This window comes from Eubalaena glacialis, chromosome 2 (assembly GCF_028564815.1).
Source record: "Eubalaena glacialis isolate mEubGla1 chromosome 2, mEubGla1.1.hap2.+ XY, whole genome shotgun sequence".
NCBI lineage: Eukaryota > Metazoa > Chordata > Mammalia > Artiodactyla > Balaenidae > Eubalaena > Eubalaena glacialis.
The window spans coordinates 42,973,746-43,117,924 of NC_083717.1; the positions used below are offsets into that span (position 1 = coordinate 42,973,746).

General features: G+C 41.0%; 1 protein-coding gene and 1 non-coding gene across 4 annotated transcripts; both read left to right on the forward strand.

Moving 5' to 3' along the window:
* Positions 1–993: 993 nt before the first annotated feature.
* Positions 994–78,711, forward strand: SV2B (synaptic vesicle glycoprotein 2B). Of its 3 annotated transcripts, none has more exons than XM_061181787.1 (12): positions 994–1,677; positions 30,159–30,339; positions 30,678–30,829; positions 43,853–43,986; positions 45,421–45,510; positions 52,050–52,160; positions 52,973–53,061; positions 59,033–59,197; positions 66,575–66,708; positions 70,039–70,239; positions 74,650–74,809; positions 78,112–78,711. In XM_061181787.1, the coding sequence occupies exons 1-12, from the start codon at positions 1,227–1,229 to the stop codon at positions 78,293–78,295; spliced, it is 2,052 nt and encodes a 683-aa protein (XP_061037770.1). In that variant the 5' UTR covers positions 994–1,226; the 3' UTR covers positions 78,296–78,711. The 3 variants fall into 3 exon arrangements, with proteins under 3 accessions (XP_061037770.1, XP_061037771.1, XP_061037772.1); XM_061181788.1 differs by lacking the exon at positions 994–1,677 and adding an exon at positions 6,729–6,848; XM_061181789.1 differs by lacking the exon at positions 994–1,677 and adding an exon at positions 18,166–18,225.
* On the forward strand, positions 12,681–12,753 carry TRNAG-ACC (transfer RNA glycine (anticodon ACC)). The gene has a single exon. It is a non-coding gene; the product is annotated as a tRNA-Gly (tRNA).
* Positions 78,712–144,179: the final 65,468 nt, after the last annotated feature.

Below are 144,179 nucleotides of genomic sequence, written 5' to 3' on the forward strand. Positions count from 1 at the left end.
CAACAGATGGACCCACTGATTGGAATTGGGGTATAAAGTAGGGTCTTGGCTCTGACAATACTGGGTCTTGGTTTCCAGAACTGGAGCTAGAAAAAAAAAGAGCAAAATAACATCAATGCTTAAATAGTGTTTACCAAGCAGGTCAGGCACTGTTCTAAGTACTTTATGCACAGCCTTACGGGTTAAGTACTATTGTTATCTCCATCTTACAGATGAGAAAATTGAGGCTCAGAAAAATATGTGCATGATCACATGGCCATTATGTGGCAGAATCAAATTTCAGGCACAAGCTCTCTGGCTCTGGGTCTTTAGCAACTATTCTTGCCTATTTAAGACAAGTACAAGGTCAGAGTGGCCCTGGAACCACAATGCTGTGTTTCAAAAGTAAGCTGAGCCCTGGGAAAAATGGTGTTGGATATTTCTTTGCCATACATTTCTAGATGTAAAATTGTACAGCCACTTCATGCCAAAGTTAGAAAAGCTGGCCTCCTCATAACAGAAGCTGAGCTGTAATAAACCTGCCCTGTTGCCAAAAGCTTGATCTATTCTAACAGAAAACCCATAACACAAAATAGTCTTGTATTGAAAATCTCTTGCTCGCTTTATACTTCATTCTTGTATAAGACTTGACCCCTTTCATGGGTTAATCAATGCTTCCAAGGGCCTCTCTGACCACTGCTCTTTTTCACTGGTTTAAGGCTCATTCATTTGGTATGAATCTGATGTCTAACCAAGATTTCCTCCACATTACACATGAAGCACTGGCACTAACAAATATATTTGTTTAATTCTGAGAGTATTTTGTCAGAATTTCCACATTTCATAACATTCTTCTCTTTCCTTTCTCTGTACTCCAGGATATAACCTTCAGTAGCAGAACAAACCAGGCCAGTCAGCAAGTTGCCAAGTCCTGCAGGCTCCTTGTCAAGGAGAACAGCTGGACCCATTTCTAATCAACGTCTCCAACACAATACCTTTGGATTGCTGCAGGAGACCAGACCAGAATTTGAAACTTTCCAAAGACTTCCAATAGACATTGAATGCAAATGGATACTTAGGTTGCCTTTGAGACCAAGGGGAAGAATACAGGTGTCACGTTCACCCAAGAAGTCTGCATTTAAACCTCTGTACATAGAATGGATGATGGTTATTGAAACAGCCCAAACCTCTTTCACAGTGCAAGGGATATAGCTCGAGAGGCAAGCAGGCAGTCCCAGAACCAAGGAATGGATGACTACAAATATCATGACAACTATGAGGGCTATGCCCCCAGTGATGGCTATTATCGTGGTAATGAATCCAATCCAGAAGACGATGCACAGAGTGATGTTACAGAAGGCCATGATGAGGAGGATGAGATCTATGAGGGCGAGTACCAGGGCATCCCTCACCCAGATGACATCAAGGCAAAGCAGACCAAGATGGCGCCCTCCAGGGTGGATGGTATTCGGGGCCAGGCAGACCTGATGGCCGAGAGGATGGAAGAGGAAGAGCAGCTGGCCCACCAGTACGAGACCATCATTGATGAGTGTGGCCACGGACGCTTCCAGTGGATCCTCTTTTTTGTTTTGGGTTTGGCCCTGATGGCTGATGGGGTGGAAGTGTTTGTGGTGAGTTTTGCCCTGCCCAGTGCAGAGAAGGACATGTGTCTGTCTAGTTCCAAAAAAGGAATGCTTGGTAAGTAGAAATTTTCAAAGATCATTCTCTTTGTGGCATTAAAATCTGAAGGGGAAAGAGCAGTAAAATTTGTATAGCACCTGTCACTGTTAGGTATCTTAAATCTATCATAGTGTCATTGAAACACTATCATTTTACATCCATTTTGTCATTAAGGTATTTTTATCTCAGAGAAATTAATAGGCACAGGTTTACAAAGCTAGTAAGTATTGGAGCTTGGGTGCCTACCCAGATCTGTCTGAGTCCCAAGCTCTTAGTTCTTCTTTCCAAGTCTTTTTTTTTAAAAATTGAAGTATAGTTGATGTACAATATTGTATGTTACGGGTGTACAACATAGTGATTCACAATTTTTAAAGGTTATGTTCTTTTTTCCAAGTCTTGTTGCCTCCTTGAGAGTCTGATTTCTCTCTTTTTCATGTTAAACCATCTTCCATATCCAAATGACAAATTCATTTTGTGTGTGGCAGGCCAGAGGTCTCTTCCACTCAGTCCTTCTCTCTATGTCTTTCCAGAATCTGATAGCATCCGCTCCTGGTTTCTCTTGTATATAAGTGTTAGTGGGCTGAATGCCCGTGTGCCTTGGCGATGAATACTGGGCTGAGCCACCCACAGAGCCCCTTCAGGCTGTTGGGGATCACGCTGTGAAGCACAGATGGATTCCATGGGATGGAGGACCAGCTTTGCAAATCAGCGATGAGACTAGCACCATCAGAGCCAAACATCAGATATCAGGGCTTGCGGCACAGAGGATTCTGTGAGGTTAGAGAGAGGATGGGCATAAATAGTGTGGCATAGAAGAGATTCATCAAAATATAGACAAAATAGTCTTGGTCATTAAATGTCCTGCAAAACATATTCATTCTCTAAATTCAGAGTCCATGCAATTGATTGTTTAGCAAATATACAGCTACAGAGAACTTACTGTGAGTCAGGTTCTTACTCAAGACGGAGACATAGTTATGACCCACAAGAACTCAAAATCCATCTAGCAATTTAGTTCATTCACTCAAAAGATATTTCTTACTTGTGTACCATGTTTTAGTCTTTGTGCTCAGGCCCTGGGGAGAAAATATTGAACAAGGTAGATGTAATCCTTGATTCTCAAAGAACTTACATAAAGTAGGACAAACAGGCATTAACGAACATAGAGAATTATTTGATTATGGTAGGGATACCTGCTACGAAACATTTTGCGCCATTCTGGTCCCAATGCCTGCTTTAGAGCAGGGATTGACAAACCTTTTCTCTAAAGCTCCAGATGGCCTCTGTCACCATTACTCAACTTTGCCTCTAGCACAAAAGCAGCCATAGACAATTTGTAAACTAATGGGCACAACTGTGTTCCAATAAAACTTTATTTACAAGAAAAGGCAGTAGGCTGAATTTAGCTTATGGGCTATAGTTTGTTGGCCCCTGATTTAGAGCCACAATAAATAAGATTGGGATATAAAATAAAGAAAACATCTGCATAAAGAATTGTCCCTGGAGGCTCTTTAAAATGGTTTTACAGATTCACAGATATAGAGAACAGACTTGTGGTTGCCAAGGAAGGGGAGTAGGGGAGGGAAGGAATGGGAGTTTGGGATTAGCAGAGGCAAACTATTATATATAGGATGGATAAACAACAAGATCCTACTGTATAGCACAGGGAACAATATTCAATATCCTGTGACAAACCGTAATGGAAAAGAATATGAAAAGAATATATGTATAACTGAGCCACTTTGCTGTACAGAAGAAATTAACACAACACTGCAAATCAACTATACTTCAATAAAATTTAAAAAAAAAGAAAAAAGAAAAATACGGGCCAATATCCCTAATGAATATAAACGCCCCCCAAAAAAATCAGCCTTAAAGAAGTAAATTCTGACACATGCTAAAACATGGATGAAACTTGAATTATGATAAGTGAAATATACTACTCACAAACACACACACACAAATGGTTTTATCCATTCCTGCTTAATTAAAGGGACATTTAAAATGATGAGAACTCTGTCAGATATGGCCATCAGGAAACCAGAAGAGACCAAGTATATGCAAACAAAAGAGATGACTCAACAAGCAAGACGTCACCCAGAGTTTTTAAACACCAACTAAATTTTATTTTTTTAAAATTATTTTTATTATTTTTTTATCAACAAAATTCTGCTGTTTCTCTAAGTTTCAATAGATTTTTTAAAAAGGGCAAAAACCAAAACAAAACATACCCCAAACTCCTGATCAAACCAAACCATCCCCAGTTGATCTAAACATTTCCAAGACCATTATTTTGTTTTGTGGTATTCTCAACTGAAACCTTGGGTCCCTATTAGTCCAAATTGGTATGTCAGTAACGCTTTCACACCCTCTTGTTCTCTCTGCCACCCTGGTGCCCAGCAACCTCATTAACAGCACGGTTACAGCTCCTGCTGGCTCCCAGGGCAAATGCTAGGAGTTGAGGGAACATGGTCCCAATCTGGAGAGCCCACGTTTGTGCAATTTTACTTTCAGTGTTTATCATGAAGATGCTATGACTCAGCCCAAGAGGGGCAGGCAGACCTCTGAGCAGAGATGGACCCCCGATGCGCTTGTGGGGCCCCCTTTATGGATCCAGGGAGGTGGGTGATTGGAGGGTCTCGTGAGGCCGGCTTTTCCATGTGCTGTCTCATGTCAGCTTCATAGTCACCATGGTGCTTATAGGATTTTTATCCCATTTGTACACATCAGGAAACAGGCTCAAAAAGCTGTATTTAATGTCACATAGTAATTGCTGGAGCTGGGATTTCAACCCAGATCTTTCTGATTTCAGGGTCTGTGTTCATTCTGCTATACCATACCGCCTTTCTTTCACACATGGTCTTTAGGAAGGAGGTCATGCCATGGGGCAGACTTCTTTCCAGTCATCAAGCATCCCATAGATTACTTGAGCACCACGGATTGCTTCCAACAGAGAGCATGGTGTGGGGAATAGTGTTGTGGACACTGGTGTCTGGCCACTAGGGTTTGGCAACTGGCTATATCATTTATCTTCCAGTGACCTTGGGCAAGTCATCACTTCTTTAATTATCAGTTTTCCCATATATGGAATAGGGTAATGATACATCCGTTGTGAAGATTCAATGAGATAAAGCTGGTAAAGCAATCAGCGCTCCATGCCCCTAAACTACTGTTTGCTCTTGTTACTTTGTATTATGACAGTCTCCCTTCAGCATTTACAGTGAATTATAGTTGCAGTGAGACAATGGAGCAGCCTGGACCCTGCAGCCAGGTGGCCTGGGTATGAGCCCTTGCTCTGCCAATTCTTAGGAGGGTGACTTTGGGAATTACTTAGCTTCTCTGTGCCTTGGTTTCCTTCTCTGCAAAATGGAGATACTAATGGTATCTTATCTCATAGGGTTTTTGAGGACTAAATGGATTTAATGCATTTAACTTCCCTGAAACAGTGCCTGCCCATAATAGGTGCTCATTTTAGTTATTATTGTTGAGGTTGTTATTATTACTAAGTTGATTGCTTGATAATGATGACTCACCCAAATTCAGGACTAGATTTTCTCAGGTGACATTGCATATTTCTTTAACCCAAAGTTATTTATAATAGGCTTTTAAGGTCAAGCTTCCCTACCTTGGCTGGTGAAAAGGCCTTTTCTGTTCAAGTGCTAACCCAGTTCTTTCTTTCCCCTTCCTAGCTGTTTTTTTTTGTTTTTTCTTTTTAAGACAATATTTTTTTGAGCAGTTTTAGGTTCACAGACAAATTGAGAGGAAGGTACAGAGATTTTGTTTATGCCCCTTCCCCACACACATACATCATCTCCTCCTATTATCAACATCTTCTAGCAGATGTACATTGTTACAGTTGATGAACCTACATTGACACATCATAATCACCCAAAGTCCATAGTTTATTTTTACTTTAGGGTTCAATCTTGGTGTTACACATTCAATGGGCCAGACAAATGTGTAATGACATATATCCATCATTACAGTATCATACAGAGAATTTTCACTGCCCTAAAATTCTTTGTGCTCTGCCTATTCATCTCTCCCCCCTTCCCCAACCCCTGGAAACAACTGATTTTTTTTTTTTACTGTCTCCATAAGGTTTTGTCTTTTCCAGAATTTCATATAATTGGACTCAAATAGTGTGTAGCCTTTTCAAATTGCCTTCTTTTGCTTAGTAATATGCATTTAAGTTTCCTCCATGTCTTTTCATGGATTAATAGCTCATGTCTTTTTAGTGTTGAATAATATTCCATTGTCTGGATGTACCACAGATTATTTGTCCAGTCACCTACTGAAGGACATCTTGGTTGTTTCCAAGTTTTGACAATTATGAATAAAACTGCTCTAAATGTCCATGTGCAGGTTTTTGTATGGACATAGTTTTCAATTCCTTTGGGAAAGTATCAAGGAGTGTGATTGCTGGATTGCATGGTAAGAAAAGGTTTGGTTTTGTAAGAAACTGCCGAAGTCTCCTAAAGTGGCTGCACCATTTTGCATCCCCACCAGCAGTGTATGAGAGTGCCTGTTGCTCCACATCCTCGCCAGTATTTGGTGTCTTCAGTGTTCTGGATTTGGTCATTCTGATAGGTGTGAAGTGATATCCTGTTGTTTTAATTTGCATTACTCTGATGACATATGATGTGGAACATCTTTCCATATACTTATTTGCCATCTGTATACCTTCTTTGGTGAAGTGTTTATTAAGGTCTTTGACCCATTTTTAAATAAGGTTTTTTGTTTTCTTATTGTTGAGTTTTAAGGGTTCTTTGTAGGTTTTGGATAACAGTCCTTTATCAGATGTGTCTTTTGTAAATATTTTCTACCAGTCTGTGACCTGTCTTCTCATTCTCTTAACTCTCTTTTATTTTAAAAAGAAACTGGGGGAGTTCCTTGGTGGTCTAGTGGTTAGGACTTGGTGCTTTCACTGCCATGGCCTGGGTTCAATCCCTTGTGGGGGAACTGAGATCCCTCAAGACCTGCAGCTCAGCAAAAAAAAAAAAAAACAAACAGAAACTGAAAGTGATATGCCTCTGGACTTGGCTCCTAGTTGATGTTCCAGGGAAAGAATTCTGAAGGAGAACTCTTCCTACCCCCAAATTCGGACCTCAAATTATAGACTATTTTGTTATTTTCTTCCTGGAAATGGATGAACCATTCAGAAAATAAAAGAAGCATCCCCAGGCCAGGTAACAAAAATATCTGGGTGCCACTGTGCCACTTTGCTGAGGTTTTAGAAAGATGAAAGTTTGCTTCCTTGAAGGGCTGTGTTTTAGTGAGTCACTTGTCTAGAACTGTCTCAGTTGGGGAAGAAAAAGTCCTGTGAAAATGTTGTTAGCGTTGAAGGGTCAGCCCTGCTTCTTATAAAGTGGTTGGTCCCCTTTAAGACAAGAAGAATGCATTCATTTGTTAATTAGACTCTTTATTCTTATTTTTAAAAGAATTGCTGGACATTTCCACGTGCCTGTATTCCCTCTATGGCAGTGCAAGACAGGCAGGTCCCAGCACTCAGTGTGTTTTACTCTAATGGTGAAAATAGAGTTCACACAAGAAATATAAAATACCAAACAGCACTATGCAATTATACAATGCAATATTCAGTATTATCCCTTTTATTCAAATATGAAGAAAACAGAGACAATGTAAGGGATAGAACTTGAGGTTGACAGGTTGTAGAGTTAAGTGGCTTGTTTTTATATCTGCTCTGCTGTTTAGTGGTTGTGTGACCTTGTGCTGATCTGAATTCTTCTTCTCAAAGTCTTCCATGATTTTAGGTGGTTGATGAATGAATCTATCAATATATTTCTTTTTAATCCCCTTCAGGTATCAATATTATTTATGTATTTTCTAGTTATATGTAGAAAAAATCATTTAAAATGACTTAAAGATAGGAAGTTTAGGACTGTCTGGCATGACATTTGCTTTTTCAAATGACATCAAATTGTTGGCATCTCTAATCATTGTTTCCTTATAGCTAGGATACCACTTAGTATTGATGACACATGGAACAAACCAACAGCATCCTTCTCTGCCTGCATTTGGTAAATTGCCACCAAAGTTTTCTCGTAATTGTAAAAATACCCCTTAGGCTGCAACTGTGGGTGATTCCTACCTTCATGCTGATCAAAAGAAAGAGAGCCTCATTTTTAGGTAAGAGTTCCACTTTTGCCTGCAGAATTTTGATTTCCTGGAAGGGTCTAGTTGCTCGGTGGGTACTTTATTGGCTGTTAGTTTTTCTTGCTATCTGCAGTGGGAAGGTTCAGGGAGTCCTACGCTTCAGATAGTGATTTAGAAAGTAACAGCGGACCCCTGGGGCTTGGTGTCATTATGAGCTAAGGGAGGACGTGGAGCAATGTCAGATGGAGTGGATTCATTGGAATAAATTGCATGTTGAATTTCCATAGCAGCTCGGAGATGGATGTATTAACCTGCTGTCATGAAAGATTATCCTTTAATTGTTTATATGCAAGTTCGAAGTGAACATCAGGGCAGAGCACTTGATTTATGAGCCACTTTTTCTTTAGCCCTGAATTCAGAGTGTCAGTTCCTGAAAGGAGGGGCCACCTGTACCCCAGAGCCTGGCACAAAACACGTGCTCAATAAATACTTACTTAGCATCATGGAAACAAATACTCATGATGGTGAAATCCACCACTAGGAATTTTCATATAATCTTTTTGTGTTTGATTATATCAGTTGTCCTTATTTATATTTTTTAGATCATGGGATTCTTTAGAATAGAATGAAAGCCAAGGCCTCCCTTAATAGAGTCTACACTGATTGCCATATTTAGGAGTATGGACTTGATTCCACAGGCAAAGCTATTAAATGGGGAGCTATTAAATGGCTTTGAGGAAGGGAGTGACAAAGTGGTTTAGGGTGATGACTCTACTCCTATGATTTTGGTACTGTGAGTGGTTCTAGAGGAACAGAATCTTAAGGATGAGTTTACTGAATTGGTTCTGGAGCTTCTGGAATCAGCTCTCTAATCTGGTTAGATTTAAAGACACTATTGACTCTATTTCCCCTAGTAAAGAGAGCACTTCCTGTTCACAGCATGATGTGGCAATAGAGATACACAAATTATCATCATTGGATACTCCTATTCAAATACTTGCAAGAGGCAAGGATCTAGGTGAGCATTTTTGTCAAACTAACTGCTGTCAAAGTAACGAGTATGAGATTGGCTGGTTGCTCCTAATGTCATCGACAAAGTGGGAAAAGAAATGAATGAACTGAGGACTCGAATTCCCAGCACAAGCACTGCGTAAATGACCCAAAATCTTCTATGTCTGCCCTGAAGGACACCTTTATCTCCTGAGATTGCTGACAACCAAACCCAGAATCTCATCCTCTGAGTGGCTGAATTACAGTGCAGGTTGAATTCCCAGCCTCACAGCATGTCTACTGTTAAAGTAAAGGCATTGATAGGGAAGAAATAGGATCCTGGAAGTTGGCATGGGGATGTGTGGGAAGACCCTGATGCAGCTGGGGACATTGACCTCCTAAATTTTTTTTTTTTTTTTAAACATCTTTATTGAAGTATAATTGCTTTACAATGGTGTGTTAGTTTCTGCTTTATAACAAAGTGAATCAGTTATACATATACATATGTTCCCATATCTCTTCCCTCTTGCATCTCTTTCCCTCCCACCCTCCCTATCCCACCCCTCTAGGTGGTCACAAAGCACCAAGCTGATTTCCCTGTGCTATGCGGCTGCTTCCCACTAGCTATCTATTTTACATTTGGTAGTGTATATATGTCCATGACACTCTCTCACCCTGTCACATCTCACCCCTCCCCCTCCCCATATCCTCAAGTCCATTCTCTAGTAGGTCTGTGTCTTTATTCCCGTCTTGCCACTAGTGAACTCCTAAATTTTGATCAGTCTTCTTCGTCAATAGAAGCAGCCCCTCCACTCGTCTTGAGGGGATTAAGCCTGCGTTGATGAGGAAGCTGTAATGGCCTCCCCTTGAGGCACCTGCCTTGCAAGACATTGTTGATTCTCCTCAGGACCCCCACCCCTCTTTTCTTCTGGACTTATAACTAAACTCAAGTCCCTGCAGGTCCCTAAAAGTGAGGGTCAAAATGTGACCCATGAGGAGTTCTGCTACACTGCAAAAGAACTACTTGGTTTTCCTAATTTACACAGAAGTTCAGGGAATATGTGTGGGAATGGATATTAAGGGTGTGGGGTAATGGTGGAAGGAACATAAATTTGGATTGGGCCACATTACTTGACATGGACCCGATAAACAGAGATTTCTGCATTTAATGTTGAAGCTCGGGGAGTTAGAAAGGGCTCTACCAGTTTGGTTGGTTGGTTGGCTAAAACATGGACCAAAAGTTGGCCCACAGTAAATGAACTTGAATGCCAGACCTGCCTTGGTTTAATGCAGAGGAAGAAATTCAAAGGCTTAGGGAGATTGGCATGTTAGAGTGAATTTGTCATTTAAAACCTACTCACCCACCTTGGGAGGGTCCACAGGACACACCTTTCACCATGACTATGAGAAATAAATTTGTGAGGGGACCCCCCAGCATCCTTGAAGAGCTCTGTGATCACTCTTAAATGTAAGCCAGACCTCGCAGTGGGGACTTCAGTCACTGAAGTGAGAAACCTAAATGCAGAGTAACTGGACCCTGGGTGGCAGGGGCCAAGTGACAGTACTTAACCACCAAAGTCAAGGTGGGCGTGATTACTGTAATGGACAGCAGAGTCAAAGCAGTACCTGACTCTAAGAGACTGTGGTATTCCCAGAAGTGAAATACATAGGAAGCCTACTAAATTTTTATTTGATCTGTATGAGCAGAAAAATGCCAGGTCAAGTGAACAAAAGTCTAACCTGTCTCATAAAAACAGTCACTGCCCCTCAATCGATTCCCGGATTTGAGCCAGTTTATAGACCCAAAATCCATGAGTGAAGGGGAGGCTGGGTCCCCTTGAGGAAGGATCCCAGGATGCTGCCAAAAATTTATACTGGTTCATCTTTCTTCCAGTCTTCCCCAAGGACCTTTGGCTTTTTACCAGTGTGACTGCACATTGGGGAAAAGGAAATAATCAGACCTTTTGAGGATTACCAGACACTGGATCTGGGCTGGCACTAATTCCAGGAGATTCAAAACATCACTGTGTTCTATCAGTCAGATTAGGGACTAATGGAGGCCAGGTGATCAATGGAGTTTTGGCTCAGGCCCATCTCACGGAGGGCCCGGTAGGTCCCCAAATCCACCCTGTGGTTATTTCCCCAGTTCTGGAGTGCCTAATTGGAGTAGACATATTTAGCAACTGGCAAAATCCCCACATTGATGAAGAATGGATTGTCAGGGAGAGAGACTAAGGTGGGAGATCTGACAGAAGTTTACTGGAGTAGTCCAAGGGAGAAATATGCAATTCCTGGACTAATACATAGAGGAAACAGTAGAAGCTGTTTGAGTGTTTTGAAAAATTGAGATTTTTTATATAGAGCTTCAAAATATTTCTGCTATAAGCACCATTTTTTTTCTTATTTAATATATGCAAGAAAGAAAACCGATGACTTATGCAAAGAAGACAACCCTTCCTAACTTCAAGAGGTTGACATTTTTACACAGCTGGTTGTGTTTATTGTAATAAGATCCGTGAATTCATAGTCAGAGGGTTGACTATGACAAAGCTGATGAGTAAATTCAATTTTCTGTAACAAACATAAAGGAAGAAAAACAATTTCCTATACAACCAACCAACCCACCACCAGCTAACCAACCCACCAAAACACCAGCATCGTAATTTCAAGATTAAAATTTATTTCACAATTAACCATTGGGGTTAAGAAAAATCTTGCAAGGAGACCTTCTTGAAACAAAACCCTCAGTTTTATGATGCGGGCTACGTGTTAAGTATGGATTTAGCTTTGAGTGAGGCACTTTTCCCACTTGTCTACAGCTGTTTTGGTTTTTTTGTGCCTTTCAACTTAGTCCTACATCAAAGGATAGAGCCTACCTCAGTCTGAAAGCATTTGTGTCAAAAACTAACTATTAACCATCTGTTCAAACTTATGGATCCTGGATTTCTACTCTGATTTTCATCAAGATTGAATCTAAGCTGTTTGGAGCTCTATGTGTGTAGGTTTTAGTTTTACATGGAGTAAATAGCATTGTCTGGAAAAAGAGGGGGAGGAGGAGGAGGGGGAGGAGGAAGGGGAGGGGGAGGGGGAGGGGGAGGGGGAGGGGGGAGAGGAGTACTTAGCTCTCAGGGCTGTTGGGACAATTGAATGAGATCACCCTTCTAACTGTCCAGCTCAGGGTCTGCACACAGTATGTCCTCAGTTAATACTCATTCTGCTCTCCATCTGATCCATCTGTTGGATCTTCTGATCCAACAACCTGATGATGTTCAGCTTCTAACTTGTTTGAACTTTCATTGTAGCAAAGATGTCTCAGTACATTCTGTCTACACTGCTCGCAGAACGTCTTTGGCCATGAGACCTTCAAAGACTTGAAGGTTTTTTTTGTTTTTTGTTTTTCTCCACAGTTGTACGCACACTCCTTGTGACCTAAATAAAAGATGTTTGGTAACTAATGATTTATTAATTTGGGGAATAAAAATGTGCTAGTTACTTATTTATATGGATCCCCCTATATTTGTCCCCACCATGGAAAACTTTAGTGAATTAGAAAAAGCTCATAGGGCTGTTAATCCACATATTTGAAAATATAATCTTCAGACCATGGAAAATACAGCAGGAATGAATGGGAGAAATCCTTAAGTAAACTGTTATATTTACTGGGAATGGAGGGGAAGTTGCAGGGTTGGGCATGGGCTATATATATATATATATATATACACATACATATATGTAGCTCTGTACAAGTATATGTATATATAAAACCAAAAATGTCTCCAGATATTGCAAAATATCCCCTAGAGGGACAAGATCACCTCCAGTTGAGAACTACTGCTCCAGGTGAGGGGTTCTCCCCTCTATCTGCCCATTTGAGTCACCTGAGGAGCTCTTAAAAAAAAACAGGCCCTGGGACTTCCCTGATGGTCCAGTGGTTAAGACTCCTCACTACCAATGCAGGGGGCCCGGGTTTGATCCCTGGTCAGGGAACTAGAGCCCAAATGCTGCAACTAAAGATCTTGCATGCTGCAATGAAGATCCTGCACGAGGCAACGAAGATCCCACGTGCCGCAACTAAGACCCAGCTCAGCCAAATAAATAAATAAATATTATTTAAAAAACAAAACAAAACAAAAACAGGCCTTGCTGTAGAATAATGCTGTCAGAGACTCTATGAGTGAGGTGTGGCATAGGCATTTTTTCACAGCTGCCTGGTGATTCTGTTGTGCAGCCAGCCTAGAAAACTAGGTAGTTTACACAGAGACTCAGGGTCATTAAGAGCTACTGAGTTGACAGGGTTTTTTTATTGTGCTACCTAGGAATTCTCCCCAGATGGCTTCCTTCTTGAGTTTGTGGTGATGGATGGGATATTTGCATACACCTTGACCAGTGTAAAGAAAATGGGGTTGTACCCAAAAATCTTGTTTACATTTGCAAACAAGATTATCAATGGATTTTGATATCCAAGAGATTACCAGTGATTTTCATAGATACTCACATTTGATCTTTAAATGAAACTGTGAGGTGGTCAGAGTGGTAATCCCAAGTTTACAGGATGAAGGAAGTGCTGCTCGAAGACCGTAAGTGATGCATATGGTTCCTAAGGTAGTTTTCTTGTCCTGCGTTGTCACTCATTGCCACTCGTGTTCACTGTGGGTTACTTTACAGTAATGAGGTTGGAAGGTTTATTTTTTCATGTACGGATTTCTTCATAAAAAGCAAAGAACTAATGCTTAAGGGTCCATTTTTTCCCAGGATTGGTACAACCTCTGTTACCTTTCTTTTAAATTAAAAGCAAATTATAATAATTATATTACTACCACTACCAAAAATTACAGATCGATAAACTCTTTTATACTAAGCATTTTATATATGACATTTCTGATCCTTATAACAACCTGCAAGGGAAGCATTATTTTCACTGTTTTACAAATGAGAAAACTTAGTCTCTAAGAGGTTAATGTAACTTGTCAAAACTAGTTAGTGATGGCTCTAGGAGTTGAAACCAGTTATGTCTGCCTGCAAAGTCTACTGCTTCTCCTTTACCTTGCCGTCCCATCTATGGAAGATGTCTCTAGGTGCCCGTTACTTACGTAACCTTGAGCAACCTTTACGCAAAATGCGTGACTCCGATAAGATACAGTTGCCAAGTAGGCACTGGGCCTCCATCAGAGTGCTAGAGTCAGTTACAGCTTATCTCTGTAGGTGAGAGCATGATGTAGTCCACGTCCCAACCAGCTGGACCAGAAAGCCCAGGTGCCAATTTCACCAGGGACTTGCAGTGATCTGACGCATAGATTGTGAGCCCAGAATAGGCTGTCGTATTGCTGAAGGGCAACACTGCCATCCGCCTGTGAAAAGGGTCCCAAGGAATGCTCCATTGCCTTTTTAGACCAGAGCAGCAGAGGCACAAAGGACTTCCCCACCCTCCTTCTGCCAGGGACCACATCAGACAATGGAACACTCTCGTCCAATGTGGAGTTCATGACTATACAGCTATCATGGCCCTTTGCAGGCCAACAGGTGTAAAATCTCTCTGTATTTATAACTCTTATGCAGCACAAGCCCAGATGAGTTGGTTTTTTCTTTGGAAAGGATTGATTTCGTTTCCAGAGAAGTCTCAGATATTAGCAGGGCAGGGAGGAGGGAAGAGAGAGTCAGATAGATGGTCTTGGAAATGTAATAGCCTTTGACATGCCCCCTGGGGTCCACTGAACAGACTAAGTGTGAGTACCCTTTTCTCCATTCGGACGGGCCCAGGCTGCTCAAATGTGCAGAGTTAGCATAATCTGTTTCAACACCGGAGATTTTGCTGACTCAGAGGCATATATCAGTCTCCACTGGGGATGTGCAGCAAATAGCCTAAAGAAGTCGCATCCTTTCCTTGGCCTCTCTGCCTCACCTCTCCTTGGGTCCTAGAAAGGAAAGTCTTATCCTTCGAAGGAGATGTAACAACAGATTATAAGGCATAAGTCATTACTTACAACATTATAGAATCATCTAATATTAGAAGTGGAAGGGATAAAGGAGAACTCCTAACATACCTTTCATTTCTAACTGGAGGAAACTGAGCCCCAAGGAGGAAGCGAGTTCTTCAAGGTCACAAGCTCTGAGAGCAGGACCTGGGCCCCCGACACCTGGCACAGAGGTCTTTCCTCTATACAGAGTTGTCTTGCCTTTTGCTCTAAAGGAATGACTATGTAAATCAATCAGATGATCTTTCGTCTGTATGCTTTCTTTTTTAGGAGGTGGTATGTGTCTAGGATGTATTCAACTGCCGGTAACAATGATTTTGAATCATGAAGATGTTTATTCTTTACTTATCAAAATTCTTAAAGTAGGTGGTTCCAGGGTTGGGTCAATTGCTTACTGATGTCAGGACATTAGGCAAGGACATTCTCCTGGCCTTTCCCTCATGGTCGTAAGCTGACCACCATAGCTCTATGCTCTACATCCTCCCATGATGGCTTTCCAAGCAGGAAGTGAGAGCGATGGTGGCAAGAAAGTGCCTCTTCTGCAATGTTCTCTCTTTTATTGCACAAAAACATTGTCTAGTAGCCTTTGACAGACATCCCTGTATGTCTTATTGCTCTCCCTGAATTAAGAGTTGGATTCAGAGGACCATCTTAAATTAACTATGATTCATCCCCTACGGATGTGTGTGTGTGTGTGTGTGTGTGTGTGTGTGTATGTGTGTGAATTTCTCTGAACACATTTTAATACCTAACAAAACCACACTTCCTTTAACAAGGAAGAAGAGGGAAAAAGTTCTGTTGGGAATGTGACCAACAGAGTCTACCATATGTGTAAACACTTTAAAGGTGGACAGTCTGACTTAATATTTTGGCTCTATCACTAACTACCTCTACCATCTTAGACAAGTCACTTAACCTCCCTGAACTTTGGTTTCATTATCTATAAGATTAAGATATTATTAGTACCTACCTCACAGAACTATTGTGAGGGGTAATAAGATAGTGTACATCAAGGGCTCATCAAAGTGCCCAATAAGGACCCAATAAATATGATCTTGCTTTGTATATTTTTTCTTTATCTTATTGAATAACTCTTTAAGGAATCAATTATTTACTGAGTGGCTCATTGATGAATGACATACAAGTGCCTCCCTCATGGAGCTAACATTTTAGGGGGAAACAGACAATAAATGAGATGATTCCACCCCCCCCCACCTTCCTAAACTCCATTCTTCCATTGGCAGCAGCAGGGGGCGATCCAGAACTCAGTGTGCTCTAGGTAGGTCCTTCAATACTTCTTTTCCCCCTAACACTACCAACCGTGCTACCAAAATTGGTTTTGAGACCTTCGGGAGCATGATTACACCCTTTATCACTGTATGTGTTGGTCACCATGAGAGGTCCACGTCTCCCAAGATATTCATTATCACCCAGACTTTCATCCCCCTATGGCACTGTGCATCCTTTTTTTCCCTATCTCATCTCCCACCTCTTCCCTTAATGTCATTTGCCTTTTTGCTACAACTGAAACGTATTCTCCTCTGAGGATGTTACTTAGCTCTGCAGTCTTAGTGGGTGGCTGTTTCCTTTTTCATATTCCACACCCCTGTACCATTGCTCCTCCTGGCTCCCCCATGACATTTCCAGACCATTCTCCCTTCCTCCTCCTTAAAACATTCCTTATTTGCATCTCCTGTCCTCAGAGGGTATCACCTAGCATGCATCCTTGTGGCAGTCATCTACTGGCCCCCTGTGTCATGCCCTCTCATTCCTTGAGGAATTTAGTGCCAGGTTTACTGTCACTATATCCATTATAATTCTTGGTGATTTCAGTAAGCACTTTCCAATATCCTAGTTTCTTTCCTTAAAGTCTTCTGCAATGATATCTCCCCTCCTAATCACCTACTGTCCTGGTCTTACCCTAGGTCTTATTGTTATCGATAACAACCCCTCCACAATCCCAATGTCAAGTACCCCTTCTTCTGTCTTTCTAGCTCACTCTATCCAGTCCTCCAGCTCCCACAATTGTTCAACCTCATGAGACCTACAGCCTTTTGGTCTGTCTCTCACCACACTCTTGTCCTCATCCCATTCTTCACTGAACTTAAATTCTGTGAGCCAGAATCATAACCGTGATCAACTTCCTTGTGCCTCTCTTTTTTGTTGTGTCCCTCAGCTCTGGTTACACCTCACTCTTCATCAGTCTGTCCCTGTACCCTGTAGCTGAACACGGCTCGTGAGATACACACAATGTCATCCACTGGTCTCACTTTAAATTTATTGTCAATAACCTCAAGGGTGCCCTTGTGCTGCCAGCCATCATCCTTCATTTCCCTGAATTATTCACTTTCCCACTCTCCTTGATGACAATTTCATGCCTCATCCTCTGTTTTCCAATTCCCAGCACCTCCTCCCCATCTTTACCCTCAGCCTAATGAACTCAGTTCCTCTTTCACTGAGAAAACAGAAGCAACCAGAAAAGAACTCCCACAGTGCCTACCTCCACACTTACCTTCCTAACTGCCCCTGGGCTTACATTTTATTCCTGTTGCTGTGGAGGAGCTGTGAGGCTCACCTGTCTACTCTCAGGCTAGATTCCCATCCACTCTCACTTCCCCAGGGTACCACTTTCATAATTCTCACCTTCCTCTCCCTCATCTATTTTTCTGTCTATCTCGAGTCATTCCCATCAGCACACAAACATGATACAGTTTCTCTAATCCTGACTTCACACACATGTCTTCTGTTTTCATTAAAACTCACTAAATCCAAGTCCTCACTTCCCATTTTTGCTCGATTTTGAGCAGAATTTAGTCCCCAACACTTCAGAAAACTGTTCTTGTCTAGAACACTAGTGACCCCCACTTGGTCAATGGAGTGGTCCAATCTCAGTCCTCCACATTCCTGACCTGTCAGCAGCAACTGTAAGAGTTCAGCGCTCCCGCCTCCTTGAAACACTTTCTTTATTGATGTCTAGGCTACCCCTGCCTCCAGTTTCCCTGCTGTTCCACTGGCCACTCCTTCTCATTCTCCATTGCTGGTTTCTCTTCATCTTCCTGACCCTTAAACATTGGAACATTTCAGTACTCAGCCAAGGAAGCTCCTCTCTATTGCCACTCACTTTTTTGGAGAGCTGATGCAATCTCTGTTTTATATACCATCTATTCTCTTGACTCTACCTTTAAAATACAACCAGAATCCAGCCACATCTTACCATTTCCACTGCCATCGATCACTCCACTCCAAGCTGTCAATGTCACTCACTTGGGATATAATGGCCTTCTAACTGGCCTTTGTGATTCCACCTGTCAGAGGGAGAGACCACTGTGGATGGTGTGGATGGGTGGTCATGGAAGCTTTGGAAGGAGCCAGCCATGCAAAGATCTGAACGAAGAGCATGCCAGCTGGAGGAACAAGCAATGTGAAGACAGACGGGAAAGAGCATAGAACATCACTATCCAGGGGGTACTCAATACCTGATACAAAGGTAAAGAGAAAATTGAGAGTAATTGTCATAGGAATAAAAAAATTAAGACATCTGACCCACGAGATACATTTTATTTCAAAAAAGTGTGAATACTCACTTTCTTAACATACTAATATTAAAACCTGTGCCGATCTCTGTTTGCAAACAATGGATGAAAATAATTGTTTGGTTAGTAGAGTGTTTTAAAAAGCAAGGAATTTTATTTAGAAATCAGACTTCCGGCTCTTTTTGAAACTCTAGGAATAGAGTGTATATTCGATAACACAACAACTGGCTGAAGTTAAGTATGGCTGCTCCCTTTAGATGGGCCCGTATTCCCCCATTCCTACCATTCCCCATTAAATATGCCTGCTCAACTTCACTCATTTGCATTTACTGCTTGGCCCCTATAGGCATCTGATTTTGAAATCCTTGGGCTAAGAGGTGAAAAGATTTCATCAGTTTGGATATTTGAGAGGACTCACAAGACGCCTCTGAGTATAGTCACATAGGCTCTTATTTAAAGGGAGAAAGAGAGAAAGAGAGTGTAGGCAAGAACTGGACATTCAAAAGACATCCAGGCACAGTCCCCAAGGTCCTTCTTATTCTCATATGGGCTTGTCTCCAGATAAAACCACCAAGATCTGTGCAAGAAATCTTCACTTTAGGAGACCTCAAGGCAGAAGTTCCCAGAGGGATTTTCTTGTCCCTCTGATTGTGTGGTAGAGCCAGGTTGACTAACCAGTTATGACACTGAAAACCATGAGTAAACAAATTGGCTCTAGGGATCACCATGGGAGTTTCAGACTTTAAACAGCACATCACAAATCTCATTGCCCTTATCTTGGCCATGAGTCAGAGCCAGATGTCTAGGTGTCCCAGAGAGAAAGACAGATCTTTTCCAGTCTGGCTGTAAATCAACTCTATGCTAATACAGAAGATAATGTTCTTTGAAGACAAGGTAGCCTGTTCAGAGTCATTGTACCAAAAGGCATCCAAGTTTTGTAAGGTTGTGAGTTTGACCTCTGCCAGTAACCAGCCTCATCACCTTCTGATCCCTGTGTGATGCTCAGTCCTGCTGTCCCCATCCAACCATTCCTTTACCACCCCCAACCATCTGCTTATTCTAAGATAGCCAAGCTTGGCTCCCACCCTCTTTCTAGTCATCAGCTTGCCAGAGTTCTTGCTGTGGCCTTTCTCTGGCCCCTGCCCTGCTCTACCACTTCACTTGTTTCCACCTATTTATTTCTGTTATATTGTGAGTGTTTTTGAAAGTGGAGGACTGGGCTGGACTTATTTAATCTCTATGCCCCTTTCCCACACTCGCTGATACGTAGAGAATGGGGCTGAGCAAATTTCCTTGTAAAGATTTTGGTTTCCATTCTTGATTTGATGTCAACTACTCCTGTCTCAGGTATTAACTCTGAGCCATACTCTGCAATTAATTAGCACTACTGTGATTCTCCTGGACTGGTCCTAGATGTCATCAGATACAAGGTTCCACCCTCTAGAAATGACCACAATGGCAACCTCAACTTGGGTGTCAGTGGAATGGTTGAGGGATTGCTGAGGCTCACTGGGTAATGGTCATATCTGAGATGCCCATGGTGTCCAGGAGAGCTATCAGAGTTGTCACACCTCTACTGGTTTTAGCCCAGGTGACACCTCTTCTTACCTGCACTGAGAGGTATCAAAAGGAAATCTCTGCTTTTCTAAAATGGCTCTAGTGTGGTGGTATGTGGACAAGGCAATTTCAGGGTTCTCACAACATCCTCAAGGAATATTTCTTAGTGCCTCTTCTTATCAGCCTGAGAGAAGATTAAGGGACATGCCAGATACCCCTTTGCCCCAGGGCTAGCCCGGGGCAGAAACCTCACTAGTGTCCTGAAAGTTTTCTATTACAGTTGCTTCCACAATGCCTGTAGGCCTATCTTCTACTCACCAAAGACATGGCTAGAGATCTGGGGTCTGGGTATCCTTACAGGCTCACTGCTTGGCTCAGAATATTGCCTTGTGGCTTGAGCTTGGTTATGCATCACCTGGGTTGATAAAGTCTCTGGGCTGCCTTGCAGGGTCTTTAATTTCCTTTAAGTATTGCTGGAGAAAGAACCTCTTCCTGGTTTAAGACCCTATCCTTACACTATGTTGCTGAAGCAAGTGGCTCTGTCTCTCAGATTCCCCAATCCATCTGCAGACCCCTACCTCTGGATCAATTGGCCACATGCCAAACCTAGACCTTCCAGGAGGGATGATTCTGCTCTTCCATAGCGTTGTGGCTTCTCTCGAGCTGAAGGACCAAGTATGAGTGAACGTATTGCATCCTCAGGCAGAGTGACAAATACCTCCAGCCCTGATGTCCTTGAATAGTATTAGTGCACCTTTTCTCATGGGCTACTCCATAACTTGGGGCATTGATGAATCACCCAACTGTAAACCTGGATTTCTTCTATCAGATATTAGAACAATTTACTCAGATATTTCAATAATTGTGGTCAGAGAGGAAAGCTCCTAACCTCATCTATTAAATGAAAACATTAATACTTCCCTCACAGGGTTGGAATGACAAATTGAAATTATTCTATATATCACCTAGCATAGTATCTAGCACATGGTAGGGTCTTAAAAGATGCTAATTCCTTTGTCCCTTCTTTTCTCCTCTCCACACTTGTTTCCAAATATCTTATGTGACCTTTTGGAGAGTTCCAACTTTCAGTAGACTGGGAAAGTTAACCTACTTCCAAAGATTCATTCACTTGAGTTTATCGGACACATAAAGTACTAGAAGAGTCCAATACAATGATTGCCAGGTTGGTTTCCACTAGACAAACTGTTAAAACCAAACCTTTTCTGTGCTAAACGCTTTAGACCCAGAAGAAAGTACTTATCCCAGAAGTTTCCAAGCATCCAGATGTTATATAAACAAAGCACTTGGCCAAATTACCCAAGGCATCTGATTTCATAGGGGTATGCAGATAGATACCCTGATGTTCTTCCATGACTTAGTACCAAAGTGAGACTTCTCCCAGGGGTTCACTTATGTGTTCAACCTTTATCACGTTTACCACATGATAAAGTGGTAAACTTTATAGATCTGTGACTCCCAGACCCTAGTCCAAGAGAACATTACCCTTCAAGAAAGTATATTTGGATGAATAATAAAGAAGTGGAATAGAAATGGTTCCATCTGGAGATGCTGATTTTTATTCTTGCAAAGCATATGCATGCAGTCAAATAAATACTGGAGTGGCTGCAGAAAAAGGGAGCTCAGAAGTTTCCTAGGATATTAATGCATTTAATTTCTATGTATTCAAGTGAAAAAAATGTGAGAAATGCTTTCTTTGTCCTTGGTTAATTGCTAAATAAAGAAGATTATCCTGCAGGAACCTCTTCTTTCCCATCACATATAAGCCAGCACATTCTGATTGTTTATCTCCTCAACGTGCTGCCCCCGGTGCTGTGGGTATATTCTGTCTGTGTGAAGAGCATCTCTAGAGATGGCAAGAGGTTTGTGTTACATACCAGCTCTCTGGAAGGAAATTCAGCACTGGGTCTCAAGAAACCCTTTGACCTCATGATTTCATTTCTAGGAATCAATTCTGAGCAAATAACTAGCAACGCAGACAAGGACATATGCACAAAGATGTTCTCTGCTGAATTATTTATCAAGTGGAAAAAATAGGTTATGAAACTTCCAAGACAGAATGGTCTCCACCATGTAATTGTAGGTGTACAAATACAAAGAATAAAGTACGCTAATAACAGCTGTCTTTGAGTGGTGGTATGATAGTTTTGACTTTACCTTTTATACATTTTTAATGTATTTTTCAGAGTTTTCTACAGTGGGTGTGAATTATTTTAATATTATTTTGTTTATTTCTTGAAAAAATATTAATGGAGTGCTTACAAGGTGTCATTCTCTGCGCTGGGTGCTAGAGACACAGTGGGAACTCCACTCGGACAGAACTGACAGGTCCCCTCCTCCCCCTCCTCCGGGACATGGCAGTCAAAGGCATCTGACAAACGTTGAGCCAATAAATACATAACAGCAAATAGACATATGTTATATGAAGGAATGGTAGTATGGTGCCGAAAGACCAGCAGAGATGACAGAATTTCATTTGGAACAGGACAGGAGTCAGCAAACTATGGCCTACAGGTCTGTGGCCTACAGTAAGTCCCCTACATACAAACGTTCAAGTTCGAACGTGTGTGAAGTTGCAGCTTTCCCTCCGTCTCCTATTCCTGACGATCCTTCAGCTGTACCATCTCCCACCTCCTCCCCCTCCTCCAGTCAGTAACTCTTCTTGCCTGTTTACTTGATGCCAGCCCCTGGATGCCAACTGTTTTACTGTACTACTGTACTTTTCAAGGTACTGTATTATAAGATTAAAAATGTTTTCTTTATTTTTTGTGTTTGTTTTTTATGAAATATTTGTGTGAAAAGTATTACTATAAACCTATTACAGTACAGTACTTTATAGCTGATTGTGTTAGTTGGGTACCTAGGCTAGCTTTGTTGGACTTACGAACAAATTGGACTTACAAACATACTCTTGGAATGGAACTTGTTTGTATGGAGGGGACTTACTGTATTTTTGTTTTTACATTTTTAAAGGATTATAAAGGAAAAAGGAAGAAGAAAATGTCATAGAGACCACAAGACTTCTGCAGAGTAAATTATTTGCAAGTAAAATATCTATTCTCTAGCCCTTTACAGAAAAAGTTTGTTGAGTCCTAGTTTGGGACATCAGGGGTGCCTCTCTCAGGAGATGACATTTAATCTGGGAACTTAAGAAACAGAAGAGTTAGGGGAAAAATGTCCCCCCCCCCCCCACCAAAGTCTTGTTAGAAGAAACTTGAAAAAATTTTAGTCCAAAAAAGCTTTTTGTTGGAAGTTGGCTTCCTTTTCAGGTAAGGAGAGAGGGAGGTACATTTAAAGGGCATAATCCTATAAATAAGTTTCTTATGCTCGTCTTTTTGTTTGTTTGTTTGTTTTTTAAATTTATTTATTTATTTATATTTTTGGCTGTGTTGGGTCTTCGTTTCTGTGCGAGGGCTTTCTCTAGTTGCGGCAAGCGGGGGCCACTCTTCATCGCGGTGCGCGGGCCTCTCACTATCGCGGCCTCTCTTGTTGTGGCTCGCAGGTTCCAGACGCGCAGGCTCAGTAGTTGTGGCTCACGGGCCTAGTTGCTCCGCGGCATGTGGGATCTTCCCAGACCAGGGCTCAAACCCGTGTCCCCTGCATTGGCAGGCAGATTCTCAACCACTGCGCCACCAGGGAAGCCCCTTACGCCCGTCTTGATCCTCTTTTCTCAAATTCTAATATATGGTTGATTTGATTTTAAAATACCACCAACTTATTGTCATTTTTCCAATCCTGTGGCTTTCTCAGGTACCAGCCCATTCTAACCTGCATTGCTCATAACAACAATAGCAACTTTGATCAGTTATGTGTTTACTTTCGAGCCAGGCATCCTGCTACGTACTTTCAACCCAATGTCCTACATAATCCTAACAACTCTGCAAGATGATCACTAGTGTCTGAATTTTACAAAGAAGGAGCAATGATCAGGGAAGCTGAGTGGGGAGCCCGTGGTCATGCTGCTGGTAACCCATGGAGCCAGGGCTATGACCATGACCAGCTCAAGTCTTGTGTCTCAAGACTGGGCTCTTCCTTTTATGGGCACCTATCAGTGTGGGTTCCTCCCTCTTTTCCATTTTATTTGCGGTGTTACCACCAGTTGAAAGCCCTTCTCACCCCACCACATCCCCCTCCTTTCACCTCCATGCCCCCTGCTCTGCAAGTAGCAGAGTGCTTTTGCTACCAAACTTCACTGTCCAAGGCAAAAGAGGAACTAGATAGAACAAGAAGAGCTTTTCAAAATGCTGTCGTAAGGGGTCAGAATATGTGGCCTCCAAATGTGCCACTTTGATATAAGGATTATTTTGAGCTGAAGACAGTTGAGAAAGAGCAGACTTAAAAAAAAAAAAAAAAAAAAGAAAGCTTTCTGCCCTCCTGCACATTTGCCTAAAAGCAGGCTTAGACTCTAAATCATGATTTTTAATTACCTCAAAAACCTCAGTGTTATTAGGGGGGACATTGCCTCAAGATGCCACTGAGTTTGTTGAATAGCATTGAAGGAGGGTAGACTTCCTAGCTTTCTAACTAGTCCCTTATCAGCTTCATGCTAAAGTAATTTTTGATAACTCCAGTGCACTCTAATTTTCCAAATTTATTGTCTTAATTTCTGCTGTGAAAGACAGATTTTAAATGAGTTTAATAGCACAGCCATTTCAGAGGCATTGTTAATTGTCTATTTCTCTTCTCCTTGGATAGGCTCATCTTGCCTCCATTCTTCCTTTTCATGGCGTCCCAAAACAGTACAGGGGAGGAAAAACTTTTTCCCTCTATCCTCCTAGGTTTGGTGGCTAGGGACCCTGCGAATTAAACTGACAAAAGACAGATTAACAAGAGAAAAACAAATGGACTTTATTGCCATGCACAGTGCATATACTTGTGAGTAACTCTAGGGATGGTTAGAATCTGGGCTTAGATAGCATCTTCACAAAGAACAGTACATTTGTAGAGAAGTGACAAGACAAACAAATAGGGTTTTAGGCTTCCTAGAGTGGCAAACTGTGGGAAGGTAAATCAATCTGTAGGGCAAACTAATATAGAGTGGCTTTAGTGAGGTTTGTTATATAGATTCCTCTTTGCGCTGCCTCTATGTTGATAAGAGTCTCTGGTGATTTAGAGTCTAAGCCTGCTTTTAGGCAAATGTGAGGGAGGGCAGAGCTTTATTTTGGAGTCTGCTCTTTCTCAACTGTCTTCAGCTCAAAATAATCCTTATATCAGCGTGGCACATTTGGAGGCTGCATATTCTGATCCCCTACGACAGCATTTTGAGAAGCCCTTCTTGTTCTTTCTAGTTCTTCCTTTGCCTTGGGCAGTGAGGTTTGGTAGCAAAAGCACCCGGCCTGGAGCTAGGAGACCAGAATGCAGTGCCAGCAGATCCCGGGCCAGCAGAGAGCTTCCGAGAGAGTTCCTGACCTTCTCTGGTATTCAGTCTCCTCATCCAGTACAGCTAAGGGATGGAACTCAATGTCTAATCTCTAAGATTCATCAATTTGCTTATGTGTCTGGATCAGTCAGGGTGTAGTCAGGAGACAGAAATCATGGCGATTATTGAAACAGAGAGAATTTAATGTAAAAAATTATTAACTGGGTAAGTGAAATGTTTGTTAAAAGTATACTGAGGTAGTGAAGCCAAGGAGCAGCCACCACCCTTAGGACTGGGGGAATAAGTTGGAATTATGATAACTTAGAAGCTCAGGGAAAGGGGGCCCCATGGAGCTAGCTCAGATCTCTGGAGAGAGGCCCTTCGCTGGCTGGTGCTGCTCTGGAAGGGGAGGGGAGGGGAGGCGGGATGTGTCTGGGTTCTGCTTTTTGGATTCAGCTGCTGCTGCCGTGGAAGGGAATTGCTGCGGCCAGAGAGAAGAAGTGTTGTGCAGGTGAAACTTACAGGAGCAAAAAGCAGAGGTCCCCTCCTTGAAGTCTCCCTCTAGTGCCCCCTACTGGCAGGGCCTAGCAGGGAGCAGCCTGCAAAGTACTTGTATTAGTTGGTGGACAAAGTAGGGGCTAGAAGGATGGCTTTGGAGCTGAGAGATAACAGCTCAATCACTGGCACAATGTTCACTGCTGAGATTGCAAACTGGTGGCCCAGAAGCCACTTAGGGCCACATCTGATCCATAAACATGTCTTGTGTGACTATCACCAAAGTTTAATCAAGCAACTGTGTCTGGATTTGTTTTTTTAGTCTGACAATCTTCTTCCTGAGAAATCCACAGAATTTCATCCTTCATGATTTATACTTTTTAGAAACAAACAAAGGGGAAGGCAGCTTGGAGATTAGCTATCTCAACCATCAGTTTACAGATGTGAAGATCAGGCCCTTACACGGTGAGAGGATTTTCTCCCAAATTACACAACCAGTGAATGAGATCTTTGGGTTCCAAAGTCAGGATTCTTACCACTTCCCCTCCCTGTTTTGTCCTGAAGGTGGGTGTGCTCTAGCCTCTTGCCACTCAGAGTATGGCTTGTGGGCCAGCAGCACGAGTCTTGTTAGAAATACGGACTCTCAGGCCCCAACTCAGACCTACCAAACTGGAGAATCAGAATCTGATTTTAAAAAGATACCTCCATGATTTGTGTACATAGTGAAATTCGAGAAGTGCTGAAGATAGCTTTATTGAAGTAAGAAAAAAATAGAACTTTTATTGGACGCTAGTGTTTTCCTCTGGGGTGGGACCAGGGTATGGGGTGTACAGATTGGTTCTTAGCAAATGTCCTGACGATTCCTCTGATTCTTATTTTCCCTTCCCCCCAATTTATAGGCCCACATATAGGCATGCAAACACCACATGTGCACGCACTCCTACACGTGCACGCATGTGCTCCCTCTCTCTCACACACACACACATACATACATGCACACACACCCTCTGGGCCATTTATGAACTGGCCTCTGTCCTAACCTCCAGCCTCAATCCCTCACCAGGTGTCCCACGAGTTCTGTGTTCTACTCACACTGAACTACTTGCAGGTAGCTGCCCAAACACATCAGCTGTTCTTTCAGCCTCCCTGTCTTTGCACGTGCTGTCTGCTGCTGCCTGCGATACACCCCCATCACCAAGATGGAAACCTGACTGACTTCTGTGTGTCCTTTGACAACAGCTCAATGTCTTTCTCTTGGAAGCCTTCCCATGTTTAAAATACCTGACATATACCTTTACTGGAGCACTGTTTCTCACCAGGAGATAATCACAGACTTTGTGGTTTATCTCCTTGAATGGAAAGAACCTTGCCCCACTGAGCAAGCCATCCTGGGGACGAGCCAATGAAGAAAGAATGAACTGATGCAGAGCTACGAAGTCTGACCAATGCTTATCCGTAAAGAGCAGTGAAATATAGTAGTTGAAGCAGGGACCCTGAGGTCGGAAGTACTGGTCCCAAATCTTGATATTTCCATCAGTTGTTGACACTGGGGAGCTACTTTATCTCTCTGTGGATCAGTTTCCTCCTGTATAAAATAAGGATAATAACAGTATCTCCCTCGCTGGATTGTTGTAAACATGAAAGGGGATCAACAATGCCTGTGAAATGCTTATCACAGAGCCTGTCTAGTGGCAAGTGCTCACCCCATGTTTGCCGTTTTGCTGCTGTTATATGATCTATTAGGCTCCTTAAGTTTGTTCAGCACTTACTGTCCCATTATTTATTGCTGTATAACTCAGTGGTTTAAAGCAACCATAGCATCTACTTTGCTCATGGGGCTGCAATTTGGGTGGGACTTCCCTCCTCCCTCCCTTTCCCCCCTTCTTCCTTCTTCCCTTTCAATATCTGTTTTTTGGTTTTTTTTTTAATTCCAAATGTTTACTGACCAAGTATCATGAGAGAAACACAAGTTTTCTGTTGGCTGAATGGGATGTTGGAAATTCTTGGCAGGGAGTTGCACTAAACTGAGGCCAAAAAAAGTTGGAAGCCTAACAGACCTAACTGGGGAAAAAAGTTCCCTCTCTGCTCTGGTCTAGAAGTCTCAATTACCAAGTATAAGGAATTGTGTGAAACTCCAGTGTGAACTGGACTGGTGGTGACCTCCCAGGGGTCTAACTGGGAGTGGGGAGGAAGGGCAGGGCATCTCAGATGTGGGGCTCTTGGCCGTGGTCAAGGTGTTAGGTGGGTTGTCTAAGTCTGAGGAAGTAGAACTCAGTTCTTTCCTGGGCAAAGCCTGGGTGGATACACACAGGGTTTGGGACCTTTCCAATTGGTTGGGGCATCAGATGCCGGTAGGAAACTAGCATGGGGACCAAACACAAAGCCAGTCTTGCAGACTAGTACTACTCGGTGAGAATAATAGGGAAGCTACAGCCTGAGGCTCACCCAATCACCTGACCGAATTCATTCTTGCTGGAGATAGGTCATGGCAACAGAAGATGGTTTTAAGACACCATCATCAGTGAGTAAGGCAATCCCACTTAACACCCAATGGCTAAGAACCAGGCAAGATTAAGTCTGCTGGGAACCAGATGCTGAAAGCCCTTGGCCGGTCAGGGCTGGACCAGGCAGATAAACTCACAGTCTAGCAGGAAGACTAACCCAGACATTATTACAGTACAGCATGACCCAGGCCTGAGTTGGGTTTGCAAGTCTTGACTCATTTTCTCAAACACAAGTGTCAGTGACCTAATACAGTGGGAAATTGCTCACTACATTTTCTGAGCTATGGGCTGAGAAACTGGTAAAATTGTAATGGAGAGAAACCTTGGGTCCAGGAGCACAGGTCCAGCAATTTCCCCTAGACATCCCCATGTTTGACTCTCTGCAGATCTTTGCCCAAATGTCCCATTTCCCTGAGAGCTTCCTGAACCATCTTATTTAGAACTGTCACCTCCCACCCTGACTCTCCTTTTCCCTGCCTCTGTGTTATTTTTCTCTATAACACTTATCAGCAACCCACTTACTGTATATCTTACTCACTCATTTATAATCTCTTTTCCCCAACTAGAATGTAAGCACCATGAAGGCAGGGATTTTCATGTGTTTGTACCCTGCTGTATCCCCATTAACAAAAATAACACTTACCTAATAACAAGCATTTAATGAATGCTTATAGACTCAGGCGTATTTCATGAAGTGACATATATGGAAAAGAAAAAGGAAATAACATATTTCATGACTTTGAGCGATGTAGGGGTGAAAAGTTACAACTCACATGTGGGAAGGGAATCCTAGTTAGTGAAAACCATTGACAGCACCAGAGTTATCATTTCTTTTCATCTCATGGAATAAAAATAATAAAAGAAGGAAATCTGCCACTGGGAAGATAAAGCAGAGCATAGTTGAATTGCTCCTTTTGGGGACCTACCTTCCAGTTGATTAACCAGCTAACGAAGCTCTTTGCTTTATGTGGGCCCTTCCCAACACACATCTGCATAAATAAAGCATCCGCAGGTCAGGAGAAGCTTCCTTTCTGTGAAAGACAAATGATGTTCTTCGTTTGATTTACAGTCAAGGCTGAGCAAAAGAACACTTATCTAATTTGTATTCAGTATTTCCACTGCATGAAAGACATTCTCCAAAATTTCCTTCTTGAGTTTGGTAAATGATGTACTAGCACAGTCGTTGATAATTAGTAAGTACTCAATATTCAGTAGGAAAGAATTATCCATGTGCTTCTGGAGATTTGCCAACTCTATGAGGATGCTTGCTGGCTTCATTGGAATTCCATAAATGTGTCTACAACAGTGTATTTAAATGATATCATAAATTAACTGATTCTATTACAAGGCACATAGTAGTTACATGTGTTGAAGAAAGGATAGTTCATTGCTACTCTCTTCCACATTCCCCTAAGAAATCTGAATGTTGGTTGTGGCTTGGAAAAGGTCTTTCTTGGGTGTTTAATAAAATAAGCTGTCTTGTTGGTAATTGCTGTTTTCACTTGCACCATGTTTTTCCTTCCCATTGGTCCTCATACCTGCTTGGCCACAATTTTCCCTGGAAAACTTCTCTAAACGTAACCCCACAGGTAAGGACTTTTGTAGCACCAACACTTTTTTTGCTTAAAAATAAAATGACAGAATTTCCCTCATCTGCAGATTATGCATCTGAAAAAAGATACATCAAACTCAGCTATGGTTGATCTATTTTAGTATGTGTACCTATGTGTAAACCTGGTGAGACTATTATTTTTTGAATAACATTCCTAAGAAGTCACATTTGTCCAACATTTCTAATTGGCCACCAACATCTGTCACATTCCACCTTTTATGTCTGTGACACAGAATTTCTAGGATGCATTAAAATGGGCATCAGATTTTCTAAAATGTTGCATGGTCTCTAATCTCTTGTATTCTCTCTCCACCCTCTCCTCTCTCTTTCTCCTCCTCACAGGGCTGATAGTCTACCTAGGAATGATGGGGGGAGCCTTCATCCTGGGGGGCCTGGCTGATAAGCTGGGGAGGAAGCGAGTCCTCAGCATGTCCCTGGCCATCAACGCCTCCTTCGCCTCCCTCTCTTCCTTCGTACAGGGATATGGAGCCTTCCTCTTCTGCAGACTCATCTCAGGCATAGGGTGCGTAATTACAGAGGTTCAGCTGGACACCGCCCCACCCCAAGACCAGTGGTCCATCCATCCTGATACCCTGACTCTGAGTGGTACCTCCAGAAAACTTTGAACTGAGTTTTTGTTTGACTTCCAAGATACTGTGTTAAAGTTGAACCTTAGAAAGGGGTTAGGTTGTAAAGTCAGTCATAAGGTCAAAATCATCCAACACTGCCTTGGCCGGTCTTTCGAATTCACTGGGTTATTTCACCACTGAGCCTAAGGGTGGGACAAGGCAATTGGGTTCCTGCTATGACCATTTTTAGTGTCTGACTTGGTTCTTACTTTCTGGCATTTTCTCTCTGCAGTATTGGGGGTGCTCTGCCCATTGTTTTTGCCTATTTTTCTGAATTCTTGTCCCGGGAGAAACGAGGAGAGCATCTCAGTTGGTTAGGCATCTTCTGGATGACTGGGGGCATCTATGCGTCTGCCATGGCCTGGAGCATCATTCCACACTATGGTGAGTGCACTGGCTTAAAAGAACCCAGGGGCCCTTGTTACTATGACACCTGCATCCGAACATCCCTGTCCTCAGCCTTATTCCCACACTCACTCACAGTTCCTGTGTACAACCTTGATCTTTCTAAAGAAATTCCAACACTGGAGACACATGGCTAATTTCAGTACACATGTCTTTCTGGAAATAATACAGTCTACCCTCCCTCACTTCCTCCTTCCTTCTCTCCTTTCCTTTCTTCTTTCCTTCCTTTTCTTTGAAAGGACTTCAACCTTCATCTCCTCCACCCCTCCTCCTCACAGCAAGTTAGGCTCAATAACCCCATTTTATAGATGTTGTAACAGAAGCCAAGAAGTTGGTGACTTGGCCAAATTGATGACTTGGCCTTGGCCTGACCTTGGATCATCATGCCCCCTCCCCCTCAGTGTGGTGCTCTCGTATACCTTCCATTTTAGTGCCGGCTGCAAACGTGGAGCAGCCCTTACAGACAAGATCTTGGTTTCAGCTGAGACAATTTTATTATCTTGGATAATTGCAAAAACTGGATTTTCTAGGCAGAGACTTGGCAACATTAACTTTCACTATTGGATTTTATTAAGAGTAAAGTAGGGAGAAGGCAGCAGTTTTGAATTTGATTATGCCTTTTGAGTATCCTGGGTAATATCATCATTACCCTTCAAAATTATGTTTGGTGAACCACTGATTATGGGGGTAGGCTTTGGCATCATCCAGAATCCTGCAGACCATAGGGAGGAACAGAAACTGCCCCTGAAACTGACCAACAATTCTCTACCCATTCCCTTCCTTGGTGTGTATTTATTGAAGTATAGTTGACTTACAATGTTGTGTTAGTTTCAGATGTACAGCAAAGAGATCCAGTTATTCTTATTTATTTATTTATTGGAGTAAAATTGCTTTACAATGTTGTGTTAGTTTCTGCTGTACAACGAAGTGAATCAGCTATATGTATACCTATATCCCCTCCCTCTTGGACCTCCCTCCCACTCTCCCTATCCCACCCATCTAGGTCATCACAGAGCACCGACCTGAGCTCCCTGTGCTATACAGCAGGTTCCCACTAACTATCTATTTTACACATGGTAGTGTATTTATGTCAAACCTAATCTCCCAATTTGTCCCACCCTCCTCTTCCCCCTCTGTGTCCACATGTCTGTTCTCTACATCTATGTCTCAATTCCTACCCTACAAATAATTTCATCGGTACCATTTTTCTAGATTCCACATATATGCGTTAATATACGATATTTGTTTTTCTCTTTCTGGCTTATTTCACTCTGTATGACAGACTCTAGGTCCATCCACATCTACAAATGATCCAATCTCTTTCCTTTTTTATGGCTGAGTAATATTCCATTGTATATATGTACCACATCTTCTTTATCCATTCATCTATCGTTGGACATTTAGGTTGTTTCCATGTCCTGGCTATTGTAAATGGTGCTGCAATGAACATTGGGGTACATGTGTCCTTTTGAATTATGGTTTTCTCAGGGTATATGCCCAGTAGTGGAATTGCTGGGTCATATGGTAGTTCTATTTTTAGTTTTTTAAAGAACCTCCATACTGTTCTTCATAGTGGCTCTATCAACTTACATTCCTACCAACAGTGCAAGAGGGTTCCCTCTTCTCCACACACTCTCCAGCGTTTACTGTTTGTAGATTTTTTGATGATGGCCATTCTGACCAGTGTAAGGTGATACATCATTGTAGTTTTGAATTGCATTTCTCTAATAATTAGTGATGTTGAACATCTTTTCATGTGTCTCTTGGCCATCTGTATGTCTTCTTTGGTGAAATGTCTATTTAGGTCTTCTGCCCATTTTTCAATTGGGTTGTTTGTTTTTTTGATATTGAGTTGCATGAGCTGTTTGTATATTTTGGTGGTTAAACATTTGTCCATTGCTTCATTTGCAAATATTTTCTCACATTCTGAGGGTTATCTTTTCCTCTTGTTTATGGTTTCCTTTGCTGTGCAAAAGCTTTTAAGTTTAATTAGGTCCATTTGTTTATTATTTTTTTTATTTTCATTACTCTAGGAGTTGGGTCAAAAAAGATCTTGCTGTGGTTTATGTCAAAGAGTGTTCTTCCTATGTTTTCCTCTAAGAGTTTTATAGTGTCTGGCCTTACATTTAGGTCTTTAATCCATTTTGAGTTTATTTTTCTGTATGGTGTTAGGGAGTGTTCTAATTTCATCCTTTTACATGTAGCTGTCCAGTTTTCCCAGCACCACTTATTGAAGAGGCTGTCTTTTCTCCATTGTATGTTCTTGCCTTCTGTGTCATAGATTAGGTGACCATAGGTGAGTGGGTTTATCTCTGGGATTTCTATCCTGTACCATTGATCTATATTTCTGTTTTTGGGCCAGTATCATACTGTCTTGATTACTGTAGCTTTGTAGTATAATTTGAAGTTGGGGAGCCTGATTCCTCCACCTCCATTTTTCTTTCTCAGGATTGCTTTGGCTATTCGGGGTCTTTTGCGTTTCCATACAAATTGTAAAGTTTTTTGTTCTAATTCTGTGAAGGATGCCATTGGCAGTTTGATAGAGATTGCATTGAATCTGTAGATTGCTTTGGGTAGTATAGTCATTTTCACAATATTGATTCTTCCAATCCAAGAACATGGTATATTTCTCCATTTGTTTATGTTATCTTTGATTTCTTTCATCAGTGTTTTACAGTTTTCTGAGTATAAGTCTTTTTCCTTCTTAGGTAGGTTTATTCCTAGGTATTTTATTCTTTTTGTTGCAGTGGTAAATGGGAGTGTTTCCTTAATTTCTCTGATTTTTCATTGTTAGTGTATAGGAATGCCAGAGATTTCTGTGCATTAATTTTGTATCTGCAACATTACCAAATTCACTGATTAGTTCTGGTAGTTTTCTAGTAGCATCTTTAGGATTTTCTGTGTATAGTATCATGTCATCTGCAAACAGTGACAGTTTTACTTCCTCTTTTCCAATTTGTATTCTTTTTATTTCTTATTCTTCTCTGATTGCTGCGACTAGGCCTTCCAAAACTCTGTTGAATAAGAGTGGCGAGAGTGGACATCTTTGTCTTGTTCCTAATCTTAGTGGAAATGCTTTCAGTTTTTCACCATTGAGTATGATGTTTGCTGTGGGTTTGTCATATATGGCCTTTATTATGTTGAGGTAGGCTCCGTCTATGCCCATTTCCTGGAGAGTTTTCATCATAAATTGGTGTTGGATTTTGTCAAAAGCTTTTACTGTATCTATTGAGATGATCATATGGTTTTTATTCCTTATTTGTTAATATGGTGTATCACATTGATTGATTTGTGTATATTGAAGAATTCTTGCATTCCTGGGATAAATCCCACTTGATCATGGTGTATGATCCTTTTAATGTGTTGTAGGATTCTGTTTGCTAGTATTTTGCTCAGATTTTTGCATCCATGTTCATCAGTGATATTGGTCTGTGACATTTTTGTCTAGTTTTGGTATCAGGGTGATGGTGGCTTCGTAGAATGAATTTGGGAGTGTTCCTCCCTCTGCAATTTTTTGGAAGAGTTTGAGAAGGATAGGTGTTAGCTCTTCTCTAAATGTTTGATAGAATTCACCTGTGAAGCCATCTGGTCCTGGACTTTTATTTGTTGGAAGATTTTAAATTACAGTTTCAATTTCATTACTTGTTATAGGTCTGTTTATATTTTCTACTTCTTCCTGGTTCAGTCTTGGGAAATTTTACCTTTCCAAGAATTTGTCCATTTCTTTGTGGTTGTCCATTTTATTGGCATATAGTTGTTTGTAGTAGTCTCTTATAATCCTTTGTATTTCTGCAGTGTCAGTTGTGATTTCTCCTTTTTCATTTCTAATTTTATTGATTTGCACCCTCTCCCTTTTTTTCTTGGTGAGTCTGACTAAAGGTTTATCAATTTTGTTTATCTTCTCAAAGAATGAACTTTTAGTTTTAGTGATCTTTGCTATTGTTTTCTTCATTTCTATTTCATTCATTTCTGCTCTGATCTTTATGATTTCTTTCCTTCTACTGACTTTGGGTTGCCTTCTTTCATCTTTCTCTAGTTGCTTTAGGTGTAAGATTAGATTGTTTATTTGAGTTTTTCTTGTTTCTTGAGGTGAGATTGAATTGCTATATACTTCCCTCTTAGAACTGCTTTTGCGGCATCCCTTAGGTTTTGGGTTGTCATGTTTTCATCGTCACTTGTTTCCATGTATTTTTAAATTTCTTCTTTGATTTTTTCAGTGATCTCTTGGTTATTTAGTAGTGCACTGTTTAGTCTCCATGTATTTGTGTTTTTTACAGTTTTTTTCCTGTAATTGATTTCCAGTCTCATAGCGTTGTGGTCAGAAAAGATGCTTGATATGATTTCAATTTTCTTAAATTTTCTGAGGCTTGATTTGTGACCCAAGATATGATCTATCCTGGAACATGTTCCATGTGCACTTGAGAAGAAAGTGTATTCTGCCACTTATGGGTGGAATGTCCTATAAATATCAATTAAATCTATCTGGTCTATTGTGTCATTTAAAGCTTGTGTTTCCTTATTTATTTTCTGTTTGGATGATCTATCCATTGGTGTAAGTGGGGTGTTAAAGTCACTTACTATTATTGTGTTACTGTCAATTTCCCCTTTTATGGTTGTTAGCATTTGTCTTATGTATTGAGGTGCTCCTAAGTTGGGTGCATAAATATTTATAATTGTTATATCTTCTGGGAGTGATCCCTTGATCATTATGTAGTGTCCTCCTTATCTCTTGTAGCACTCTTTATTTTAAAGTCTGTCTTATCTGATACCAGTATTGCTGTTCCAGCTTTCTTTTGATTTCCATTTGCATGGAATATCTTTTTCCATCCCCTCACTTTTAGTGTATGTGTCCCTAGGTGTGAAGTGGGTCTCTTGTAGACAGCATATATATGGGTCTTGTTTTTGTATCCAGTCAGTCAGCCTGTGTCTTTTGTTTGAAGCATTTAATCCATTTACATTCAGGTTGTTATCGATATGTATGTTCCTATGACCATTTTCTTAATTGTTTTGGGTTTGTTTTTGTGGATCTTTTTCTTCTCTTGTGTTTCCCACCTAGAGAAGTTCCTTTAGCCTTTGTTGTAAAACTGGTTTGGTGGTGCTGAATTCTCTTAGCTTTTGCTTGTCTGAAAAGCTTTTGATTTCTTCATCGAATCTGAATGAGATCCTTGCTGGGTAGAGTAATCTTGGTTGTAGGTTTTTCTCTTTCATCACTTTAAGTATATCCTGCCACTCCTTTCTGGCCTGCAGAGTTTCTGTTGAAAAATCAGTTGATAACCTTATGGGAATTCCTTTGTATGTTATTTTTTGCTTTTCCCTTGCTGCTTTTAATATTTTTTCTTTGAATTTAATTTTTGTTAGTTTGATTAATATGTGTCTTGGTGTGTTTCTCCTAGGATTTATCCTATATGGGACTCTATGCACTTCCTGGACTTGGGTGACTATTTCCTTTCCCATGTTAGGGAAGTTTTCCACTATAATCTCTTCAAATATTTTCTCAGACCCTTTCTTTTTCTCTTCTTCTTCTGGGAGCCCTATAATTGGAATGTTGGTACTTTTAGTGTTGTCCCAGAGGTCTCTTAAACTGTCTTCATTTCTTCTCATTCTTTTTTCTTTATTCTGTTTTGCGGCAGTGAATTCCACCATTCTGTCTTCCAGCTCACTTATTCGTTCTTCTGCCTCAGTTATTCTGTTATTGAGTCCTTCTAGTGTATTTTTCATTTCAGTATTGTGTTGTTCATCTCTGTTTGTTTGTTCTTTAGTTCTTCTAGATCTTTGTTAAACATTTCTTGTATTTTCTCAATCTGTGCCTCCATTCTATTTCTGAAATTCTGGATCATCTTTACTATCATTACTCTGAATCCTTTTTTCAGGTAGGTTTCCTATTTCTTCTTTATTTATTTAGTCTTGTAGTTTTTTATCCTACAAGACTTGCTCCTTTATCTGTGACATATTTTTTTGTCGTTTCATTTTTTTTTTTTTTTTGATACGTGGGATTGTGTTCCTGTCTTTCTGGTTATTTGACCTGAGGCTTCCAGCACTGGAGTTTGTAGGCTGTTGGGTAGAGCTGGGTTTTGGTACAGAGATGAGGACCTCATGGAGACCTCACTCCAATGAATATTCCCTGGGGTCTGAGGTTTTCTGTTAGTCCAGTGGTTCAGACTCAGAGCTCCCACCACAGGAGCTCTGGCCCAACCCCCAGCTTGTGAACCAAGATCCTGCAAGCCATGTGGGGAGGCAAAATAAAAAGAAAAAAATAAGAAAGAAGGAAAAAGAAAAAAGAAAAAAATGAGCAGAACAATAACAAAGAGTAAAAAAAAAAAAAAGGTTAGAAAACTAACATATGTTAGAAAGAAAAAAATATATATATATAGATGAAGCAACAACTGGAAGGTAAAACAGAACCTAAATAGTAAAAAAAGAGGAGGAAAAAAAAGAGCCAGAAAAGGCCTTGGCTGTGGGGGGCGGGGCTTAGGCAGGGGCGGGGTTTAGGTGGTGGGTACAGCCTATGCTTAGGACTGGAAAAGGCCCTGGGGGGTTGGGGGGTGGGGCTTAGGCTCAACGCAACAAGAGGGGCCCAGGAGTGCCTCTGGCCTTGGAGGTCGGAGGACCAGGTCCAGGACCCCAGCAGGCTCACTGGGCCCGAGTGGGTGGGGGAAACGCTAGGCACATTCCCCCCATCCTTGAGGGCCCCACCCCATTGGCCTCTCTTCTTCTTCCCCCCCTCCTTCCCTCCTATGCCCCTAGGACCCCCGCAGCCAGAGGGGGCCTCAGAGAATGGAGGACCAGGCCTGGGAGCCCAGCAGGCATCCCAGGGCTTGAGGGAAACAGCTGCCATGCCTCCCCTGGTCCTCCAGTCCTGGAGGGTTCCCCCTCCGTCCGTCTCTCCTCTTTTGCACCCCTCCACCTCCCTCCTATGCTCCTAGGACCAATGCGGCCTGGAGGGGGCCTTGGAGGGTGGCGTAACGAGTGTGGGAGCCCTGCAGGCTTCCCAGGGCCCGACTGGGCAGGGGAAATGCTAGGCGTGCTCCCCCCGATCCTCCAAGCCCCCAAGGGTCCCTCCAGGCATGGGAACCCCTGTCCCCTCCCAGCCACCCCTCAGGGGCACAGGTCCTGTCTGGTCTCCACTTCTCCTCCCCCCTCACTCCCCCCACATCCTACCCAGTCACTCAGGGGTTCCTCCTGTCTCCTTAAGCATTGAGGTCCCCCACCAGCGTCTGGCAGGCGCCCTAGTTGTGGGAAGATGTGAACTCCATGTCTTCCCACACTGCCATCTTCCACTGTGCAGCGCAACTCTTCTTTTCAGATTCTTTTCCCTTATAGGTTATTACAAAATATTGGGTGGCCAAAAAGTTCGTTTGGGTTTTTCCATAACATTTTACCGAAAACCCCAAACGAACTTTTTGGCCAACACAATATTGAATATAGTTCCTGTGCTATACAGTAGGTCCTTATTGGTTATCTATTTTATATACAGTAGTGTGTATATGTTAATCCCAAACTTCTAATTGATTCCTCTTTCCTCTTTCCCCTTTGGTAACCATAAATTTGTTTTCTATGTCTGTGGGTTTATTTCTGTTTTGGAAGTTAATTTGTATCATTTTTTAGATTCCACATATAAGTGATATCATATGATAATTGTCTTTCTCTGTCCGTCTTACTTCACTTAGTATGATAATCTCTGGGTCCATCCATGTTGCTGCAAATGGCATTATTTCATTCTTTTTAATGGCTGAGTAATATTCCATCTTATATATGTACCACATCTTCTTCATCCATTCATCTGTCCATGGACGTTTAAGCTGCTTCCATGTCTTGGCTGTTGTAAATAGTGCTGCTATGAACATAGGGGTGCATGCATCTTTTTGAATTAGAGTTTTGTCCAGATATATGCCCACAGGTGGGATTGCTGGATCATATGGCAACTCTATTTTTAGTTCTTTAAGGAACCTCCATAATGTTCTCCATAGCGACTTTATCAATTTACATCCCCACCAACAGTGTAGGAGGGTTCCTTTTTCTCCTGGTGTGCTTGTTTTAAATCTGACCCTCTCTGATGTGTGTTCTGGGCTAATGGAGGCTTCTGTATTATCTTTTTAAGAAGAAGCTTTGGTGTAGACAATCCCTATTGTATTAGTTAAGGGGATGCTGGGTGTGTTACCCTGAGTACCTGATAAACCCTCAAATCTTAGTGGTTTAATACCAAAGAAGTTTTCCCCTCCTGCAAAGCCTGGCTGGTGTTTCTGATCTGCAGGCAGCTCTGCTCCATCAGTAATCCCAGGGCTCAGGTTCCTTCCAGCATGTGATCTACCCTCTTTGACAGGTAACCTATGTGTTGGTTCGGTGAAAGAGCATGGACAGTTGTATGTGGGTGCTTTTGAAGGGCAGGCTAGGAATTGGATCACATCTTCTTTACTCACATCCCATTGGCCCCAAATCTGTCATATGACCACACACTACAGCAAAGGACACTGGGAAATGTGACCTAGCTGTGTGCCCAGAAGGTAGAGGAAATGGGTTTGGGACCATCATGTTACCTTTGCCATATCCCACTGGATTTTTGTATCAGACACAGAGAAGAAATACGAACAGGAATAATGAAATAAAGAGTTGAAGGGTTTTCCAGATAATTCTGTTACCATAGGTCATTCTACATAATTTTAGATACAAAGTTGTATTACTCCTGATATCAGGCTCTGCATTCTACCCTTCTCCAAAACGCATACTTTAATTATCCAGGCTGTTGGTTATATGGGTCCAAGGAATTGCTTTTGTCCCCACAATTCTTGCTATAATATCATTTCCCCTGTTAAATGATCCAAATGTGTTAACACTAAGAAACTATTTCTACATATAAATTGAGTTAGAAAATTTTGTTGGGGGTGGGGAACAAATAGACTCTGGATAAAAGCTGAGTCAAAATAGTGGTTCTATGTAATTTGGGACAGGTCACTCTAGCTTGTCCAGCCTTGGTTCCTTCATCTATAAAATGGAGAGAAGGAAGCAAAGAGAATAGACTCTAGAGATCCGATCTGTGCCAGCCCTAACATCCAGCAGTTCTTGGGAGGCAAATAATGTTGAGAAAATTTTGGAAACGATTCTAGTATTTGGGCTGGTTTCCCTCCAAGCTGCATTAGCAATTCTAGCCCTATTTGCAGACTGCTTGTTCCACAAGGGAACTGCCCTCACAACCAAGCAATGAGCAAAGGTCCTTGGCTTCCCTCTGATTGGATCAACTTAAGTCATGTGCTCACCTCAGCCAATCACTAAACCCCAGAGGATGCCAGGTCCTGGGCATTTCATATACTTTCTTCTCCATCCCTGACACTGGGGATGGGGTCAGTCCCACCCAAACCACAAGTCTGCAACCCAGTGGAGAGGAAGGATGGGAAGGATGTTGTGAGGGGAGCAACCCACAATAGTCACTACAAACTGCATCATTTTTTCACTTCACTTTGCACACACAAACACACAATGTCTGGGTGTCTGGTTTCTAAAAAAGCAATAAAAGAATTCAGGCTGGGGACACACTGACCAAGACTAAGTGGGATGCCCATAGCAGAGGGGCCACATAGCTCCTGGCTGATAGCAGGGTTTGTGGTTAAGGATCTTACTCCAAATGGATAGGATATTTTCCTATTTGTATGCCTGTAAGAAATCTATGGCTTTTACATTCCATTTAAAAATACCAGCCTCGTGGATGATTAGACTTAATTGAAACAGGCATTAACTTTAGGGCAACACATCCTAGAAATATGGTGGACTAGAATCACAGTGTAACAAGAGTGATTATTTATTTTAAACCTCATTTTACCAGGACCAGATGTTCTGTCCACAGTGAGCAGAGACATTTTTTTTTTTTAATTTTTACTTTTTTAAAAATTTATTTATTTATTTCTTGGGCTGTGTTGGGTCTTCGTTTCTGTGCGAGGGCTTTCTCTAGTTGTGGCAAGCGGGGGCCACTCTTCATCGCGGTGCGCGGGCCTCTCACTATCGCGGCCTCTCTTGTTGCGGAGCACAGGCTCCAGACGCGCAGGCTCAGCAGTTGTGGCTCACGGGCCCAGTTGCTCCGCGGCATGTGGGATCTTCCCAGACCAGGGCTCGAACCCGTGTCCCCTGCATTGGCAGGCAGACTCTCAACCACTGCGCCACCATGGAAGCCCTACAGAGACATTTGATGATATTTCCCAACAGACCTAAGGCATTAATCCTCTAAAACCCCCTCCACTCAGCAGGGACAAATGCAAGGGTGATCCGGAAAGGAGACTTGATGTTTGTACGTAGCTTGTGCAAACCATTTAACTGCTTTTGCAGGAATGAAGTGATGGGAGGTCTTGCCTCCAGGAATTTGGGTGACTGAGCCATTGAGAAAGAAAATTACAAACCTCAGAATGTTTTTCTGGGAACTCATGGGTATAGCCCCCCAAAAATGGATATATTATGGGAGATTAATTCCCACTGTAGTCAGCAGCACCAGCTGTTTGAGAAATCCTGGTGGAGAAAAGTAAGGCAAGCTAAAAGATCAGTGACCAGAACAATCCCTGTCTCCAAATTAATAGTAGTCCTATATATTTGCAGTTCACTGTTTAATTTTAATTGACTTAAGGCCCCAAAGATGTGCCTAATGAATGTGATAAGTACAGATTACTAAAATCACCATAAAAACCAGAGAGGCATGAGGGAATAATGGATTTTGGATAATTTGCATATATCGTCATTAAGAAAAAAAATCTCTCTGAAGCAGAATACTTTCTAAACATACCTGCTTCTGCCCTTCTTCTCTTGTTACCCACCTGAGTTTGACTGCTATGTAGTTTTGGTCAGCTTTATTTCTGATTACGCCAGAGTGGTTTTTGGACATGAGCTGAGGATGTGGAAATCTTACTATGGTTTTGCCTTCTTTCTGTTGTCACTCCCGAGAGAGGAAAGACTTCTTAATTAAAATTAAAATGAACAAACAGGGACTTCCCTGGTGGAGCAGTGGTTAAGACTCCGCCTGCCAATGCAGGGGACATGGGTTCGAGCCCTGGTCCAGGAAGATCCCACATGTCTTGGAACAACTAAACCTGTGCATCACAACTACTGAGCCCACACGCTGCAACTACTGAAGCCCATGCGCCTAGAGCCCCTTCTCCGCAACAAGAGAAGCCACCGCAATGAGAAGCCCGTGCACTGCAACGAAGAGCAGCCCCCGCTCGCCGCAACTAGAGAAAGCCCACGCGCAGCAACGAAGACCCAAAGCAGCCAAAAATAAATAAATAAATAAATATATATATATATATGTAAAAATGAACAAACTGCAGTGAGATGGAAGGAGAACAGGCCAGGCTGTGCAAAAAAGAGATATGATTCTGATTGAGAATGTTGCATGTATTATGTGTATTATGTTCTGTGGCCATTGTGTAAAAGCAGCCACAGCCCCATGTTTTTTCACCTGGGATTACCTCCGGCCAGTCATTCCATTGTGCAAATAGAGGAAGAAATATCTGCAGAAACAGCAGATATTGGTTAGGAGTCCCATGCAAGTAGAACAAATTGAACCGCGATGGTAAGAGAGAATTCAAGACATAAACTGCCTACCTCCGGAGTTGGCCATATAGAATATTTTTAAGTAACTGGAACAGAGATTTTACAGCCGAATAATGTTCACCGTTTGAACTTTAGAAATCAATATATTTATTTATAAAGTTTGGTCTTTTTAAAGAATGCTGTTGGAATTGTCTTCAGAGATTGTTTTGAGTGGCATGAGAGAACCAGTCTATTTCATAACCTTGGCTTTAAAAGAAAACAATCCTTTTGCTGATCTTTGCTGATAGTCATCTATTTTACTCAACATCTTTGGCACTAACTGTCATGTAACTAGTTCTAAACAAATCAAATCTACCCTCAAAGCAGGTGAATTATTTTTGGTTGCCGGGAGCTTTCACACACAGCAAATCTGTGGAAGTACCATTACCTGCCTTCTACAGCTGTGAAAACCCACCAACATAACAATAACGATGTGAGAAAGCCAGGATTTGAACTCTGATCTATGTGACTGCAAAAGTCCAGGCACTTTTCACTGTGTTATCGTTCCTTGAAAGAGGGAAATTTGCTACTTACGAAGATATTTGAAGGAATGTTTTGTAGATCCTGAAGGCAATTTCTGAAAATGAATTTTAGAAATGCTTTGAATAATGAAAGCTGAGTAGGAGCTATTCACCTCTCCATTTCAATGATGGTAGAATTCATTTGAATGTAGAAGCTCAGTTTCTTTAAAAAAATTTAGTATTATCACTGACAGTGTTTTTTCAGTGTGGTCCTGAACCCTGTGCATTGGAATCACCTAGAGCTGGTATTGCCCTTTGACTTAGGTAAGACTAATCCCCCATCAAAACCCTGGGTCACATAAGGCCCTGCTCTGGCTTTCCTCCAGCTGTACCTCTTCCCACGAGGCAACGTGCGTCCCTAAGGCCACAACCCCACTCCATCCAGATCATGCTCTGGCTACTCAGGACCTAGGACTCCCCACTAAACTCAAGGGATCATGACAAGGACACCCACTCTCACCACAGTGGTGTGTGTGGTGTGACCACACCTGTTGGCATGAGGCCCCTCATTCTACAGGAGGGGCTGGTGGGGGGACAGAAGGGGGTCCTGTAAAGGTGAGTCTTGGGCATGTCAGGGATTGGCCTTCCAGCTCCTTAATTGTTAAGCAGGAGGATGGAACATCTGTTATCTAACAGTTTAACTGAAATTTTAATGAATATATAGAAATATGGGATGGTGCCTCCATTTGTACTCCTACCCAAGGCCCCATAAGTGTTAGGCCAGGTCTGCCTACGGGGTGGACAAGATGCAGATTCCCAGCGCCTTTCAGAATCAGAGGCTTTGGGGGCACAGCCGGGGAGTCTGCAGGTTAACCTGCTCCCCAGGTGAGGCTCTTGTGCCCCAGGGTTTGAAAGCCAGTGCTTGAAGGTCACTCTAAGACCGTGTGTCAGAGAGCCTCTGACTGCTTCTTCACAGGCTGGGGCTTCAGCATGGGCACCAACTACCACTTCCACAGCTGGAGAGTGTTTGTCATCGTCTGCGCTCTGCCCTGCACTGTGTCCATGGTGGCCCTGAAGTTCATGCCAGAGAGCCCGAGGTTTCTGCTAGAGGTGAGTCAGCACCCCCAACCCGTGTGAGGGCAATGGAACAGCGACAGGAGCTAGCCCTGCTGCTCCAGCCCCTTGGTCTCATGTTGGCTGACCTGGCCCATCATTAAATCCATTGTGATGGTTGCACGCCTGGGATCCAAGGACTGCCAGAGCCGGAGGGACTCAGGAGCTCACTGAGCACAGAGCGGCAGCACTGCTCCCCGAGGCTGGGTGGAGCTGGAGGGGGCTCTGCTGAGGATGCTTCTGGCACCCACTCTCCCCAGAGGTCCTGATTATGAGGCTCTTCAAAGCTGCATGCAGTTTTTCCATGTTACAGCTGTGAGCTGGGCTGTAAATCTGTCACTGCTCCCAAGCCTTTCAAGACTCTTGGCTTTGCAGGACCTCTCTCCTCCAGAAAGCTGCTCCCGGAGTCCTATGAGGTTTCCAGCTTGGTGGTGGTGGTGGTGAGGCTCTCGTGCTTGCGGTGGTCAGACGGGCAGGGCTGGTGGAGGGGCGATAGGAGCCCAATTCTCAGAGTCTACTTATAAGCCTCCTTCTAGCTTTCTGCAGACTGACCCTCCTTGTTGAATTTCTTCTTTCATCCCATTGATCAGGTTCCAGATGCAGCAAAAAGTTTTTTATCCATGCTTATCTCAAAAGTTACCCTTCATTGTATATGAGTTTCCTAGGGCTGCTCTAACAAAGGCACACAAACCGAGGGGCTCAGAGTAACAGAAATTTATTGTCTCACAGGTCTGTTGTCTAAAAGTCGCCAACCAAGGTGTTGGCAGGGCCACACTCCCTTGGAAGCCCTTAGGGCAATCTTTACTTGCCTCTTTCAACTTCTGGTGGGTTGCTTGCATTTTTTGGCATTCCTTGGCTTGCAGCTGTTTCACTCTAGTCTCTGCCTTTGTCACCACACGGTGTTCTCTCTATGTGTCTCTGGGTCTTCACATGGGCTTCTTCTTATAAGGACACCAGTCATGTTGGATTAGGGGTGCACCCTACCCCAGTATGACCTCATCTTAATTAATTACATCTGCAGCAACCCTGCTTCCAAATAAGGTCACATTCTGGGGTATTGGCGGCTAGAACTTCAACATATTTTTAGGGTTGGGGACACAGTTCAACCCATCACATGTTGTGTCTTTGCTTTGTCCTGCCAGGGAGGAACATGGCTCCCACCCTGCAGTCTATTCAACCTTAAACTACGAGTAGTTACTCATAGCCTATAATGATAATAATACCCAACATTTACACCTGGAAGGTACAACCTTATTATTCTTCCAAGATGGGCTGCGACAGAAACTTGTCCTAGTCTTTCACAAGCCCTAGATAGTAACACATCCATGGCTAATCGCCTCAGACTTGGGTATCAGCACCTGTTGGGCTTGTAGGGTTTTCCACCCCTAATCAGCAAAAGACTGTTCATGTCTCTTTCCTTGGTTCTACCAGATGGGCAAACACGACGAAGCCTGGATGATTCTCAAGCACGTCCACGACACCAACATGAGGGCTAAGGGGGCCCCAGAGAAGGTGTTCACGGTGAGTGCATGGTCACCTATGCCAACAGGAGGGGGCCTCACCTCTTCACTGCTTTGGTTTGTTAAAAAATAATTTTATTATATAAGCACTTCTCAGAAAATTTGTCAAAAGGGGAATAAAGCCCCTGACATTCCTATTACTGCATCATAATTATTCTTTGCATTTTGATGGATACCTTCTTGGTACTGCTAATTGTTCAAAAATGGCAAAGGGAAAAACTAGCTGTATTCATATGGGGATAACCATATGTACATATATTTACATATATCAATGCATATAGATTATTTAGGAGTACTTATAGGCATTCTATATGTGTCTCATAGTATTCACGATCATCCTTTTAATGGACATTAATGTTAGAAACATTAACACAATTTTTGTAAACATGTCCCCAATGTTAGAGATTCATATGCCCTGTTTTATTACCTTGTCCCTGCAAATATTGCTGCAATGAACCTTTTCCTACACATAGTTCCTTTCCTTTCATGTTCTGGGTTTGTTTTCTAAGAGTAGACTCCTAGAAATAAAATGAGTGGCTCAAACAGCATGAGTATTTTTATAGCTCTTGAGATGCATTGCAAATTACATTTCAGTAGGGTTGCAATGATCTGTGATACCACCAGTGATAGGATACCTGTTTCTCAGCATCCTTACCAGCATTGGCTGTTAGCCTGGATTTTCCTTCTCACTAGTTTAAAAAGTGAAAAACTAGCCAATGGCAGTTTCCATGAGGATGTCCTGTTAGTTACCATGAACTGTGCTCTTCCCACCTAGCTGTGGCCAACCACGAGGAATACCCATGGCAGGGTCCCTGTGTACCTGTCTGCATGACCCCCTTTTAGACCAACTCCAAATCCATTTCTTCAAGGAAGCCTTCCTGAGTTAACTCCCACCTACTCCAACTCACTGCTTTTGCTTCTTTGGCTTCCATAATTTGAGTCTGGAGTAAAACACTTCTTCTTGTTAACCTGTTACTTGAAACCTCTGATTCTCCGGCAGGACCCCATAGCAGCTAAGAATCTATAATCTGAAGCCAGACCAGTCTGGGCCCATATCCTGGTTTTAACATGTTCTAGCTGTGTGGCCTTAGGCAAGGTACTGTCCGTGCCTTATTTTCTTCATTGGGAAAAGAGGGATAACAATGTCTATAAATACAGTTATGGTAAGGATTAAAATCAAGCACCTAAACTGTGCCTGGCTTGGAGTAAATACTACATAGATGTTAACTATTATCCAAATATTTTATGTCATATTTTTTAATAAATAAACTCAAATAACAGATTTTATAGAAAGTTGTCCAGTGGCATATTTCCCCAATTCCAACGCTCCTAAAATTATCTAAAATATGGGACCAGTCCTTTTATCACAAACATTTATTAAGAAGCACCATTAACAATATTTATAGACTTCCCGGTTGGATAAACAAAATGTAATTGAAAGTATAACTTTTAGCTAGTTCATTTTCTTAATCCTTCCTCAATTAACTTTCTTATTAAAAATTTCCCACACTTAAAAAAAAAAGGAAGAAGACGCACAATTAGCAGAACTATTCCAAATGAAAGATGATAAGGGAATTGATGGTTCTCCCAACCTCCCATCCCCGCCGCTCCCTGTGATGGATTTTAATGCTGCAGCTGGACTGCAGGTCTGGACCCCAGATGTTAGCAGGAGCACCCTGTCCCCTGGGGTCTGGGTATGCTTGGTTCAGTACTGCCTCCCACCCCCACCCATTCTATAGCCTTCTCTCCAAGCTCCTGCTTATTCCTAGGAGATGTTACTGAGTCTTTGGGTATAACCTCTGCTTTTAGTAGATTTCACCCTTTCTCAGGAAAAGGGAATTAAAAAGGTCACGGGCTCAGCATTTCCATACTGACTTGACGATCATAGTAATTTTGTAGAAGAGGATGACTGGATGGGCCAGGAAAAAAAAAAAAAGAAAAGAAAAACAGCTGGAAAGTGTTCCTGACCTCAGACAGCTGGGCAGTGGCTGGAGTCAGGAGTGATTCTCAGCCCTGCTGAATGGGGTCGTCTGCTATGATCCTGTGCGCTCCCCTCTGTAGACGGTACCCATAGTAAACATGCTCAGGGGCCTGGAGGAAGAGCTTAGGGTAGGCCAGGCTCTTAGTGTTCATGGTGAGCCCTGGATGTGGCCCTCCTCACATCCACCTTGGAGCTGATGGGGTTCAGGACATGATACCCCAAAATATGCCACCTCGGCATATTGAATATTGTAAGCTGAAGGAGTTTGAGAAAACAGCAGAAGTAGAAATGTCACTCTGACCTCCCCCTGCTCCCCCTTCTTCCCTGAAACAGGCCATAAATCTCCCAGATGGAAGGTGCTCTCCCTGCACCAGGAGGAAAGAAGACGTTGTTCTCAGCAGAGATGGGGAACTTAGGGCCAAGAAGGCTGTATCAACAAACCTTGTTAAACTAACCCTTATCGTCCTAATTACTTCTTCACCATTTATTCACCCTAGCCCAAATCCCTTTGACTTGTCAGTTCTTCACAAATGTACTGCTCCTACAAGGTATAAAAACTTCCTGGGCTGGTCACTTCTTCGGGGCTTCATTCTCTTGTGAAGGCTCCCACGGACATGTAAAAATTCAGTAAAATGTGGATGCTTTACTCCTGTTAATCTCTCTTTGCCAGTTTAACTTCCAGACCCAGCCAGGGAGCCTAAGAGGGTAGAGGAATACTTTCCCCTCCCCTACAGAGCCCTGGCTTTCAGCAGCCCCATTCGCTACCTCACAAGCTTCTGAACAGCCCCCTGGCAGGTGTCCACTGAGACACCTTTGGAAAGGGGGTGGGTTGAAGTATTCCCCTGAGAACCCATGCTCTGCAAGGCTGGGGCGAACACAGACCACACAGACTGTATTCTACTTTAGACTGAAGCAAAGCCAAGTATCCTAGTTAACTGTAAATTAGAGTAATTATGCTTGCAAATTGTCAACACACCCACTCCCAGATCCCTAGGGAATAGGGTGTTATTTTTTCCCAGGAGCAAAGCAAAGACAAAATTTGCATTTCCTCCCTCCCTCCCCTCCCCTCCCCCTCCCTCCCTCCCCTCCCCCTCCCTCCCCCTCCCTCCCCCTCCCTCCCCCCTCCCTCCCTCCCCTCCCCCTCCCTCCCCCTCCCTCCCCCTCCCTCCCCTCTCCCTCCCCCTCCCTCCCCTCTCCCTCCCCCTCCCTCCCCTCTCCCTCCCCCTCCCTCCCCTCCCCCTCCCCCTCCCTTCCCCCCTCCCCTTCCCCCCTCCCCTTCCCCCCTCCCCTTCCCCCCTCCCCTTCCCCCCTCCCCTTCCCCCCTCCCCTTCCCCCTCCGCACCTCAGGCACATGGGATCTTAGTTCCCTGACCAGGGATTGAACCCACACCCCCTGCGGTGCAAGCACAGAGTCTTAACCACTGGACTGCTGGGAAGTCCCATTTAGTGTGATTCTTAATGTGCTTCCTGACTTGGGGTCAACCTTCTCCTCGGCCTCTTTCGGCTGCAGCTGGGTTCTTGGACTCCCTGGGGTACCTAATAACACAAAGACCAGTTCCAGCCAAGAGTCTCACTGGAGGGCCTGCTGCGTTCCCTCTCCTGTGTCCCTGTCTGGGCCCGGGCAGAAGAGGGTTTGCAAAGGCCACATACCCAGGAATGGCAGGACCAGCCCAGGAGGCTCTGGCATGCTTATATACCTGTGAGTTTTAGGAAGAGCACCTATGCTTTTACCAGGTTCTCAAAGGGGTATCCAGCCCTCCCAAGAGTTTAAGAACCACTGTTTTCAGGGTTTAGAAAAACAAAGCCAAGCCATCCTAGGCTCAGTGCTTGGGAATTAAAGAAGCAATTGTCCCTAATTCAGGGACTGTATTTTCCCCTGTGGATATCCAGCCTCATCTCTCTCTCTTTGTCTCCTCCCATTCTCAGTCCCTTGGCTGAAGAAAGAGATGGAGACACTTACGACTAAAGCCTTTTCTCCGTAGAAAGAAAGGTTTGTTGGAGGAGGTGATAGAAACTGGTTTTGAATTTTTTGAGTACACTCTTCTATTTCCCTCTGAATTGGTCTGCATGCACGGACCTTGATAACTTGGCTAAGAGTTTGTGTGGTCAAGAATCTCCTTAACATGATGGTTAGTTATGGAATGCAATGGTTGTCTTAAACATTGATTAAACTGAAAATCACTGTCTTAATGAGTCAGGATTACTCCTTGGGGCTACCTGCTGACATTGGACAAATTAACACTTTCCGGGGCCCTGGGGGGAGCCCTGAGATATACAGCCTTATTCCCATTCCCTATCTCTTTGATTTCCTCCAGGAAAACCAGGGGTAGCAAGGAGGACATAATTTCTCTCTCTTTTTAAAAATTAAGGTATAATTGACAGATAACATTATATTAGTTTCAGGTGCACCACATAATGATTCAGTTATTTGTATACATTGCAAAATGATCACCACAATAAGTCTCGTTACCGTCTGTCACCACACATTTACAAAAATTTTTTTTCTTGTGATGAGGACTTTTAAGATTTACTTTCTTAGCAACTTTCAAGTAATGAATACTGTATTATTAACTATAGTCACCATGCTCTACGTTACATCCCCATGACTTATTTTATAACTGAAAATTTGTACCTTTGACGCTTTTCTTCTATTTTATCCACCCCCCACACCCTCTCCCCTGTGGGAACCACCAGTCTGTTCTCTGTATCTATGAGCTTGGTTTTCTGTTTCTGTTTTGTTTTGTTTGTTTGTTTGATTCCAAATACAAGTGGGATCATAGGGTATTTGTCTTTCTCTGTCTGACTTATTTCACTTACATAATGCCCTCGATGTCCATCCATGTTGTCGCAACTGGCAAGATTTTTTTTTAAAAATTTTTTGTGGCTGGGTAGTATTCCATTGTGTGTGTGTTTGCGTCGGTGGGTGTATATCACATCGTTATCCATTCACCTGTTGATGGCCACTTAGGTTGTTTCCATATCTTCACTTTTATAAATAATACTGCAGTGAACATGGGAATGCAGATATCTTTTAGAGTTAGTGTTTTCATTTCCTTCGGATATATACCCAGAAGTCGAATTGCTGGATCATATGGTAGTTCTATTTTTAATTTAATTATAGAACCTCTATACTACTTCCCATAGTAGCTGCACCAATTTACATCCCCACCAACAATGCAGAAGGATTTCCTTTTCCCCACATCCTTGTCAGCACTTGTTATTTCTTGTCTTTTTGATAATAACCATTCTAGCAGGTATGAGGTGATATCTCATTGTAGTTTTGATTTGCATTTCCCTGATGATTAGTGATGTTGAGCATTTTTTTCACGTACCTGTTGGCCGTCTGTATGTCTTCTTTGGAAAACTGTCTATTCAGATCCTCTGTCCATTTTTTTTTTTTTTCACACACACTGTATTTTATTTTTACGAGAGGTAAATAGACTGACACCAAGCATTGTACATGGATGACCACAACAAAAGCAACAATGATTGCAATTACCAAACATGAAACACACTCATACTATGTCATAATATTGACATTCAGTCCAGTAATCCTCCATTGTAACAGCTCCTTTACTTTGCAGTGAAAATTGATTTGTATATTCTTTGCCTCTGAGTCCTTGTGGGATTTTTTCTTTTTTTTAAATTCAACCAGAAAGTCACAAAAATTATACTCATCCTCATCAGTTCACTCAGTCCCATGTAATTAATTTTTTTTTTATCTTGATCTTTTGTTAGCACTTTTATGAGCTCATCAATTTTTCATTAGAGTTCTGAAAATGTTTATTCATTCAGTTCAACAGTACAGTCAGGTACCAGAAACCTGTACTTGTCAGAGTCTTTTCCATGAATTTCCTGAAGATGAAACCCTTTTATAGGAACATATTTACAAAAGCATCAGAGTACACCCAGAACTGTCTGTAAATGCTCTGTCCATTTTTTAATTGGATCTTTTTTTTTTTTTTTTTTTTTGCTATTGAGTTGCATGAGTTCTTTTTATATTTTGGATATTAGTCTCTTATCAGATATATGATTTGCAAGTATTTTCTCCCATTCAGTAAGTTGCCTTTTCATTTTGTTGATGATTTCCTTTGCTGTGCAGAAGGAGGACATAATGTCTTTTATTCTGCTGTGTTTTAAAAATGTCTTACATAGCAAACCCCCTTTCCTAACACACACACACAAACACACACACACACTGTTGCCTATATGGGTTCTAGACTTCTGTGATGTTAGTATCCATTAAGGATAGACTTGTGAATTTTAAGGTGAAGTCAATTCTACTATGGGCAAATCAGATATAAACAGGAATTCAGCGTATTTCCCAAAGCCATAATTGAGTGAAAAAACTCTGATTCATTTTGTCTGCAGTGGGACATAGCCACCTGAGAAAGATCCCTAAAGAGATACTATGTACAATTTTGGTTAAGAATTACTGAACTGTAGGGTCACCAAAAGCTCCTCTAGCCCTAAGTAAGTTAATAAAGTCAGTTACATTAAACTAAGAATTGAAAAGTCAAAGTGGGGTTAAGATTCTCTAGCCCATCTTTGCTTTACAGGTTTCCAACATTAAAACTCCCAAGCAAATGGATGAATTCATTGAGATCCAAAGTTCAACCGGGACTTGGTACCAGCGCTGGCTAGTCAGATTCAAGACCACTTTCAAGCAGGTACAACTGGGGACCTGGGGTTGTTGAGAGGGAGGCTCTATGGAAATCTGTAACGTCAGTGGATGAAGAATAGAGATCTTGAACATCCCCATCAACCCAAGACAGTGTGGTGGGCAGGAAGCAACCTTGGATAGGGACTTTCGGGTCCTAGCCCATGCTTACCTGTGAGCCTTTGAGCCACAAACTATAATCCTTTGTTTCTTTTCTTTGTTCTTCCTCCCCAAGGCAGAGATTTTGAATATAAGTGCAATGTCTAGTCTGAGTAAACACCTTTCTCTCTAGCACCTTCTCCTTAAATAACCCATAGGAAGAAAGGAGTGGGTTAAAGAAATGACCCCTTTGAGATTTGTTGGTGATTTCTGAGAAAGTCTTCATGAAGGGCAAAGCTCCTATGAGGTGAATCAACTATTGAACACTGAGGCAGTCAATGGCCAGAGTCTCCTGAGCCTGGATGACCTTCTTGGTGTAGGGTGGTTCAATGTTTGGAATATCACCCATTCCCACTGGTGGGGAGCAGAACTCACTACTCAAAGCTATTCACTGCCTTGACATCTCCACTCCGTGTGCTTTTTGTCACATGCATGGAGCATTGTTGTGTTCCCAGATGCTACAAGACTGTTAGAAGTTGAGACCAGCCAGTAAGAAGAGAAGAGGCTTTCCTTGTTATTTGAGCAGAATTGCTGCCTCTGGAAGATAATGGTTGCCCATTCTCTCCATGGGTTCCTAGGCAATTAAATAGAAAATATTAAAAATGAGCTCTTCCAAGTCACAAATTTCTGCCTTTAACAGCCCATCTCTTCTGTGTGTTATAGGTCTGGGAAAATGCTCTGTACTGTGTGATGGGGCCCTACAGGATGAACACACTGATTCTGGCCGTGGTCTGGTTCACCATGGCTTTAAGGTAAGCTCTGTCTTCCTTAAGTTCACTAATTTCCTTGTGCTTCAGGTGCCTCATCTATACACTGAGGGTTACAGTTGGTTCTAACTCACAGAGTCTGTGTCAGATTGGATGATTTTGGCTCTAAGTAACAGGCAACCAACTCTAGTGGCTTCTACAACTAGGAAATTTCTGATCCTTTTTTTTTTTAATTTTTATTTTATTAAAAAAATTTTTTTTATTATTATTTTTTTACATCTTTATTGGAGTATAATTGCTTTACATTGTTGTGTTAGTTGCTGATGTATAACAAAGTGAATCAGCTATACATACACATGTATCCCGATATCCGCTCCCTCTTGTGTCTCCATCCCACACTCCCTATCCCACCCCTCTAGGTGGTCATAAAGGACCAAGATGATCTCCCTGTATTATGCGGCTGCTTCTCACTAGCTATCTATTTTACATTTGGTAATGTATATATGTCAATGCCACTCTTTCACTTCGTCCCAGCTTACTCTTCCCCCTCCCCGTGTCCTCAAGTCCATTCTCTACGTCTGTGTCTTTATTCCTATCATGCCCCTAGGTTCTTCAGAACCATTTTTTTTTTTTAGATTCCATATATATGTGTTAGCATACGCTATTTGTTTTTCTCTTTCTGACTTACTTCACTCTGTAGGACAGACTCTAGGTCCATCCACTTCACTACAAATAACTCAATTTCGTTTCTTTTTATGGCTGAGTAATATTCCATTGTATATATGTGCCACATCTTCTTTATCCATTCATCTGTTGATGGACATTTAGGTTGTTTCCATGTCCTGGCTATTGTAAATGGTGCTGCAATGAACATTGGGGTACATGTGTCCTTTTGAATTATGGTTTTCTCAGGGTATATGCCCAGTAGTGGGATTGCTGGAGCATATGGTAGTTCTATTTTTAGTTCTTTAAGGAAGCTCCATACTGTTCTCCATAGTGGCTGTATCAATTTACATTCCCACCAACAGTGCAAGAAGGTTCCCTTTTCTCCACACCCTCTCCAGCATTTATTGTTTGTAAAATTTTTGATGATGGCCATTCTGACTGGTGTGGGGTGATACCTCATTGTGGTTTTGATTTGCATTTCTCTAATGATTAGTGATGTTGAGCAGCTTTTCATGTGCTTCTTGGCCATCTGTATGTCTTCTTTGGAGAAATGTCTATCTAGGTCTTCTTCCCATTTTTGGATTGGGTTGTTTGTTTTTTTAATATTGAGCTGCATGAGCTGTTTATATATTTTGGAGATTAATCCTTAGTCCGATGATTCATTTGCAAATATTTTCTCCCATTCTGAGGGTTGTCTTTTGGTCTTGTTTATGGTTTCCTTTGCTGTGCAAAAGCTTTGAAGTTTCATTAGGTCCCATTTGTTTATTTTTGTTTTTATTTCCATTACTCTAGGAGGTGGATCAAAAAAGATCTTGCTATGATTTATGTCAAAGAGTGTTCCTCCTATGTTTTCCTCTAAGAGTTTTATAGTGTCCGGTCTTACATTTAGGTCTCTAATCCATTTTGAGTTTATTTTTGTGTATGGTGTTAGGGAGTGTTCTAATTTCATTCTTTTACATGTAGCTGTCCAGTTTTCCCAGCACCACTATAGAAGAGACTGTCTTTTCTCCACTGTATATCCTTGCCTCCTTTGTCATAGATTAGTGGACCATATGTGCGTGGGTTTATCTCTGGGCTTTCTATCTTGTTCCATTGATCTATGTTTCTGTTTTTGTGCCAGTACCATATTGTCTTGATTACTGTAGCTTTGTACTATAATCTGAAGTCAGGGAGTCTGATTCCTCCAGCTCCGTTTTTTCCCCTAAAGACTGCTTTGGCTATTCGGGGTCTTTTGTGCCTCCATACAAATTTTAAGATTTTTTGTTCCAGTTCCATAAAAAAAGCCATCAGTAATTTGATAGGGATTGCACTGAATTTGTAGATTGCTTTGGGTAGTATAGTCATTTTCACAATATTGATTCTTCCAATCCAAGAACATGGTACATCTCTCCATCTGTTGGTATCATCTTTAATTTCTTTCATCAGTGTCTTATAGTTTCCTGCATACAGGTCTTTTGTCTCCTTAGGTAGGTTTATTCCTAGGTATTTTATTCTTTTTGTTGCAGTGGTAAATGGGAGTGTTTCCTTAATTTCTCTTTCAGATTTTTCATCATTAGTGTATAAGAATGCAAGAGATTTCTGTGCATTAATTTTGTATCCTGCAACTTCACCAAATTCACTGATTAGCTCTAGTAGCTTTCTGGTGGCCTCTTTAGGATTCTCTATGTATAGTATCATGTCATCTGCAAACAGTGACAGTTTTACTTCTTCTTTTCCAATTTGGATTCCTTTTATTTCTTTTTCTTCTCTGATTGCCATGGCTAGGACTTCCAAACCTATGTTGAATAATAGTGGTGAGAGTGGACATCCTTGTCTTGTTCCTGATCTTAGAGGAAATGCTTTCAGTTTTTCACCATTGAGAATGATGTTTGCTGTGGGTTTGTCGTATATGGCCTTTATTATGTTGAGGTAAGTTCCCTCTATGCCCACTTTCTGGAGAGTTTTTATCATAAATGGGTGTTGAATTTTGTCAAAAGCTTTTTCTGCATCTACTGAGATGATCATATGGTTTTTATTCTTCAGTTTGTTAATATGGTGTATTACATTGATTGATTTGTGTATATTGAAGAATCCTTGCATCCCTGGGATAAATCCCACTTGATCATGGTGTATGATCCTTTTAATGTGTTTTTGGATTCTGCTTGCTAGTATTTTGTTGAGGATTTTTGCTCTCTATTCATCAGTGATATTGGTCTGCAATTTTCTTTTTGTGTAGTATCTTTGTCTGGTTTTGGTATGAGGGTGATGGTGGCCGTATAGAATTAGTTTTGGAGTGTTCCTTCCTCCGCAATTTTTTGGAAGAGTTTGAGAAGGATGGGGGTTAGCTCTTGTCTAAATGTTTGATAGAATTCCCTGTGAAGCCATCTGGTCCCGGACTTTTTTTTGTTGGAAGATTTTTCATCACAGTTTCAATTTCATTACTTGTGATTGGTCTGTTCATATTTTCTATTTCTTCCTGGTTCAGTCTTGGAAAGTTACACCTTTGTAAGAAATTGTTCATTTCTTCCCGGTTGTCCATTTTATTGGCATAGAATTGCTTGTAGTAGTCTCTTAGGAGGCTTTGTATTTCTGTGGTGTCTGTTGTAACTTCTCCTTTTTCATTTCTAATTTTATTGATTTGAGTCCTCTCCCTCTTTTTCTTGATGAGTCTGGCTAATGGTTTATCAATTTTGTTTACCTTCTCAAAGAACCAGCTTTTAGTTTTATTGATCTCTGCTATTGTTTTCTTTGTTTCTATTTCATTTATTTCTGCTCTGATCTTTATGATTTCTTTCCTTCTGCTAACTTTGGGTTTTGTTGGTTCTTCTTTCTCTAGTTCCTTTAGGTGTAAAGTTAGATTGTTTATTTGAGATTTTTCTTGTTTCTTGAGGTAGGCTTGTATAGCTATAAACTTCCCTCTTCATCTTGTGTATCTTCCTTCCCTTTTCATCTTGTCTATCTTTCTTTGAATGTGGTTTTTGTTCCACAGGCTACAGGATTGTAGTCCTTCTTGCTTCTGCTGTCTGCCCTCTCGCATCCCATAGGTTTTGGATCATCGTGTTTTCATCGTCATTTGTCTCTATGTATGTTTTGATTTCCCGTTTGATTTCTTCAGTGATCTCTTGGTTATTTAGTAACGTATTGTTTAGCCTCCATGTGTTTGTGTTTTTTACGTTTTTTTCCCTGTAATTGATTTCTAATCTCATAGCGTTGTGGTCAGAAAAGATGCTTGGTATGATTTCAATTTTCTTAATTTACTGAGGCTTGATTTGTGACCTAAGATGTGATCTATCCTGGTGAATGTTCCATGAGCACTTGAGAAGAAAGTGTAATCTGCTGTTTTTGGATGGAATGTCATTTAAAGCTTCTGTTTCCTTATTTATTTTAATTTTGGATGATCTGTCCATTGGTGTAAGTGAGGTGTTAAAGTCCCCCACTATTATTGTGTTACTGTCGATTTCCTCATTTATAGCTGTTAGCAGTTGCCTTATGTATTGAGGTGCTCCTATGTTCGGTACATATATACTTATAATTGTTATATCTTCTTCTTGGATTGATCGCTTGATCATTACGTGGTGTTCTTCCTTGTCTCTTGTAACATTCTTTATTTTAAAGTCTATTTTATCTGATATGAGTATTGCTACTCCAGCTTTCTTTTGATTTCCATTTGCATGGAATATCTTTTTCCATCCCCTCACTTTCAGTCTGTATGTGTCCCTAGGTCTGAAGTGGGTCTCTTGTAGACAGCATATAAATGGGTCTTGTTTTTGTATCCATTCAGCAAGCCTGTGTCTTTGGTTGGAGCATTTAATCCATTCACGTTTAAGGTAATTATCAATATGTATGTTCCTATGACCATTTTCTGAATTGTTTTGGGTTTGTTTTTGTAGGTCCTTTTCTTCTCTTTTGCTTCCCACTGAGAGAAATTCCTTTAGCATTTGTTGTAGAGCTGGTTTGGTGGTGCTGAATTCTCTTAGCTTTTGCTTGTCTGTAAAGCTTTTGATTTCTCCAACAAATCTGAATGAGATCCTTGCTGTGTAGAGTAATCTTGGTTGTAGCTTCTTCCCTTTCATCACTTTAAGTATATCATGCCACTCCCTTCTGGCTTGTAGAGTTTCTGCTGAGAAATCAGCTGTTAACCTTATGGGAGTTCCCTTTTATGTTATTTGTCAGTTTTCCCTTGCTGCTTTCAATAATTTTTCTTTGTCTTTAATTTTTGCCAGTTTGATTACTATTTGTCTCGGCATGTTTCTCCTTGGGTTTATCCTGTATGGGCCTCTCTGCACTTCCTGGACTTGGGTGGCTATTTCTTTTTCCATGTTAGGGAAGTTTTCAAATATAATCTCTTCAAATATTTTCTCGGGTCCGTTCTTTCTCTCTTCTCCTTCTGGGACCCCTATAATGCGAATGTTGTTGTGTTTCATGTTTTCCCAGAGGTCTCTTAGGCTGCCTTCATTTCTTTTCATTCTTTTTTCTTTATTCTCTTCCACAGCAGTGAATTCCACCCTTCTGTCTTCCAGGTCACTTATCCGTCCTTATGCCTCAGTTATTCTGCTATTGATTCCTTCTAGTGTATTTTTCATTTCAGTTATTGTATTGCTCATCTCTGTTTGTTTGTTCTTTAATTCTTCTAAGTCTTTGTTAAACATTTCTTGCATCTTCTCGATCTTTGCCTCCATTCTTTTTCCGAGGTCCTGGATCATCTTCACTATTGTTATTCTGAATTCTTTTCTGGAAGATTGCCTATCTCCATTTCATTTAGTTTTTTTCTGGGGTTTTATCTTGTTCCTTCTTTTGGTACATAGCCCTCTGCCTTTTCATCTTGTATATCTTTCTGTGAATGTGGTTTTTGTTCCACAGGTTGTAAGATTGTAGTTCTTCTTGCTTCTGCTCTTTGCCCTCCAGATAGTTTTACCTCTTGCTTTGCAACTTTATATTCCTATGTTCTTTCTCATGAGTAGCTGAGTTAGCTAAGACCTACCACTTAGTGTTAAATGGTAGTGCTGATAATGCGTATCCTGGTCTTGTTTCTTATGTTAGTGGTAATTACTGCAGTGTTTCCTCATTAAGAAAGATCCTGCCTTTTGAGCTGAGATTTATATATTTTTACATGCTAAGGAAGCATCCATGAATTCCTAATCTATTGTTGTTTTTATTGGGAATGAATGTCGTTTTTTATCAAATACCTTTTTGGCATCTATGGATATAGTCATGATTTTTTTCCCTTAGATCTATTAATATGATGAGTTATATTATTAGATATTTCTAATGAACCATACTGATACATTTAAAATGGGCTTGATTTACATCAAGTCATGAATGCAGTCTCTGATGGCGTTGCTGCTCAAATATTCTGTCTTCTGTATTACAGTTATTATGGACTTACAGTTTGGTTCCCTGATATGATCCGGTATTTTCAAGATGAAGCATACAAGTCCAAAATGAAGGTATTTCACGATGAGCATGTGTATGGTGTCACAATCAACTTCACAATGGAAAATCAGATTCACCAACATGGGAAACTTGTGAATGACAAGTAAGTGGGAGATCATGGGCTTTCCTCAGATCAAGGGGACTGTGTGTGGGGACTGTCTTGGGGAGAGAGCCATTGGGAAGATAAGAATTCAATATGGCGAGGATTGACCTCCAAGGCTGGTGGAGCATCACAGCTTACCATGGCTGCCAGAGACTCGACAGTGCCCCTGGTGGCTCTGTCTGTACTGTGCCGTCCCCTGTCATCCTGGCTAAGGTTGATTCATCCAAGGAGGGTCAACCAAATCATCTCTCCTGAGACCTAGCATCTTTAATGGTGATGCACAGAGAGCCCCTCAATGATGCCTGCCTGGAGAGAGGTCCCAGAGCTCTCACCACTGAGGTCCTGTACCAACTCACAGCCTGGCTGTTGAGATTTTTCTTTGATCCTGGATGCTTCTTCAGAAGCAAATCCAGAGGCCAATATAACACTCTCTTATGTTATTCTTTCACCTAATATTACGTCCAAGCATCAATTGGCATGGCCCATTGTCATCAAGAATGTTGTTCTGCTTTGGGGAAAAAATGAGTGGAGTGTTAGAAGAGTCCTGCCCTCAATCTGTTTGACTCCTCCTCTTCCTACTCCTGGGACACTGAGATGGATAGTCCAGCCTGTTGGGCTTTAAGAACACCTCTTTGAGGTTGCCCTCTGAAGGCCCCAAATGGGTCAGGGCAGGACAGTTTCCCCCAGGCCACATGCTCCACTAAACTGAGCATGTTCACCTCTGCTGTTTCCTTTCTTGAATTATCCTTAGCAGGTTCACTGGGTCAGGCGAGGGCGTGATACACCAGAAACACCACAGCCCAGTGTCAGTGGTATAAACTGCCCCCAAGTTAATGTGTCTGTGCAAGAATAATCACCATGAATTTTCTCCTCCGACTCGGTTCTACTTCCCCAGCCCGCACCCACCTGTGTGTCTAAGTGGCCATGCCTGTGACTGTGAGAAAGAAGTGTATGTCTGGGTGAAGTCCAAGGAAGGTGGCTTGGGCAGTCTAGTCCATATGTTCTTACCAGCCAGACCTTAGCAAATGTTCACTGTTATTTAGGATGAGAAAGAAAGTGTGACACGAAAAGGGGAATGTTATTTCTACAAATATAAGGCCTTTGGGGCAGGAAAGTTAGGACCGACTATCCGTGGACATGGAATTCAGATTTTCAGATGATTTTTTTAAATGCTGAGGCTCAGTCATAAACATCTCCACCTTCATGTGCCCATGTATGCACCTGCTCTCGGTGGGGACACTTCGGTTCCTGGAATCTGCTGAGAGTGGCCACTCCAGGGATGGCAGCTCGAAGGCTAGTGGTTGGTGGATGGCAATTCTCCCCAGGATTTCTCACCGTCAGGGCTCTTCAATATAAGCCCAGAGATCTTGCGTTGGCATTGCCAAGGAAGAAATGTTGCCCTTCTTTATTAGAACGCTTTGGAAATGTTGAAAACTAAGGGACATTATGGATGGCTAGATGTCACCCATGATATGACGTTATTCCCTGCAGAGACGAATTCACTAAAAGAGACCTCATCTATGAAGTTGCCAATGTTCAGTGATACTCTATTGTGATGTTAGTAATAATGACGACGGTAATGACACTTCTGTGTGCCAGGTGCTTCCTTAAGTGCCTTTCAGAGATTATCTCGTTTAATCCTCACAGAAACTCCAGGAGGCAAGAAATGTGCTTTCTCTTTTACAGGTCGGGAAACAAGCTTAGAGAGGTTGAGTTGCTTGCCCAAATCACACAGCTAATGTGAATAGATTAGAAATATCTCTCACCAATTCATGCATTCAGACTCCAATCCCGTACCCTTGACAACTACAAATATCGTCTACCTGGGAAACTCTCCATTCCCACAAAGGCCCTGTTTTACATGGTGTTTTCTGCATTAAAAAGTTAATTGCAATGCCAGAGCTGTTATGATTTTTAAAAGTAGGTTTTGCAGTTCTAAGACTTAGCTACCCAGAAAATGGGAACTTCTGCTCCAGTCCGTCCTTTTAAAAGATCCGAGCCTCCCAAAGCTTAAGGCTTGAGGAAGGCGGTGGTCTCATCTGTGGAACCAGGACCCCAGGGAACAATAGAGTTATTGTTAAGGGTCTGCGAATGCATAAGCAGGCCAATGATTGTCTGGGAGTGGATGTAAATATTCTGCACACACAGGTGTTCTACCATGTTTCTGTGTTTCAAATGCATACAAATGTTTTTGTGTGATTATTAAAGTATAAATTCCTTCAGAAGTTGCAGTGAGTTCATTTTAACTTGTCATATATATGTCATTCAGTTTTTTAACCAGGGGATACCACTGTCACTTGAAGCTCATAATTTTTACCCCAGCAATTTGTTTGAATAAAAACCGTGTTTTTCTCCTTGGAAAAAGATTAGGAACCTTTGAAACCAATCTAAGGAATTGAACCTGGTTTCTTTTCTTGAGTTATGCTGCCATCTGCTGGTCATAAACTAGAAAACATGCCACCTTCGGAAACCTTGAGCCTCTTTGGAGAGTTAAATTCTTCAAGTTCTTTAGCTTGGATGGGGCATTGTCCCCATTCGTACTAGTATTCCCCCTTTGACTTTATCCACACTTTGCTGATTAAAAATTTAAATAAAATTATTTACTTTATTGACTATCACACATGGGGGAAGATTACTTTTAGCAGGGAGAGCAGAGAGAAAGCAAGCAAATGCCTATCTAGAAGAGAGAAGGTTGATTTCACACATCACAAATGCTACCCACACTGTTAAAAGCATTTTTTAGTGGGGCATCAGTAGGAATTTTCTTCATCTGCAGTGGGTGTGTTTCAGGACAGTAAATCTCTGCGAAGCTGGCAAGGGTGGGGAAATGTGTTAAATGTACCTTCTGGCTTCAGGTCTGAGGAAGTAGCCAAGGCTTGAGGGACTTGGGTTCCAAGCCTTGATGGGTCAGTAAATAGCTGAGCCACCTCTGACCGACCTGTTTAAGCCTCTGATTCCACATCTGAAAGTCATAATATTGATATGTAATGTCCATCAGCCTTCAGAGTTAATAAAATATCTCAGCAAAATTTTGTAATTTAATCTAGGTCCTGCATAGTTCTTATAGAGCTTCTTCCTGAATATTTCACAACTAATTGGCTACTGAAAATGGGATTGCTGTTCCTCCATCAGACATTTACCCAGGTTATTGCAGATCAGTAGAAATCCTGTTGATTTGGGGATGTTTGTTTTGTCTCTAACCGAGCTCTTTTATTAGTTCTAACAGTTTCCCCTTGTTATTGTTATACCAGCCTATCACCTGCCCATAACAGTTGTTTTGTCTCCTTTCTTTTCCTTTTTATTCCATCATGAAATATATCAAATATGTGGAGAATAGAGAATAACACCAACAACCCTATTCAGAGCACCTAGATTTGTAAAATCACAAACTATGCTACATTGACTTCAGATTTTAATATAGATTAAACATCACTCACTCCGTTGCCCTTCTTGATGCTATTCTTCTTCCTCCTGAGGAGTGATGATCACCACGGTCATAAATTTGGTGTTTTACATTCATGTGTGTTTTTATACTTTTCCAATATATTTATGTATCTGTAAACATTGCACAGCATTCTTTTGTGTGCTTTACATTTTAGGTAAATGTCATACTACGTTATAGATGTGAATGTATAATTCTCATACTATAAATGTTTCAACTAGTTTTGTTATTTTTAGGCTATTTACTTCTTTTATTTTAAATATTTTTAATTGAGGTGTAGCTGATGTACAATATTGTGCTGATTATGATGTCCGGTTTGCTGATGGACAGAAGCCATGCTAATGGGTATCCTGACTTCAGTGGGGGCATTTTGGGTGTCTTCCTTTTAAGTATGATATTTGCTGTATGTTTTTGATTGACCTCCTTTATAAAGTTAAGGAAATTCTTTTTTGTTTTAAGTATGCTGAGAGTTTTTATCATGAAAGTATATTGAATCTGTCAAACGTTTTTCTGCATCTATTATGATAATCATATTGTTTTCTCCTTGGACCTATTAATATGATATATTAAAATAATATTTTTTTTCAGTATTCAACCATACTTGATTCCTTGGATATATTTTAATCATTCAGTGTGAATTTTTTAAAATGGCAATCAATACATTGACAAATTTGATTTACTAATTTTTTTTGTTTGTTTAGATGTTTATAGCAGTTTTATTCATAATTGCCAAAACTTGGAGGCAACATACATGTCCTTTATTTTTTATTTTTTACAAAAAACTCGTGCAAATATTTCAAATTGGGTTTCAACTTATTATGTTGTTAAGACTATTTTTAGAACAGTTTAGGCTCACAGCAAAATTGAGAGGAAGACACAGAGATTTCCCATATACCCTCTGCCAGAACTACCATATTATCCGGTGATGATCCAAGATGTCCTTGAGTAGGTGAATGGATAAATAAACTGTGGTACATACTGACCATGGAGTATTATTCAGTGCCAAAGAAGTAAGCTATCAAGTCATAAAAAGACATTGAGGAACCTAAGTGAAAGCACATTCCTAAGTGAAAGAAGCCCCTCTAAAAAGGCTACATCTGTATAATTTCAACTATATGACATTCTGGAAAAGGCAAAACTATGAAGATCAGTGGCTGTCAGAGGTTAGGGGAGAGGGATGGATAAATAAGCAGAGCATAGAGGATTTTTAAGGCAGTGAAAATAGTCTGCATGAGACCATAACGATGTATACATCTCATCATACGTTTGCTAAAACCCGTAGAACTACTAATGTTCTATTTAGGATTTTTGCATCTACATGAGATTGGTGTATATTTCCCTTATACTGTTCTTGTTCAACTTTGGTATCAATCTTATATTCTGAGGCACAAGTACATATGTCCTTAGAGAGTCTGTTTGGTTGACATTAGCACCAGTATTTCCCATCCTATAAATCTGCTTCTCCATGAAATAATATTTCAACCATTTGGAGATATAAGATGGCCATGTCCTAAGTCCACTCTTTTATTTCTTTCGCCAATAACTTCTGCTTCCTTAAAGGAAAAGTTTCACAAGATACTTTTGTTAACTTTTCTTTCAGCCTTTGAAATCTCCTGAATGAAGAATCTTGGACCAGATTAGTATATAAATTAGAGATTGGAGGAGATGATTTATATAAAAGACTCATAAAATATGCCTTGGCCTTTTCTCCTTTTATCTCTTCTTTTATAATTTTGGCTTTTTATAACTTAGGCTTTTTATAACTTACTCGGAGATACATTTTAAGGTCTGTCTGTGTCAGACCTATTATGATTTATGGCTCTGCTTTCTCACCCACTTTTGGTAGAACATTAAAATACCACCGAAGACCACATCACCAGCCTATTACTGTATTAAAGAGAAGGATATATTAAGGAGGGCAAAGACCTGAGACAGTCTCCAGGAATAGCTTTCCTGAATAAATACATTCAGCCTACAAATTACATTAATTTTGACATCAGAGCCATCTTCCTGTAACAAAGACTTACTGATTAGTTTTTCCATGGAAGTATGAAGAGTCCAGTGATAACTTCTGGAGGCTGCTGTTTAAAAGTCTGCAGCAAATTTAACCCTAACAAAAATTGTTGAAAACAATTTGGCTTCCTAGATCAGTGACTCTCACATTTTCTAAAGTATAGTAATCTGGCATCTTTCTCTGGTGATCATAGTTCAAGAGGTCCAGGATGGAATGTAGAAAACTGTGTCTTTCACAATAACCTCCCATTTTATTCTGATGCAAGGGGTCTGGGGACTTCTCTTTGAGAAGCACTGGCCCAGGCTTTCTTATTGGGTGGGAGGTCTTTTTGCAGAAGCTAATGAGAGGTGGCTCTAGGTTAGGGTTCTCAGGAGAACACAATAGAGCATAAAGGGTAAGGGGCACTGCCCATTGCATGTGGTCATGGATTGAATGATCTGGTGGCTGTAAAGAGGAACAATGACCCTCAGCACCCTGTGCTACCTTTGTCACTGTGATTCCCACTGAATTGTAGTTGTCTGTTAGCTTATTTTTTTCCCATTAGATTTGAGGGCAGGGACCATGTCTTTCATCTCTGTACTCGTAACACCTAAAGCTATGTAAGTATTTGCTGAAGACTGAATATCTAAATAAATGAATAGACAGATGAATGAACGGGTTGTAATTATTCACAAATGAAGACATAGCCAAAGGTTTCTTGCTTAAAAGTTTAACCAAGCTTGGTAAATATAACCAATAGAGGATGATGTTAATATATGTCAGTATATGTTTTTAAATGTAATATTGTTCTTTTCTTTTAAGTTTATGTAGGAGTTGGAGTCTTGCAGCAGCTCCTAAATGTGGCTGCATCTCATAATCATCTAGGGGTTTTACCTCTTATTGACTGTTTTATTTTTAAGTAAAAAAGTGTTATGTACACTTGATATAAAGAAAAAATTACGTTTGTCTCATGCCCAACCCCCATTGTACCTCCTCAGGGCCAACCACATCTGCCAGTGTCTTGCATCACTCTCCAGGTATATGCTATGCATTTACAGGCATATGTGCCATATCCTTTCTTACATGAATGGTCACATGCAATAAACACCATACTGTTTTTAATTTTTTCAGTTAACAATATATCTTGAAGATGGTTCCATATTAAGACATATAGATCTACCTAATAATTATAATGGCTATGTGGTATTCCATTGTATGGTATCTATCTATCTATCTATCATCTATCTATCTATCTAACATCTATCTATCTATCTATCATCTATCTGTTATCTATCTATCTATCTATCTAGTAATCCATTGCTGTTATCAGCAATGTTGCAATGAAGATCAGTGAATGTGTCTCTTTGAATGCATAAGCAAGTATGTGTACGATGAATTTTTAGAGGTGGTATTCCTAGGTCAAAGGGATTGTACATTTTAAATTTTGCAAAACTACTCTCCAAAGAGGCTGCACCAATTATGTTCTACCAACAATGTGGATGAAAGTGCCCATTTCCTCACTTTTTTTGGTTCAATTTTTAAAACAAAGATTCTGAGGCCCTCACACATCTACGGCCTTTAAACCTTCTAAGACCATCTGAGGGATATTCATGTTTTTAAAACTCCTAAAGTGAGATGTTATTAACATTTTCATTTCACACTATTTCTGTGATTCTGATATAGGAGGTCCATGAACCTGCATATGGGAACCACAGGCTGTGTACCTGTACTAGACATCAGCTTCCACCGTCCTGAGGCCCCTCCCCATTTATAAACACACAGTGAAGAAATGAGGAACTAGTCTGGGTTGAAAATAACGTTCCAGCACCTTTGGGTTTGCAGTTCTCCTTTTTTCTGCCTTTCTGTGTTTTCCATCTGAGTCTCAAGTCTCCTTTTTTTTTTTTCCTGGATGAATCATTCAGGGGCTAATTTTTTCCCACAGGTTCACAAAGATGTACTTTAAACATGTACTTTTTGAGGACACTTTATTTGACGAGTGCTATTTTGAAGACGTTACATCGACTGATACCTATTTCAAAAACTGCACCATTGAATCGACCATCTTTTATAACACAGGTAAGGGCATGAACAGTGTGGGCTTGTTGTCTAGAATCAAACTGCTCAGTCATAAGCTTTAGGAGTAGTAAAGTATTCACAGATATGCATGCTGAGTCTTCAGGTGGAGAAATGGGTTCCAGCCCCACGTTGGGGTTTCTTTGTGCAACAAAGAAGTTGCACAGCCTTTACCAAGGCATTTAGTTTATCTGTGTCTCAGTGTGATCACATGTAAAATGGAAACAAAAGTACTGGACAAGTGTTCTGATCTCAACGAGACTGGTGCTATATGCTAAGGATCTTTGGTAGGAACAAAGTATGACCCAGATTTTTTTTTAAAAAAGAAAAAAACAGCATTTCGGGAGGGCTGCATTTTATACCTGGAGTGCATTCTTGAAGACCTGGCATAATTTGAAACCAAATTCAAGACATATGTTCTCACAATAATAAATGAAAAGGGAAAACTGCATCTTTTCAAGCTTTGTGCGTGAAGTGAGATGATAAGAATATTTTAAAATTACACCATTTCAGATTTCCATGATTAAAAAAAAATCACAAAATTCTACCACTCTCTCACTCCTCATTATTTTTACTGCTCTCATTATAAATTAATACCAAGTGGAGTTGGGTTATAAGGAAACGAATTGAGTTTTACCAGGGACTTCACCAATATTGCCTCAAGTCAGAAATGTACTATCATCCCCATCTTACAACTAAGGAAACGGGGTCTTAAGCAACTTGTCCAAGGCCACAGCTAGCAAGTTGGAGGAACTTTGATTCATCTCTTAATTTGTTTAGCTCTGAAGTCTGTGAGCTTTCCACTGAGATACTTGCATTATGTCCAGATCAATGTTTTCTCCCTGGCATTGGCACCAAGGCACAGTTTATGCAAGAACATCTTTTTCCTGCATGATGTCAGCCTCAAAAGAGTCAATATCTGGTCTCTAAATATCCCTTGGTCTTTAAATAGTCAATTATGGGATTTATCTTCCTAATTTAGGTTTAGCCTGAACTTAAAAAAATATTAGTGAGTTCTATACATTTACTTTTTGGCGTATCTTTTATTTTCTTCTTTCAAGTTTCATTAATGCCTCTTTGCTTGCACACACTTTTTATTTTATTTTATTTGAGTAAAATTGCTTTACAATGTTGTGTTAGTTTCTACTGTACAATGAAGTGAATCAGCTATATGCATACCTATATCCCCTCCCTCTTGGACCTCCCTCCCCACCTTTCCCCCCATCTAGGTCATCACAGAGCACTGAGCTGAGCTCCCTGTGCCATACAGCAGGTTCCCACTATCTATCCATTTAACACATGGTAGTGTATTTATGTCAAACCCAATCTCCCAATTTGTCCCACCCTCCCCTTCCCCCTGTGTCCACATGTCTGTCCTCTACATCTACATCTCTATTCCTGCCCTACAAATAAGTTCATCTGTACCATTTTTTAAGATTCCACATATATGCGTTAACATACGATATTTGTTTTTCTCTTTATGGCTTACTTCACTCTGTATGACAGACTCTAGGTCCATCCACATCTCTACAAATGACCCAATTTCGTTCCTTTTTATGGCTGAGTAATATTCCATTGTATATATGTGTCACATCTTCTTTATCTATTCATCTGTCGATGCACACTTAGGTTGCTTCCATGTCCTGGCTATTGTAAACAGAGCTGCAATGAACATTGTGGTACATGACTCTTTTTGAATTATGGTTTTCTCTGGGTATATGCCCAGTAGTGGGATTGCTGGAGCATATGGTAATTCTATTTTTAGTTTTTTAAGGAACCTCCATACTGTTCTCCATAGTGGCGGTATCAATTTACATTCCCACCAACAGTGCAAAAGGGTTCCCTTTTCTCCACACCCTCTCCAGCATTTATTGTTTGTAGATTTTTTGATGATGGCCATTCTGACTGGTGTGAGGTGATACTTCACTGTAGTTTTGATTTGCATTTCTCTAATGATTAGTGATGTTGAGCATCCTTTCATGTGTTTGATGACAATCTGTATATCTTCTTTGGAGAAATGTCTATTGAGGTCTTTTGCAAACACTTGCAGTCATGAAATGTCAGAGCTGGGAAGCAGTGGAGATCATTAGGTGTTTTCCTCTAACTTCATAGGCAGAAGCTCAGGGAGGTTAAAGCGGGTCAGCCACAGAGCCAGTTCCCAAACCTAGGTTTCCTGGAAGCCTATATAGTGACATTTTTGCTAGAACAGCTGATGTTAGAAGGTATCAAAAAACATGGAACTGGTTCCAAAGCAAATGGTTATTATTTTTTTTTAAGACTTTATTTTTTTAGAGAAGTTTTAGGTTCACAACAAAATTGGAAGAAAGATACAGGGATTTCCACATGCCGCCTGCTCCCATGCCATAGCCTCCCCCATTATCATCATCCCCCACCAGAGCGGTACATTTGTTATAATTAATGAACCTACACATCATCATCACCCAAACTAGCTTTCTCTAGTTGCTGCGAGTGGGGGCTAGTCTTCATTGAGGTGTGCAGGCTTCTCATTGCGGTGGCTTCTCTTTGTTGTGGAGCACAGGCTCTAGGCGCGCGGGCTTCAGTAGTTGCGGCATGCAGGCTCAGTAGTTGTGGCTCGTGGGCTCTAGAGCGCAGGCTCAGTAGGTGTGGTGCACGGGCTTAGTTGCTCCGTGACATGTAGGATCTTCCCGGACCAGGGCTCGAACTCATGTCCCCTGCCTTGGCAGGCGGATTCTTAACCACTGCGCCACCAGGGAAGCCCTAAGTTTTATTCTTGCTGTTGTACATTCCACGGGCTTGGACACATGGATAAGAGCCATCATCATAATATCATACAGAGTGTTTTTACTACCCTAAAAATCCACTGTACTCTACTTAGTCATCTCTTTCCCTCCTCCACAACCAAGGAGCAAATGGTTTTTATTCTGAAGCATGTTCAGGTTTCTGCATGGGCTTTGGAGTGATTGGCTCAATCTGGACCCGATTCTCTGGTCATTTCCCTCATATAAGCTGGGTAGCCTCAGAGGAGTAGCCCAAGTACGGTGGCCCTCAATGTCATCTTGTTGATACAAACAAGACTATTATCTGGCTTGAAAGATGCTGTACTTAAACATGTCCCTCAGTGAATATTCATTTCCCCTTGCTTATAGGAACTTGAATGGGTTGTTACATTTTTAAAGGTTTCCCACTTCCTCCATACCTGGCCACGCGTCACCTGGATTTTGAGACTGTCTGATTGCCAGGGGGCGGTGCCGCCTGCCCAAGGAAGGGGCATAACTTTATCCCTGCTTCTGCCCCAAATCTCCCCAGCCTCCCTCCATTTCATGTGAACCAAACGTTTCCTTCTCTCCGCAGACCTCTACCAGCATAAGTTCATCAACTGTCATTTTATCAACGTCACCTTTCTGGAGCAGAAAGAGGGCTGCCACATGGACTTAGAGCAAGACAACGACTTCTTGATTTACCTCGTCAGCTTCCTTGGCAGTCTGTCTGTCTTGCCTGGGAACATCATATCTGCCCTTCTCATGGATAGAGTCGGAAGGCTCAAGATGATCGGTGAGTTGTTAGGGACGCCGCATTCGTGCTCTAGTGGGCTAAGGCAGTGGCTTAAAGCGTATGAAAGCAGTGGAATTTTTCTTAAAGAAATCTCACACAGGAAACCACACAGCTAAGCTGGAATCTGCTGGTGTAGAACCAAGGAGGCACATCTGCAAAACCCCAGGGCCCCGTGGAGGTCTGGTCCATGCCAGGGACACATCTTCATTTCCTGGCTCAGCAATTCTGTGACAGTTACTTATTTTATTAGCACTTCAATAGGATATTATAAATTTATTTTATTTATTTATTTATTTTTGGCTGAGTTGGATCTTCGTTGCTGCGTGTGGGCTTTCTCTAGTTGTGTTGAGTGGGGGCTACTCTCCGTTGCGGTGCACGGGCTTCTCACTGCAGTGGCTTCTCTTGTTGCAGAGCACGGGCTCTTGGCGTGCGGGTTTCAGTAGTTGCGGCGTGTGGGCTCAGGAGCTGTGGCTCATTGACTCTAGAGCGCAGGCTCAGTAGTTGTGGTGCACGGGCTTAGTGGCTCTGCAGCATGTGGGATCTTCCCGGACCAGGGATCGAACCCGTGTCCCCTGCATTGGCAGGCGGATTCTTAACCACGGCGCCACCAGGGAAGCCCCAATAGGATATTAAATACATCCACTGTACCCACTCTGTAAAATGCTATTAAATGAGCATTGGTTTCATTTGATGATTTAAAATAAATCCTATTACTTACATTATTTGATAGTGATAACATTTTGGGCTTTGGAGTTGGATAGGCTCATGTTGGAATCCTATCACCTAAAGGCTGTTTGACTTTGGACACGTTCCTTTACGTCTCTGGGACTTATCTTGTAGCTAAGGAGACCTATAATGAGCTGGGAGGGGTTTGTGAAGATTGAGCATAATGTACCCAAAGCATCTCGTAGTGCTTGGTGCATTGCAGGTTCTCATGTCTGCCTTGCTTCATTCAGCGGTTTGTTACTGAAACGCATGCCAGGCATAGTGAACAAGAAACAAAATATATACACCCAGGGCCAGGGAAAATGCACACCCATTAGAATATGAGTCAAGGCCAAGAAAGGGGGAGCAGACAGTATGCTAATAAACATGCCATGAGTTCTGCCCCAGGGATATAGCTGATCAGTAAAAATTAATTCCAAGATCCTAGCAGCAAAGCTCAAAGGAAACAAGATAAATCACATAATCATTTTGTCAATAAGTAGTAGCATGAATATTTAGAATGGTGAGCCCAAGACATGCCTGTGATTTCTGCTTTTTAATCTTGTGTTGAGGACCGTCACCTCTCAGGCATGGCAAATTGAGCTGTGTCCCCTGTTAGCGGCAATGCCCTGGTTAGACCTGAAACCTGATGACGGAAGACGGTGGCTTGTTAACTTCTGTGACACTCGTGCCCAGCACAGTGCCTGCCACTGAGTTGCCACTTAGTAATGCTGTGGGACTGACCTGAGTCAGCGAAGATGACCTCTTTCCTAGATAAGTTGGAAGCACGATGGTTAAAATAATACCTCTGTTAGCTCCAGTGAGACAAAGAGTGTGAGAGTAGATGTGTGACGCTCTGGCATTCTGTCACTGGCCCCTTTTTTTTTTTTTACTTTGGAAATATTAATATGTAATGAGATAGACAAATAGTGTGTTTGGAGCAGTCTCTCCAACCTGTCTAATCAACGTAGAGAAGAAAAGCAGGTGACCGAACCCAAACATTTTTACTTGGCACTTGAACTAAATCACTTAGAGCAGCTCTGACAAGCCTATTTTTATGGGAAAAAAAACACAACAATTTTGGAGGAAAAAAGAGCAATCTTCATACCAGAAAGTAAATTTCTGTCTCTGGTCTTTTAAGTCCCAGGGTTGAACAGTGAGTTCTGTGGTCAGGTCCTGCAGTAGCTGAGGAAGTTCTTGGGAGATGAGGGTCGATGAAGGGTGGGGTGGGTGCATCTGTGAAGAAGAATGGACGGCCCCCCTCGGCCAGGGACAGAGGGAGGGCTGGGCGCAGGGAGCAGGCAGGGCAGGGGGAGAGTGGACATCGTCTTCTTTGCCATTGAAGCCCTTCTTGTCATCGTGAATGTATCCCAGATAAAAATTGATTTCTCTAATGCTAAATAGAGCATCCCCCCAACACTGGATATCTGGAACTAATATTTATTATTCTTTATATCTTGTTTTTTTATTAATGCCTGTATTTTGTTTCTGAGCCAGATTGTTAAAAGCTCGGACAGTGCCCCCTTTGTATCTTTAGTAAAAGGTCTGGCACACAGTGCATCAACTGCGATATTCTCAGGGCCCAGTAAATACTAGGTGCTCAATAAATGTCACGATGGGATGTGGGTGACCTGTTTTGAAACTGCCTCTCCCATGACCCTTAGACAAATCCCCTATTGCGTCTGCTGGAGAATCATTTATCCTGCTTTCTTTGCTGCTGTGCCCTTTCCTGGGCAGAAGTTGTGCCTTGTTAACAGCAGAGAAGAAAGTTTTCCTGATGAGCCGGTCACTCTTCATTTATTCATTCAATAAACATTAATTTATGCAGCACAATTCTCTGCCGGGCTGTATGGTTGGCAATGGGAATACAACAATAATTGAGACAGACAGCATCCTTGTGCTGAAGGAAAAAATGATCTATTGGGAGAGACAGATGTAAACTAGAAATTTCATTTAACTAACACTTAGGAAGTGCTTATTATAGGTCAGGTGTTTTACCAAGCGTTTTGTAAATATTAGCATATTTAACCCTCACCATAACCCTGTGATGGGGAAAGTGAGACAGCCCAGGGAGGTTAAGTGACTCACTCAGGGTCACACAGGGGGAGCTGGGATTTGACCTCAGGCTTCTCCATCACAAGGGGAATAAGAACTAATGATGAGAGTGGAAGAACTGGGCACCAGAGGGACCTAGAGTGGGAAGACCTAACATAGTTGAGGGGTCAGTTCCCTATCACTGAATTTATTTGATGATAATATTTTGTATTCAACAAACATTGTACGCCAAGCCCCATGGCTGGCCACTTTGAGGGATGCATGCATGTCGATGATACAGTTCTTGGGGCACCTGTGGTCCAGTAGATGCCAGTCTCCTCCCACTCTAGTTCTCTTCTTGCTGTTGGAAAGAGGCTACCAGGCTACCCAGTCACAGCCTTAGCCCTTCTCAGAATCAATAGAAATAAAGCAGACAGCTACCATTCCCCAGCTCCTCAGCAGGGTTTGGCACCAGTCTCGGCAGCTCCAGGTCTGAGGGTGAGATTCCAGGTGGAGGCCCCCCACGGAGGCACTTGTGGGTGAGGCCAGACCAGCCTTCTAGTTTCTTGGCAACCTGAAGACCTCCCTCCTCCAGGGTTCTGATGCCTGGGTGGGACTCTTGCCCTGTTTCCTAGCTGGTTGTTTGGGACCTGCTTTCTTCCTTCCTTTCTGCTAACTAGTCCCACCGCATTTCCAGACATACTCTTGATCTGTGCCCTGCACTCACTCCAGGCTTCCCAAGCTCTTCTGGGCTGGACGTATTGGATTTCAGTAGGATATGACATAGCGTTCTTTCAGTGGGATCTCTTATCATTAGCTGTATCACCCAGGGTCCTGGTGAGAAAAGGAATTTACCCCAGAGAGTTCTAGGGAAGAGACTGTATGATGGGGCAGGTTTTAGAGGTGTGGGCAGGATTATGGGAACAAATGAGGCAGATGAGACACCCAGATACTAGCAAAAGTGGGCAGCAGGCTCTACCTCCAGGGCTGCAGGGACAAAGGGAGAAAACAGCAGTAACCGAGCCCAGGGAGAGCTGGAACCAAGGAGCAGGAGGTGTCCGGGAGGAACTGTCGTCCTGGGGGGGAAGCAGCATTTGCCAATAAAGGGCTTATAAAGCAGGATGGGAATTAGGAAGAAGTATTCCAAGCCCTTTCTCCTCACAACTGACAAGGAACCCCTAGGTATGCAGTCCATGGGGGTTAGCTTCCTGGGGCACAGAGCAGAGCTGAGAAGGGCAGCTCAGATATCTGGGGTGGAGATGGGCATACATGAAAATAAGCAGCATGGCCCTTGATCAGGTGTTCTTCTGTTGCCCATTTGCAGCTGTGTTCTCAGTGGAACGTGAGCTCCATGAGAGTAGAGTCTTTTGATACTGATGTATCTCAGGCACCTTAGAACAATGTCTGGAGCATAATAAATTCTCTACTAATACCCACACGCTCTGCCTTGTTCTCAGTTATTCTGGGCTGGACAGCACCACAGGGTGAGGTTTTCGAAATCCTCCCGGGAGGCTAATTCTGATGATATGACCAACATAGAAGTCTCCAATCCCATGGCTGGGGTGCCATGTACGGGGTCCACATCCCTCTTTGTGTAGAGATGAATCTGGTTTTTCAGGTGTTGTCTGCCACGGGCTTCATGTTTCTTTCTGCCCTGATCTCCCTCTGCAGGTGGCTCCATGCTCATCTCGGCTGTCTGCTGCTTCTTCCTATTTTTTGGCAACAGTGAGTCGGCGATGATTGGCTGGCAGTGCCTGTTCTGTGGGACAAGCATTGCTGCCTGGAATGCTCTGGATGTGATCACGGTGGAGCTGTATCCCACCAACCAGAGGTCAGTTCCTCTCTGGGCTTCCCTCTGGGACTTTCTTGGACTTCTTTGGCCAGAAGTCTACCTGCCCCAAGATCCTCCACCACGGCCATCTTGGTCTTCTTCTTCTTCTTCTTCTTCTTCTTTTTTTTCCATTTTTTTAAGTAAACATTTTATTTTGGAATAATTTTAAGTTTACAGAAAGGTTCCAAAGATAGTACAGAACATTTCTGCATACACTTCACCTAGCTTCCCCTAATATTAACAACTTACATAACTATGGTACATTTGTCAAAACTAAGAGATTAACATTGGTACATTATTAGACTCTGACTTTATTTGGTTTTCACCAGTTCTTCCACTAATGTCCTTATTTTTTTTCTGTTTCAGGATCCAACCCAATATACCACATTGCATTTAGAATGTTTTTTTTTTTTTAACATCTTTATTGGAGTATAATTGCTTTACAGTGTTGTGTTAGTTTCTGCTGTATAACAAAGTGAATCAGCTATATACATAAATATATCCCCATATCCCCTCCCTCTTGTGTCCCCCTCCCATCCTCCTTATCCTACCCCTCTAGGTGGTCGCAAAGCACCGAGCTGATCTCCCTGTGCTGTGCGGCTGCTTCCCACTAGCTATTTTACATTTGGTAGTGTACATATGTCCATGCCACTCTCTCACTTCATCCCAGCTTACTATTCCCCCTCCCCGTGTCCTCAAGTCCATTCTCTACGTCTGTGTCTTTATTCCTGTCCTGCCCCTAGGTGCATCAGAACCATTTTTTTTTTTAGATTCTATATATATGTGTTAGCATATGGTATTTGTTTTTCTCTTTCTGACTTACTTCACTCTGTATGACAGACTCTAGGTCCATCCACTTCACTACAAATACCTCCATTTCATTTCTTTTTCTGGCTGAGTAATATTCCATTGTATATATGTGCCACATCTTCTTTATCCATTCATCTGTCAATGGACACTTAGGTTGCTTCCATGTCCTGGCTATTGTAAATAGTGCTGCAGTGAACATTGTGGTACATGTCTCTTTTTGAATTATGGTTTTCTCAGGGTATATGCCCAGTAGTGGGATTGCTGGGTCATATGGTAGTTCTATTTTTAGTTTTTAAAGGAACCTCCATACTGTTCTCCATAGTGGCTGCATCAATTTACATTCCCACCAACAGTGCAAGAGGGTTCCCTTTTCCCCACACCCACTCCAGAATTTATTGTTTGTAGATTTTTTGATGATGGCCACATCTTGGTCTTCTTGGTGTTCCATGGACCAAGTGTCTTTTAGGTTGTTGAGTTTCTCCTGCCTGGGGGCTGGCATAGGCCGGAAGTGGGAAGGTTAAGGCTGTATAGGGTAGGGTGGATGGCAAGATGCAAAGGATAAGGGCAAACCTTGTCCAGGGGAGAAGAACTAGGGCTAAACCATATGTATCGTGCAATCCAAAGGGAGGTGAGAACAGGCCTGCCAATGGGAAATGAAGTGAAAAGGTGCAGAACTAGACAAACAAAGGGTGGGGCAGAAATAAAGGTGGGTATGAGGCATGATGGTCTAGGGCATTTGTGGAGAATGGGGCAGGGATGCCCAGGGTGTCCTTTTATTTTGTGCATGCCCTATGGGAAGAGGCCTGGTTTAAAGGCATAGGGTCAAGGCCATTGCTTAGCAGTTATTTCTCCTCTTGGAGGGGGAATTTTCAGGACAGCAGGTAAGTGGCTCTTTGGCCAGAAAGGAATGTGAAGTGGTGTGGAAGGCAGGTAAATGCAATTCTGCATCAACTCTTAATGATATTCCCAAGATTGATGTCAGAGGTATTAGGATAGAGGTAGCTATGGAAAAGCACAGAATAGTGAATTTGGAGCCTCTTCTGTGAATCAAAGAACTTCTAAGTTTTACAAAAAATAAGAGGAAAAATTATCATTATTTCAATGGTATGTGATTTTAAATCCAGAAAACCTAAGAGAATTAAACAAAGAGACTACCAGAAACAATAAAATAATCTGGTAAGGTGGTCAATAATAAAGCTAATTTAATAATTTATAGATTTTAAAATATATCAAAAAATTAAAATTGAAATGCACTTAATAATAGAAGAAATCATAAAATATATAGGAATCAATTTGATGAGAAAGGTGAAACACTTATGTGAAGAAAATCATAAAGCTTTACTGAGAGATATAAAAGAAGACTCAACTATATGTCAAGATATATCTTACTGAATTCTAAGAAGGTTTAATCTTACAAAAATGTCAAGTATTCTTTAGTTTTTAAAGAGTCCATTCAAAACTCCATGAGGTTTTTCCACACTCTGGGAACTTGAAAAAATTACTCTAAAGTTTATTTGGGAAAATACACATGTGAAAATATCTAAGAAAATTCAGAAAACAAAAAGATTGGGATTGGGGCTGGTGAAAATGGATAAAGGTATAGTGTAGTATAGTTACAGAAAAAATGTAAAAAGAATTTAAAGTACAAAAATATAGCCATATTCTTCGTAAACTAGTGGTATGAAATAGAGATATTTTGCTTAATCTGAGGAGGACTAGTGCTGGGAATATTGTCTCTGTGTATAGATGGAGTCAGAAAAGGATTGATGGTTAACAGTAGTTATCACTGGGAAGTGTGATTAATAACAATGAAGATTAGGTTCTGCCATGGGTGACACAGACCCCAAATAACTGCACACTTAGGAAGATAGGCACTAAAGTCTCTTTTTATCTTCTTCCTCCTCTTTCATAACCTCAGCCATGGTCCAAGATGAGACCATTTATATTCCAAGAAGAAGGATGGGAGGAAAAAGGATAAAAGAAGAGAGCAAAAGGACCACTCCTGACATCTCTTAAGGGAGTTTCTCAGGAGCTGCTGGGAGTACTTACATCCCATTGGCCTAAACTTAGTCACATGGCCAGACTCAGAAACAAGGGAATCTGGGAAATGTAGTCTTACATTTGGAGAAATGCTATTTAGGGAGAACTAACAGTCTCTGCCACAAGAGGGTCGAAGTGTTATTAATGGGGAACACTTACACTTTCTGCTTCATCCTTCTTCATTCTTTCAAGTTGGGGAAGGAGATACTCCAAAATGTTAATAATGGTGATTACTTTCAGTGGTGAAGTTATATATTCTTGCATCTTTATGTTATTCTATATTTCCAAATTTCTAAAATAAGAATGTGTTACTTTTATATTTAGGAAAAAAAATTCCCTCCCACACCTTCACCATACTTCTTTAACAAGGGAAAGAAAGAACCCAGTCCCACATGTCTAAGGAGGTCTAGTTTGCATCTCCCAGAATGATTTACTTTCTTCTTCTTTTACAGGGCAACAGCCTTTGGCATCCTCAATGGATTATGCAAATTTGGCGCCATCTTGGGAAACACCATCTTTGCTTCTTTTGTTGGGATCACCAAAGTGGTCCCCATCCTTCTGGCTGCTACTTCTCTCGTTGGGGGTGGCCTGATTGCTCTTCGACTTCCCGAGACTCGAGAACAGGTCCTGATGTGAACAACCTACAGGGAAAGGAAATGTTGGAAGAACCTCGTCCAGGAACCTTAACTGCACCTACACTTCCTGTCCGTCACTGTCCAGAGGATACCTGGATAGCACAGGAGGAGAAGTTGAATTTGTGACCCCTAGTCTAGCACCCATTTCAGCTGTCTATATGTTTGTAACTCAGGTGACTTATTTGAGGGTCTCCTGAGCTGTCCTCCCTTAGAGTCCCAGAACTGTGTGCTTGGCTAATGGTGTCCCCAGCCCAAGGCGAGGGAGGAGGGATCATGCCCTCCAAACTAAGTAAGGGGTATTTCCGCAAGTGAGGTGCAAGGACTTTTTTCATTCATTTCAAAATGAATTTGAGAAACACTCAATGTCCTCCATAAAGTTCCTCAGAGCCCAGGGACCTGACAAATTGACTTGGTGGGGAAGTTGAGTCATTATATGAATACTGAAGTACAGGATACATATATTTTTGCATTTAAAGTATTACTTATCATAGTTTCCGTTTGAAAATTGGCACAATAGCATTGAAGATACTCTGATATAGAAAACCAAATATTTGAGCAGTATCTGTAGAAATCTACTTTACCCCCTCCAAGGGTCCTAAGTTTTCCATGATGATTAGGTGGTGAATTTAAGAATAATATTTATTCCTATTTTGATCTCGTCAAAGAAACCTAATGGGATAGGTATTCTGTAAACTAACTTTGTACATAACTGTCTTTGGGTTTCATTTGAAGAAATGATATCTGCAAATATTTGCCAGCATTTAGCCATATTTTGAGAGGCCTTGGTGTTTGAGTTTCCAGGAAATTGGGGCTGATGGAATGAAGTGCAAGCACAACTTCTTACAGCCGTTTAACTTGCTGTTGAGAGGATGCACTTAGCAAACTCACGTTGTACAGTTCCTTTCATCCAGGCGCTTTTCTTCATGTGGGAGGAGGAGTTACTTTCCTCTCTTACACAGATCACTGGTGAAATGCAAGCCCACCATCTTCCATCCTGGCATTTGACGTTGCTTCTCACCCAGAAGAAACACGGGAAGTCTTCCGTGACCTCTGGCACCCTCTTTGTAGGCAAGAATAAAACACGGTGGACCACATGGGGGATTGAGGGAGGGATGGGGAAGTGTAGCCACAGATCTTCAAAGTGTAAATTTAGCAGTAAAACACAATCCGTATTTGTTATAATGGTCAGGTCCAATGAAAAATCTACCTGATATGTCTCGGTTCAGGGTTTTTGAAGCAATCATTGGCATGGGAGTTAGGGAGTGTAGTGGATGTCACATATGTTTACCTTCAGTGTTCCAAGAGAACACTTTCCTGAGATCCAGTTTGAAACATGAATGGGGGTAGGGGTGGGGGTGGGGTGAGGAACGCAGGGTAAACTGTTTGGCAAAGGTCAGTAATAGACTGAAGTCTTGACTCCATAGAAAAAGAACAATGTTTCACCCATCAGAACTGTCCTGCATGGAAGGAACAGTGAAGTGTAAACCCCTGCCACCAGAGGTGAACTTGCTGAGGCCAGGTGAACACCAGTCACCAAGAACTAGTTCTTTGAAGTGATTTGCGATGCTCTCAATTCTGTAAAGTGCCACACTTTCTCTACCAGAAACCTCAAAAATTTAAAGAAAATGATGGCTGCATTGAGTGTATTTTCTGTTTTGGAGAAACACCAAGTCCCGTGATAACTTCAGGACATCTTTTGGTTATTCTCTGGAGTAGAAGAAGGTAGACAGGAGGAAACAGTATATTCTATAACACATTTCTACCCTGGATTTGAGATCAATTTTAATGGTTAAAAGGTTTTCTCTGCTTCTCATGTTCCCCACCTCTTTACTGGCCATTTATTTTCTGTGCAGGGAAGGAAGACACATCAACTCTGATTTGACATCCTGATTCCCCCAAATATATAAATATACCATTGTGTGTTAGTGTTTCTCTCAGTGTTTTACAGGAGTTACCTAACATCAGTGCTACATCAGTAATGAGAGAGCCAATGTAATATAGCTGTAATATACTTGCTTGTGCTATGAAATACACTGACTAGGTTCATAAAACAGAATTGTGTAAACCGGGATTACCACATCCCTTATAACATTATTCTTCAATGGGATAATACAATTCTGTGAGCCATTACTGCTTAAGAAATTTACAAGGCAGTGAGGGTCTGCATTTCTAGTTATGATGGATCTTGTAAATCTAAAACCTGTTTAATTTTTGAGCATTGGAATGGCTGCAACGATTTGGGGTAAACTCCATTTGATTCCTAAATTCTAACTTCTGCATTATCTTTATGGCTCCTTTATACCAACAACCTAACCAACCAAGGGCAATTCCCATCCCATCAATCATTCAGGCCTTTGTAAAGGTACAGCCATGCTCGCAGTCTTTTCCCACGAAGGATTGTCTGGCACTGGGACCTGGTTACTTCTTAAATGCTGTCACTCTTGCTGAGATAAATGCTTCTTTAAAAATAGTCTCAAAAAAAAAAAAAAAATAGTCTCTGTGGCAGGTCATTGGGGGATAATGTACAGCATTCCTGGCCAGGCGCTTCTTTTTCATTTCATGTTCTACCCTGAGAAACTCCCTATGGCATCCGTGGAGAATTAAAGGGATGAGGCTCTCCCTCATTGAGTAAATCTGTTTGCAGTTCATGATGTATTTTATGATGCCCAGTTTGGGAGTAGTTACTTTTAATGGTCTCAGCTGTATTGTGTCATCCCTTGATGCTGATTTTTTGATCTTTTGTTTTACTGGAAATAATAGTGAAAGGGGTGTGCCCATTTGTGACGTTTATAGCACACAACCCAGAGGTCATGTAATAAATAACCCCATTCCCAGGGTTCCCTGGCACCTTGTATTAGTTCATTAAAGATAATAATAAAAATAATTGTAAGCAAACCTTAAAGAACTGAGACTAGAGATTATTTCCAGATGCTACAGTCTCTTCTGGATTCTTAGATTGATTGGATCAGCTGGGAGGAATGCTGACAATCATTTCCTTCAACTTCCTTATTTTGCATAGGGGGACCTTGAGAGGTTAAATGATGTGACCAAGATGACATGTAGTTCTTGGAGTGGGTTACAAGTCCTACGATGATGCTGTCTGTCTAGTTCTGGACTAATCTCTCAGTCACTGATATGTTACTACAAGGTCTCCCATAGTCTTTGAGGAAAGGGAAAATGTGACCAACACTTACCTGTGACCATTCATTGAAAGCTCACATGATTGTTTTACATAGAGTAAGTTGAAGGTCCAGTATAAACACGAAAGGATTAGTATGTATGCATCCATTCAGTCAGCCATTCATTTGTTTATTCAACAAATCTTTACTGAGCCCCTATTGTGTTCCAGTCTCCACACTCAGTTCTGGGGATACAGAGATGAAAAAAGTTCCTGCCTCCTGCTTTGTTCTGCTTACAGCGAGTGGGCAAGATGGATATTAAATTGGCAAAAACAAACCCCCCTCCAAAAAAACAAATCCAAAGTGCAATGATCTTACAATCGGTACAATGCACCTTTTGTTTGTAAGAGGATTCTTCTTTACCAGTCAAGTGTTGCCCTGTCCACCTTCTCTTTTCCTCAAGGAATGTGCCAATCTCTTCTCTTTATAAACCAGGTAAGGGAAAAGGCACACTTGCTCATTTTCTATATAACTTAATCAGTTTTTACTTAATCGACTTGCAACAACGTTTTAGATGGAAGAGGGATGGGGGCAAGGAATTCAACCAGGACATTTGTTAGTGGGACGAGGCTCCCAGTTAGTCCTGGGAAAGGCATTTCTACCTCCACGTTTGGCTTTTCTAGGGGGCAGCTGAATAACACTCTCAATATTTGGGATTTAGTTAGGATTAGGTTGGGTGACGTATAACTGAAAATTCAAACAAGCAGGTTTAGAATATGTTTATAGTAAGTTAAGGTTTATTTCTCTCTCATATGAAGGGAATGTGGAGGAAAGAAAGCCATGGCCAGTGTGGCTGCTTTGTCATCTGATTATTGGGAACAGAATCCTGCCTTTTGGCTCCTCAGTTTTTAGTGCCGTTTCCATGGTCGAGGCTGCCTCATGGGCTGAGATGGCTGTTGGAGCACCAGTCCTCACATCCACAGTTCATCAGGAAGCAGAAGGAAGGGCAAGAAGCAAAGGGGCTGCACCTCCCAGCTTAGCCAGCCTCCCTTGAAACTGCTCTCTTGGATGCCCCTTCTGGTTGCTTCCACATGTATATCATCGACCTCCCTTTGTTGCAGCGGAGGCTGGGATTACCTGGGAGCATTGCCAGCCTTCCTCCAAATTGAGGATCTTGGTGCTAATGGAGAAAGGGAGAAAAGAGAGGTGGACCACGCTTCTTAAACCTTAGCGTGGGTCAGAATCACCTGGGAGGGGGTGTTAAAACCCACACTGCTGAGCCGCATCCCATCTGGGGTGGGATCTGAGAATCTGCATTTTTAACAAGCTCCCGGGTGGTGTGATGGTGTCAGTTCTTGGGTCATATTTAGAGCAGCACCAACAATCTGCCAATCTGGCTTGTTGGAGAAGTTCTGCTGCCTGGATAATTTCAAACTTGCCCGGTCAGAAAGAAACTCACAAAAAAGAGCAGTCCATGAAAAACAATCACCATCTTCCTCAAGTTCAGAGACAATCAACTAGGGGCAGTGCATCGGTAACTAAAGAGTGTCAATGAAGATATGGCTAGGTGTGAATCTGATCTGGTGACAGGCAACTTGAACTTGGCATGGAAATATCTTTTGAAAAGGGTGAAAAGATTTTTTCCTTTGAAAAGAGAAAGGTGGAGTACAAAAATTCCTCCACTTCAATCTCATTCAACACGTATTTACAGAATGGCTACTTGTGTCCCATGCTGTACAAGGTCCCCACCTCTACGTGATTGTCCCCCTGTTCAAAGTTTGGGCTTTTGTGGGTAGCTGAGTCATGCTTTGGCTCAGCCCTAAAAACAGTGTGGAAATAAATCACACGGAGCCTTTGCATTTGAGGCAAGCTTAAAGCACATTTTATTTAATTTGTAGAAGCACGGTGGGGAGATTTATATGCATGGCTCTTGTGACAGCACTGACAAAAGTTTTGATTTCCAAAAAGATTAATGATGAACTGAAACAGAGACAAGAGCTATGTACAAAGGTAAATGGAGAAATAAAAGTTGCTATATAGTTGTTGCTAATTACAGGAAGAACAGGGGATCTGCTTAGCAGGACCATACTACACCCTCCAGAAGGTTCAAGCCATGAGCTGAGGAATAAGGAGTACTTGTCATGTCACCTGACAACACATGCTTTAGCTGTCCATTCACTTCTGGTCCTGCTGGCTTCAAATGTCTTCAAATTTCAGAGACCATAAATACGTATTCCTCTAGAAAGCAAAGGTCTTTCAGGAGCTGTCCCCTACCCCAAGTTAATGTGGTCTCCACATTTGGTCCTTTCACTAGGTAGGGAGATCTGTTTAATCCCAGTGACTGTTGCCCGGGAGAGCAAACTACTCAAAACCAACTGTCTTGTTTACGTCTCACCTACAACATATAATCTCCGTAATTCAGATTTCTCTGAATCAGCATGTGTGACTTCAATAGGGTGTGAACAAAAGGCCAACAAAAATGGCTTTCCAGGAAAATTAGACCTTGAACTATCTCACAAAGGATTACTTTAAAAAAGCTCAGAAAAAAATTGGTAAGCAATTGATGAACAAAATTATAAATGACTCATTTATAAAAGTGTTTCTCCCAAAGCATCACAAAGCAAATTTTTTCAACCTCAAAAATCTTTGGAAGTGACAAAACTCTACTTATTTAAAGTGTGTTTTATAATAATGGCTTTCTTTCCAATTTGAAGTTTGTCTGGATGAGTCAAGAAAACTCAGCAAGTGTTTGGAGTGGATTGCAAATAACTAATTTTCTAGTATTTGTACTAATGATTTTTAATAAGGATAATTTCAGAAACCTGTATTCTACATATTTTACAGTTGAAATTTCAAATGATAGGCTGAAGATTTGCTATCAGAATATAGGTGGTACATTGCTGAGATGTATGTTAGAACCTAGGCTGTAACAAGAGAGGCAGGAGAAGAGCATTTTATTGGTAGTCCTGAATAGACATATGCGTATCTAGTAACTTAAATTGATGATTTTGAAAGGTAGCTCAAGTTTTATTATATACATAAAAAAATACAATATATAGATAGTAAAACGATTTTATTGTTTGATACACACACCATGAATTAGTCAGTTTTGATTCAGGCTATTTTTACTTTATGTGATAAAAACCAAAAGATATTTTGAAATTTAAAAGTGTGAAATATTATGTAGTTAAACACAGATTTGTCAATTCTGCTGCATTTTGAATAGGGCAAACATTAAAACAGCTGATCTGTACATTTCCATTTGGTCCCAACTTTTTGGTCTGTCTGACTCCTAGAGGTCCCCAGCCCTAACAGACTAAGAGAGTATATCTTTTGTCATTACTTCTCTTTTCTTGACACGATGGGTTAAGTATATAAGCAGGTTGAGTTGTTAGGAAGAGAACTTCAAGTTTTTTGGTCCATCTTTCCATACTGACTTATGCTTATGAATCTTTTAAAAAAAATTCCAAAGTAGTAGGTTAAATTTAGAAAGAACAAACTAAGCCTCTGGGCTCCAATAAGAAGTGCTGGGGGATTAAGAGATTTTATTCCCTCTGGTGGGAGGGGGGCTAATGAGGGGCCATTTTGGGAGGGGGAGGTCAAAAGTATCCAGATGTGAGTGAATACTCACAGTCTTCCTTGAATATTTGACCAGTAGTTTTGAACATTTTTTATAGTCACTGCTACAGACATGGTTATCTCAGTCCTTTGATTGGTTGGGGCACTTCTAGCTTTTCAGATGTGAGAAGTTGCGTAGTAATGTCCACTATGGCATTTGCTCCTGAGTGGGTGTCTGGGAACAAAGTTAATAAAGACAATCTTGCCAAGTCTCTGTTGTGGGCCTGTGAAGTGCTCTAAGATTTGTAAAGAATTCTTTGTAGGTATAGAAGGAATTTATAGAAAGGCATATATAGAAAGCAGTACTATTGCATAAAGCAATACTAATACATACATAGAAAGCAGTACTATTGCATAAAGCAATACTAATACGTACATAGAAAGCAGTACTATTGCATAAAGCAATACTAATACATACATAGAAAGCAGTACTATTGCATAAAGCAATACTAATACGTACATAGAAAGCAGTACTATTGCATAAAGCAATACTAATACATACATAGAAAGCAGTACTATTGCATAAAGCTATACTAATACACACATAGAAAGCAGCACTATTGCATAAACTATACTAATACATACATGGAAAGCAGCACTATTGCACAAAGCTATACTAATACATACATAGGAAGCAGTACTATTGCATAAAGCTATACTAATACATACATGGAAAGAAGCACTATTGCATAAAGCAATACTAATACATACATAGGAAGCAGTACTATTGTAATTGATGAAATGTGCTGATAGACAGCCCGTGGAGGAAGGAGCTGTTTCTTCAGAAGCCTGCCATCTTTCTTTGGAAGCACCTGCAAGTGGAGATGATGAAAAGTCAGTTTGTTTCACAGTCGTGAATTACACTGACCAGTCCTTGGTCCCATGGCCACGAGGAGGACACAGAGACACATACCATGAGCTATGAAAAGGAAGTCTGCAGATGATGGGCAAAGGGACTCATTGTCTGGTTTACAATGACTTGACAGCTGGCTGGATAAAGCTTTGCTGTATGTCCACTGCCAGCTGTCTGGATAAGTCTGTAAATAATACCATATATAATGAATGCACCTACTGAATGATTAAACCGATGCAGTGAATGTGAAATGACCAAAGTCAGTTTTGTTTTCTCTTGATATTTTTCATGCTCTAGTTTCCCTTTCCCTTTAAGTGTTTTTCCATCTCACTGTCCCTGGAAAGTAGAATTGCTCTGATGACCTAAGCTTTTTTGTTCTTTAGTGTATTAAAGTAGTAGAAACATTTGATTTGGCTAATAAATTTTTAACTGTTAATATTTTGTGATCCAAATATCAGCAAACACATATGGAAAGCTTACTCTATGACACAAGCCATGTTAAATACTATCTCCCTTAATACTTACAATAATCTGGTGATCTAAGTGTTGTTTTCTTCCCTTTAGAGATGGGGAACCTGAAATCTAGAAAGATAAAGAGCTATTAAGAGGTGGAGCCAAAGTCTGGCCCCTCATCACCTGGCATATACTATAGTGTAATCATCCAAAGAAGCCTGGATGTAGATTAGTAATTGGCTGCAGAGGTTTCCAGGCCACTAGGACAATATTAACCAAATTAGATGTCTTTTTTAAGTTCAGAGAATTCCACAGGACAGCAATCTAATAGAATCTTCATTTTCCCCCCATGCATTGTGATTAACATGGTGTCTGGGACATAGTAGGTGTCGATAAATGATGAATGGATGGATGAATGAATATGCTAGTGGAATGGAGAGGAGCAATTAAGTGTCACATTCAAAATGTTTCATCACTGGATTGATTCGAATGCTGACCTAACACTGCAGCTGTGTCTCTGGATCAGGGTCTTGGAGGTACTTGCTTGGCCAAGCATTAAAGCTTTAGTTATTGGATGGTGGAGAACCCTGGGAAGTTCAGGGGAAGGTTCTGGTTCTGGAGCGACGGTGTGGGTGCTTAGGGGGTTTAGGATAGTGGCTTTCTGCCTAGTGGTACGGAAGCATTTCAGTATTTTAACGAGCATGGAAGTACCACTGTGAATTGGCTGAATAGAAACCTTGGGAGCCACACCTGGTCAATCCTAATGCAGCATCCTTCTTTTCTAAGGACCTACTAAGGTGACTGGTGACTGAGACATATCATTAACTGAAAAACTTTGTGAGGTTGGCTTAGATTCTACCAGGTATACTTTTTGCGCTACTCCCAGAACACTAGAGGGCAGTAGCTACCTTGAAGATGTAAAACAGGTTTGTACTCCGAGGGTGGTTAGCCTTTGGTCCTGCTCTGTCAAGTGGAATGAGACAGCTTTTGCAAAACGATGAACATTTCCCTCTGTTCTTCAGGATGTACCTGAATATGGAGATGATTCCAGAATAGTTTCTCAAGGGCCCAGGGTGTTCTTCAATCATTTGTAATATGCTCAGGCCTGAAATAGGACTTGCTTAATCGTTGGGGGCAATTGTCTAGATCCAGATTGAGCAAACATTTATTAAATGTTCATGTGGGAACACCTAGCATCATTCTAGCAGACGACTGACATTTACTCCATGCTTATTTAAGCAGTCCTGCACCATTTACTGTTGCTGGGTAGTTTCATACTGGCGAAACCTTTGGGGGTGCCTGGGAATTTGTGAAGATTAAGTGTTATAAATGAGAATGCAGGAGTGGTGTTTGTATATTTATAATGTGTCTCTTTAAAAATTGAAATCTTCCAAGTATGGGAGGCCGCTCCTGACATTAACCACACTTAAACACATGTAGCCACTGTCCTAGCTGAGCTCATGGGAGCAAATCTTTTCAGCATGTCTGATCCCTGTAAAGGCAGTTGGATATCCTAGGAGAAGCTCAATTTGGGAGCCCAGGGTTTCTTGACTCCACTCCTAACTTGCGTGATCTAGGAAAGGGCTGGGAGGTCTTGGGCTGGTTGCTTAACCCCAATTTCTTCATCTTTAAGATAGAAGAGGTGGACAAATAGCTGTAAGGTCCCTCCAAGTTCTAATTTTCTACAATGTGAACAATGTCCACCAGGGAAGGTTCACAAAACAAAACACAGAAATAGAATCTTCTGCATCTGAATGTTGGTAGGATGAAAGGAAGAGAATGCTTGCAAGATTAGATACGCTTCATTTGGAGACACTTGACAGGATGGACTTTGCTTATTCCTTACTGGTGGCTTCCGCTGAAGGAAAAAGTGGCAGATGATCTGTAAACATAATATGGAGGGAAATCTGGGCTCAGGGCTAACTTTAAGAAAAAAGAAAAAAGAAGTAGCCACAGAGAAAATGGAATCTAGTTTTATAGTCAGATCTCAACTAAGATACACACAAAGTGGTGACAGGAAACTTCATTCAGTCACGTCTATGAAAACTATGAAAGAAAGTCATCAGGGAAAGAGAGAGGAGACAGAGAGGGAAAGAGATATTGATGGAAGCAAATCCTGGTTCTATCATTTATTAGATGGGTAAGCGTGGGCAAGTGGGGGCCTTCTCTGTGCCTCCTTTTTCTCACCTGATGTCTGTAAATGTTAGTTGCCTCGCCCTCTTTGCCTTTACTGTACTTGAATCTGCAGTTCTAAGGAAAAAAATGTGTTGCATGTTTCATCTATTCAGTACAAATAACTCTCCCTGAAGCCAAATGGATAGAAAGGGTACCAGCAAGTATAGTAGGAAAATCAGGGTACACTAAGTCTGGCCTGAAGGAACTGTGCTTTTCCAGAATGTTCCCCAGAAAAGACAGATGGGTGAAGGATGTGGAAGTGTATCTGAGTATGAGGCCTGGTGTGTTTCATGAAACGGACCTTTCTGGCATTGGCATGCGTGGCAGAATTCTTTTTGCCTGGAGAGGAGGAGAGATCAGATGTGTGCACTGGGCCCAGGGGAAAGAAGGGCAGGAAGACAATGTCATCTCAGAGATCGGTCACTGGCCATCTCCCTGGACTTGCATGGGAGCCCCATGGGAGAGTAGGTTGCAGGACAGACTGTGCACAGCAGCCTCGGTGATGGTGACAGTGGGGAAAGGCTTTGTGGAGGGCACTAAGCATCAAATGGGGGAACCAGAACAGGCAGAAGAACACGAGGAAAACACATATGCAAATGTGTGGCACCCCTTGTGAGTTTCTTGAACTAATCAGGAAAAATTCTTTTTTTTTTCTTTTCCATACGGTTTATTACAGGATATTGAATATAGTTTCCTGTGCTATACAGTAGGACCTTGTTGTGTATCCATTCTGTATATAATGGTTTGCATCTGCTAACCCCAAACTCCCAATCCATCCCTCCCCCAACTTGGCAACCACAAGTCTGTTCTCTATGTCTGTGAGTCTGTCTCTGTTTTGTAAATAAGTTCATTTGTGTCATATTTTAGATTCCACTTATAAGTGATATCATATGGTATTTGTCTTTCTCTTTCTGACTTACTTCATTTAGTATGATAATCTCTAGGTCCATCCATGTAGCTGCAAATGACATTATTTCATTCTTTTTCATGGCTGTGTAAATTCCATTGTGTGTATATATATATATATATATATATATACACACACACACACATATATTTTATTATATGTGAATATATATTTCATTTTTCCATTTGGAATATATACATATATATGTATATATATATATACACATATATATATATATGTGTGTATATATATATATACACATATATATATATATGTGTATATATATACCAAACCTTCTTTATCCATTCATCTGTTAATGGACATTTGGGTTGTTTCCATGTATTGACTATTGTAAGTAGTGCTGTTCATGTATCTTTCTGAATTATAGTTTTCCAAGAGAAACTCTTTATGTGTTTGGAAATCCTATATTAAGAGCCTGAAGAAAATCCTAAGAAACATGGGTGGTTACTGTAAATGAGACCCAGTTTTTAAGAAGCTTGATGTAGGCCATGCACCCTAGAAAGAATGGTTGAGGGAGTTTCAGAATTCTTACATGGAAAAGAGATGTAAAAGGACTGGGTGAAGTTCAGCAGAATTATGTCTCTTCCAAAATTCTGGTGTTTGTTAGGGTTTCCTTGAGTCAGGATGCTATGTCTGCGATACCAACAGACTGCTTCAGTATCACGTTTTCATGATTTGATCATTATGTATTTACTTTTTTTGGCCTGACTCATATTAAAGAACTTCAACTTCATAATTTTAAATTTCAGCAAGCAAACTAATAGACTACCCACAATTTACATAATCTTGCTTAAAAAAATAGCTGTTGCATTTGCATCGAGCTCTCAAATGTAATTTACACTGTATATAAGATCTTCTCTGGGGAAACCTAGCCTGAATAAAAGAGGATGAAGAGGAGAGAGAGAGAGAACGCATCAGATGATGGGAACAGAGGAGCACAGAAGGTGAGGAGGAGGCCAGGATGTGGAACGAGGCCAGGTCACAAGGGTACAGCAGGTGGTGCCTACAGAAGCAAGAAAGAGGTCATCATGAGAAGTCCTAGTAATATAGAGGGAGAGTGTGTTCAGAGATCCTGAGTCCTCCAACGGGTGAAACTGAAAATGTGCCAAATTGTAGATTCGTCTTTAGGTGGGGTCCATTCTGGAAAAACACAGTTCCTTCAGGCCATACTTAATGTACCCTGATTTTCCTACTATACTTGGTGGTATCCCCTCTATTCATTTGGCTTCAGAGAGAGTTATTTGTACCGAATAGATGAAACATGCAACACTTTTTTTTCCTTAGCAGAATCATAGATTATAGGCTTGGGTCAGCTCCGTGCATTCCAACTGGTCAGAGGGAGACAGGATTCCTGTCTGAGGACACAGGCAGTTTCAGATGGATGTAAATCAAGCATGGTATATTCTTCTCTCCATCTTGTTGGAGAAGATGCTAGAGAAGGAAATGGGAAACTGCATCCCTGGGTCAGAAATGGACAGTCAAGTCTTTACCACTTCACACCCAGTGAGCGACTGAGGAGTCCGGGACCTCGTCCACCTGCCCTCCGCCCTGACCGTTACCCTTCTGAAGGGTGGGTTGAACACCTTGAGGCATCACCTCGAATCCTCTTGGCCTGGCCTCCTATTTCCATCATGGCTGCTGGGCAGTCAATCCACACAGGCTTTGACAAGCTTTCCTCAGCCCTCACTTGCTGCTTCGGGGTTTCTTTTGACTCCACAGCAGGGCACACCCGAAGAACTTCCCAGGACCCACAAATGCTCAGCTCTGATGTGGAGGGAGTTCGTACCCTGTGGACACACTGGGGAAGAAGCCCAGGGTAAATGTCTTCCCCCTTCTTACCTAGATGCCTTGGAGACACATTCCATGTTTTCTCAGGTGATCCTATGCCAGTAAGGGGCTCAAGAGCAAGGACCAGTTAGACAACACAAATGCATCTTTGCATTGGTTTTCCTTCTTTATTTCCTTTTCACTCTTCCTGTCCTTCAGTCTTGCTCCCTGGAATCACCCTCCTAAATAAACTACTCTCACATACACCTTTATCTCAGGCTCTCCCATGGGGTAACCCGGGCTAGGGAAATAACAGACTGAGAGTGAGAAGGAGATGGGAATCACTCCCCTGGATTGTGCTTCTTGCACATAACACATCACCATAGGTAGCAGGGGCAGGAGGGGACCCCAGCACAAATAGTGAGGACACTTCCCCCATCTTCTGCTTCGGAGAGGTGGCAAATGCATGGGGCTTGTATCTCTCTGGTTAATGATATTCCTTTTTCAGGAGCAGTTCCTCTGCTCTTTAGAGATGATTTTACCTAAAACACAGACTTTGGGATTTCAAATCCCACACATTTCTGTAGACCAAAGACTCTGTTTCTCCAGGGCTTAATTTTAAGTCATGGTTGACAGATCTGCTCACTGACTTGGTCTCCTGCCCCTGAATACAGACCTATTCATCAGTGTTCTCCTGAAGCCGATCTCCTGAGCTCTGGACATCCCACCAAGTGTGGCCTGACTAAAGCAAATGCAGGGGAATTCTTGCCTCTTGTCACTAAGATTCAGTTCTTGGTCAAATAATTGGGTCCTGGATTGTAGAATACAGGCCTTTGCTTTCAGGAAATTCAATTACAGTGTTGGAAGCACTAATTACCTGCTTTAAAAACCAACATTATTAGCCAAGAATAATTATTACTGCAAGGAAAGTGAAAACAATAAGGAAGGCGCACGTCTTAAAGTCATCTTCAATTTCAGCTTTCCTCTTAGAGCAGGGAATGTACAACTCCCCCATTCTCCTCTCTATTAAGGAGGAAGTCCTCAGCTGCAAGCAATCTGCTCCTGAATCCCATTTATATTTTTTACCTATGGTGTGAATAGTAATTAGACAGAGTGACAAAAACACAACATGTGGTGGTTCATACAACTTTGGGATTTGTTATTTTAAACTCATTTTCGGGCTATAAATGATTTTTGGAGTTTGAGCAAGTTATGGTTGGTGGGCAAAGTGTGTGAAGTGTGTGCGTGTGTGTAGAGGGTGGGTAGCAATAATGAGGCTTCACGGTTACCATGACTACACCAGAAAACTCCCCTGGCAACTTGAACAGTATATGGGCAAAAAGGGGGGTTTGGAAAATCATACAAATAAAATCAGAGGGGGTTACAAATTCTCAAATTGGAAAACTATATTTCCTTAAATACTGCTACCATCTGGGCATATCCTCTTTTAAGATTCTGTGATCCAGATGCATTTTTGTCAAACAAAGCAGAGTTATTTTAGTAACATAAGATTAAAGGAGCAAAGACTGAATGTAATAATTCTAAGGAAACCTGGGAATTGGCTGTACAGTGATGTGTGATCTGGCTGGCCTCGTTGGGGTCTCTGTGTCACGTGAATGAAATCTCCCCTTCATGAGAGCCACCTTGTTGAACTAGAGAGGATGAGCTGGACATCATGAAGATTCCCATCATCCTCCCTTAATCTGTCTCCAGGACTGCACCTGCCACATCTCTTGTGGGTCTGCCTGGGCTCCCAAGCTCATCCCGGCTGTGGGGAGAGATAATGAAAGGAAGGATGAGGAGGATGAACCACTGACTTTGGGCCTCAGCTTCTACGTCAATAAATGGTCAGGTTTGGAGTAAAACATCTTCCAGATCTTTTGCTTTTCACTTTACATCTTCATTAATTACAAATGTTATCTAAGGTCCATCGATTGGACAGAGACTTTTGACCCAATAGCACAAGGGGCTCCACTGATCCACTCACCCGTGAAACTGGTGAAAATTACTTAAAAAACCCCAACCATGTATAACCTCTGGAAATGGTCCTATGAGCAAACAATAAGCGAAAAAAACAGCATTACAAGAAAAATCTATGAAAATTTGATTTAAAAAGAGAGTTCGTAGTATTTGAACCAAGACCACTCCCTTTCTCCTGACTCCTGCTCAGCCAAATGGAGACTCCACTCCAGATGCTGCAGCCAGGAACACAGGCTTCCTTTCCCCTTGCTTCCAGTTGGAGGGCTTTCTTCCCAGGAAGAGAAGGTCTTCTATATTTCACATCTTGCTTCCCAACTACCTGATGCTGAGGCTAAGTCTCAGTCCCCACTTGTGGGACAATGTCCTACATTTGGCATGCTATGCTGTGAATACTGGGGCTTTGTTGCCCTTGCCAGGGTTTGTGAGGTGGTGGTCCCATACCAGGAGAGGCAAGCCGAGAGGACTTTAGGGTATAGCTCCCTCTCAACCCCCAATCAGGTGGTCAGCAAATAGAGCAGGTTATCACTCAGAGTAAAGCTTTGCTCTGCTATTTTCCTCACCTCTAGCTGCAGAGAGGTGGCTCTAAGATTTCGCCTGGGAGAGAAGTAAGCCGTAAAACAGATAGCTCCTAATCTCTTCCCCAAAGAACTGACTTCAGTTGCAATGGAGTGTGGAGAAGTTCAAACCTAAGGACACTCTCAAGAATAGTGAAGGTTGTGGTAAAAGGAAATTGGGTGGAGATTCATGGTTTTAATGAAGACACAGCTTAGGTTATAGGCAGGCTACTTTGCAGGAGAGAACTGGGGAATAAGATAGCTGGTAGGAGCCTTCCTGGGGTCAGAACAAATATCAAACATGTATATCAGAAACTGTTCCTCCAGAGGAGTCACAGTGTGATTGGATTAGTTCATAGAGCAATTTATGCCCCAGGGCATTGTTGAAAGCAATAGAGCAATCAGTAGGCAATTAGTAGAGCTTAACAGCTGGGTGAGGTCAGGGAAAGATAAGTGAGCCCTGCCAACACCATTGTCATCTTAGGGTGCTGTGGGCATCCCCAAAACTGCACCTCCCTGAGAACAACACCAAAGGCTTAACACTCTGTGTTTGTGGGGGAGATGGACTTCACTAAAATCTAATCAGTCACTAAAAAGTACAGAGTTGATGAAAATTTCATCAGTCGATCTAAGAAAGAAATGGAAAATTTTATTTGAGCCAAATTTGAGAATTATAACCCAGGAAGAGCATCTCAGAAAAATTATAACCCAGGAAGAGCATCTCCAAAAGCTCCGAGAACCGTTAGAAGTAAAGGCACAGTTATATAAGGTTTTTGAGACAGAGGGCTGTACATTAAATCATGTATTATTGACAGTTTACACAATCCAGATCTAAGCTGCCCCTTGCGAGATCAAGACGGAATATTATCTTTTAAGGAGTTGTCTTGTTGATGCTAGGAGAATGTTACTCTTTATGGCTGAGCAGGTATTTCTGCTGATGGGGGAGGTTTGGTCGATGCACAATGCAGATACAGAATGCACAGTGAAGGGAGAGAGGAGGCCAAAGGGCAAAGAAAAATTTTTATGTTTAAATTCTTCTTGTCTTGCCATAAAATATGAATTTATTTCACACGAGCAAATAATGAAAACAAGACTTGGAGGGGGATACCAGTACCCAGAGTTGCTACAATATATAATCTGAAATGTCTAATTACCAACAAAAAATTATGAGGGATATAAAGAAATAGGAAAGTATGACCCATACATACGGAAAAAAAAAAAAGACAAATAGAAACTGCTTGTGAGAGTGACCAGATGTCAGCCTTAACAGCAACCAATGTCAAAATAGCCATTATAAATATGATCCCAGAACTAAAGGAAACCATGAGTTAAGAAGTAAAGGAAGGCATCAAATAGAGAATATTAATAAAGAAATAGAAGTTATAACTCAGTATCAAGTGACAATTCTGGAGTTGAAAAATACATAGCTGAAATAAAAATTTTTCCTACCAGGGCTCAAGAGTTGATTTGAAGTGGCAGAAAAAAGAATTAATGAACTTGAAGATAGATCAATAGATACTCTGCAAGATGAAGAATAGAGAGAAAAAAGAATGAATAAAAATGCCACCCCCCAAGAAATGTGGGAGACCATCAAGCACAGCATCATATGCATAATGGGAGTACCAGGAGCAGAGGGAAAAGAGGAGAAAATATTTTCAAAGAAATAATGGCTTGAAAGTTATGTAAGATTGTTGTAACAAGCAAAACAATATAAAGATGTGTAAACTAAATGCTGATAATCTTTCACTCACACCTGTGCTCCCCACCCACCCCGAGGTAACCAATGTAACAGTTTGGTATGTATCTTTCCATACTTTTATCTATGCTCATGTAAAAATGAGCAAATACACATATACATATTTAGCTTTTTAATATATAAGGCAGAGGAATAATAATCCATCGTTTGGATGTACCACAATTTATTTACCTACTTCTCAATTCAACCGTTTCTCTGCTATGATTCTGTTTACCTAATAGCAGACATTACTATGTAACATTTCTTTGCAAACAAGTCTAGCCCAGTTTTAGAATTTCAGGGCAATACTTGCATTGGAATAGGCTTGATAGAATTCATTGTCATTTGTAGGATGTGCACCAGCCCGATTTGGATATTAGGTGTGAGAGGTCGTAGTGGGAAAAGAGAAAGGATGACAAAGATGAACTTGTTTAAATCTCATTTGGTTCAGCCTGATTTCCCATATATTAAGTGTGGTTTTATTAAAAGTTTTAGACTATGTGGTAATATGGCACCAAAAATACTGTGGATTTGGAGTGAGAGGTCTGAATTTGAATTCTGACTTAGTCACAGATTCATTTAACCATGGCCACAATAATGCTAAGTAACAACCAATCGCAAAATCTCAGTAGCATACAAAAATAAGGATTCATTTAGCTCGTGTGTCTGTGGGACAGTGTGGGAGTTGGGTGGGTAAGGGGTAGACTGATTTGGGCTTGTTTCAGTTGGGGTAGCTCTGCTTCTTGTGTCTTCTTGGAACCAGAAGACTTGGCTGGTGATGGCAGAGGTGGAAGAGAACATGTCCAAATGCAAAAGCGCTTTCAAAGTCTCTGTGCGCATCCTGTGGGCTAAGATGTCATCAGCCCAAACAAGTCACGTAGGCTGAACTCAGAGTCCAAGGGGCGATGAAAGTTTACATGGCCAAGGATATGCATGTATGATCCTATTGTTGGAGATGGAGTAAAGATTTGGAACCATAATTCTGTCTGTTATTGTCATTTACCAGCAAGTTACTTTGTGCTATCTGAAAGAAGGAGATAATACTCCCCACCTCGTAATTTTGTCTCAAGGGTTAATTGCAATATTGTATGTAATCCCTTGGCATGCAGTACATAATCAATGGCTATTAACTTCCTTGCTTTACAAAAGCTCTTGTGGAATATGTGATTCTTTTATGTTCAAAATCTTACACAGCATTGGTCAAATTGATCAAATAAAAAAAGCATATGCAATAATTTAAAAAAATGCTTTTTCCAACACTTGAATACAAGAATGGCTTTCACGTAGCCTATTGCATACCACTTGCATAAACACTTCTGCACAGTTGGATCCAGAGCATATAACAATACTTTTGCATTGTTTTTCTAGTAATCTTTGTGTGTGTATGTGTTTGTGTGTCTGTGTGTGGCTGTGTGATAGTTTATCATTTGACGGAACCATAGGAGGTAAATTATTTCATGGAGAGGTTTTGAAGCCTCCAGCCTGAGCATCAGTCACCTGGGCTGCTGTCCTGTTGGTTTCAGAGCACTGGCACCTGCTGAGTGATGGTGGGGTGGATCTCAGGGCCTGGGGGTTCCCGGAGCTCCCATAAATCCTCTCTTCCCTTAGAAGACAAGCAAGTGTGCTGGAAAAGTAATCAAGTCCTCGATGTTCTATTAGTGTGACTGTGCCTGGGGGAGGAAAACAAAGCCATCTGCAGGTGCTGTCAATGACAGGGTACCCAGCTCCAGTCCCACCGAGTTGATTGTGTGGTCTAAAGTATTTTAGCCAGACATAGGACTGAATCTGCGGCTTTGTAAATTCAACGGAGGAGCCATATCGGCTCATCTGTTAAATTGAAAAGCGGTAAGTGAAGCGGAACTAGAATTGATTTAACGAGGATGTGGCTAAACCACAGCAGGGAGCAGCAGGTGGATCCCGCTACCTGAGCAGGTTTTGTCCAATAAGGGAAGTTTTGGGTCGCAAGCCACTGGTCTCTTTGGGGCCCGTGCATCAAGCCATGTTGCTGAGACTAGTACCATGACTAGACTCCAGAAGATCCATGTCAAACTAGGGGTTTGGTTCAGGCAGGAAAAGGGGCTTCTTTTGTTGAGGGTTGTCTGATAAACACTTTTTTTGTGAATTACCCAGGGTCCAGTGGAGGTGAGACTGGCTCCTTGTGTGTCCCAAACTCTCTACTGCATCATAACCAACTCTCCAGAAATAATTACATCTCCTCTTAGCTTTGCCCAGGAACTTCAGAGAATGATCTGAGTATCCATCATGGTTCTCATGAGCATCTTTTGATTTCCCTAGAAGTGTCTCTTTTATTTCTGTGCCTCAGTTTACACGTCCAGCAATGGATCCCTGAATTGATGGATACATGATGCAGTGGTTAAGAGCATGGACTCTGGAGCCAGATTGCCTGGGTTTGATTCCTGGTTCAGCTCCTCAGAAGTTGTCACCTTGGGCAAATCGCATAATCTCTCTGCACATTAATTTTCTCACCTGTAAAATGGAGATACTAATGATACTTTCCTCATAGGGTTATTTCAAGAATTGAACAATTATTAAAATGCTTGGAGTTCCTGGCACATAGTGTTGTATAAGTGTGGCTATTATTAAGACTTTAATGAACATTAATTAAATGAGATAATGCATGTAACATTCTAAGCATATAGAAGACACTGAATTATGGATATTATCACTACTACTACTGTAAGTTGTTCAGGTTTTATCTCCTCTTGGTTAAGATATCTGCATGTTATCAAGCTCTAACCTGTCTTTTCTCCAGCTGAGTTCGGCTCTACAGAGGCACGTGTTCTGTGGTCACAGAAGTTTGGGAAAGGCTGTGTTTGCGCACACGTGTGTGTGTGTGTATGTGTGTGTGTGTGTGTTTCTAATACAGATTCAGACCATAGAACTACTTTGCCTGAAAAACACACTTTGGAGAAGTTTTTCCATGATCCATTGAATGATTGAGGGTGGAAATTTTCAGATGAGAATTGTTGGGAGAAGTGGAATTCTGACCCCGTTTCAAATAAGGCTAATCAAGAAACTGCCCTTCCCACCTCCAAGAGTAATGAAGGGGATTCATTAACACCTCCTCTGTGCCAGGCATTGATCTTGGCACTTCAGATACATTATTGCCAATAAAAATATGCTAATGGCTACCATTTATTGACCACTTAGAATGTGCCAGGCATTTTATATAAATGATTTCTACCGTCCATAACATTTTTGCAGAGTAGGCGTTATCAACCCCAGCTTAAAGATGGGGAAATTGAGGTTTACTGCAGCATGTATGCAGAGCCCAGTTTCAAGCTCAAGTCTGAAGGTTTCAAAGCTTCTCTCTGTGAAACACTGATGGGAGAATTTGGCATTCTCTGCAGTACTTAAGGAGATTAGGGAAGGAAAGAGGAAAAGAAGTAATCATAATAGCAGACGTTTATGTTCATTTTGCCATTTAGAAAGTGTTTCCCAATACAGTTTGCCATTTGATTTTAAGGCTGCATAATCTGGCCCCAGCCTCCCTTTCCAGCCTCTGTTCCCACAGTTCCCCCGCCATGGGAGGCTCCATTCACGGAGCCCCGGACTTATTTTCTCAACCCGCAAAGTTCTTTTGTCTTCCCACCTTTTCTCACATGGATCCCTAGGCAAGGTTCACATGATGAATCTTCCAAGTTCCAACTTGCCTTCCCTGAGCACTGTCCCAACACCTCTGGATGCAATCGATTGCTTCTCCTTCTTTGTGCCCCAGGATTTTATACAAACCCATCTATTGCAGTTATCACCTTGAATTACAATTGCTGGTTGAAGGAATGAATGGATGAGTACTTAGAAGCCCATCTTGCAGGTAGGCATTGGTTCTTTCTTGTTTTTTTGTTTTGTGTTTTTAAATGAGATAGTAAAGCTTAGAGAGATTTGGTGACTTGTTCAAGGTCATATAAGTGGTTGCTGGTGGAGCCGTGGCTTCAGCCTTGATTTTAGGAAGCAGGGTTAAGAGTTAAGTTTTCATAGACTTCTTCCCCAGTCTCTTCCCTGAAGGAACATCACTTTTAAGGCAGAATTGGTTAGATCAGTAAGAGAACTCTTAGGAAAAGAGTAGCTATGACCTCCTACCGATATGCATCTTAGGGTTTACAAACCACCTGATATTCTACCACTTCAGCAGTTATATCAAGAGGGTTACACTGTGATGTTTTTTTTTAAACTAACTGATATAAGACAGTATATTTTCTGGGGGTCTTAAAATTAAAGGAAAACTCCAACTACAACCCTGTCATGATCCCTGTCTTTCCCTCTCCATTAGAATGCTTTCCCGGGACAGACTACTCTCTCTCTTAATCTGTGGGAAATTTTGCACTTTCACATCCTACAGAGGCCAATTAAAAGGATCAGTTGAAGTCCAACTTGTGAAGGCAGAGATCCAACAAAGAGGGAATAAGTGAACAAAGGATATTAATCATAATGGAAGCTGAAAGGTTAATATTGCCTAAATACTCATTTATAGGCCTCGGGACTGACAGCAAGGTCCCAGCCTAGGACGCCTTGATTAGACAAAAGCTTCCCACTCCTGTGTTTTCTTGAAATTTTTCCTCTGCAGCCTCTTCTGGGGTTCAGGTTTTCAGTCAGCCGGGGCAGTGAGATAGAACATATCAGTGACAGCAGATGGGTGACCCTCTTTTCCCTTTGAAAATTGGAGTCTAAAGCCATATTAGCTCCAGCCATAATATCAATTATAGCATGACTTGCATGGTAAGCCTTCCTGATTATTTTTGGTAAATTTTCTTTGGAGATAAGAAAGAAACCATTAAACCCAGATTACAGTTTGTTAGTTCTAGGAAGTGCGTGTTAGGGCAGATTCTAACACTATTCTAGACAATGAGGAAAGTACCACAACCTTGGGCCTGTAAAAGGATGACACACTGCCATTCTCAGGAGCAGCTCCAAGACTGACCAGCAGATCTTTCTCATCCATCACTGTCTAACCCTGGAAGCTTGTCTTCTGATTGCTTTGTCGAGAGAGTAGAAATGTGGCTTAAGACTTTTCAAGAAAATTCAAAAAGAAGCTTTATCTTTTATATTCTTTTTTTTTTTTTATCTTAGAGTTTTTTTCTCTCTCTCTCAGATCAGGGTTGTCTATTACAGTCTGGCTCCTTCATGTGATAAGGCAGGCCTTGAATTTGCAGAACTCATTGAAGGCTGAGATTTTTATATTTTTCATATCCTGAAGCCAGAATCTCAGGGCTGAACTGGAGTATGAGCCTAGTTATGCCTGGGTTAAACCTGTTTCTTTCATGAATTCTTCTACTGACTGTGACCTTATGTAAGATTCAGACTTTGACCTCCTGCAATTTCACTAAATCTTTTTTTTTTTTTTTTTCATTTTTGAGAACTGAGCATCTTGAGTATTACCTCATGGAGGAATATTTTTATGCCTGTAGTTTTTACTGTCATTTAAAAACCCAAGTTTACTGGAGAGTTCTAGGTGTAGCCTCAATTACATCTAAATGAATGGTGACCTTCAAAGGTCACCTTGGGAGGACATATTATTGTTTAGGATCATTTAAGTGCAAGTGGAAGAAAATCACACCAGCTGATCAAGCAGAAACGGGATTTCTTTTAAAGACACTGGGGTGTCTCACAGAACCTGAGAATACAAATGTTATCAGTTCTCAGGAAAACCTGGGATCAGAAACACAGATGCTCTTAGCATTGACTTTCTATTTCTTCTACATACAATTCTTTCTACGTACCACTTTCTTTCTTCCTCCTTTTTATGTACAAATGTTTCCTTCATTTCTCCTGTCTATGTCATAGGAAAATAGAATATAAATCCAGCCTGAGCTTCCCATCCTATAGTAAACTGCTCAAGGACTGACTTTCTTTCTCCATTCTAGTTTCAAGATTTCCATGCCAGCACTCTGGTTGGCTTACCTTGGGAGAGGTAAGCCTGATTGTGAGGGCTTACCTGGTAGCCGTGTGGATGGAGTGATCAGATGTAGTAGGTGGTATCAGAAGAAGGGCAAGGGTGTTGGCAAAATGAAAAATAAGCATGAAAATCAGCAACTTGTCAATGTATTTATGAGCAAACACTGAATTCATTAGTTCTGCTAAGTTAAGTCAATCCATTTTCCTAGGAAGTGAGCAGTTGTAGATTTTTAAGCCTATGAGTTATTAGCCTCTATTATTAATGAATTTAGTTACTTAGAGAAATCAATTCCTTTATAAGACAACTGTTTATTTAAACATATCTATTTACATTGTCCTCTTCCTTAAGCAACTTACAATAAGAGGAAATACATATAGGGCTTACTCTGCACAGGCACTGTTCTATGTTGTGTGTGTGTGTGTGTGTGTGTGTGTGTGCACGTGCGTGCACATGCACACTCATTCTGGTCCTCAAAACAACCTTATGAGGAAACTGAGGCACAGGGAATTTAAAAAATTTGCCCAGGGTCAAGAAATAATTAGTGGTGGAGCTTGGAATCCAACCTACATAATCAAACTGGGGAAAAAAGATATATTCAAATTAACAGCTAATAATGCAATGCAGAATGTGGCATATTGACTATTTTTCGAACATATGTCCTAGAATTTGAAGAAGTTTAAGAACCACATGAAACAGCCTCACTACTTTGTGTTTATTTTATTTTTTAAAAGCATTGCTATTGCTGACATGGTCAATCACTACTGCTCCATCAAGCTAGAGAAAATAGTTTAAATTTTACCAGACAACTTTTTATGATGGCCTGCTTGAAAACGACCATAAGAGGGTGGAGCTGGGCAGGAAAATCATCTCCAAATATTTGAAGCACAGTCATGTGGAAGAAGGGCAGCCTTCTTCAATGGATGAAAAGTAAAGGGAGCGTTTAGTATGAAAAACTTGTTGACTATTATGCCCACCTACTCTTGGAGCTGTATCCCTTTCAGAGCAATGAACATCCCAAAACGTGGTCCCTGGGCCAACAGCATCAACGTCACCTGGGAACTTGTTAGAAATACAAATTCTAGGGCCCCATCCCAGGTGTGTTGAATCAGAAACTCTGGGGTTGCCGTCCAGCTCTCTGTTTTAACAAGCCCTGCATGTGGTTCTGATGCCCCTTAAAGTTTGAGACCCACTGTCATGAAGGCCAGGCCACAGAATCAAAAACTGCCAGAATCACAATTTGTTGAAAGTTAATTAATGCAGGGATACAAATTCAAACGCCTGAGAGGAGGGGTGAAATCTAGTTAATGTAAATGTGGGAAACTTTCTGGCGCTCACCCTGAGCTGTGTATTGTACCAAGAATGACACGTGCCTGGTTGTATTGCCTTATACAACATTGGGAGGGCATAACAATACTGTCAAGAGAGACCTCTATGCTCTACGTGGTGTTTTTAAAGCCCTTAAGTTTATAGATTACAAAACTGAGGTTCAGCGATCATGAGTTGGAATCAGAACGTGGGTCTCTGTTGACTCAATTCAGTGACAGAGAAGAGACTGGTGTGCACTATATTGGTTGTTAGGGGCCATGAAGAGTATCCAAGTAAGTGACTTCTAGGCCATTTCCACACACATCGAAGTTTTCTGAGCTATATAAGGTGACCATTGATTGGGGGAAGGCTATTTTCATAATCAGGACCTTGTCTACTTACTAGAATGTGAATTTGTTGTAGTCATAAAATAAAAGAATCATAGATATCATCTAGTCTGGTTCAACCTCTCATTTTACAGGTGAGAATAAAAAAGAAACAAAACACCCAAACCTTGAGAACCAGAATGCTCAAGAGTCCACAGCTGTATAATGCCAGATCCTACATTTTCAGAAGACACTGAAATTTTTTGCTGTCTATTGCATTATGTCAATATTTGTTTCAATTTTCTCATTTCCAAGATAGGTGTAATGATATATCTATTTCTACTTAAAAGAGAAGTTGTTGAGGATAAAATGAACATAGATTGAAAAGTATTGTTATAGATTAAAATGTTATAGAATATTCAATGCTATTATCTTCAGCATTGATTTTATCATAAGACCTGTCCTCCTGCATGTTGGATAGACTCAGTCATAACATTTTAATACTAGCAGGTCCTTAGAGGTCATTTCTTCCAAGCCTTCATTTTACAGATGAGAACACTGAGGTCCAGGGAGGCTTATATGACTTGCATAAGTTCACATACAATCATATGTTGGACTTATCTAAGGATAAACATCTTGTGAGTGGCTCCCTTGAAATGCCTGCCCAAAATCAAGCTTAGGCTGTTGTCTATTTCACATATAATTTCCCCTGTGGTATTTGACATCACAAATGAAAGCACCAGGCCAGATGCTTAACTGCTTCTAAATGGAAGCTGTGAAATGGTAAGAAATTTTTTGCCATCTTTTCTGTGGGTCATTGTGTTTTCTCCAAAGTCATCGTATTTTTGTTATTTGTGAGCCTATTTCCAAACTGGGAATTATGAAAATGATCTTTTAAATCATTAGAATGACTTATGGAAAACTATATTATAGCAGTTCTAGATTTTTTGTGCATTATACTCTACCTTACGTTTCCATTTGGCATGCAATTAGATGATCTTAACTGGTATATTTCTAGTCAACTTTTAGCACAACATAAAGCTGTAAATGGAAAGAAAAAGGCTATTTCTGGCCAGATGTTCTTTAACAGTCTACTTTTCTTTCCTTCTTTAATAAGTAGAGTTTACTCTTCTCACATAATGAATAGCATTCATGTGCATTGCAAAAAAATTAGAAAATATTTTAAAATGTAGGAAAAAGAAAAAATATCCATAATCTCACCAGGCAGAGAAAATCTCCTTTGTTATTGCAGTGTATTTCATTCCACTTTAAAAATATTTTTATGGTGATAAATGTACATAAAATATACATGTATATGTAGTAATAAAGCTTAATGAATATTACTAAACCAAACATCTCCTTTAACGCACACTTACCCCTCATTCAGGTCAGGAAATACAGCATTATAGGCATCCCAGAAAATACCTACAAGGCCTTTGTGATCACAACTTCTAATCTTCCCTTTAAATAATCACTATGTATTTTTAGCTTGTCTGTATAGTTTTACAATTTTACATGTATCCTTAAACTATACATTAATTGTAACATCCATTACAATGAATAAACAAATATTGAAACATTATTATTAACTAAAGTCTATAGTTTACAGACTTTATAAATTATATAAAGAGTGTTAAGATCTGCCTATGGCAGAAGCTGGGCTTTGGTTTCTAGACCATTCCTTTCTGTTCCAGCTCAGGACTTATACTTACTTTCTCTTGCAGGCTGAAAGCTAGCTGCCATCAGGGAATGATTCCTGCTCCAATATGAAACATAAAAGTCCCCTGGCTGACCCTCCTTCACTTCTGGAAGGAATGTAGATTGCTAAAGCTATTCTGAAGACCAATGCAACAATATTTAGTGCAATTAAGTATTCATATGCCTTGCAACACAGAAATTTCACTTCTGAGTAGTGTGTCCACAGAAACTCTCACACAGGCAGATAATGAGATGTCTCCAAGAATGTGTGTGGAGTAAAAAATTGGAGGCAGCTCAACTGTTCCTCCCTAGAAGAATGGATATGTAAAATATGACATGTGCATATGACAGAATGTCACATAGCAACCAGAAGGAGTGAAACAGATCTACAAATAGCAACATCTCAAATACATAATGTTAAATGAAAAAAAGTAAGAAATAGAATGAGATCCATAGCTGCTATGAGATCTGTTGATGCTTAATAAACCGTCTCAAACTTACTGGCTTATAACCACTATTTATTAGCTCAGGAGGCTATGAGTCAACATTTGGGGTTGGGATGAGCAGGGCAGTTTTGCTGGTCTCTTCTGGGCTCACTCATTCCCCTGCAGTTTGTTGGCAATTGGAAGAATTGTTACTAGGTTGCCTGCGATGGCTTCACCTGCCCATCTAGCCACCGATGTTGGCTCCTTATGTCTGGGAGGGCCTCATGTCAGCAACAACTTGTGGGCTGGCTTGGGCTTTCTCACATGATAGCAGAGGACTTGCCAGCAGCAAGAGAAGGCAAGCCCTAATGCATAAACAGTTATCAAGCCTTTGTTTGATCATGTTGGCTAATGTCTCATTAGCCAGAGTAAGTTATGTGCCAAGTCTGGAGTCAGTGACCAAGAGGGTACATGAAAGCATGGTTCCAAGGAGGTGTTGGATGCCAGGACTGCAAAAATCTACTATAATAAAACAATAATTTTTATGGACTGATAACAAACTGAATTTGTTTGTCCTCCCAAATTCATATGTTGAAGCCCTAACCTCCAGGATCTCAGAACATAACCATATTTAAAGACAAGGTCTTAAAAGAGGTAAGTTAAAATGAGGTTTTTAGGTTAGCCCCTAATATAATCTGACTGGTGTCCTTTTATGAAGAGGAAATTTAGATACCAGGTATGTACTCACACAGAGGAAAGACCATGTGAGGACAGAGTGAGAGGCAGCCATTTGTAAGCCAAGGAGAGAGACCTCCGAAGAAACCAGCCCTGCTGATACCTTGATCTTGGACTTCTAGCCTCCAGAACTGGGAGAAATGTCTGTTGTTTAAGCCACCGCATCTGTGGTATTTTGTTACGGCAGCCCAAGTAAACTATTATGATACTACTTACGTAAATTTAAAGGGTTCACTCATAAGCTATAATTTCCATAGATAGAAAGGGAACACAATAAACAGAGGTGTAGATTAGAAGTATGTATACTAAATACTGGAGGGAAGGTGTTTATGAGGGTAAGAGAATGGGATTAGAACAAGAAATAAAGTGAAAAACAAATTAAAAAGAGACCCACAGATGGACTGATGATAAAAGTGTGCCATGTATTTAAGTGGGTGATCAAATCTGTGTACCTGAGCTCAAAAAATAGGATAAAGTAAAATTTAAAGTCTTTTCTGGTTGAGGCAGAGTTAGCTTCTGTTATATGAAGATACCATCACTTCCATTCATAGGAGAGGAAACTGAGACAAAGAGAATTTAAATGAGCTGCCCACAGGTACACTGTGAGTCGTCGCTGGGCAGAGGATGGAACCAATTGGTGTGATTCCCACCCTGAGCCTTGGCAACTCCCATTTGATCGTCTGTTACTTAGCTTCTGTGTCCCTTCAGTTCCTTAGGTCCTCTTCTTGGTCTGGAATTGGACTTCTCCTTTGCTCTTGGCTGCCAGTCTTGTTTCTGAGTCATTGCTTGTGTTATACTGCCTTGTTCCCTGCTGTTTGCTGGCTCTGATTTACAGTCTGGTTCTGCCCTGGTCTGGGCTTGGCCCCTCTAACACACTCTGCCTCTCCAAGGTAGGCTCCAAGGTTGCACCCACAAGGTCTGAGAAAGTCAGGAGCCTGAGAGCAAAAGAACACAGCCAGCAATAGGCAGAAAGAGGCATAGGATCAAGCTTTAACTTCTCTTGGTTGTGGGCACTTTGTCCTATCTCCAGAGATTTTGATAGAACTAGGCCAGGGTATAGCCTAGGCAATCAAGACTTTGAAAAAGCTTGCCAGGTGACTACAATGTAGAGTCAAGGATAAGAACCACTAGTCTGAAGTTTTATTTTAGTGCTAACTGGATATGGATATATACACACACATAAATTTAATAATATTTAAGTATTACCCCACTTTTTTTAGCTTTTTTGAGGTACAGTTTTTAAAAATTTTTATTGGAGTATAGTTGATTTACAATGTTGTGTTAGTTTCAGGTGTACAGCAAAGTGAATCAGTGATATGTATGTCCACTCTTTTTTGACTCCTACATAGGTCATTACAGAGTATTGAGTAGAGTTCCCTGTGCTATATGGTAGGTCCTTATGAGGTATAGCTGACAATTAAAATTGTAAGATATTTAAAGTGTACATTGTGATGATTTGATATATGTATACATTGCAAGAGGATTCCCTCCATCAAGTTAATTAACACATTCAGCACTTCACGTATTTACCGCCCCCTCCTTTATTTGGTGGGAATACTTAAATCCTACTCTCTTAGCAAATTTCAATTATACAACACAGTGTTAACAATTATAGTCACCATATTATATGTTAACTCCTCAGACCTTATTTGTCTTATAACTGAAAGTTTGTACCCTTTTACCAACCTCTCCCTATTCCTGTCTACTCCCCTCTCCCCAGCCCCTGGAAACCGCTTTTCCAACTCTCTGTTTCTATGAGTTTTATATAAAAGAATAAAATCAATCTGGGGCTAGAGCTGGCTTATAATGGTTAGTAAGAGCAGATTGTTAAGTATAGAAGATTTTTCCAAGCTTGTTGTTGACATTGGCCATAGTGGGAGTATTTACACCACAGAAATTGGCAAATGTGATAAAAACAGGGCTTGGTTTTGGGAGAACTGGCTTATCAAAACACGAATGGATATGGGCTATAAAAATTCATGTATGTAAAAAGTCAGAACACTGTAATGTATAATATAGTATAAGTGTCCATGCTGTGGAGTCAGAAGACCTGAGCTCAAATCAAACACCTTTATAGTCAAGTGATGAAGAGCACATTATTTTATCTTACCTGAGCATTGATTTTCTTAGCTTTTAAGTAGGAATAATAATGCATACCTCACTGAAGTGCTATGAGGAATAAAAAGCATATATGAAAGTATTGTGTACAAAATAGGTGCTTGAAAATTATTAGTTGATTTTGCCCAAGGAGCAGAGTCTAGCTAATAAACCCACCCACACTGCTTTCAGAAAATGCAAATAATAATGATATTTACAAATGTTCACTGTATGCCAGATATTATATTTTTCATACATTAGTCTCCCTCACCCACAACAACCTTTTGAGGAAGGTATTGGTTTTTTTGGTCACTATTTTAAAGATGATTAAACTCACAGAGCTAATTTTGTGATAGGGGTTGTGTCTATCAGATCTTAGAATCAGCCCTCTTAACTGTTACAGGCTACTGGTAAAGGGTGATAAATGCTAAATGATGATAATGCATGCAATAAACATGATCACATGTGGTAAGTGTGTCTGCCTTATTCAATTAGGTGTGAGGTCATCTGGAAAGCAGTGCCTTTTGTATCAATTAACGTGGAATCACAGCTTTGTCAATTCCTCAGAGGCTGCCTGAGACCTTTGCAAGAAAGTGTGCCATAAACTGTGGTCATGTTTTATGCAGTGCAGTCACTTTCTTCAATCCTGTGGGGATTAGAGTCTTACTGGAAGAGGTTCTTAACGGTCTTCAGCTAAACCAACTCACAGCCCAATTCTCATTCCAAGATCCCATTAATAGACCTTTGATATGGTACCGATAACTGCCCATCACTCTGCGATTAGTCTCTCTCCCTCCTTCTGAGTCAGTTCCTTTAAATAATATAAAGTGAAGTTACTCATTTCATCCCAGGATCCTTGCTTAATCAGTTATGCTATTTCTGAGCCATTAGAAGGTCTCAATTTCTTCATCTATCCACGCTGCATTTCAAATAAGAGCAAAGATATTTTTTCTCCTCCAGAATTTCCCCTCCTGCCTGGTTTACTGCAGAACAGAGGCAATGGAAGAAGCTTCCTGTTTTCTTTTAATGGAAAAGAAACCTGGAAAGTGGATTTTATTTCCCTACCATTTATTTTTCTTTATTCAGCAGCTACACTTATTCCCATTAGAAGAAAAGTAGCTTCCTCTCCTCTCCTTCCCCTTCCCTTTCCCCCTTTCCTCCTTCTGTCCATTTCTGTCCCTCTCTCCCTTCTTCCCTTTCTCTCTTTCCCTCCTTCCTTCCTTCCTTTCTCTCTCTTTCTCTCTTTTTCTCTTTCTTTCTTCTTTCTTTCTTTCTTTTTCTTCCTTCTTTCCTCCCTCCCTCCCTCCCTCCCTCCCTTTCTCTCTCTCTCTTTCTTTCTTTCTTTCTTTCTTTCTTTCTTTCTTTCTTTCTTTCTTTCTTTCTTTCTTTCTTTCTTTCTTTCTTTCTTTCTTTCTTTCTTTCTTTCTTTCTTTCTTTCTTTCTTTCTTCTTCTCTTTCTCTCTTTCCCACCTTTATGAAATGACTTCTATAATAGATCATGTTAAGCATATTTCACCTGTACAAAGTTGCCATAATAGTACTATGACTCTACTGAGAATGAAAGCGCTGAAATAATTTGTTTCTACAGCAGAGTTGATCACATTTTGAGAGGAAATTTGAAGTCTTGAGAGTTTAGCCTTAAAATATTTTGCATTATCTCCTAATTACTGAGTAATATCCCCAAATCACCCTTATGTATATAATTCAGGTGATTGTTGGTGATCTTTCTTTGGCACATGTGTGTGTGTGTCAGAGAGAGAGAGAGAGAGAGAGAGAGAGAGAGAGAAAGAGAGAGAGAGAGAGAAATGTGCACAGATGCACCTTTTGGGAAGTTCTGAGGATTGATTTAAAACGATTGAGAAGTGCTTGAAGAAATAACAAGTGATTCCAAGTAGAATCATATATATATATATATATATATATATATATATATATATATATGTGTGTGTGTGTGTGTGTGTATATACATATTTTTTTTCAAGAAAAGTTGAATCAAAGGAGAGAGAGGAAAGAGGCTGGTACACACCATTCTAACTAGATAGGGAGGCAGAACCTGTAACTCTTCAACTGCAGAAGGATAAACGTGACCTTTGGTGTGGAGTGAGCATGTGCCTGAGGCTATGTGGGGGTATGTGGTAGTGTTTGTCATTCTTCAAAAATGACATCATGCCCCTTTCCCCTGAGGCTTTGTTTGTTTGTTTGTTTGTTTTTTCCCATGCCTGGATTCACATGAAAGTCCTTGGCACATAGGGAATAACCCATCTTTTGACTTTTATCCCACTAGAGTAGCAAGTTTTATTGGGTGAGGTCCACTGTTCTGTCTTCAGGTTCACTGATCCTTTCTTCTGCTTCCTCTAACCTGCTCTTGAATCCTTTTAGTTTAGTTTTCAGTTCAATTATTGTATTATTCAGCTCTGTAACTTCTATTTGGTACTTTCTTATATTTTCCATCTCTTTTGAAGATGTTCACCATTCAATGTGTTCACCGTTCACTGTGTTCACCATTCTTCTACCAAATTCAGTGAGCATCTTTATGACCATTATTTTGAACTCTTTATCAGATAAATTACTAATTTCTGTTTCATTAAAGTTTTTTTTCTGAGGTTTTATCTTGCTTTTTCTTTTGGAAGATATTCCTTTGTTATTTCATTTTGCTTGACTCTCTGTATTGATTTCTATACATTAGATAAGACAGCCACTTCTCCCAGTCTTGAAAGAGTGACCTCATGTAGGAGATGAAACATCATTCAACTCCGCACTAGGTCTTGGTTGTCTCTCAAACCTTTGTGATTATCCAAGCAGCTTATTTCATTTTTAATGGCTCAGAGTAGTTGAGGGTGTGCCAAGAACTGGCAGTGTCCCAAAGGGTAGGAGCTCAGTCAACACCTAGATTCATGCTGCCTGGAAGCCAGAGCCTTAGGTAGCAGCTTTCAAAGTACGCAATATATACAGTCTTGTGGAACTACAAGCATAAGCTCCACTGCCCACCAGAGCCAAGTGATCTTGAGGTAACCCCTGGGTAGCAGTAGCAAAAGTTGGGGCTCCAGATGACTGTATAAGCAACATTCTGGTAGAGCCCAAAGATGGCATTCCCAGCCTGTGTTCTTTGAGAGCACGTCTCTAGCCCCTAGATGTCTGCCAAACCTGAAGGCTGTCCCTTAAGCTGAAGCTCCAGGACAAGCAAATATTATTCCTTCACAGAAAGACCGGGGGTGTTTCAGTCTGCTGTCTGTGCAGTGCCCTGGAGGTGATGGCCTGCCAAGAACTATCTCTCTGATTGTTGCTGTCCTGTAGGACCCAGGAACACAAGTCCCCCTGGCCACCAGAGCCAGATGATCAAGGAGCATCCCCTGAGCAGCAGCCTCAAAGACCGGGGCAAAAAAAGAGTAAAAACCGGGGCACCAGATGCATGTAAAACCTCACTTTGAGAGATTCTCGTGCTCTGGAGCATGGCAGAGGGAGAGCATAAAGATAATGCCCACCATCCAAAGTCTCTGGAAGGGATTACAGTAAGCCTTTAGATGTGTGTTTAATTAGAAGCCTGCCCCTCAGGCTGCAGCTATGATGATTAGCTAATAAGCTTTTTTCATAGAAAGACCAAACTCCTAGGTCTGTTGCCTCTTGCTGTGCCCTGGGGGTGGTAGCCATTTAAGGACTCTTTCTCCATTGGTTACAGTCTTATGGAGCCCATGAGCATAAGCCCTACTGTCTACCAGAGCCAGGTGATGTAAAAGTGTCCCCTGGCATCAGCCACAAAAACCCAGTCACCAGATGTAAAACCAGGGAACCAGATGTGTGTAAAAGCTCCTTTCCTAGAGATACTTGTAGTCTGGAGAATGGCAGAGGGAGTGTGAGGTAGAGGGAGAGTGTAGAAATGGCTCCCACTGGGACGAAGAAAGGAAAAAGAAAGGAAGAAAGAAATAAAGAAAAAAAAGATGTCTAGAATTTAAAAGAAGAAAAAGAAATGGCATCCACTGGCTGGAGCAAGGCGGAGGGAGGACAGGAATATAAATGGTGCTTGCTGGGGGTAAAAAAAGAAAGAGCAAGAGAGAAAAAAGTCTTTGAGTTAAAAAATAGAAGATGATTCTCTCCAGCGGGAGCAAGGCAGAGAGAGAGCATAGAGATGGCACCCGTCAGTCACTGTCTGAAGAGCATGCCCCCAAATGTGTGTCCAATCAGATTCCTGCACCCTAGCCAGAGCTCTAAGACAAGCCAGTGAGCCTCTCCCACAGAAATTTGGGTGCCCTGTATCAACCACTTCTGCAATAGGCCCTGAGGTGGGTGAGTCTGAGCATTTGAGTCCTTTAAGAGCTGTTTCTCAGATCGCTGTAGCCATGTGGGTCTCATGGATGCAAGCCCTGTTGGTTTTCAAAGCTAGACGTTTTGGGGGCTCATCTCTAAGGTGCAGTCTTAAATGTTGGTGGTGCCCTATGTGAGGTTCAAACTCTGCAGCTCAGGGAGAAGCTCCAGGTTTTGGGTTCCCTCCCAACTGTAGGTGGAAGCACTGGGGTTGGGGTTTATGACAAGATTGTGTCCCAGCCTCTTCTACCTGCTTCAGTGTGGGTCTTCTCTCATTCACCTGAGGTGTAGGAGTTGCTCAGTCAGTTTTTAGTTTTTTTTGTTTGTTTGTTTTTTCTCCAGAGAAAGTTGTTTCATATGAGGCTGTAGACTCAGTGTGTTTATGGAAGGAGGTGAGTTCAGGATCCTTTTATAGCACCATCTTGAATTGTAACCCCCAGAGTAGCAAGGTTTGTTATAATAAATGTTGGACATTAAATAAACCAGAATCCTGGCTTTACCTTTTGCTATTTGTGCAAATTGAGACAAATTCTTAACCTCACAAACCCCAGTCTCTTTAATTGGGAAATGGAACTGTTCAATATCTATCTCTGGAGGTTAAATGAGATACTACCAGAAAAGCCCTTTGTATGAGTAGCAGGTACCAAATAAAGGCTCAACACATGTGAGTCATTTTATTTTAATTGTCTTTATTAATTTAATAAAGACACACCAAGTTTCTCCAAGTCCTTGCTCAAATATCTTTCTGAGAACCTTTCCCTGCCTTTCAAGGTAGAGCTTAAACAATGTTTATTTCATGTCTCCACTGGAGAGCAAAACATGTTGCTTTGCAATTTATCTGTTTACACATCTGTCACTTCCAGTACACTGAATCCTCTTGACCAAAGGGAACGTTGAATATTGTTCATCTTGGTATATGACTGTCTAGTACTTTGCCCAGTACCTACACATTATTGTCTCTATTTATCCATCAGATATTTACTGAGTGCTTACTATATGCCAGATATTGTGCTAGGGATTAGACATGCAATTGTATACAGTCTCTATCTGCAAGAAGCTCACTGTCTAGTGAGGGATATGGAAAAATAAATAGCTAATTAAAATATGGTGTGATAAAAGGGAAGTTTAGCTATGCTTTTTTTTTTTAATACTTAGAAGAAATCAGGGAAGGCTTCTTAGAGGAGGAGGTTATATCTAAAATGATACATAGATATATGTGAGAATTTGGGGGTCTTGTTTTAGGTACCCTCAAAAGCAGAACCTGAGAAAAGGACTTGAGTGTAAGTAGTTTATTTGGGAGGTGCTCCAGGGAGGGGGGATGGGGACAGTAGGGATAATGAGAGAGGGAAGGAAGGAAATCCAAGAAAGAGTGCATTCATTATTGAATCGAATACCGCTATGGGTAAATGGGATGTAGAATATGCTTTAGAATTTCATTTCATAGGGCCAGAGATGGGACATTTACTTACTGATTTTATCTCCTACTGAGAGAGTTAAACTCCATTAACTCCTCTGGAGTTAATGCCTCCAGAGGCATTAACTCTTTTGAATTTCTGGCTCTGTACAAAGACTGAACAAGCTTCCTTGACTTCAAAAGAATCTGAAGGCAGAAAGTGGAAAAGTGCTTGTGGGAAGTGGGAGGATGCAGTGGGAGCTGTCCAGCAGAGCTTTGGCTGAAATCACATCCAGGTGATGATGTACAACGCAGAGGGCCTTGACCATCTCCCCACTGGGAGTTTAAAAAATGCTTTGCCCTAAAACTCCTGGGAAGTCTGCCAGAGTTCAAGACATTTTAAGAGCTATGAAAACGACTTCACAAATTCCTGTAAGGTTCCCATAATTGCATACTGTCAGGGCTCAATTTGGCTTCCTTCTGTAATCACCCAACAGTTGTATTTGGGAAATAAACCACTAGTTTAAAAAATGTGTAATATATTCTATGGGTATGTGTTTAATTCAAAAATTTTTAGGATAAATTCTAGTGCTCACTGAAAAAAAACTTGTTTTATATTCTTTCAAACCTGATTCTTCTCTCCTCCTTAGCATGCCTTGTCAAGTCATCAACCCCCTGAGGAAGCAGGTAATATTGCTTCCTGAAAAACTAACCACTCCTTTCCTAGCAGGAGGACAAATAGTGTAAGGGAAGCAGAAGAGAATGCATATCAATTCCCCACAGAGGGTACAATATTTGAACAATAATGTGATGGCCACTGTTTCCTTTTAGGGAAAGTGTGGTGGGGAAAGTGTGCCTCTGAAGGTCCCTGATGGTTAGATTCAGAAAAATTTGGGCATTATTTAGCTCCCTAAATAATTAATTCTGGAGGGATGGCTACCATTCCAAATGCCATCCTTCTTTTCAAACTACAGTATCCATAAGGATTATGAATCTCTGGTACAGTGGAAAGTGCATGTGGTTTGGAGGCAGACACACCTGGGTTCGAATGCTGGCTCTGCTGATTACAAGCTTCATGACCTCAGGATAAACATTTAATTCTCTCTGAGTCTCTATTTCCTCATTCTCAAAGGGGGGAAATAATATTTCTTTCACAGTTTTTTTGCGAGGATTAAATGAGATGATATCGGTTAAGCTCAGTGTACAGAGTCAATATTCGACAATGTTAGTTCCTTCCCTATTCCCCTATTCATGCAAAGGGAGCATGAAGCAGTGTTGGGTTTCCACTGCTAGAAGAGACTCACATGCTTCTGAGCAGATATCTCTCACTTATAGAACAGCCATCGTTGTTGAGTTTCCAAAGCTCTGAGAAGCAGATATGTATTAATTTCATTTACTTACTAGATTTTAGAATTATTTTACTTGTTAGGCATTTTATTTGTTATTCACTAAGACTTTTCTCAATTAAGTTTTCAATGGACTATCCTCTCCTATAGTAATTAGACTATAGGGATTATCGGAAACAGACTTTTATAATGGTCACCCCAGAAGAAAAGAGAACAAAAGATATGGACCCATAATCAGCAGATGATGAAATACATGAGAAGATGCTCAACTTTACAAGTAATCATGTAAATGAAAATAAACATTTTGAGATGTCACTTCAAATTCATCAACTTGCAAAAACCTGTAGGAATGATGGTACTAAGAGACGGTGAGTTGGTAGAGCAGTGGATATCCTCATGCACTGCTGGTGGTGGTGCAAATCAGTAAAGTTATTTTGGAGAGCAATTTGGCAGTATGTGGCAAAATTGAAAGCACACACACACTTCTTGACCAAGCAATCGCAATTATAGTTCCATACAATAGAGTAACTCTCACGTGAGCTCATAGAGACATGTAGCATTGTTGTTAATATCTCAAAGTAAAGTAAAGGGGCAATCTAAATGTCTAGCAATCCACATTTAAATATATTTTAGTGATTTCATTTGCTAGGATGCTGTTTAAGCATTAAAAAGATGAGTTATAACAACATGCACAGGCACAAAAAGATCTCCAAGTTGTATGGCTTTATTTAAAACATGCCACAACCATTTCACATGTGCCAAAGAGACAAGTACAAAGATGTTCATTGATGTTTATTGTAGCAGTATTGTAATAGTGAAAAGTTGGAAACAACTTAACTACACACCAGCAGGAGAAGGGATAAATAATTGTGGTAGATTCATATAATGCATTATTAAATGGTGCCCTATTAAACTGGAGCAGTCATACCAATATGGATAAACCAAACACAGAATGAAATACATATACTTTTTAAAAGTAAAAAGCATGCAAAGTAATACTAGTTATTGTTCAGTAGTATATACATATACAATTATAGAGACATATGTGAGAAAAATAAATACCAAACTTGAGTAATTGTCATGGAAAGGGAAGAGAATGAAATGAGTGAGGATAGGGGTGTTTTATTTATCTGAAATTTTTTTTTTAATGACAAATGGAAAATAACGGTCCTAATGGAAGAGAAATTTGATGCTACTAATTTAAATAGTATTTTATTTATAAAAGAAAATTTAAAAAACCCTTGTCTCATGTTTCTCCTTCTATTAACTACAAAATCTAGACAGGAAATTACTAACCTGTGTTTCTACACTTTGGACTTTCCAGAGTTCATGAAGTGAACTTAGCATCCCTTTTTCAGTTATGGGCAAGTTCAGTGACAAGACAGGGAAATAGGACAAGCCTGTCTGGAGACAGATGCTCCAAAGAGATGTCAGCACACACACCTGTCCTGTTTGCTGTGAGCACTCACTTCCCCACAAGCCCCTTTGCTTCCCCCTTAAGCCCCAGAACTCCCCATGGCCCCTTTGGCTCCACAATCCTTAGTGAAGACTAGGGAATCAACAAGTTTTATCATCATATTCAGCCTGTGAACAGAGCTGAATGGCACTCAACTCCTTGAAATTTTACTGCAGTCCTTGTCATTGTGATGAACTAGCCTTCTCACCATGGGCTTTGTTTTAAGCTACTGTGGATCCAAACTGTAATCTCCAAGGTTGGAAAAGAGAGGGGCAAGTGCTTTTGTTTTATGGGATTGTTCACAGTCCTTCATAAAACATCCAGTCGAAGAACAATGGTTTTAATGAACAGAGACTTAACTCCTACACTGTGCTGAATCCTTACCACTCTTGGAATTAACCCTGATATAGGAGGTTTTCCTTTTATCCCCAGGGATATCTCCCTACTGGCAAAGAAAGCAAAGTGCCAGACAGAACTCTGGGTAGGGACTGCTTTTTGCTTCCTTGACAGTCTAAATTATGATGGTTGCTTTGGGTGTATTCTACTGTGTTTATATCCTACACTTGGCTGAACACATATTGAGGCCAGAGGAGGGGATGACTGCTTGAGTAAGTGCAGGAGAGACCCTATAGGGATAACCAACTCCCCAGGAAGCTCCAATCTAGGAATTGCTTTTTTTCACTTTGAATTTAAGCCATGATTCTAGGCATGGGATCCTAGGTGAGCCCCTTTTGAGATTTAAAAAGCATGGTGTGGTTTGGGTTCATGAGTTTTCTCTGCCTTTAAAGACAGAGAATGCAGGAGGCTGGATGGGGAGGTTTGTTTTACATGGGTCTGGACATACCTCTCCAGGATCTTGGTTTCCATGGGGAAGACCAAGTAGGATTCCAGATTCTGGATACCTTTTCTTAAGGCTAATACAATTTTGTTTGCATACTAAAGTTGAGAAGAAAGCTATCAGGAAGAAGGAAAAACCCCGCTGAGTGTGATTTATCATTTTGCTTGATGAAGTGATCCTGCTGTGGAATTAGTTTAACTCTGTGAGGTCTGGCTGTTCACACACAGGACTTCTGCTTTTAATTCAATCAAGTGCTTAGACATCTAGAATAAAATGGAGATTTGGACAGGAGAAAAACCAACTCTGCTAATAACTGCATAATAAGCCTAATATATTAAATATACCCTTCCATTCACCCTTCAAATAAGCATCGAAGGCAGAAGAATTTAGCCAAGGGAATTGAGGGCACGATGCTTGAACTTTCAGCTTGAGTTTCTTAACAGAACGACGATCTAAAGGAGAAGTATAACTGTGATTATAGGGAAGTTTCATTTTTTAACTGCTACAAGGTTTGCCATTCATGACTGACATTCTATGCATCATTATGGACATGCCAGTTGGCTGCTCTTCTTGTCTATTGAGTGTCCATTCTGATTTGTGAGTGACAGTTTCATGCAACTTATTGAATATAGTTAATTATCACCCTAATTCCATTGTTCTGTGGATATATCATTATTTATTTGATGGGTTCCATATTGATTGACACTGAGATTTTTCCTCCCAATTGTTTGCCATTACAAATAATGCTTCAGTAAACATCATTGTACATATGACATTTCACACATGAACAAGAATATTCATGGGGCAAATCCCTAGAATCTGAGCTTCTTGATCAAGCGGTATGTATATTTTTTATTTGAAAAGATATGACTAAATTGCTCTCCATAGAGGTTGCACAAAAGTCATGAGGTGGAAGGAGCAGACAGGGGTTATGATGTGTGTCTATGTGTAGCAGACCCTTTTGTGTTGCTTGTCACATCCCGGCCATCAACCTCTGATTTCAGCTGTGGCTCAGCTGGGCAATTGTGCACCCACTTCCATTGGCGGTGATTCCATCCCTCCTCCAATGCACAGAGCCTCTTTCCACTTTTTGCCACAGGCATCTGGAGCTGGCTCAGCCAGTAGCAACAGGAAGTGGGGCTGGGAGCAGTTAACACCCCTTAGGGCAGCCCTATCCAAGGGAGAAGGGGAGGCAGTGGGTCAGTGCCCCAGTGCTCAGTTGTGCCATGTTCTGTACACTCCTCAGAGCTCCCTGCAGAGCACAGCCCTGCTGCTTTGCACAGTAACTTTGAAAATGCACCCTATTCTGGCCTTTCCTTCTCCCTGCCTCACTGTCTCCATTCCCTCGCTTGTGTATTCAGACATCACCTTCTGAACTCCTTACTCAGTCTCTGTTTATGGGAATCCCAAATTAGACACATGTAAGGTGCTAACCAGTTGATAAATATTATTGTGTTTAAAAATTATGCTGGATGCATAACCAAAGCAACTGGCAAATCCATTCTGTCGCTCTGTATTTCAAACTCTGCTTCATAGGTCCTTTCAAGGCCCCAGGGCCTTGCTTATCATTAACTAGCATTCACAATTTCAAGTAGAGAATCCTAATTTAAGGGATTTAAAAAAAGAGACATTCTTCTCCCTCTGATAGGCTCCTGCTTTGATTGAGGATGGTTTGGGGAGGAGCTTGGAGTGGGGAGGAAGACTCTATGTGTGATAACTGAGAAGAAAGAATTAATCCTTTATTTAATAGCTCTCCTTGGTTAATCCTTTACTTCCTTTTTTTCCCCAGGGAATTCCTAATTATCTCCATATATTCTAAGCCCTAGTGTTGATCTTTGTATTTCAACATGGTGGTAGACGATATAGGGCAGCTGGGCTTTTAAAAATCTCTGACAAAATTTGAGAATAGTCAAGCTGCAAGTTTCCCTTTGAATATTGTGCTTTTAGAAGTTGTGGAGCTAAAGGCTGTCCAATCCATGACAGAATCCTAGGATATGTAAGGTTAATATATTCAAGACACCCTCATAATTCCTTGGCAAGGAAATGGATGATAGGTTAATACATGACTTCAAATCAAAATTAATGGCAGAAGAGGAAGACAAGAGGTTTGGCATATTCTTCAAAGAAGCTCCTGGGATAAGAATTTAGGATTTAAAACTCTGTGCCTCTAAAGTGCAAATCAAAACTACAATGAGGTATCACCTCACACCAGTCAGAATGGCCATCATAAAATATCTACAAACAATAAATGCTGGAGGGGATGTGGGGAAAATGGAACCCTCTTGCACTGTGGGTGGGAATGTAAATTTATATAACCACTATGGAGAACAGTATGGAGGTTCTTTAAAAAACTAAAAATAGAACTACCATACTACCCAGCAATCCCACTACTGGGCATATTCCCAGAGAAAACCATAACTCAAAAAGACACATGCACCCCAATGTTCATTGCAGCTCTATTTACAATAGGCAGGACATGGAAGCAACCTAAGTGTCCATCAATAGATGAATGGATAAAGAAGATGTGGCACATATATACAATGGAATATTACTCAGCTATAAAAAGAAATGAAATTGAGTTATTTGTAGTGAAGTGGATGGACCTAGAATCTGTCATACAGAGTGAAGTAAGTCAGAAAGAGAAAAACAAATACTGTATGCTAACACATATATATGGAATCTAAAAAAAAAAAAAAGGTTCTGAAGAACCTAGGGGCAGGACAGGAATAAAGATGCAGACGTAGAGAATGGACTTGAGGACACGGGGATGGGGAAGTGTAAGCTGGGATGAAGTGAGAGAGTGGCAGGTACATATATACACTACAAAATGTAAGACCGATAGCTAGTAGGAAGCAGCCACATAGCACAGGGAGATCAGCTCAGTGCTTTGTGACCACCTAGAGAGGTGGGATAGGGAGGGTGAGAGGGAGATGCAAGAGGGAGGAGATATGGGGATATATGTATATGTATAGCTGATTCACTTTGTTATACAGCAGAAACTAACACACCACTGTAAAGCAATTATACCCCAATAAAGATGTTAAAAAAAATTAAAAAACAAAACTCTGTGCCTCTAATGTTTTTCAAAATATTGGACTTCTTTTTTCAAATTATTAGCACAAATTAATTTTACCCCCCAAAGTGTGAGAATTGAAATGAACGGAAAGAAAAAATTCAGGAAAAAGCAAGAAGTGAAAATAATTACAAACTTAGAAGAGAACAAAAACCAGGTGTAGAAGCAAGTTTCATGTTCCTCCTTCCCAAGTTTTCTTCTGTGGGATTGAGACAAATGTTGGAAAGTACTGGAGAAGTTATTCAGGAAGTGGAGCTTCCCTTCCCCTCTGGAAATGTCCAAATCGGAATGACTCTGCAGACTTTGCCTGAACATGTCCAGGAATGCTGATCTTGAGTGAATACTCTCAGAGACAAGACCACTTTAGCCCTGAGGGAGCATCACAGAGTTTAGGAAGTTCTGCTCTTATATTGAGAAGACTTCAGCCCATTCCTAACCTTGTTTTTGCTCTGTCAATGAGGTTTTGGTTCCATGACCATTAGTTAATGGCCCCACCTTGACTTCTGTTCCAGCTTTGGTCCTCCTGGCTGACACTGACAGTTGGTGGAGACCCTGCGTTGACATGGGGTGTGAGATGGGACAGGGGGTTTCCCTTCATACTGAGGATGCATAGCTTGTGTGCACGTGCTCAGGAATGCGTGCTGTGTTTGCTCCTGAGATTTTGGAGGGTAGGTCTATGACCTAAGGTCAGATATAACTGGATTGACCAGTTTGCCTGTGATTTTTTTTGATTATCTTTATGCCGACTTCCCTCTCTCAGTGTGGATGTTGGAAGGAGGCACGTTTCAGTTTCCTAAAGAGAACTTCTGTTTGGTCATAAAGAAGTGACCCAACCAATCAGCGTCACTGTCAATCTTCAAAAGGCCATGTTGCCAGTAGAAAGAGAAGAAAAAGGAAAAATGACCCTGAGAAAAGAAAAGGCAGTGCTGTATGCTCTGCTGATTCATGCATCCTTTGCCATTCTCTTTGAGAGAGAACTAGAAAATAGGAATACACCTGCTTGAGGCTGGGCACTTCACTGGGGAAGAAAGGAGAGTGGTTTCCCTCTACATGTTCCACACATAACGCTTGTGCAGCATGCTCAAGTAATTTTCACAAGTATTATTTTGTTCGCTCATCTCAACTGTCCTGTAGAGTAAGTAGGGTTAGTCCCATTTCATAGATGAGGATACAGGATCAGAAAGGTTAGTTGCTATTCCTCAGTTTCCAGGGCACACCAGTGACCTGGGTGAAAATAAATGTAGGCTTTGTGATGCCAAGCCTAGTGAGAATTAATTCAGATCATCACTGCCTTCTTCAAATGAATGTGGCTGTAAGTGGAGGTGAGAGAGAAGCATTGTTAAGAAACTATAGCCACATCTAGAACGAGTCTGAACCTCCAACACACTGCCCACAAATAAAGCTCACAAATATTCTACTGAATGCTTTGTATAGCTAGGAAAGATAGGGTGATCATGCTTATATCTTCATCAGTAATGACAAGACCCTTCCATTCTCTTTTCCCTTGTGTGCTTTCACAAATCTTGTGTTCTGATTCATGCTCAATCTCTTGTCTCTGCCAAAATATTCAACTGCTATAAAAGGCAAATTTGTCTGTAGCATCGCCTCTGCCTTTGGAAGCCGGCCAGCAACTTCACTCCAGTTCTTGGTAAAGTAGGGGTCACAGATCCATCCTCCATAAGACTACAGGAAAGATTAACTGTGATGATGCATTTATCATGCTAACGTAGCACCTGAGACAGAAGAGTAGCTATTATTAGTCATAAGTCTTATTAGTCAAATTTTAAACTCGCTGTGATTGCAAGTACATCACTAGTCCTTAACCTTCCACAACTAGTTGCTGATGCATCTGTAACCAACTCCCAGGGTCTGACGCCAATGTATTAGAATGTGAGGATGGCCCACTTCTTCCTTTTTCAGAGTTTATTTCTGCTTCCTTTCCCCACGACTACTGGCATATTTAAGACAAAATAATATAAAAATGCCAAGCACTCCTGCCTCAAAAGTGCTGTAAGTGTAAGATAATGCCAGGCTTGTCTCAGCAGCCTTGTCACACCCCTTATAAAGCCAAAAGTCTGCTTATTCAGGCCCAGCCCTCCACTGAGAAGCCATAAGAGTGAAGGTCTGTGCCTCTGTCTCCAGACTTATTCAGCCCTGGGAGAGAGTTTCCTCCCTGTGATGCCTGGGGAGGACAGTGCTTAATTGATTCTAATGCACATAGAACAGTCAGCCCCTTCTCACCCCTGAGATGTGGCCCAGGGGATTAATCTCCCATCTTCTGGTTAATCAGTTTCCTCCCCAGGCTGAATTAAGCCTCAATTTTCATTTTTGATAGAATCTAACTTTGCTGACAGATGCTTTCTGGGCAACCTGGGAGGTCCTCAGCATGTGATAATGTGATGGAGGCTCTAATGAATTCCTCATTCCTCTGCTGGAATTACTTTCTGGAGCCTTTAAGATATCAGGGCTGAATTGTCACAAGGAAAGCTGCTGGCATGGTAGACCACTGGCATAATGACTCTATGAAGCTGTCACCCAGCCCTGCTCTAAGCATATCTTGCTCCTTTTCAGAGGCAACATAAGAGTTGGGAGGGAGAGTTAGTCTTGGATTTCAATCTCAACTCTGCCACTTACCAGCATTACTACTCTTGCTATGGAGATCATATGAACAACACCAATAATAATTGCTAAGAGCTACAATTCTTTTATATCCTCATTACTCAAAAGGTGGTCCTTGGAGCAGTAGCATCAGCATCTCCGGGAAGCTTGCTGAAACGCCGAACCTCAGGCCACCCTCTAGCATTATGAATTAGAATCTGCATGTTACCAAAATCCCTAGGTAATTTGTATACTCTTGAAAGTTTGGGAAGCACTTGCAGTTAACTAATTTATTCCTCATTATAATTTTGAATACTTCTGGAAGGTGTTGCTGGCTCTGCTTCACTCTCACCCTCACTGTAGGGACTTGATGACATTTGCTCCTGGCCATACAGCTAGGATGAGGACCAAACAATCCCTTGATAGACCAGCATCTTGTTCCCTTCATCTTGACAAGTATCTTAGGTTTCCTAGGGCAGAGATGAGATGAGTTCAGGATCTTCACTTCTTATTTCCTTTTCTCAAGGGGGTTGCATAAATAGTCAAGTATCTGGGGGACTAGAGGTTTCACAATTTATTTGCTTTGGAAAAAGAAGGGGCTCTGATTTATAAATACATTTTTTAAAAGGATGAGCATTGTTAACAACCAGTTTCTATGGTTTTGGTTTCTCAGTAATAAGAATGATAAATCATAAGGACAGGAGGATGGTAGAAGTATTTAAAGAAGAGAGAAACATAGAATCTGGACCAAATAAACAAAAATATATTTAAGTGCCATCATCCTATCATTTCAGCATCCAATTTTCAACAAGATGCATCTCAGATCTTATTATGCATTCCTCAGAGGACAGATGAGATATAGAGTATGTGACATTCACACTGCTTAGTCAACCTTATCTCAGGCTTTAGACATGAGTATATGGTGAGGAAATTGCTTGGGGACAAGATGGAAAACCTCTGGGGCAGCTGGGTGAAGGCCATGGGGAAATCAGATTATTGAAGTAACTTTTCTCATTTGATTAATGTCTCTGAAAGTGAGTTTAGGGAACTACTAAAAAAGTGGATTTATGACTACATTTTAGGAAGAGAAGCTTGGAATTCAGGAGAAGAAAAGTGAATGTGCACAAACCTTGGAGAAATTACTGCTCACAGTGGGAAGTATATTCGTTATTTATTGCTGCATAACAAATTGCCTTAAAACTAAGTGATTTAAATAGCAATAAACATTTATTATTCACACAGTTTCTGTATGTCAGGAATTCAGGAGCCATAGGGCCAGGTGGTTCTGTCTCCGGGTCTTTCGTGAGGCTATAGTCAAGATATTGGCAGGGGCTGCAGTCATTTAAAGGCTTGAACGGGGCTGTAGGATCCATTTCTAAAAAGACTCATGCACATAGGCTGGCTGTTTCTGTTCCTTGTCATGTGGACCTCTCCAAAGAGTCCTTGAGCATCCTTCCAACATAATGGCTGGCTTCCCTCAGAGCAAATGATACATGAGAGTAAGACAGAAGCCATGATGTCTTTTATGACCAAGTCTCAAAAGTCACACATTATCATTTTCACAATATCCTATTGGTTATACAAGTCATCCCTCTTCACTTTGGGAGGAGATGATACAAGAGTGTGATTGCCAGGGGATAGGGATCATTGGAGGTCATCATTGAGGCTGGTTACTACAGAAGATAAAATATAACTATTTAGGGACCAGAGGTGGGGGGAGCATCCTGGCTAGATTCCTAACTTTCTCCTTAATTATATGATCTTAGACAGACAATTTTTATAATCTCTTAGTCTCAGTTTCTTAATCTCTAAAGTTGTTAGCATAGATGATCTCAAGTGTTCTAATGCTCTAGGCTCTTGGTATGATGGAAAAATCAGAGACTCACCATCTGAGGACCCTGGTTTGAATTCCAACTCCCTCTCATTTGCTGGAAGGTCTAAGGCAAGTCACTTCCAGCTCTGAAGAATGGATTTCTGATTTGCAAAGTGATAATGGATGTCAAGTTTCTTGTAAATCTAACTTCCTTACACTTGTAAGGTGTTTTAATTTCCTCATGAGGAAGCTGAAGTGGAGGAAGCCAGAAGACATATTGTTACCATGCAAAATAAAATTACCTGCTCCTCTGCAATGTACGATGAGCCCTCCAAACAGCCTCTTCTATCTGCCAGGCTACGTTGTGATCTTTTGAGCTGTGCCATGTGGTTATTACCATAGAAACTAAAATCCATATTATTTCACATGTGTACTTTACAGTTTATAAAGAGCTTTTCCTGACATTATGTTATTTGGGCTTCATTTTTTTTTTTTTTTGCCAGTATAAAATATCTCATTTATGAGAGTATATTTTGAACTAGCAGTGTTTGTAAATGTGAATTCATGCTGGCTGTTATTTTTATGATTGATTATCATCCTCTCCCATGAGGTAGATAAAGTCAACCAGTTAGGTCTCAACCTCATCTTCTATCACATGAGAAATTTGCATCTCAGAAAAGTTAAGTGGCTTATCTCATGTAACAGAGCTATTTAGGATAAACCTGTAGAGACCTCTTATGTCTATGGCCACTTTTATTTATAAGAATCATGTTCTAAACTACTGAAATAAAAGAAGACAATAAAAGGAATCATAACTATTATTATTATTAAATTCTATAAACACATAATATGTTCTTTCTTCATGCCAAGTGCTGTAGTCATAAAGATGAAGAAAATGTGGTTTGTGGCTCACTGGTTGCTGGATATGGTGGGTCAGGCTAGAAATACATACATACAGACAGACAGACACACATAAGTCATTTCAAGGTACTATGGTATGTTTCACCACAGAAGTTTATAAAAGGTATGTGCTGATAAGATTGGTTCAAGATGGTGGAGTAGAAGGATGAGAGCTCACTCCCTCTCGCAAGAGCACCGGAGTCACAACTAACTGCTGAACAATCATCAACAGGAAGACACTGGAACTCGGCAGGGGAGACAAAGACAAATGAGAAGACAAAGACAAAGGCAAAGGATAAGCCACAATGAGACGCTAGGAGGAGTGCAATCACAATAAAATCAAGCCCCATAACTGCTGGGTAGGTGACTCATGGGCTAGAGAGCAGTTATACCATGGAGTCCACCCACTGGTGTGGGGGTTCTGGGCCCCATGTTGGGCTTCCAACCTGGGGGTCTGGCAATGGGAGGAGGAATTCCCAGAGAATCAGACTTTGAAGGCTAGTGGGATTTGATCACAAGACTTCGACAGGACTGGGGGAAGCAGAGACTCCACTCTTGGAGGGCACACCCAAAGTAGCGTGCACATCAGGACCCAAGGGGAAAGAGCAATGAACCCATAGGAGACCGAACTGGGCCTGTCTGTTGGTGTTGGAGGGTCTCCTGCAGAGGCAGGGAGTGGCTGTGGCTCATTGCAGGGACAGGGACACTGGCAGCAGAGGTCTGGGAAGTGCTCCTTGGCATGAGCCTTTCCGGAGTCCACCACTAGCCCCAGCAAAGAGCCTGTAGCCTCCAGGGCTGGGTTGCCTCAGGCCATACAACCAACAGGGAGGGAACCCAGCCCCACCTATCAGCAGAGAAGTGGATTAAAGTTTTACTGAGCTCTGCCCACCAGAGCAACAGCCAGCTCTACCCACCACCAGTCCCTCCCATCAGGAAACTTGCACAAGCCTCTTAGATAGCCTCATCCACCAGAGGGCAGACAGCAGAAGCAAGAAGAACTACAATCCTGCAGTCTGTGGAACAAAGACCACATTCACAGAAAAATAGACAGAATGAAAAGGCAGAGGACTATGAACCAGATTAAGGAACAAGATAAAACTCCAGAAAAACAACTAAATTAAGTGGAAATAGGCAACCTTCCAGCAAAAGAATTCAGAATAATGACAGTGAAGTTGATCCAGGACCTCGGAAAAAAAATGGAGGCAAAGACCAAGAAGATGCAAGAAATGTTTAACAAAGACCTAGAAGAATTAAAGAACAAACACCTAGAAGAAGTAAAGAACAAACAAACAGAGATGAACAATACAATAACTAAAATGAAAACTACACTAGAAGAAATCAATAGCAGAATAACTGAGGCAGAAGAATGGATGAATGACCTGGAAGACAGAATGGTGGATTTCACTGCCACAGAACAGAATAAAGAAAAAAGAATGAAAAGAAATGAAGACAGCCTAAGAGACCTCTGGGACAACATTAAACACAACAACATTCACATTATAAGGGTCCCAGAAGGATAAGAGAGAGAGAAAGGACCTGAGAAAATATTTGAAAAGATGGGAAAGGAAATCGTCACCCAAGTCCAGGAAGCACAGAGAGTCCCAGGCAGGATAAACCCAAGGAGAAACACGCTGAGACACATAGTGATCGAACTGACAAATATTAAAGAGAAAGAAAAATTATTGAAAGCAGCAAGGGAAAAATGACAAATAACATACAGGGGAACTCCCATAAGGTTAACAGCTGATTTCTCAGCAGAAACTCTACAAACCAGAAGGGAGTGGCAGGACATATTTAAAGTGATGAAAGGGAAGAACCTACAACCTAGATTACTCTACCCGGCAAGGATCTCATTCAGAGTCAATGGAGAAATCCAAAGCTTTACAGACAAGCAAAAGTTAAGAGAATTCAGCACCACCAAACCAGCCCTCTACAACAAATGCTAAAGGAACTTCTCTTACTGGGAAACACAGCAGAAAAAAAGGACCTACAGAAACAAACCCAAAACAATTACAAAAATGGTAATAGGAACACACATATTGATAATTACCCTAAATGTCAATGGATTAAATGCTTCAACCAAAAGACACAGGCTCGCTGAATGGATACAAAAACAAGACCCATATACATGCTGTCTACAAGAGACCCACTTCAGACCTAGGGACACATACAGACTGAAAGTGAGGGGATGGAAAAAGATACTCCATGCAAATGGAAATCAAAAGAAAGCTGGAGAAGCAATACTCGTATCAGATAAAATAGACTTTAAAATAAAGAATATTACAGGAGATAAGGAAGCACACTACATAATGATCATGGTATCAATCCAAGAAGAAGATAGAACAATTATAAATATATATGCACCCAACATAGGAGTACCTCAATACAAAAGGCAACTGCTAACAGCTATAAAAGAGGAAATCAACAGTAACATAATAATAATGGGGGACTTTAACACCTCATTTACACCAATGGACAGATAATCCAGACAGAAAATTAATGAGGAAACAAAAGCTTTAAATTACACAATAGACCAGATAGATTTAACTGATATTTTTAGGACATTGCATCTGAAAACAGCAGATTACTCTTTCTTCTCAAGTGCACATGGATCATTTTCCAGGATAGATCACATCTTGGGTCACAAATCAAGCCTCAGTAAATTTAAGAAAATTGAAATCATATCAAGCATCTTTTTCGACCACAACGTTATGAGATTAGAAATAAATTACAGGGGAAAAAACGTAAAACACACAAACACATGGAGGCTAAACAATATTTTACTAAATAACCAAGAGATCACTGAAGAAAACAAAGAGGAAATCAAAAAATGCCTAGAGACAAATGACACCGAAAGCACAACGATCCAAAAACTACAGGATGCAGCAAAAGCAGTTCTAAGAGGGAAGTTTATAGTGATACAATCCTATTTCAAAAAACAAGAAAAATGTCAAATAAACAATCTAACCTTACACCTAAAGGAACTAGAGAAAGGAGAACAAACAAAACCCAAAGTTAATAGAAGAAAAGAAATCATAAAGATGAGGGCAGAAATAAATGAAATAAAAACAAAGAAAACAATACCAAAGATCAATAAAAGTAAAAGCTGGTTCTTTGAGAAGATAAACAAAATTGATAAACCTTTAGCCAGACTCATCAAGAAAAAGAGGGGGAGGACTCAAATCAATAAAATTAGAAATGAAAAAGGAGAAGTTACAACAGACAGCGCAGAAATACAAAGCATCCTAAGAGACTACTACAAGCAACTCTATGCCAATAAAACAGAAAACCTGGAAGAAATGGACAAATTCTTAGAAATGCACAACCTTCCAAGACTGAACCAGGAAGAAATAGAAAATATGAACAGACCAATCGCAAGCACTGCAATTGAAACTGTGATTAAAAATCTTCCAATAAACAAAAGCCCAGGACCAGATGGTTTTACAGGTGAATTCTATCAAACATGTAGAGAAGAACTAACACTCATCCTTCTCAAACTCTTCCAAAAAATTGTGGAGGAAAGAACACTCCCAAACTCATTCTACGAGGCCACCATCACCCTGATACCAAAACAAGACAAAGATACTACAAAAAAAGAAAATTACAGACCAATATCACTGATGAATATAAATGCAAAAGTCCTCAAAAAAATACCAGCAAACAAAATTGAACAACACATTGAAAGGCTCATACACCATGATCAAGTGGGATTTATCCCAGGGATGCAAGGATTCTTCAACATACACAAATCAATCAATGTGATACACCATATTAACAAATTGAAGAAAAAAACCATATGATCATCTCAATAGATGCAGAAAAATCTTTTGACAATATTCAACACCAACTTATGATAAAAACTCTCCAGAAAGTGGGCATAGAGGGAACCTACCTCAACATAATAAAGGCCATATATGACAAACCTACAGCAAACATCATTCTCAATGGTGAAAAACTGAAAGCATTTCCTCTAAGATCAGGAACAAGACAAGGATGTCCACTCTCACCACTATTATTCAACATAGTTTTGGAAGTCCTAGCCACAGCGATTAGAGAAGAAAAAGAAATAAAAGGAATACAAATTGGAAAAGAAGAAGTAAAACTGTCACTGTTTGCAGATGACGTGATACCATACATAGAGAATCCTAAAGATGCCACCAGAAAACTACTAGAGCTAACGAATGAATTTGGTGAAGTTGCAGGATACAAAATTAAAGCACAGAAATCTCTTGTATTCCTATACACTAACAATGAAAGATCAGAAAGAGAAATTAAGGAAACAATCCCATTCACCATTGCAACAAAAAGGATAAAATACTTAGGAATAAACCTACCTAAGGAGGTAAAAGACCTGTACTCAGAATACTATAAGACACTGATGAAAGAAATCAAAGATGACACAGACAAATGGAGACATATACCATGTTCTTGGATTGGAAGAATCAATATTGTGAAAATGACTATCCTACCCAGAGCAATCTACAGATTCAATGCAATCATTTAAAATTACCAGTGACATTTTTTACAGAACTAGAACAAAAGACCTTAAAATTTGTATGGAGACACAAAAGACCCCGAATAGCCAAAGCAGTCTTGAGGGAAAAAACAGAGCTGGAGGAATCAGGCTCCCTGACTTCAGACTATACTACAAAGCTACAGTAATCAAGACAGTATGGTACTGGCACAAAAACAGAAATTTAGATAAATGGAACAGGATAGAAAGCCCAGAGATAGACCCCTGCACATATGGTCAAGTAATCTATGACAAAGGAGGCAAGGATATACAACGGAGAAAAGACAGCCTCTTCAATAAGTGGTCCTGGGAAAACTGGACAGCTACATGTAAAAGAATGAAATTTGAACACTCCCTAACACCATACACAAAAATAAACTCAAAATGGATTAGAGACCTAAATGTAAGACCAGACACTATAAAACTCTTAGAGGAAAACATAGGAAGAACACTCTTTGACATAAATCACAGCAAGACCTTTTTTGACCCACCTCCTACAGTAATGGAAATAAAAACAAAAATAAACAAATGGGACCTAATGAAACTTAAAGGCTTTTGAAAAGCAAAGGAAACTACAATCAAGAAGAAAAGACGGTGGGAGGGGCAAGATGGCGGAAGAGTAAGACGCGGAGATCACCTTCCTCCCCACAGATACATGAGAAATACATCTACACGTGGAACTGCTCCTACAGAACACCCACTGAACGCTGGCAGAAGACGTCAGACCTCCCAAAAGGCAAGAAAATCCCCACGTACTTGGGTAGGGCAAAAGAAAAAAGAAATAACAGAGACAAAAGAATAGGGACGGGACCTGCACCAGTGGGAGGGAGCTGTGAAGGAGGAAAGGTTTCCACACACTAGGAAGCCCCTTCGTGGGCAGAGACTGCGGGTAGCAGAGGGGGGAAGCTTCGGAGCCACGGAGGAGAGCGCAGCCACATTGGTGCGGAGGGCAAAGCGGAGATTCCCGCACAGAGGAGCGGTGCCGACCAGCACTCACCAGCCCGAGAGGCTTGTCTGCTCAGCTGCCGGGGCGGGCGGGGCCTGGGAGCTGGGGCTCGGGCTTCGGTGCTAGCCGGGAGGGAGTCCGGGAAAAAGACTGCAGCTGCCAAAGAGGCAGGAGAATTTTTCTTGCCTCTTTGTTTCGCGGCGCGCAAGGAGAGGGGATTCAGAGCGCCGCCTAAACGAGCTCCAGAGACGGGCACGAGCCGCGGCTATCAGCGCGGATCCCACAGCAACAGGGACGCAGAGGGAAAAACGGAGAGATTCCCGCACAGAGGCTCGGCGCCGAGCAGCACTCACCAGCCCGAGAGGCTTGTCTGCTCACCCGCCGGGGCGGGCGGGGGCTGGGAGCTGAGGCGCGGGCTTCGGTCGGATCCCAGGGAGAGGACTGGGGTTGGCTGTGTGAACACAGCCTGAAGGGTCTAGCGCACCACAACTAGCCGGGAGGGTGCACGAGAAAAAGTCTGCAGCTGCCGAAGAGGCAGGAGACTTTTTCTTGCCTCTTTGTTTCGCGGCGTGCAAGGAGAGGGGATTCAGAGCGCCACTTAAACGAACTCCAGAGACAGGCGCGAGCCGCGGCTATCAGCGCGGACCCCAGAGACGGGCATGAGACGCTAAGGCTGCTGCTGCCGCCACCAAACAGCCTGTGGGCGAGCACAGGTCATTCTCCACACCGCCCCTCCCGGGAGCCTGTGCAGCCCGCCACGGCCAGGTTCCCGTAATCCGGGGACAACTTCCCCGGGAGAGCGCACGGCGCGCCTCAGGCTGCTGCAACGTCACGCCGGCTTCTGCCGCCGCAGGCTCGCCCCGCCTCCTCCGAACCGCTCCCTCCCCCCGGCCTGACTGAGCCAGAGACCCCGAAGCAGCTGCTCCTTTAACCCCGTTCTGTCTGGGCGGGGAACAGACGCCCTCAGGCGACCTACATGCAGAGGCGGGTCCAAATCCAAAGCTGAACCCCGGGAGCTGTACGAACAAAGAAGAGAAAGGGAAATCTCTCCCAGCAGCCTCAGAAGCAGCGGATTAAAGCTCCACAAACAACTTGATGTGCCTGCATCTGTTGAATACCTGAATAGACAACGAATCATCCCAAATTTAGGAGATGGACTTTGGGAGCAGGATATATTAACTTTCCCCCTTTTCCTTTTTTTTGTGAGTGTAGATGTGTATGCTTCTGGGTGAGATTTTGTCTGTATAGCTTTGCTCTCACCGTTAGTCCTAGGGTTAGGTCTGTCCTTTTTTTTTTTTTTTTTTTTTGGCATAAAAATTTTTTTTTCCCTAATAAATGTTTTCTTAATAATTTTTTCCTTATTTTCTATTTTTAAAAAAATTTTTAATAAGTTTTTTCATATTTTTTATTTTAAAAAATTAAAAAATTTTTTTCTTAATAAATTTTTTCTAAATAATTTTTTTCTTATTTTTAGTATAAAAAATTAATAAATCTATTTTTAAAAATTAAAAAAAATTTTTTTTCTTAATAAATTTACTCTTAATAATTTTTTTTCTTATTTTTTATTATAATTGCTTTATTTTATTTTATTTTATCCTCTTTTTTTCTTTCTTTCCATTTTTTCTCCCTTTTATTCTGAGCCGTGTGGATGAAAGGCTCTTGGTGCTCCAGCCAGGCATCAGGGCTGTGCCTCTGAGGTGGGAGAGCCAACTTCAGGACACTGGTCCACAAGAGACCTCCCAGCTCCACGTAATACCAAACAGCGAAAATCTCTCACAGATCTCCATCTCAACATCAAGACCCAGCTTCACTCAACGACCAGCAAGCTACAGTGCTGGACACCCTATGCCAAACAACTAGCAAGAGAGGAACACAGCCCCATCCATTAACAGAGAGGCTGCCTAAAATCATAATAAGGCCACAGACACCCCAAAACACACCACCCGACGTGGACGAACCCACCAGAAAGACAACATCCAGCCTCATCCACCAGAACACAGGCACTAGTTCCCTCCACCAGGAAACCTACACAACCCACTGAACCAACCTTAGCCACTGGGGACAGATACCAAAAACAACGGGAACTACGAACCTGCAGCCTGTGAAAAGGAGACCCCAAACACAGTAAGATAAGCAAAATGAGAAGACAGAAAAACACACAGCAGATGAAGGAGCAGGGTCAAAACACACCAGACCTAACAAATGAAGAGGAAATAGGTAGTCTACCTGAAAAAGAATTCAGAATAATGATAGTAAGGATGATCCAAAGTCTTGGAAATAGAATAGACAAAATGCAAGAAACATTTAACAAGGACGTAGAAGAACTAAAGAGGAACCAAGAAACGATGACAAGCACAATAAATGAAATTAAAAATACTCTAGATGGGATCAATAGCAGAATAACTGAGGCAGAAGAACGGATAAGTGACCTGGAAGATAAAATGGTGGAAATAACTACTGCAGACCAGAATAAAGAAAAAAGAATGAAAAGAACTGAGGACAGTCTCAGAGACCTCTGGGACAACATTAAACGCACCAACATTCGAATTATAGGGGTCCCAGAAGAAGAAGAGAAAAAGAAAGGGACTGAGAAAATATTTGAAGAGATTATAGTTGAAAACTTCCCTAATATGGGAAAGGAAATAGTTAATCAAGTCCTGGAAGCACAGAGAGTCCCATACAGGATAAATCCAAGGAGAAACACACCAAGACACATATTAATCAAACTATCAAAAATTAAATATAAAGAAAACATATTAAAAGCAGCAAGGGAAAAGCAACAGATAACACACAAGGGCATCCCCATAAGGTTAACAGCTGATCTTTCAGCAGAAACGCTGCAAGCCAGAAGAGAGTGGCAGGATATACTTAAAGTGATGAAGGAGAAAAACCTACAACCAAGATTACTCTACCCATCAAGGATCTCATTCAGATTTGATGGAGAAATTAAAACCTTTACAGACAAGCAAAAGCTGAGAGAGTTCAGCACCACCAAACCAGCTTTACAACAAATGCTAAAGGAACTTCTCTAGGCAAGAAACACAAGAGAAGGAAAACACCTACAATAACAAACCCAAAACATTTAAGAAAATGGGAATAGGAACATACATATCGATAATTACCTTAAATGTAAATGGATTAAATGCTCCCACCAAAAGACACAGACTGGCTGAATGGATACAAAAACAAGACCCATATATATGCTGTCTACAAGAGACCCACTTCAGACCTAGAGACACATACAGACTGAAAGTGAGGGGATGGAAAAAGATATTCCATGCAAATGGAAATCAAAAGAAAGCTGGAGTAGCAATTCTCATATCAGACAAAATAGACTTTAAAATAAAGACAATTACAAGAGACAAAGACGGACACTATATAATGATCAAGGGATCGATCCAAGAGGAAGGTATAACAATTGTAAATATTTATGCACCCAACATAGGAGCACCTCAATACATAAGGCAAATACTAACAGCCATAAAAGGGGAAATCGACAGTAACACAATCATAGTAGGGGACTTTAACACCCCACTTTCACCAATGGACAGATCATCCAAAATGAAAATAAATAAGGAAACACAAGCTTTAAATGATACATTAAACAAGATGGACTTAATTGATATTTATAGGACATTCCACCCAAAAACAACAGAATACACATTTTTCTCAAGTGCTCATGGAACATTCTCCAGGATAGATCATATCTTGGGTCACAAATCAAGCCTTGGTAAATTTAAAAAAATTGAAATCGTATCAAGTATCTTTTCCGACCACAATGCTATGAGACTAGATATCAATTACAGGAAAAGATCTGTAAAAAATACAAACACATGGAGGCTACACAATACACTACTTAATAACGAAGTGATCACTGAAGAAATCAAAGGGGAAATCAAAAAATACCTAGAAACAAATGACAATGGAGACACGACGACCCAAAACCTATGGGATGCAGCAAAAGCAGTTCTAAGAGGGAAGTTTATAGCAATACAAGCCTACATCAAGAAACAGGAAACATCTCGAATAAACAACCTAACCTTGCACCTAAAGCAATTAGAGAAAGAAGAACAAAAAAACCCCAAAGCTAGCAGAAGGAAAGAAATCATAAAGATCAGATCAGAAATAAATGAAAAAGAAATGAAGGAAACAATAGCAAAAATCAATGAAACTAAAAGCTGGTTCTTTGAGAAGATAAACAAAATTGATAAACCATTAGCCAGACTCATCAAGAGAAAAAAGGAGAAGACTCAAATTAATAGAATTAGAAATGAAAAAGGAGAAGTAACCACTGACACTGCAGAAATACAAACGATCATAAGAGATTACTACAAGCAACTCTATGCTAATAAAATGGACAACCTGGAAGAAATGGACAGATTCTTAGAAATGCACAACCTGCCGAGACTGAACCAGGAAGAAATAGAAAATATGAACAGACCAATCACAAGCACTGAAATTGAAACTGTGATTAAAAATCTTCCAACACACAAAAGCCCAGGACCAGATGGCTTCACAGGCGAATTCTATCAAACATTTAGAGAAGAGCTAACACCTATCCTTCTCAAACTCTTCCAAAATATTGCAGAGGGAGGAACACTCCCAAACTCATTCTACGAGGCCACCATCACCCTGATACCAAAACCAGGCAAAGATGTCACAAAGAAAGAAAACTACAGGCCAATATCACTGATGAACATAGATGCGAAAATCCTCAACAAAATACTAGCAAACAGAATCCAACAGCACATTAAAAGGATCATACACCATGATCAAGTGGGGTTTATTCCAGGAATGCAAGGATTCTTCAATATACGCAAATCAATCAACGTGATACATCATATTAACAAATTGAAGGAGAAAAACCATATGATCATCTCAATAGATGCAGAGAAAGCTTTCGACAAAATTCAACACCCATTTATGATAAAAGTCCTGCAGAAAGTAGGCATAGAGGGAACTTTCCTCAACATAATAAAGGCCGTATATGACAAACCCACAGCCAACATTGTCCTCAATGGTGAAAAACTGAAACCATTTCCACTAAGATCAGGAACAAGACAAGGTTGCCCACTCTCACCACTATTATTCAACATAGTTTTGGAAGTGTTAGCCACAGCAATCAGAGACGAAAAAGAAATAAAAGGAATCCAAATCGGAAAAGAAGAAGTAAAGCTGTCACTGTTTGCAGATGACATGATACTATACATAGAGAATCCAAAAGATGCTACCAGAAAACTACTAGAGCTAATCAATGAATTTGGTAAAGTAGCAGGATACAAAATTAATGCACAGAAATCTCTTGCATTCCTGTATACTAATGATGAAAAATCTGAAAGTGAAATTAAGAAAACACTCCCGTTTACCATTGCAACAAAAAGAATAAAATACCTAGGAATAAACCTACCTAAGGAGACAAAAGACCTGTATGCAGAAAATTATAGGACACTGATGAAAGAAATTAAAGATGATACAAATAGATGGAGAGATATACCATGTTCTTGGATTGGAAGAATCAACATTGTGAAAATGACTCTGCTACCCAAAGCAATCTACAGATTCAATGCAATCCCTATCAAACTACCACTGGCATTTTTCACAGAACTAGAACAAAAAATTTCACAATTTGTATGGAAACACAAAAGACCCCGAATAGCCAAAGCAATCTTGAGAACGAAAAATGGAGCTGGAGGAATCAGGCTCCCTGACTTCAGACTATATTACAAAGCTACAGTAATCAAGACAGTTTGGTACTGGCACCAAAACAGAAATATAGATCAATGGAACAGGATAGAAAGCCCAGAGATAAGCCCACGCACATATGGTCACCTTATCTTTGATAAAGGAGGCAAGCATATACAGTGGAGAAAAGACAGCCTCTTCAATAAGTGGTGCTGGGAAAATTGGACAGGTACATGTAAAAGTATGAAATTAGAACACTCCCTAACACCATACACAAAAATAAACTCAAAATGGATTAAAGATCTAAGTGTAAGGCCAGACACTATCAAACTCTTAGAGGAAAACATAGGCAGAACACTGTATGACATAAGTCACAGCAAGATCCTTTTTGACCCAGGTCCTAGAGAAATGGAAATAAAAACACAAATAAACAAATGGGACCTAATGAAACTTAAAAGCTTTTGCACAGCAAAGGAAACCATAAACAAGACCAAAAGACAACCCTCAGAATGGGAGAAAATATTTGCAAATGAAGCAACGGACAAAGGATTAATCTCCAAGATTTACAAGCAGCTCATGCAGCTCAATAACAAAAAAACAAACAACCCAATCCAAAAATGGGCAGAAGACCTAAATAGACATTTCTCCAAAGAAGAGATACAGATTGCCAACAGACACATGAAAGAATGCTCAACATCATTAATCATTAGAGAAATGCAAATCAAAACTACAATGAGGTATCATCTCACACCGGTCAGAATGGCCATCATCAAAAAATCTAGAAACAATAAATGCTGGAGAGGGTGTGGAGAAAAGGGAACACTCTTGCACTGTTGGTGGGAATGTAAATTGATACAGCCACTATGGAGAACAGTATGGAGGTTCCTTAAAAAACTAAAAATAGAACTACCATACGACCCAGCAATCCCACTACTGGGCATATACCCTGAGAAAACCATAATTCAGAAAGAGTCATGTACCAAAATATTCATTGCAGCTCTGTTTACAATAGCCAGGACATGGAAGCAACCTAGGTGTCCATCATCGGATGAATGGATAAAGAAGATGTGGCACATATATACAATGGAATATTACTCAGCCATAAAAAGAAATGAAATGGAGGTGTTTGTAATGAGGTGGATGGAGTTAGAGTCTGTCATACAGAGTGAAGTAAGTCAGAAAGAGAAAAACAAATACAGTATGCTAACACATATATATGGAATCTAAGGGAAAAAAAAAAAAAGAGGTCATGAAGAACCTAGTGGCAAGATGGGAATAAAGACACAGACCTACTAGAGAATGGACTTGAGGATATGGGGAGGGGGAGGGATGAGATGTGACAGGGTGAGAGAGTGTCATGGACATATATACACTACCAAATGTAAAATAGATAACTAGTGGGAAGCAGCCGCATAGCACAGGGAGATCAGCTCGGTGCTTTGTGACCACCTAGAGGGGTGGGATAGGGAGGGTGGGAGGGAGGGAGATGCAAGAGGGAAGAGATATGGCAACATATGTATATGTGTAACTGATTCACTTTGTTGTAAAGCAGAAGCTAGCACACCATTGTAAAGCAATTATACTTCAATAAAGATGTTTAAAAAAAAAAAAAGAAGAAAAGACAACCCTCAGAATGGGAGAAAATATTTTCAAATGAATCAACAGACAAAGGATTAATCTCCAACATATATAAACAACACATGCAGCTCAATGTTAAAAAAACAAACAACCCAATCCAAAAATGGGAAGAAGACCTAAATAGACATTTCTCCAAAGAAGATATACAGATGGCCAAGAAGCACATGAAAAGCTGCTCAACATCACTAATTATTAGAGAAATGCAAATCAAAACTACAATGAGGTATCACCTCACACCAGTTAGAACGGGCATCATCAGAAAATCTACAAACAACAAATGCTGGAGAGGGTGTGGAGAAAAAGGAACCCTCTTGCACTGTTGGTGGGAATGTAAATTGATACAGCCACCATGGAGAACAGTATGGACGTTCCTTAAAAAACTAAAAATAGAATTACCATATGACCCAGCAATCTCACTCCTAGGTATATACCCAGGGAAAACCATAATTCAAAAAGACACATGCACCCCAGTGTTCATTGCAGGTCTATTTACAATAGCCAGGTCATGAAAGCAACCTATATGCCCATTGATAGATGAATGGATAAAGAAGATGTGGTACATATATGCAATGGAATATTACTCAGCCATAAAAAGGAATGCAATTGGGTCATTTGTAGAGACATGGATGGACCTAGAGACTGTCATACAGAGTGAAGTAAGTCAGAAAGAGAAAAACAAATATTGTATATTAGCTCATATATGTGGAATCTAGAAAAATGGTACAGATGAACCATCTTGCAAGGCAGAAATAGAGACACAGATGTAGAGAACACACGTATGGACACCAAGGGGATAAGCTGGTGGGAGGTGGTGGTGGGATGAATTAGGAGACTGGGATTGACATGTATACACTAATATGTATAAAATAGATAACTAATAAGAACCTGCTGTATAAAAAAATAAAATAAAGTTCAAAAAAAAAAGTGTGTGCTTTGGGGGACCAACTGATGAATAAAATATAGTTTTCTGATTGAGGATATGAGGAAAGGGGAGTGGTACTTTGGGCTGGACTTTGGCGGCAGTAAGGGAGCTGTTAGGTAGATGAAGGTGAAAGGCATTGCTGCAGAGAGGGAATCTTGGCAGCAGGATGCTTATTCCAGAAGTGATGGGGAGACCGAGGTTAGATTTAAATGGCTTTATATGTGCATCACAACTATTTTGGAATTTGTTCTATAAATGATAGAGAACAATTGGCATAGTGGAAGATTCTTTCTCCTGATTGTAAAAGTATATAGATGGCTTTTGAACAGGGAGATGGCATGAAGAAGGTTATGAAAAATATATTTTAAAAGGGCAAGAATGAAGGCAATAAGTTCATAGCTGATGAAACCGGTCATGCTGGAATGAAAGGGAGTTTAGTGGTGACCTGCAATGTGGTGATAAATGGATTTGTAGCCTATAAGCAGTAATGTGCCATAGCTCAGGGGTCAAACTTTTTCTATAAAGGGCTACAGTGTAAATATTTTAGGCTTTGCTGGACATATGGTCTCTGTTGCAGATACTCAACTCTGCTGTTGTAGTGGGAAAGCAGCCATAGGCAATATGAAAATGATTGCACATGGATGTGTTCCAATAAAACTTTACTTACGGATGATAAATTTTCATTTTATATAATTTTCACATAGTTTCATATAATTTTTACGTATCACGAAATGCTATTCTTTTGCATTTTTTCAACCATTTGAAATGTAAAAGCCATTCTTGGTTCACAGGCCTTCCAGAAACTGGCAATGGGAATCATTTCACCCATGGACCATAGTCTGCTCACCCCTGTGTAGTTTATTGAAATTCCATTGCCATATTTACTTGAGTGGTCTTAGCAAATACACCCATGCCAGACGTAGTAAATGCAAACTTCACCAAGCAACTTTCTGTGTCATAGAAGTCTTCTCCAGGTCCTATTTGGAGTTAAAACACTCAAAAATAGTTAAACTTGAGCATGAACAAGGAGAGGAGTGTATGCCTACTCAGACCATCCTTCCAACAGGCCACTGTGATTCTGTGGGCAGGTGGGGGCCTCCCTGAGTTCCTGACTCAGACTTTTTCACATGCCTCTGCACTAGCCGTCCCAGGCTGGTTGGGCTTGTGACTACAGTCAGGCCAATGGGTAGAATCGCTTGGCTCAGAAGAGAGATAAGCATGTGCTTGTTGGGTGGTAATGGAAGAGCTGGGTGAAAGGGAAGATGTGAATCTGACACATTTAGTTGAGCAATTTAAAGTCAAATCTTTTTCTGGAGAAATGTCTATTCAAGTTCTTTGCCCCACATTTAAATCAGATTATTTGTTTTTATACTACCGAGCTGTTGGAGTTCCTTATATGGTATATTTTGGATAGTAATTCTTTATCAGATATATGCATTGAAAATATTTTCTTCCATTCCATAGGTTGGCTTTTCACTTTGTTGATTGATTCCTTTGCTGCACAGAAGATTTTCAGTTTAATGTAGTCCCATTTGTCTAATTTTGCTTTTGTTGTTTGTGCTTTTGGTGTCATATCCAAGAAATCATTGCCAAGCCCAATGTCATAAAGCTTTCCTCCTATGTTTTCTTCTAGGAGTTTTACAGTTTTAGGTCTTATGTTAAAATCTTCATTCCTGTTTCTTTTTGTCCTTTAATGTTAATAAGTATTCACAGAAATGTACTGAGTACTTGCTTTATCTCATCGACGATACTCATAACCTTGTTTCACACATGAGAAGAAGCAAAGCCAAAAGAGATACCTATTTCCATTTATAATTGCACAGCTAATCAATGGCAGAAGTTGGAACTCACACCCAGATGATTTGGTACCAAATGCCATTATCTTTCTCCCTTCCTACCTGGTCTTTTATTTAGTTCATTTTGAATGGGGGTGAGGGAGGCATAAGGAGAGAAGGGAGGGTGAACGGAGCAACCAGGAGACTGCCTTCTTCCAAACGAAGCACGACGGGGGTGTATTTGTTCAGTCCCTAAGGAGAGATCAGCTTTCTCAGTCTATTTTTATTCACTGACTGCCTCTGCCTTCCTCCCTGCCCTTGTTTCTCTTCTCCATCTCTCTTGCTACCTACTACCAGCAGGTGTAATTATTACAGCAATTATTATTATGTCTAGGCCAAGAGACATAAAAGCAAATATGATTTTAAACCACAACGGTCCAAGTATTTGAACTTCAGTGAACGTGTGGCCAATACAGATTCTGTTTTTCATCAATCACATTTTTTTTTGGCAGAGAGGGGAAGGACAGAGTTAAGGAGATTTCATGATTTTTCAGTGTGCTATAAGGAAACTCCTGGTATGCCTGTATTTACCACGGTGAAAAAGCAAAGTAGGAACAATAATGACAATTCTCTAGTTTCATTCCTCCTTTCTAAATCAGATGTATTCCTTCAGGGCTATCAAAGAGTATTTACATGTAAGATCCTTCTCCAGGCTTTGTGGCAGGAAGGATGGCTTTCTGAATGAATGATCTGGGTCCCCACTACAAGCTGGCTAGACTAAGAATGGTGTTGTAGAAGCTAAAGCTGTTTGTCAAATTTTCTTAGATTGTGCAGAATTTGGTGATTTCCTTCCCCTTCCTCCCTCTTTTTGTCTTCACCTGATAAATACAATCTGATTCCACACCTTTCATCTTTCTTACACAACATATAGCATTGGCCCCACTGCTTTTCCATGAGAATGCTTAGGTGGGGGCTGTCCTTTTGTGCATCTGTTGTCACTCCTCACCAGCTTTAGATGGGGATCAGCTCCTCTTTACATCTCTAGACTCAAACTAGAGCTTTTAGAAGTAGTCTAGATTTTCACGGAGATTTTGAAGTTAGAAGGAAGAGAAGTTTACATTGCACACCCTGGAGCAAATTTCTCAAATCCCTTTGAGCATACACTTTTCCCCCCAGCACTTCTGTCTTATTATTCCTCCCTTTTCTCTGACCCTCCCTTCCAAACCTCTGTTCCTTGGTCCTTTCTTCCCACTTCTGAATCATCCAGGTCTCTTAATCGCTCTACCCTTTATGATGAGCAATTTGGGTCTGTCCTGCTTCTACTTTCAAAATCTTCCAGATACCAAGACCCACCCTCCTTAGAGAGCTCTGGGGAGGGGGGGTTTAATAAAAATTTGTTCTTAGTATTTAGAAGACTTGGTTTCTTATCTTTGTTTTACCATTTATAAGATGTGTGAGATTATACAAAATTCTTCATGTCTTGGAACCAGTTTCCTTTCTGTAAAATGAAACTAACATCTGTTCTGTTATCTGGAGGATCATCAAAATATAAAATAACCATAGCTAATAAGTGCGGACCACCAACCATGCCCCAGGCACCATGATAAATGCTTTATGCATGAGGTTCCATTTACCTTATGATGTTGGAACTAAATATTATCACCCCTATTTCACAGACTATTAAATTGAGTATCTGAGCTGCTAAGTAACTTGCCCAAGGTTTTCCAGCTGGTAAGGAGAAGGGCTAGGATCGGAATTTGAGATATAAACCTCTGTACACAAAACCTAGAGAACCCAGAGAAGTACCTGGCCCAGGAAAGGGCTCATACCTGTTTGTTCACTGAGTGGGTGGAACTAGAGAAAATGCCTGTCTTTTAGATGATGGGAGACATCATGTGAGTTTCCAAATAACCCAGGATAATGTGAAGTCACTCATGATATTGGCCTTATTGGTATTTGACTCTGCTATACATCAAATGTCCCATGGAAGCATGCTAGTCTAGTACAGTGGCTTTGGAAAGAGATCAGGATTTAGGAACTGGGCAAGAACTTATGTTTTCTAAGTCTCCCTTTTCCTCCGTACTTTTTATAATTCTGATGTTCAAAACCACTCATGTTATAAGTTGCTGTAAAGATTCAACGAGACCATGAACTTGAAGTGTTTAACATATGATCTGGTTTAGACTAATAATTCATCACTTGTTGTCTATTAATGACAGCCACAACAATAAATAAGTAAATAATAACAAATTGATGAAATATCCCCATGAAAGTTCAAGTGATCTTGTTGCCCGGCTCCTCTGTTTAGTGGCTGCATGATTTTTACTGTTTCCATTGAATGGTTTAACATTGGCAGGTGGGGGATTTTGATAAACATATAGAAAGGGAGCCACAGGACTTGTATTTTAGTCACTTCTATTACTTCCTTGTTTTGTGGGCTAGAGCAAGTTACTTTTCTAAGCTAATCTCACTTGTAAAAATAACAGTGAAAACACCCGCCCTTCCTCCCAGCCCCCTACAGTGTGAGGTTCCATTGATACAATGTGTGTGATGGGACTTTATAAACTCTAAAGTGCTGTGTACATGTTATTTTTTTCTCCCTTGGATTTGGGAGCAGTGTTTTTCAGTTTCCTTTAAATGACCCAGCACTACACCCCTGGATACTAAATACATTTGCACATGAACATTTGGTTAATATTGGGAATGGCATTTGCAATCGATGTTTTCCCTTGAAGAGCAAAGTAAGCCATTGTGAGCTAAACTGTAGCAGTGCCATTTACAATAATAAGTTTATAGGAGCAATTGCTACCTTGCCTATTTTGCTAGAATAGCATAATAGAGACTATTTAAGGTGATTAGATCAGTAAAACACCAATTTGATAGAACAATCAAAGAAGAGAGTGAAAATAAACGGATGTTTGATATCCTGAATTTATAATCAGATCAAGAAAGAACAACCTATAAGAATAAGTACCATTTATTTGGGGGAGTGCTGTACACCAGTCACTTTC

Bases quoted from the DNA above. Each gene is read 5' to 3' on its own strand.
- SV2B (XM_061181787.1), top strand. From the start codon at position 1,227: ATGGATGACTACAAATATCATGACAACTATGAGGGCTATGCCCCCAGT. The intron at 30,340-30,677 runs GTGCGTAATTAC...TTCTCTCTGCAG, and splicing joins AGACTCATCTCAGGCATAGG to TATTGGGGGTGCTCTGCCCA. The intron at 74,810-78,111 runs GTCAGTTCCTCT...CTTCTTTTACAG, and splicing joins CTGTATCCCACCAACCAGAG to GGCAACAGCCTTTGGCATCC.